Raw genomic sequence first — 144,179 nt, 5'->3', positions numbered from 1 at the left:
GGGATTAAAAACATCTTCCAGGTAAAATATTTTAAGCTTTTTTATAAGTTCTTGGGATCATATCTCAGGGGTTTTATTTTTTTATTGTTGTTCTTAATTGTCATTACATATATAAAATTTATTTTTAAAAGTAAAATCTTAGAAAATCAACTTAGAATAGAGTTTACAGATTTAGCTAAAAAGTAAATATAGACAGACAGTTAAATTGGCATTTAAGATAAACAACAAATTTATTTAACTATAACTATGTTCCAAATCTTGCATGGAAAATTAGCTATACTAAACAATTATTTGTTTATCTGAAATTTCAATTTAACTGGATGTCCTGTATTTTATCTGGCACTCCTAACATGAAGAGACTATAAAATACTTAATGCAATAATTGGGAATGTTCTATGTCTGTGTTGGCAAATACAAATAGTGTAACTGACAGCCACATGTGTCTATTGAGCACTTCAAATATGGTTAGTTTTCTGAGGAATTGAATCTTAAATTTTATTATATTTTAATTAGTAAAAGTTTAAATTGAAATAGGCACATGGACTTAAAAGAACTGGTATTGGATAAGAAAGTTCAAAAGGAATACCAGTATTGTGCCTTTAGAACATCCCAGAAAAATCTAACAAGAAGTGCTGAGCCTAAATGCCATTCTAAATAAGCTGTCTAAAAAGAATTTCTTTGCCTATAAAATAAGAATTTAGACTAGATAGTCTAAGATCTCACTTGAAAATACTATGCTTTTATGAACTGTACAGGCTGCAGGGACTGCACAATATACATATTTTAAAGCCTCAATGCCTAGCATAGGGCTTGGCACACAGTGGATGTTCAGTATATGATTGCTGAAGTGAGCTTAACTCAATGGGACATAAAAATCATCTAGGTTAGAAAATTAAGAATGCAACATGTGTGATAGAATCTATGGCAGGTATCACTAGTCAGTCATGCCACTTTTTCTATACCACAGGCAAGCTTAGAACCTTCTTAACATAGGACTCTAAGTAGCTTATTGATGATTTTGAGGGCCTAGGATTAAAATTTATTTGCTATCTATATAGCTTGATCTACAGGAAACTGTGACCTAAAGATGTAATAATTACCTTTGAATTATAGACTCTCCACCCTGAATTTCTAAAAGGAACTATTTTAACAGATTTTGGTTGATTTATCTTTGTAGCTTCAATCATCTTCTGACAAAGAATAGGGCTTGGCTGAAGAGATGAAACTAAGACTGCCAAAGGATGTCTGGTCCAAGAAACCCACATTCAAGTCCCAGATGTAAGTGAATCAGATCTGTTTTCCACTGCAGCATCCTAGTCCGTTGGTTTAGATGAATTCTAAGGTCTCTTCAAACTCTGAAAATTAATGTTACTAGGTTTACTTTATTTTAAGAATTGAAACACCTGTGCTCCTGCAATATATTGAATGTAATAAATCTGTAATAAATATCTGACAAAGAAAAACAAGAATAGAACTTGAGGAAAATTTTTTGCTATGTTTCTTCCTGAGGTATATGGTTGAATAGCTCACATTTTTTTAAAGCATTTGCTGAGTGAGCATATTATCTGAAGGATGATCAAAGCATCACTTTTCTTTCTTCTTTTTGTTTTATATTCCCTGTGGATGTATGTTATTGTCTGTTTTATATGTGATTCCAGTTTTTATGTTCTTTTGTTTGCCCACACATTTTCTTTTTCATCATCTAGATCTTTGCTCCTTAAAATGTGGTCCATGGGATAGAATTATCTGCATTACCTAGGTGCTTGTTAGAAATGCTAAATCTTGGGGCCCATCTCAGACCTACTGAATCCATACCTGCACTTTAATATTCCTAGGTGATTCAAATGGAAATTAAAGTTTCAAGAAGCACTGGTATATGTGGCATTGCAATTGCCATCTGGCCAGAGTTAGCATCCTGAAGTGCCAAGCAATAAGGTACAGTAAAAAATATCTTCCCTCTTATTAGATATAACAAATCTTAGGCTCAGTATACAACTTTTCATTGTTAAGGGAGTCATGACTGGCTTTTAAGCAGCCATAGTAGAGCTTGAATTTCTTCTGGTCGCTGTGTTGGATCAATAATGAAGTTGCTGATGGTGATAATTATAATAACAATATTTACAGTGTATTATATACCATATTAAGTGCTTTACATTTATTATTTTAATGCTTACAATAACTTTATCAACCCTCATTTATAGAATCCTATATAATAAAATCCTAATATACTAAGTGTCCAACTGTTTGTTCAACCATTTGACCAATCGCTGTGATGCTCACTGACCAGCAGGGGGCAGACGCTCCAACCAGTAGGTTAGCTTGCTGCTGGGGTCCAGCTGATTGAGACTAGGAGAGATGAGCCAGACATGCTCTGGAGCCCTCCCACCATCCTCCCTATCCCTGATGTGCACCACTGGTGTCCCTCGGCCTGGCCTGTACCCTCTTGCAATCCCAGATCCCTTGGGAGTTGTTGAAGAGCTGGTTTCAGCCCAATCCCCACAAGCCAAACTGAGGGACCCCACCTACTGGAGGGATCCCGCTCACTCTGCAGATGATCTTCAACCTGCAGTGCTGCCCCAGGTGCAGCCAGCTGGGGAGGGACCAAGGAAAGCTGGCTCCAGAGCATGTCTGGCCCTTCTCACCCTGTCCAGCCCCATTGGCCTGTTCTAATTAATTTCCTTTCAATGTGCATGATTCTATGCACTGGGGCACTAGTAGATCAAAATAATTAGCAGATAATTCTTTTCACCTTGGTTTTCACTACTCAGAGATGGAAAGTTATAGATTACATTTCCCAGACTACCTTGCAGCTAAGGGTGTAGACATGCCCTTTGTTGCTTCTACTCAAGACATGGAGCCATAAGTGAACTAAATGTAGTAGAACCCATGATCTAGAGATTGGATCTTCTGGTCCATATGCAGAGATATCTGGTCCAGCTTTTAGTTTCAAAGGCCTTAGTTACAAGTTTATGGGTGACAGTTAAAAGTGTCAGTGCTGTTTTGGCTACAAAAGTGCCACAGTGCTGTTGGGCAATTTTCCTGCCTGTGTTGTTTCTGAATGTGTGGTATCCAAGAATAATTTGCTACATCCTTTTCCCCCAGATATTCTGGGAACTGCTTAATATCTTTTAATAAATTCCTTTCCATTTACCTAGCTAGAGTAGATGCTATTGTTTGCCAGTAAAGCCTTGGCTTGCATAATAATTGAGATCATTTAAATTAATATAGGCTACAAAAATGACTGTAGTAAATTATAGCAGTTCAGTATCCAGTTATCCAGAAAAGAAGGTGATGTTTGAGATATTGTAAAGCAGAGATCTGAGGTTGATATTTCCTAGAATAGCAGTGATGAAGATGAAAGTAGTAGCATTATGTTAAAGAAATCAATAACTTTTAAGTTAGTTTTGCTACAATTCTAAAAATGCACCATACCTAAAAACAAATGTGTATGTATGGCCAAAGTCAAGTAGAGAACCAAAATAATTATCTAGGCAAGTTATGAAAGGAAGAGAGAGGAGGAAGGAAATACAATTACTTTAAATGCCCATTTTATAGCAGGCACTAAATAAGGGCCACTATACACATTCACAAGGGGATTATAAAATAAGAATTATAAAAACTATAATGGTTGGCAGAGCAATGCTGGCTGGTGATCCAACTGATCAAGAGGAGTGAGAATTTCAATTAAAATAGATATATTTAGAGTGAGATTAGTTTTACTCAATTGAGAGATACTATAAATGATAAAAAGCAATAATAATCTGTTATGAACTTTCTGTAATAAATAGATGCCATATAAGTAAGTAAAATAGTTGGATAATCTCAGTTGCTTATTATTTGCCAAAAAGCATGAATGACCATGTTAGGGCCATAGAAAGAACTCCTTACTCTCCATTCCCCATTTCTTGCTTACCATGATTGTCCATTTTCTGTTTTCAGCCTCTGGGAATACTAGTGATCGTGGAGAATAAAACACTTCATCATCCACTTCTTCTGGTTTTCTGGGCAAGCAGTGTAAAAATGTCCAGTCAGAGGCAGCCACTTCAGCAGTCTAAGGAAAAAAATGGGGATAACTCAGTTTTCTAGTACTCTATCTAGGAGGACAGTGGACATTTCAATAAAGAACTCTATGAGTAATATGTGGTTGATAGCAAAAGGGACCAATTATCCCCCAATATATTTTAGAAGTTACTTTTATGTAATTGTGTTATATTTTGAGCTTATCTCCAAATTATGGTTTTTAGCACTTGTAACATTCTTTATTATCACTTAAAAACAATTTTGAAGAAGAGCACTGAGATAGGAGTGCATTAAACAGTATTATGTGCACTATATACTAGATATTTCATTCTTAATGCATATGTCCTAACAGTTTTAATTTTCTCCAACAGTTAATTCCTACAAGTTACATTTTCCCATCCATTTCTGTTGTTCACTTATAAATTCAAAACTATATTCCATCATAATTTCTTACCTCAGAATTACTGCTTTGGTACTTAAATTTTGTTTTACCTTCTACTCTAGGTCTAGGTTCAGAACTTCTGAGTTTCTAAATACTGGAAAGTGACAAGGGAAAAGAATAACATTTGAACCTGTCATATACCAATGAAAGAGGGATAAATGGTGATGGAATGAAATTTGACTTGGAGTGGTGAACACACAATGCAATATACATGTGGTGTAGAATTGTGCATCTGAAACCTATATAATTTTGTTAACCAATGTCACTCCAATAAATTAAATTTTAAAAAAAGAAAAATTCTCCATAAAAAACATTTACCACTTATATGACAAGGAATTGGCCATAATATATAAATAATTCTTATAACCAATACTAAAAGGCAAAAAATAGAAAATTGGCAAAGGATATGGTAGCAGTTTATTGAAAAAGACACAAATAACCAATAAATTTAAAAAAAGATATTTAATTTTAATCTCATCAGTAATCAGGAAAATGCAGATTTTGAAAAGCATGAAATACCAATTTTTAAAATTAAAAATGTAAATAACTAAAGATGGAGAAAGTGTGGAGAGATTATAAATTGTAAATTCTTTCTGATGGGCAATTTAGCGGCATTTCCTATGTTTTAAAAAGTATGTGCTATTTCACCCCAAAATTTTTCATCTAGGGATCTATTCTCCAGTAATCCTATATAATAAAGAGGTAATATGAAAATTGACCCTCACACCATCACACAAGATGGCTGCCCCCATGTGGTCAAAGATGGCCACCACAAGATAGCCAGCAGGGGAGGGTAGTTGTGGGCAATCAGGCCAGCAGGGGAGGGCAGTTGGGGGGCACCAGACCTGCAGGGGAGCAGTTAGGCATTGATCAGGCTGGCAGAGGAGTGTTTAGAGGGTTATCAGGCAAGCAGGTAGGCAAGCTGTTGGGAGCCAGCTGTCCCAGATTGTGAGAGGGATGTCTGACTGCTGGTTTAGGCCCAATCCCACAGGCCTAAACTGGCAGTCAGACAACCTCCAAGGGGTCCCAGATTGGAGAAGGCGCAGGCTGGGCTGAGGGACACCTCCCACCCCCAGTGCACAAATTTCTTACACCAGGCCTCTAGTATTTTCATAAAGAAATATGTATAAAGATGTTCATTGCAATATTTTTTGTAATTGGGATAATTGAAAGTAGTCTAATTTATTAACAGGAAATAGTTTAAGTGAATTATAGTCCACTCATACTTTAGAATTCTATGTAGCCATTAAAAAGAATGAAAATATTTAAATGAATAGGTAAAAAAAAAAATCTAAGATTTGTTAAGTGAAAAAAGTAAGTCAGAATAAAATGTGTAATATACCATTTATGATAAACCAATAGTTGTGTACATAGGCATCTATCTATCTACTAAAGGCCCATTGCATGAAGAGATTCGTGCAGTAGGCCTTCCTTCCCTTGGCTTCCAGCACTGATTTTTTCCTCCGGCACCTGGGACCCAGGCCTTCACTCCATCCAGAGTCTGCTGTCTTGGTCTTTGTTACAGATTCCAGAATCTGCAGTCTTGTCTTCACTGTGGCACTCCACTCCTGTAGATTCCTTCACCCCCACCCATTCTCCCTCTCATAGCAGGCATCCTGCCCTGCCTGGTCACTCTGTGCCTAGAGCAGCTGAGCAGCCACCATCTTTGGTTGGCCTTCTAATTTACATACTCACTCTGATTGGCTGTGAGCATAGTGGAGGTACAGTCAATTTACATGTTTGTCTATTATTAGGTAAGATATAGATATAGATGATATAGATATAAATATAGATATAGATATAGAAACAGGTAATATGCAAATTAGCCAGGCATCACGACTGCTCAGGAGGAGTTACCTGCACAGATGGGTAGGAGGGGACTGCATGCTGCCCCCAGTCCCAGCAGATACACGCCAGGGATGAAGATGTGCTCCAAGTGGCCACAGCACTGCTCAGAGCACACCCCTGCTGGGTGGCAGCAGCAGAGTGAAACAGCCCTGGTCCCAGATGCCTGGCGGCAGCTGGAGCAAAACAGCCTGGGTCCCAGGTGCCTGGCAGTAATAGGAGCAAAGTAGCCCAGGTCTTGGGTGCCAGAGGGAAGCCGGTGCCAGCAGCCAGAGGAAGGAAGGCCTATTTTTGCATGAATCTTTGTGCATCAGGCTTCTAGTATATGTATATATAATAAAAGGCTAATATGCAAATCAATGAAATGATAGAATGACCCATTACTATGATGTGCTCTGGCCACCAGGGGACAGACGCTCAATGCAGGAGCTTCCCTCTGGTGGTCAGTGCACTCCCACAGGGGGAGCACCACTCAGCCAGAAGCCCTGAGCTGTGCTCACAGCTGGCAAGTACAACGGTGGTGGGATCCTCTATAACCTCTGTGGCAGCGCTAGGATGCCCAACTGATGACTTAGACCATCAGACATCACCTGAGGGCTCCTGGACTGCGAGGGGACACAAACCAGGCTAAGGGCCCCTCTCCTCAAGTGCACAAATTTCATGCACTGGGCCTCTAGTTCTATATAATAAAAGTGCAATATGCAAATTAACCATCACTCCATCACAAAGCTGGCAGCGACCATAGTCACAAAGATGGCAGCACCCCACTGGAGTCCCCCAGTCCTGAGGGGGCAGATGCTGAGAGCAGGCAGCATGAGCAGCCTGGCAGAATGTTTGCTTTATTGCCTTGGCAATGAGGCAAGCGCTCTACCCCAGCCACAGACGGCCCTCAAAGATGGTGGTTCCCACAGCCAATAAGGAGGAAATATGCTAATTGACTGCCACGCCCTCAAAGATGGCAGTACCCACAGTCACAAGATGGTGGCCCCCAGTCTCCTTAGCTCTGCCAGGGTGGCAGGCACATGGCAAGGTTGGGCCTGCCCCCAGGAGGGACCAGCCACTCTGTGTGCCTGCCTCCAGAGTCCCCCAGTCCCCTCAACCCCCAAGTCACCCAGGGCCCCCTTGAGGTGCAGGCAAGCCTCAGATGGTGGCTTCCCAGCTGCCCAGGGCTACCCGAGGCTCAGGTAACCAGGGCCAGCCAAGGCTTGCGCTACTGGCAGTGGCAGCAACAGAGGTGTGATGGGGCATTGCCTTCTCCTAATCGCCAGGTCACCTCCTGCCCCTGATAGCTCCCAGACTGTGAGAGGGGCAACCAGGCCAAGGGACGCACCCCACCCCCCGTTCCAGTGCATGAATTTTCATGCACTGCGCCTCTAGTGTATATATAAAACTCTAATATGCAAATAGACTGAATGGCAGAACAACTGAACAACCAGTTGCTATGCTGAGCGCTGACTACCAGGGGGCACATGTGGAACATGGCAGGTGTCAGCAGCAGGCACAGAGTGTGGAATATGGTAGGTATCAGCCATGGTGGGATGATGGAGCAGGTGAGCAGGGGCACCAGACCAAGGCAGGGCACCAGTTGCTGTCATCAGGGCGAGCCTCAATGGTTACTGAGGGCTCCCAGATTGTGAGAGGGCAAAGGCCAGCCAGGCTAAGTAACCCCACTGGTGCACGAATCTGTGCACTGAGCCTCTAGTATACAGAAAAGTTCTGCAAAGTGACACATCAAATTGATGAACACTGGTGTCCTGTGGGAATAGTTGCTGTTAAGGGGGTGGGGGAAGAGATTTTTCACTTTTTTATTTTTTAAACTTTATTCTAGTGACATATATAAATAAGAAGCTTATGTTTAGATATTACTTTATCAATAAATATCTATTATAATGGCTTAATCCATTTTTGCACTAAAACAGATTAGTTGTTCTGTTAACAAAATCCCAATGTCCACCTGACTTTTAGGGGTTTCCTCCAGAACAGTTGTTCTCAAAGTATGACCCTAGAGCAGCATCACTGAAACACCTGGGAACCTGGTAGAAATGTAATTTATTGGGTCCAATCCCTGACCTACTGATTCAGCAACCCTATGGGAGCAGGGTCCTGCCAGCTGTGTATTAACACCTTCTCATGTAATGGCTTTCATGAATACCGGAAGAGATTCCCCTGAGAATACCCTGCAGGCAGTTAGCAAAACTCAACTGGACTTGAGTCCTTAGAAAATATAGTTAAGGAATAGCCTGAAGAACACAATTATGGGGCTTTTCTCAGAAAAGAAATCAGAAGAAACTGCATGCAACAGAAGTAACCTTATGTCTCTAAACACATAAAGTGTAAAGCATTCAGATGCTTCCATTGATGTGAGAGGGAAAATTTAGCTTCTTTCTTCTGCCTGGCTTTCAATTCCTTCAATCAGGATAAAAGTGTCTTTCTAAAGGACATAGTTAATCTTTGGAATAAGAGAAATCTCTAGGGCTGTGGTCAGCAAACTGCAGCTCAAGAGCCACATGTGGCTCTTTGGCCCCTTGAGTGTGGCTCTTCCACAAAATACCATGGCCTGGGCTAGTCTATGTTGAAGAAGTGACACTAGAAGAAGTTTAAGTTTTAAAAATTTGGCTCTCAAAAGAAATTTCAATCATTGTCCTGTTGATATTTGGTTCTGTTGACTAATGAGTTTGCCAACCACTGCTCTAGGGGATACAGTCAGTGAGTCCTTCATAGGGAATGAAAAGACATTCTGCTCTCCCCAAAGTGAATGAGTGATTAGATGGTTCTGGCCTTTATGAATGGAATTAATGAACCTTCAGAGAGGCATTAATTTTTACCTTCATTGTAACCTGGTAACCTTTGAAAGCCTGGAGCCGCTTTTTCTTCTCTTCTTCTTGTCCCATACTTATCCAAGTATCTGTAATTATTACATTTCCTCCACGAGCCGCTTCTAATGGATCATTCGTCAGCAACAGCTTGGTACTGTTCTAGAATACACAGTATATTAATTTAAAACTTCATGGGACAAAGAAAGGCAATAATAACTTTATCTTTAAGGAACATACCTCCTTGGCATACTGCTCTGCCAACTTGATTATACTGGGATCTGGCTCATAACCCTGCAAGGGGAAGAATTTAACCATTATTTAGGTAATTCTATTATATATACTTTATTACATATGCATTATATTCCTTTCAACAATAGTCCCACTCTCTTTCCCTTCTTTTTGCTTTAAGTTGTAGCGTAATCATACATGTTCAGTAGTATGTAATATTTGCATCTTGATCAAATTGTAATAGTGCTTTTTGAAATTTAAAAAGTTAACCAGTTCTCCTATTTTTTTTTATTATCTTGACCTCTTTAGTCATAAAGATAGAGTGGGGTTGGGGTTCTTTTTAGCTCTTGATAGCACTCCTTCCTGTTCCTCTAATAGCTTACAAGGATCATATACAGAATTCCACAACCTTATGCATTTTTGTCTCAGCATATTTCCATGAGTTTTTTTTAAATATATTTTTATTGATTTTAGAGAGGAAGGGAGAGGGAGAAAGACAAACATCAATGATGAGAGAGAATCATTGATTGATGCCTCCTGCACACCCCCACTGGGGATTGAACCCGAAACCCAGGCATATGCCCTGACTGGAATCGAACCTGGGACCTTTCAGTCCCCAGGCCGATGCTCTATCCACTGAGCAAAACCAGCAAGGGCTATGAGTTGTTTGGTGTGTGTTTTTAATGCTCTTTTATCTGAAATGCTTTTTCACACCCCCTCCATGTGAATAACAGTTTCACATATTTCCTCAAATATTTTCTCATAAAAACCTTCCCTGGTCACCCCAGCTAACTACTAACACCTTACATGCACACCTTATTCTTTTGCACTGACAAACAATTGTTGTGAGTGTCAGGCACTTGCTCTGAAATGGCACTTACACAGTAAGCACACTGTTTTCACTAAAATATATTTGCTTGGGATGGTTTGCTGATAGAAGGATCAGGACTTGAGGGAGGCAAGCAAGGTGCCTAATACATAAAATATAAGGAGGTGCTCACTGTCAGAGTCTAGCTTGCACAAAATTTGTGCTATAAGATGTCTAACACTAGGTGAGAGGATATTTTTAGAGCAGCTAAAGAACCTCGTGCTATTCCAGAACCCATAGGTAGCCCTTCTGCCTCTAATCCTCTCCTTCCAATCTGTTCTGTACATTAAAGCAATAATTGTTTTCTCTGAAGCTTCCAATCTTTACTTTGTTTCTTAAGTCAAAGCTGATTAAGGGTATCAAGGCTCCCCACTAACACCCCCTGCTTCTGTCTGTTTTAAATCTTCTCAACATCTTTTGGCAGGAAAGCCGGTCTTATTGGCATCCCTGCTCATGTCTTGCCCTTTTCTGCCATCACATACTTTTTTACCTTTTGTCTCCTCTTGGGCATCTTCAAAGGAGCATATCAGCTCCCTTCTTTGTCCAAACTCTCATCCACCTTCATCTCTATACCCTCCATGTGGAAGTCTTGTTAGTTCAAAAATCACACTTTTTCTCATCTTCCTTCATGCTTCTCATATTCCTGAATTCTTAGCATTGATTAAGAATTGGTTTTTATAAATTCTCAGTATGACATTGTGGTGGAAACTGTGATGTGCCATCCAGATTCCCCTTTGTGAATAAAAGATTTACTCCTCAGCTGCTAGGCGTGCTGTTGAAACATGACTTTCAGCTGTCAGCCCTCTTTGAGCACTGCCTCAGTTGCAGAGAGCTGATGCAACCAAAGTCACATAACTTTCCCAGGGCGAGTGACATTCCATGACTGGTTGATAAGAGGATATGAAACCCTCACTCCTGCCTCCCAACTCAGGACAGCTCTGAATGGCCATCTTAGTTCTAGGACTCTACATTAGGTCAGCAGAAGCAATTGTTGGGCCTGCATCACAGCTTGGTTTCTCTTTGTGCTCACTCCTGCTTCCTTTTCCTCCCTCCCACAGGTATTGATCTCCTGCACAATAAACTGTGTCTCAGAGTCTGCTTCCCAGGAATCTCAACCCATGACAGGTATGTTCGAGTTTATTCATTTTAAATTGTGTTGATTTGCATGTCATTGTCTACCATAATTCTTTCATTATAAAAATTCTTGAAGAATGAAACTATTCAGATATTGATGATGATGGCTACAAAATTTTAGCAGCTTTACTACCCTTCAAATAGCCATAAATTTTGGAGCTTTGTTTATTGGGATTTGGGGAAGGTAATTATAAAGATTTGCTAATTTAGTAACTAATGTTGTGATTATTCATACTGGTAAACATGATAGGGACTTGACTATTACTTCCTGTGACTCCTGTCCTGAAAGTTTAGCCTTCCCTTTGAAGAGCAGATTTCTATATTTCTTAAGTATAATCATTCTTAGAGAAGGAACCAATAAATACTTAGAGAACCAACAGAGAGGTTTGGAAATTAGAAAATCACCCAACCTTGCATGCACTGGATCATGACTGAGAATACAAAGTGGAATTCTTTATTCACAGCTCAGCTTTCAAGAGTAAATCACTCATTGGCTTTTACATAAATCTTAAAACCAGAGGAAGAAGGTGATTAACAAACTCAGTGTGGTCTAAATATTCACTTAGAACGATGTTAAAATCATACCATCAATAGTTTATGGAGCAATTTTACAATCAATGACAAAATTATGTTTTCTTGAACATGTAAATTATCCTTGGTTGAAGAATGGTAAATAGATTAATTATGGCTTAGAAACTTTTTTATGTTTCTTAAATTTACCATAAATACCCTACCTAGTTCTATCTTTAAAGGAAATAGGTCTACTTATAAATTTCTGGAACAACTTCTACACTATCAGACTTTGTAAAAGACATCTCAAAACTCATTCCCACCAAGAATTAGGCAAGTTTTAGTACTCCTTATCATGTAAATGAGTTTCTGCATAGGAACAATACTAAAATTGCTCTGTAATATTGGAATTTTTCCTTTGATGAGAAGAAAACATCTTGATCATGCAATAAATGTTTAAATTATATTTCTCCAACAAAATAAATCCTTTCCAAAAACACCTTATAATGAGAAACAATTATTGTTATTGTATATTTTATCTGTAAAAACTAAATGTTGTAATAGTTATTAATACAAACTAGATTTGTAGAGAGAGTGATGCTGAACAAAAGAAAATTATCTGTTGTGAGAGTTATGTCTCTGAGTGCTCAAGTTTACTGTATTAGGGTGGCTTCCAATATATGCTGTTGCCTAGGCCTGCTTTTCTTCTATGGCAAGTAGGTGGAATAGTGTCCCCCACAAAATTTATTCCCACCCAGATTCTAAAAATATGACCTTATTCAGGAGTAGGGTCTTTTCAGATGTTATTAGTTAAGATGAGGCAATACTGGATAAGGTTGGGCATAAATTTAATATGACTGCTATCTTCATACAGAGGGACATTTGTAAACAAATAAAAAGCAAGGAACACCTAGGGCCACCAGAAGTTGGAAGAGACAAGGAAGGATCCTTTCCTAGAGGCTTCAAAGGAAGTATAGCCCTACCAAACACCTTGATTTTAGACTTCTAGTCTCTAGAATGAATAAGGAAACAATAAATTTCTATTCTGTTGAGCCACCCAAGTTGTGGTAATTTATTAACAACTGCAGATTAAGGCAGCAGGGTGTGTTAACTCAAAATGGTCCACAAGAGCATCTGTGGGATCAAACTGAAGCTCTCTTTTGTGAGGCAGTGCCTGACATGGCACTAGGGTTACCAAATTATCATAGTTTGCCAGTTATTCTCCCAGTTTTTAGCACTGATAATCCCATGTCCCCAGAAATCCATACTCCTGGGAAAACCAGGATGGTTGATCACTGTAAATAGCATTCTTGCTTGCATTCTTCCCTTTCTCTGTTCTGTTCCCCCTATTCTCCTACAGGTTTTTTAAGGAGTAATTACTTAATAAATCACTTCATCTCATCATTTAGGCATTTTACCACCTCATATCATCACAAGATGAAGGGGAGGGCAGTACAATAAGATTTTTGGAGTGAGAGAAAGATACCACATTCATATAACTCTTATTACATTATATTGTTATACTTCTTCTATTCTATTATTAGTTACTAGAGGCCCAATGCACAAAGATTCATGCAAGAATGGGCCTTCCTTCCCCTGGCTGCTGGCACTGCCTTCGCTCCAGCCAGGGCTGCCTTTTTGCTCTGGTCCAATCACCTTTCTGCCTTCCCATGCTGCCCAGAGGCCCAGAACGGCTGAGGTGGTGTGGAATGCCTGTTTCCCACCTCACTACTGGCCACTCAACACCTGTGTATGCAAACCGCCGTCTTTGTTGGGCTAATTTGCATATTCACTCCTGATTGGCTAGTGGGCATCACAATGGTATGGTCAATTTGCATTTTATTCTGTTATTAGTATAGATTGTTTTTAATCTCTGACTGAGACTAATTTATAAATTAAACTTTATCATAGATATGTGTGTATATATGTATGTATGTATAGGGGGAAAAATAGTGTTTAAAGAATTCAGATCTTTCTGTGGTGCCAAGCATCCACTGAGAATCTTGTAATATATTTCCCACAGATAAGGGGGAACTACTCTATTAGAAAAATGATTGCATTCTATCCATGCCTTGTGAATTCTACACTATCTGAATTGTATTGCTTTCTTCATCCTTTGTGGTAGCAATGCACAAGGATACCAGTCATCAGCATGACTGGTTTCAGAGCATTTGAGGGAATAACTCCGACATGCTTTTACAGAGTCATAGGATGAAAGGCATCAGCCAAGACTGTTTCTTATTGTATAGATGGGAAATTGGGCACCCAAGAAGGCAAATAGCTATAACAGGTGGGCTAGTAACATAACCTACATTTTATGGCCTCATCTGTATTCCTGAATGGAAGAGAGGCTTATTTTCCCTAGGTAATTGCATCTGGGGATGATTTAAGGTGGGGGTAGTTTCAAGGCAGAAAGTTTCCCTACCTTTGGAGTAGCAGCCTGAATGTGCATTCCGAATTTGGCTGCACTCATCATTATGGAGTGCAGGATGTTGTTCCCATCCCCAATCCAGCTGAGGGTAAGGCCTTTCAGAGAGCCATAGTGTTCCTAAGAGGCAAGGGATGGAGAAGATTATACCTGGGAAGAAATTAACTTATATGAAACAATTGTTATGGTTAAAATAAAATAAAAATTCTTCACCCCAATTTTCTTTGTTGGAATGATTAAACTATTTTTGCATTATACTAAGCAATTAAATAATATAAATGTATAATTGCCAAAAAATAGAAAAATGTCCTAATATCTTAAATCAAGACATCATATGAACTCATATGAATACTCATATTTTCAAACTTTTCAAATCTGAATCTTTGATGCATTCATTCATTCATTCATTCAACAAATTAAATGAATGTCTACTTTCCTTGGCCCTATAGATAAAGCAATGAATAAAGGAGAAAAAAAAATCCCTGCCTTATGGAGTTTACATTTGCTGGTATAAGAAAGGGGAAATACAATGCATCTAGAAGAGTATAACATGGTAGTTGAGTATGTTTTCATGTATGTAAAGTTGGAAAACATGCTCATTATTAATCTTAACTCTTTACACATATGGACATGTATAGCTAAAGTATAAACACATGCATTGAAATAATAAATACAGACATCAGGATAATAATTTCCTTGTGGGGGTGGGAGGAAATGAGATAGGAAGAGTTAAACAGCTGATTTAGATTCCATCTATACTAATAAAAGCCGAGGTGGCCCTTGCGCACTCACATGACGCCCTCATGTCATCATAAGATGGTCACCCCTATGTCATCACAAGATGGCTGCCACAAGATGGCTGGCAGGGGAGGGCACTTGGGGGCCATCGGGCCAGCAGGGAAGCAGTTAGGCATTGATCAGGCTGGCAGGGGAGAGGGTAGGGGGCACTCAATCTGGCAAGCAGAAGAGGTTAGAAACAATCAGGCAGGCAGGCAGGCAAGTGGTTAGGAGCCAGCAGTCCTGGATTGTGAGAGGGATGTCCAACTGCCAGTTTAGAACGGATCCCTGTGGGCCTAAACCAGCAGTCAGTCATCCCTGAAGGGTCCCAGATTGGAGAGGGTGCAGGCTGGGCTGAAGGACACCCCATCCAATGCATGAGTTTCATGTACTGGGCCTCTTAATAAGCTGCTATTTACTCGTTCAACTCTCACTTTGAGGATCTCCTATATGAAGGTATTGCACCAGGTCATGCAGGGAACAATATGATGGATAGGACATTTCACTGTCTCTGAATGAATTTATAATCTAGTAATGATAAAGCCCCAGGGTAAAGCATTCAATTTTCTGGCATATATGTAAAGCCACATTCACAAATAGCCATTTGGTATCTAACATCGTTATATCATCCTTTCTGCATGAATCGTATCCACATCACCAATGAGTTTTATTTTTAATTTAACGTCACATTTATATGTGCATAGCTTATTCAAATGAGGAGGAATATGGACCTATCCAGTTTACCCTGTTTCCCCAGAATATTCCATAGACACAGCAACCATGGTTTTTAGGAATCCCAGTTGCAAAACAATGTAGAATGGCTGTGGCAAAACAAACGGGATAAAGTTATTCTTTTAAAGTTATACAAGTTCCTAAATTGGGGATGTGTGGCTAAATTTGAGCCTCAATTCTATGTATTCTGCATGTCCTTAACTCCAATCTTAATCAGTTTATTAAAATGATAGAAATAGCCTTCTTCTCAGAAAGTGATTTCATAATTGGCTATTTTGAATATTGAAAACACACTCCATCAGTTTTTACTCCCAAGCCACACAGCCTGATGTATGGAGGATTACATAAAGCTTTTCTGTTCTGTATGTTACAGCATTCACTATTCATCCATTGTGTTAAATATGGCACCAAAAAGCAAAAGTATTGAATTCATCCATTGTGTTAAATATGGCACCAAAAAGCAAAAGTATTGAAAAAACAGGTGATAAGAGAAGGGCTAAAAGAAGTTGGGAATCAGGTTGAGAACAAAAGGCTCTTATAAAATGTTTTAAATAATGCTCTATTCCTTGAATATATAGTGTACAAACATGCTATAATTCATTACCAAGATTATATTTAAAAGCAAAACACCAATACCATGAAAGAAATGTTTCTACTTAGAGCTAGTAAAGAATAATTTATTGATTTTGCTCTTATAAAGGCAAGGAAGTAAGCCAACCTGGAGCGTGAGGTAGTCAGCCAGGATCTGGATAGGATGATATAAATCTGACAGTCCATTGACAATAGGGATGGATGCTTCTTTAGCAAGGATGTCCAGATCTGATTGTTTATACACTCGAGCCAACACTGCATCTGTCATGCTAGATAAGACACTGCAGCAAACCAAGAAAAGATCATCTAAGTTAATTATGCTTAATAGTTCCTTTATTAATACAGAATCTTAAACAGTAATAATAATTCTAATAAGTTAGAAGTTTTACTAAGCTACAACTACCCATCACCACAACATATTTAAAAGATAATATTAAATGTGTAGTCATTACAGAAGCCAGATGTTGTTCCACTGATATCTTAAATAGTGACAGCTAATTTTACTGTTTTTTAGAGATAAGAAACCAATTGTGGGACTTGCAGTCATAATGAGGAATATCTATACTAATAAAAGGGTAATATGCTAATTAGACTGAGAGACCTTCTGGGCATCCTTCTGGACAAAGCCATGGTGGCAGGGCTGAGGCACAGGCGGTTACAGGTGATAAGGCCAGGAGGGGAAGGCAGTTGGGGGTAATCAGGCTATCTGGGGGGCAGTTGGGAGCAAGCAGGCTGGCAATGGAGGGCAGTTGGGCGAGCAGGCTGGCAGGCAGAGTGGCTAGGGGTGATCAGGCAGGCAGGCAGGTGAGCAGTTAGGAGCCAGCGGTCCCAGATTGTGAGAGGGATGTCCAACTGCAGGGATCGGGTCTAAACTGGTAGTTGGACATCCCCCAAAGGGTCTCAGATTGGAGAGGGTGCAGGCCTAGCTGAGGGACACACCCTCCGTGCACGAATTTTGTGCACTGGGCCACTAGTCGATATATATATATACATAATATGCAAATAGACCAGATGGTGGAATGACCTATCGCTAGGACATGCACTGACCACCAGGGGGGCAGATGCTCAATGCAGGAGCTGCCCACAACCTGCAGGCTCTGATCACCTGATGGGGAATGGGGAACCGGGGGTGGGTGGCAACAGACACTGGCAGCACCAGGCCAAGGCTGGTGCGAGCAAGTGGGGCCTCAGTTACCCACAGATCGCCCCACACATAGAAGACAACTGGCGGTGGTGGTGGGGGACAGGGCCAGTTGCCAGCAGCTGGGGAAGATTGGTCCTGATCACAGGCCAGGCCTAGGGACCTTACCTGTGCACAAATTTCATACACCAGGACTCTAGTAATTAATAAATAGCAGTTGGCAAAGTTAACAGAGAAAAGACCCAAAAGAAGATATACAAATAAATATTAATGACCTGTCATGCTGCTAAGTTTCTTTTGCACTATCCCACAGACAAATATACATTTTCAACTATCAAATTGAAAGTACCATTGTGGTAGCCATGGAGGTGCACAAACAGATTGCCTTACAAGAGAGAACCTTCTAAGAGGAGTGACATTAGCTAACAGCCCCTAGATACTGTACCTTCAGAATGCACTGCAGCATTCCTGCCGAGGTCCCACTTTCCCCAGGCTATTCCCACAAATGACTGAGTATGGTAGGGGCATGAAAGCTGGACCATTCTGCCTGACAGGACACTTTTCTGATAGGCAGTCATCTCTGCAAAAGACATTTCTGCTGAGGCCCCACTTTCCCCAGGCTATTCCTATCCACTATCTAAGTGCTCTGAACTATCTAAGCACCCCCACCCACCCACCCACCAAAAATAAAGTAATGGCAGCCCAGAAGGACAGAAGACTTTGTCCATAATGTCATTGGCAGGGAGTGTTTTCTAGTTCAATTGAAGGAAAAAGGGCATCTCAAATCCTAAAAAAATGAATAATCTACTCCCTTACATAAAGCACCCTCCTTAGAATAATCAGCAACTCTGACCTATTGGACACCCCAATAGTTTACAAACTACTAAGCTCCTGAAATAGGGTAGAGTTTGTGTCTTTTTACTCTTATTAAGTTTCCCAAGTAACTCAGATAACCTTCTAAAGTTAGAGAACCACTGTCCTAAGATATAGGGTAATATGTTAAAAGCATTTTAAATTTTTACTTCTTTCTTCAAGTTCTTAATAAAAATTCCCTTCTCAGTTCCGATACTGATGCTTCATACTATAGAATGCATGTTTTTAACTTCATTATAGGAAGTAATGTGGATGGAAGTAGATAGCTGAAAAACAGGAGATGCTAGGGGACCAACTAGAGAAATCAATGCTCTATATACATGAGATTGTCCCAAAGTTCCTAGAACAGAGATCCCCATATTGGGAGCATATTGGTATCATCAAAAGAGCTGTAAAAATCCTGATGCCATATTCTGAATTTTGGAGGGTTAAATCAGAAGCTATGGTGAAGGATTCACATCAATATTTTTAAAACTCCCCGTTATTCCAATGTAAAGACAAAGCTGATAATCATTGTCCTAGAAATACAGAGACAGGGGGAGGGTGGAAAGAGGTTATTCTAATGCTGAATGGAACAATGGGTCAATGTAGAGGAGGAAATTCTTTGTAACTGAAATTACATACTATAAGAAAAGTAAGGAGTAACAACATGATGTGTTTTACTGAAAAGTATGAGATCTTATACATTTGTAAAAGAAGTACTGTATTTTCCTTTCATCTCAGTCACTACCAACAAAAATTGAAGCCACAGTACCTATAATCTTTTACCCCAACACTTGTAAGCATCTCTAGTGCCCAGATTTTTATCTTAATACTGTTCTATAAGAAAAACCAACAATCCAGAAACCATTAGAAGATATTCAATTCTAAGTCCTTGGGCAAGATAAAATCAATATAGGTCTATAACACCGTATTGCTGCCAGAAGCAAAAGTAATTTTTAAAATGGCAGGGGCAAATCTAAAAGGTAAAAAAAAAATCAACTTAAATGGAATCCCATTATCAAGTTGTGATCATTAAATGAAACAAAGTATAGCTGTAAAATGCCATGTTATTCATAAGAATAAATATAAATTTACAGAAATATAATTCTAATATCAAAGAAAGAAGACTATTACCATGCACATTTAAATTTATTTTCTTAATGTAGGAAAGTGTTTATATATAACTATCCTATATAATAAAAATTTAATATGCTAATTGTCTGGTCATTTGGTTGTCCATTCAACCAATCAAAGTGTAATATGCTAATGATATGCTAAGGCTGCTCAACCGCTTGGTATGACATGCACTGACCACCAGAGGGCAGATAGTTGACTGGGAGGTTAGCTTGATGTTGGAGTCTGTCCAATCAGGACTGAGCAAGGAGTGGGCCTAAGCCGTCAGTCAGACATCCCCTGAGGGCTCCCAAACTGCAAGAGGATGCAGGCTGGGCTGAGAGACCTCCCTCTCCCTGAATGCCTCTAGTATAAATATAGATATTTTGGGAGTTTTTGTTAAATATATTTCTGTTCATCAATTATGAATGTATACATTTTCAACCTGTGCAAACCACAAAGAATTAATATATCTTATGTCAAAGAGTCCTAGAAATAGTACAGACTACCATAAGTGTATAGTCCCCACCAACATTTGTGGTCTTATATAAAGTGAAGTACAAGAGAAGTCCAGCAGTTAACTAATACTAGTTGCCATATATAATTTATAATCACAAAGTTAATACAGCCATTCATTCCAAAATCATAACTTAGTTAACTGTCCTAAAGAAGAAATCTAAATTTTCAAACTCACTTTCCTATCTCTTTGGGCATCAAACCTCTTGATAACACAACTCAGTATAACACAAGATCAATGAAAAATGTGCATATTTTTAAATAGTTAAATTAGTCCAGGTTAATATGTCATGAAAATATTACAATGTATCATGTACTGCCACAGATTAAAACAAAAACAAATCAAAGAATACCTCATCTTTTCATTTCTTTTGAAAACTCAGAATTTATATGAAGAACAGGAATAAGGACCCTGTGGTAGACAGAATCAATCCCCTCCCCAAAGATGTACATGTCCTAATCCCCAGAACCTATGAATATGTTACCTTACATGGCAAAAGGAATTTTGAAGATGTGATTAAATTAAGGGCTTTGAAATAGATTATCCTGGGGTGGGCCAAATATAATTACAAAGGCTCTTAAAAGAGAGAGGTAAAAAATGAGAGCAGATGCTAGCTAGGAACATATCCCTATGGGTTCATTTGAGACCTCTGTCCTCCAGAAGTTTGTAAGATAATATATTTATGTTGTTTTAAGTCACAAATTTTCTGGTAATTTGTTAAAGCAGCAATCGCAAATCAATATAGAGCCCAAGATAAAAAGTGAAAACTATGTGATAAATGTATATTCAGCTTAATGGCCATCAGCTTGAGTTTAATTCATCTTGAATTTAGGAACCAATTCCCAAAACCTAATCAAACTTAAGTGGTCAGCAATGCATTTAACTTGCATTCCTTGCCTACAGAGATTATTATTTTTTTCCTTTCAGTCTGGTAAAATTACATATATAAATCCTGGAAATGTATAAAAATAGTCTCTTGTGGAATTCCAAAAAACCCAGCAATGTATAGAAATTTAAATTCCAGAACCATGCAAGGATAAGAATAAAAGTAGGGATAAATGTAAAAACAATATTAAATCTATATTAAGTGTTGTGCCCAGTTTTATTAAAAATTAATCAGCTCTGTAATCAACATGATATTTTATGGGTACCTTTTCCTTTTTTAAATGTTTAGAGCATTCAAGGAAATCTAAAATACTAGGCTTGTGATTGAGTTAAATTTTAAGCATTTGATTAAATTTGCAAACTTTTTAAATGGCTAAAGAGACTTATTTAATATGTATTTTATTTATTGGCTGGATACGTAGTATGGGAATGTTTAAAGCAGTCATTCTGAAACTTGAATATACATGAGAATCACCAAGAGGGCTAATTAGAATATAGCCAATTGTATTTCTGATTCAGTAGGTCTGGGTTGGGGCCCAAAAGAATTTGCATTTCTAAAAGGTGCTACTTATGCTGCTGGTTTGGGGGGCACATTTTAAAAAACACAGGAATATTTGCTATTTTATGTTTAGAGATAGATTATGTTAAGGAATGACAAATGTTTGATAAATTCATAAGATTGACAGATTGAACTGTAAATAGAAAATACAGAGTAGGGGACCACAACTAAACTTGATAGAAAATACCACTGAAGGTGAAGGTGTAATGGTACCAGTGATGTGGTTATTTTCACATTGGAATCACTCAGAAAAACAGAGATATTAAAAACCTTTAAATAGATCATTAGTTCATATTATTTTGTCAATGATGTTGCTTTCTACTTTATGTTTAAAGTTGATATAGATCATGGAGAAATCACCATTCTTATTTTTCTTCTTCTAGGCTACTAAACATCTTTAAATATAAAAAGCCTTTTCTCTGGAAAAAAATGACAAACCTGTAAATAGAGCTGGACTTAAAGGCACATTAACTGAAATTTGGGCTTTCTATACCTCAACATCAATTTAAAACCCTTGCTTTAAACATTTTAAGAGCTGTGTTATATGTGCTACAAATGAAAGGTTGACAAGTTAAAAATAATCTCTAGCTCTGTAATGACTTCACTTTGTCTCATTTGTTCCCATTGAATATATAGAATTCTGTTTGCCTTGCAGTGGATTTTGAAACTTTACAGGAAATGTTAGGTAGCTGTCCACAATGGTAGCAAAACAGCTTTTGCAAAATCCAAATTATCAAATTGGAAGTTTCTCATATATGTTTCCTTTGGATATTTAAAAGCCAATATTAGGTTTAAAAAAATAATTGACTGACAAGTTAATAATTTATTCAACTAATTTTTTCTAAACAGCAGCAAAAGAGGTAATAGGGGGAATAGAACACATTTTAAACATTTAGACTTTAAATGGAAAGATGGGTCGAGAGATAAAATGTTAACACTAATTATTTCTAGATGATGGCAGTATTGGTGATTCTATCTATATTTTGAAAATATCTTTTAGTAGTTTCTACCAAAAATATATTATTGCAATTACAAGAAAAAGCATATTATTCAAAAAAACACATACTTTTTATAGTAATTGAAAAAGAACTAGGACTTCTTAGAGTAATGGCTAAATCTTGACTTTGGTAAAGAAATGTGCTCAGGGCTGGGGCAGAAAGGTGGTACCAGCAGCCAGGGAAAGGAAGGCTCATTCTGGCATGAATCTTTGTGCATCAGACTTCTAGTAAAAAATAAAAATAGGAAACTTAATTTTTAATGAATTGTTATGATTACAGGGTTCTCAATGGTATCATTATGCATAGCTAAAAATTCCTTCTACTGTTTGCCAGTCAGCTATCTTACTGATAGGAGATAGCATTATAACAAACTGAATTTAAGGGGCAGTTTTATTTAAGGCATGGTGGGGACAAAAGGAAGAATGCATGGCAGGACCCTAAGAGAATACAACTTCTGTTCTCCTTTGGCTTTTGAAACATATTCACTATATTCTGATAGTTTAGGAGTAACTCAACTCCCTCTGAGCATTAGGATTGCTGTGTGCTTATCTATCTCATCAATATCCACATTTCCTCTTATAATCTGGTCCAGCGTATCTTTTTTTTTTTTTTTTTTTTTTTTTTTGTATGGGTTCTTTCAACCATAGAGATGCTGCAGCAGGCCTTCTTGTGTCCATGGGGTGGGTTTTTGTTTGTTTGTTTGTTTGTTTGTTTGGCTTTATGGGTTTTTTTGTTGTTTTTTTTAAATATATTTTATTGATTTTTTACAGAGAGGAATGGAGAGGGATAGAAAGTTAGAAACATCGATCAGAGAGAAACATCTATCAGCTGCCTCCTGCACCCCCGACCCCACTGGGGATGTGCCTGCAACCAAGGTACATGCCCTTGACCGGAATCGAACCCGGGACCCTTGAGTCTCTAGGCCGATGCTCTATCCATTGAGCCAAACTGGTTTCGGCTGGCCTTATGGTTTTTAAGTTAATTCCTAAACAAGTTTTGATATTAAACCAAAGGACAAAATATCAAAGAATAAAAGAAACTTGAGATTGGGAAGGTCTTCATGGGTTACTTAGATCAACCATTGTTTTCATGAATCCACACCATTCCTTCAAAATTGTCCTTGAGCCTGAGAGAAAAAAATCCAGTACAGGGTACTCTTTACATATTGAACTATCTTGTTCCATTTTATACAATTTGACTGTTCTGATGAGAGTTTATACAAACTGACTGAGAATTTTCTTTTAAACTGAGTTGAAAGTAATCTTGCTATGCCTCTTCTCAATGTCCCTGTTTTTAGTATCTTTATAAATTCATTCATTTTTTTATTTTTAAAATATATTTTTATTAAATTCAGAGAGGAAGGGAGAAGAAGAGAGATAGAAACATCAATGATGAGAGAGAATCATTGATTGGCTGTCTCCTACACACCCCCTAATGGGGATCAAGCCAGCAACCCGGGCATGTGCCCTGACCAGGAATCGAACCATAACCTCCTGATTTATAGGTTAATGCTCAACCACTGAGCTATGCTGGCTAACTGCATGCATTTTAAATATTTAAGGTTTCAGTTAATTGTAGTTATTATTGTTGATGCTCAAATTGTCCCATATTTAACCAAGGTGTTCTGTCTTCAAGTTGGCTATTGAGTAATTTTGATATAACTATATTAGTCTTTGATAGTTCCCTTGCCTTTTGATATGGCAAAATATTCCAAGCCCATCTCACATATTTCTTTACCAAGATTGTGATTATTTGTATCCCTAGGAAACTAATACAGTGGTTTGTGCTCATTTTTCTTTCTTCTAGTTTTACATCAACAGAATCCACTTTAGCAATCATCACCATGAGTAAATTACATTTAAAATGAAAGTAATTAGAGTAGAACAATGTTACATTATTTTGTTTTATATTAAACTTTTCATGCACATATTTCCTGAAGTTGCATTATGAAGTACTGTATTAAAATGAAAATGACTGTGAAGCTATTATGCACCTTTTAATACTGGACTCAGAGCATTAGACACGAACAGCTATCATTATGGAAGAAACAGAAAGCCTTGAAACTGGAGTGTTAATATCTTCCTGCTGTTCCTAAATTCCCACTGATTTTAAACTTTTTAAAAAATCAGTTATCTGAGTCATGCTAAGGTGTCACTTTTGGTGTCACATCTAAAACAACAAGCCCAGAACAAGGGGAAAAAAATTGAATATCTAACTCAACCCCTGCAGAGCACCAGAGAATTGACAACATCTGAAAATACCATAACACCTGAAGCAAATTTAACTGAATATATATGTATATGTTTTGTGTCTCCTGATATGTTAGGGGGTAGAGAAGAGTTGTTAAGAGATACTTTTCAAAAGAGGGAAGTGAGCAACAATTGATTCTATCTGATGTGGGCTGGCTCTATAGAGACCCACAATGAACTGAGGACACACAATTCAAATCTTAAGGCTGTCTTCCCATGGATGTAGGATACACTCCCTTATTAGTTAAGTATATCTAGGTAAAGAACAGTTAGAAAAAAAATCCAAAAGAGAGAACGTATCCCTGTTGTGAAAAAAAGAATTAACATAGTAGTCCTGACATGGCTTTCTACAGTCTGCTTACCAGGTTGACCCTAAGCTAGTCTCTGGAAACTTGGACTTTTGGAGAATTTGCCCACAATATTTGGAAGAGTAAACAGATTTTATTATTTTAATCAAGAAAAAAAAAGAGTAACACATTCTATTTTGAATGTGTACTTAAGATTTTAACTCCTTTATCTGATTTTATTTCCCCTTCCTTTAGTGGCTGATACAGGATCAACTTCTAAGGGCCCTCAAAATAGCCAGACAGTCAGATGGAGAAGCAAATCCATCAATCATTGTCAAGTAGGCACTAGTCTCTTTATTTTAAAGAGCCAGCACTGTTGTTTAAACATTATCTAATCTGCCGAAGCCGGTTTGGCTCGGTGGTAGAGCATCAGTCTGCAGACTGAAAGGCCCCGGGTTCGATTCCGGTCAAGGGCATGTACATTGGTTGCGGGCACATCCCCGGTGGGGGGTGTGCAGGAGGCGGCTGGTTGATGTTTCTCTCTCATCGACGTTTCTATCTCTCTGTCTCTCTCCCTTCCTCTCTGTAAAAAATCAAAAAAATATATATATTTAAAAAAAATTTTTAAATAAAATAAAAAATAAACATTATCTAATCTATTTGCATCTTACAAAATTTAACTTTTACAAAAAGCAAGAAGGCAATTGCTATGGACTGAATAATGCATATTGGCAGATAGATGTCATTAAGATTTACTTCCTTCTATCTCCTGTTCAATTGCTCTGGGAAAGGGAGTGGGTTTCTCTAGTCTTCTTCAATTTAGATTGATGGAATTTCTGAATCTCAGCAATATCTTGTCATATATTTTGGCAGATCAGGTAGTAATGAGGTACACAAAAGAAAGTCAGATTTCCACAGTGGTTACTCTACCCTAATTTCTGACACTTCCATCTCCCATTGCAGCCTCTGATATTGCACTAACCTTATTCTGCTTGTACCCTGATTAATTCCTCCTACCCCTCCTTAATTGCACCTGTCCTCAAGATTCAGCCTTCTGCAATTCTACTGCTATGAGTCTCTGTAGCTGATTTTCTATCACTGAATTTATACTGCTATTTCTCCAGCTTTCAACTTTACTCAAGGTCTTTCTATCACTGAACTTATACTGCTATTTCTCCAGCTTTCAACTTTACTCAAGGTCAAATACAAATAAATTGTAAATGACAATTTATTTGTATTTGGAGGTACAGCCTTTAATGAAATGTGTCCAATACCTAATTTACCACCTTCTCCTGAAAGCAGAAATTTTTCATTTTCTTCTTCTAATACATACATAAATATTTTAATAATTAATAATTTGAAATAATTGTGTCTCCACTATCAATGTACCCTTTGTAGTCAGTTATCATGAAGCCATATAGTTTATTAGCTATCTCTTATTTACCACTCCCTTCACTAATGCTCTAGCATAGATTGAGAGCCCAGTATTACAATACAACCTTTCAATTCAGAGTCTCTCAAAGTATGGTCCAGCCACCGTTGCAGCTGAATCATTTCAGAAGCTTGTTAAAATATATATGCTCAGACACCAAATGAACCCTAACCTGCAGAAATATAATTTATCTCTCTACCCCCATTCAAATTATTCTGCAACTGTCTACACATGCTTTACATTGGGACATACCTCTGTTTAAGGACTTCCACTTTGTATTTCATATATTTGCATGCATTTGAGAATACAAAATTAAACTTAAGGATCAGAACTCCCTTACATTTTAGAAAAGGAAATTAAGATCCAGAGATATTTTCAAGCCATGAAGAAAAGAGTTAATATTGAAAGCCTGGCTGCTATCTTTTGAACGCACTGCTTGTAAGATGCCTCTGGATGACGTCTAGGAACTTTGATTTAGACCACATTTCCACCATTCCCAGGCCTGATTAGAGTTGCTTGATGTGCCTAAAATGTTTTTACAAACAATATGGTTTAAAGTTAGCACCTGCTGCCCTAAGCTGGTTTGGCTCAGTGGATAGAGTATTGGCCTGTGGACTAAAGGGTCCCAGGTTCAATTCCAGTCAGGAATGCCCAGGTTGCAGGAGGAAACCAATCAATGATTCTCTCAAATATGTTTCTCTCTCTCTCCCTCTCCTTCTCCCTCTCCCTCTCCCTCTCCCTCTCCCTCTCCCTCTCCCTCTCCCTCTCCCTCTCCCTCTCCCTCTCCCTCTCCCTCTCCCTCTCCCTCTCCCTCTCCCTCTCCCCCCTTTTCTCTGAAATCAGTAGAAATATGTTTTAAATAAACACGTGCTTTTCTCCTGTGAGTCTGGGATTTGGGTAAATGTCAAACAAAGGATGCTATGTCACCATCCCCCAGTAAAACCCCCAAGGAGATTCCCTGGTTGGCAACATTTCACATGTGTTGTAACAACTCATTGCTAAGGGAATTAAGTACATCCTGAGTGACTCCACTGGGAGGGAATTCTTGGAGCTTGCACCTGGTTTCCCTTGAACTTTGCTACATGTTCCTTTTCCCTTTGCTGCTTATGATTGGTATACTTTCACTGTAATAAATCATAGCCATGAGTATGACCATATTTTGAGTGCTATGAATACTACCAGTGAATCATCAAACATGGTGGTGGTCTTGGGGAGTTCATGACACAGAAGCCAATGATTTTCATAACATATTTCACTGACCTTGGCTGTGACCCTGGCTTTATCTCTTGACCAGCTTGTTATATTTGCTCTTGAATAAAGTATACTTCACTTTTGTGAAGGGAGAATTATTGGGCAAATATTGTATAATCCCAGTCAGTGGCAGCATATTAGGAAGAAAATTTCATTTGTGTTTATTTATTCTTTTTGTTCAACTCTTCTTAATACTAACATTGTCTTGTCTGAAATAATGTAACAAAAAGATTTAAAATTGAGTTATTTCAAATCTCTTCAGCTATTACAAAAAGGAGTCAGTGTCTGCAAGGAGTTGTTTTATGGCACATTGTTTTCAGAAAAATAAAACAACAAAATATTAATCTTCCATATCAAATTTAAAGTATCTAAACAAATACATTTGCTCTGTATTTCTCAACCAGACATGATATAATGGTGAGAGTATTGAATGGGGAATCAGTGGCTCTATGTTTCAATCTTCAATATAGTTGTTATAAGCCTTTTCCACCTCTATTTTTTTAAATTTCTTTATTGATTAAGGTGTTACATGTGTTTCCTTATCCCCCCATTACTCTCCCAACTCCCCCACTCATGCCCTCACCCCCCTGTTGTCTATGTCCATTGGTTAGGCTTATGTGCATGCATACAAGTCCTTTGGTTGATCTCTACCCCTTACTCCCACCCTCCCCTGCCTTCCCTCTATTTTTATCTGAGTAGGGATGAGCTGTTAGAAATTGTCAATAGTATATGAGTATAAGTGATTGTGCCACTTCTGTGCTAAGGTGGCTTTAAAGCAAGTATCTGGTCTCCATGCTTTCTTCCCCTAGCTCCTGGCTGGATGTTGACATCCAGGGTGACCTTAGAGGCCACATGTTGATGATTGTAGAGCCACTGTCATCCAGAGTCTCTCAATAGCTATATAAATAATTATCCATTTCCTCTTACCAATCAGGAACATCCACACTCTGTTAAGTCATTAAGATTTTGAGATTTTGTATTTATAGTAGTTAGTATGTGCCTAATTAAGTTGTTTCACCTCTTTATGTGAATCTCTTTGGGTTGTTATAAGGAATAAATGAGTTAGAACAATGCTGACATATAACAAATGCTCAATAAATATAAGCTATTAATACTATTATGTGCTTTAATTCTAAATAGTTATGAGTCATTGAATGGACCTTAATTTTTTCAATTGTAAAATGTAAGGGCCATGATTGGTGATTCCTAATTTTCCCTAAATTTGAAATTTTATAATCAGTACAGAGGACACTGATTATAGAAAAAAGCATATTTCTTTATGAAATGTATCCATTAATTTTAAAATAATCTTTGAAGATAAGAAGATTTACAAACCGGGCTGTGTCCGTGAGACTTTCATTCACACCCAAGTGAATGTCTTGTGTGGTAAGAAAACAAGGATGTCCTCCCAAAAGTGCAAAGCCTACAATAAAAGAAAGAGAAAAATGCATTTTGAAAAAAAGTAAAGTGGGAAACACAAATATTAACTCAAACACCATCTCAATTGAAAAGTCAAAATCTTTAAAGCTCTCCAACCTCTCTGGTAGGAAATTTCCAAGCAAATCAAAATAAGGAATCTAGGGAAATTTTGGTATAAGCACTGACCTCTCCTTAGGATGTGTTCCTATTTCTCTATCCTCTTGTGCAAAACCTGGCAGATCAGATATGCTATGTCCCAGGTAGAATCAGAGAACACAAAACAAAGTAATAATTCTACTTGCTAGGGATCCTATAATAAGAGTCTAACTCCATTTGTGATGTTTCACTGCTACCACCTTTCAGGCCCAGCATCACTTTCCACTGGAGGGTGGGAACAGAGGGGTTACATAATTGGACTTTAAGTTGCAAAAAATTGGGTAAAAGTTAATAGATTGGACCAGACAGGTAGTGGGTGAAATGATGATAAAGTAATTGGGTTCTTGATATATTTTGAAAGTAGAGCCAGCAATAATAGAATTTCCAGATTCTCCCACCACCCCATTTCCCCACTTGCTAGCATCTGTACCCACATATTCTGTTTTCCTTCAGAAAACATACATGTATGCACTAGAAGCCATACCCCTTTTCTACTCAAGCATCTTGTTCTTCCATTTCTCCCTTACATTACTACATCTCATTTTCTTACTCATTAATTTAAAAAAATGCAAATGTTATCTTGTCCTTATTTCCCCTACTAGATATCTCTTTAATTCTTTGCTCCTTTTGCACCAAAACTCTTTCTTTTTTCATTCTCTCTTCAGTTCTTCTTTTCTGATTTTCTTCAAACCTATTCCCATAATGCTTTAGTCTCCCAACACTGCACCAAAGCCTCTCTCACCAAAGTCACCAATTATCTTCACATTGCTACATCTAGTAGCCATTTCTCTCTTGCCATAGCATCATTTAACAAAATTGTTCACCACCCTGTCCTTGATAAAATTTCTTGCCACACTGTCTGAGATACCACATCATCTTCCTTTTATACCTACTTGGTCATTGGTCCTTCTCAGTCTCCATTGCTGTTTCTTTTTCTTTTCCTTGACCTCTTCCTTATACAACAACTTTAGAGTCATCCTTAATGTCTCTCTCTTACCAAATACATCAGGAATCTTGTTGGCTCTCCCTTCAATACATACCCAGAATCTACTCCTTCCATTGTTACCCACCCTGCCCCAACTTCTATGTACTATAGTTACATATTAACACAATTCACTGTTTCTATCTTGCCTCCATCCCTACCCCAATACTGTATTCTCAATAGAGATTCTCTTAAAATGCATGTTGGATCATGTCCCTCCTTCATTCAAAACCATCCAAAGTTTCCCCATTTTACTCAGAGTAGAGCCAAAATCCAAATAATAAAATAAATGTTTTTCCCCCAAGTTCCAGGCACATTTTTCTCCTTTCTGACAGCATTTATCACCTTCCACTGATATTGTATTAGCATTCACTTATTGTCTATAATTTATTGTCTGTGTACCCACATGGAGGCAAGGGTTTTTCCTTTATTGTGTTCACTGATGTATCACTCTCAAGGATCTAGAATAAATAGTGGTACAGAGTAATTGCTCAAAAATACTTGTTGAATGAATGTAGGAGGAATTTTGACTCTAGAAAGAGAACCCATTCTTTTCACTTGCAAACATCTAATTTTGTTAACTTAAAGAACAGAATGTTATATCATGTGTGAAGTGAGATAATGGAATGTAGGCAAATAAATAAATATGAATACTGCAAATTCATCTAGAAAGTATTTATTGTGTGTCTACTATATACCTAGCATGGAGATGATTATAATTCAAGATTGCAGATTATGGAGGAACATTTCACACAGAGTTTAAGACCTCAGGGCAGGCCTGCTCCAAGTCACACTCTTATTTTGACTAGCAGTCATTTTGCTGTAATAACCCAGGATTAGTTCATTTTTATTTTCCTAGAGATAGGTGGAGGAAGAGGGATTATAGAAAGTGTTAAGAAGTAGGAGTCAAAGTCTTCAGCAGTTCTTAAAGAAGATAAAATGGAGAACATTGCCTCTGAGAAGGAATTGCTGAGAAGAGGAGGGCAGAGTCACCCTACATCAAATATTTTTTAATAAAGTGTTTCTTCTGTTAATATCTTAATTTATGTCTGGGAATATAATAGTAGCTGTTATTTTGCTCAAAAGAATTCATGACCCTAGCCGGTTTGGCTCAGTGGATAGAGTGTCAGCCTGCAGACTGAAGGATCCCAGGTTTAATTACTATCAAGGTCACATACTGGGTTGTGGGGTTAGTCCGTTGTGCAGGTGGCAGCCTATCAATGATTCTCTCTCATCATTGATGTTTCAAGCTCTCCCTTCCTCTCTGAAATCAAATATATATATACTAGTAGCCCATTGTAGAAAAATTCCTGCAATAGGGCTTCCTGCTGCGCTCTCCCCTGCCCTGCCTGCTTCCCTTTCTTCTCCCCTGTCCTGCTTGCTTGCTTCTCCACAGCTTAGCTCCCTTCTGCAGCGCTTGGCTTCTTTCTATGCTGTCTTGATATGCAAATTAACTGCCATCTTGGTTGGGTTAATTTGCATTCTTGCCCTGATTGGTTGGTGGGCATGGCTTGGGCATAGTGAAGGTGTGGCCAATTTGCATATTACTTTTTTATTTGGTAGGATATATATAAAAAAATTCATGCACTAGAAATCTGTGGGCTCTGAAGGCTCTTTATGGTAGAACTAAGGCAGTCATTAACTTCTCTCTGTTCTTCACTTTCCTACCTGCAGAATAGTATCATGATTTTTATATTACCACCTTTGTAAAGGTGATAAATTTGAAACAGCTTGGAAAACACCAGCTTATTTTTCACCTTTAAAGTCAAATACCAATGTTAAATAATGAAAAGAGTTATCTCTTAGAATGTCCTGTGATTTTTCTATCAGCTACTGCACTTAAGATTAATAAATGTATCTGTCTATCTGCTCAATTAACTTGCAATAAAATAATATAATCATAAGTAAACACATAGGAGAATTGCACAGTTTTCCAGGCAGGAATACACAAAGAGTGAGGAATAAATGATCTACAAGTACACACAATGAAATTGATTCATCTCACTAACAAAAATTTATATAACATAGCTATATAAATCTGAGCAAAATAAGCCAGATACAAAAGAGCATATGCTGAATTATTCCATTTATATAATGTTCCCAAACAGGCAAAACTGGTAGAAAACATCTGCAATGTTCAAAGCCAGGATAATGGTAACCATAGGATGGGGGAAGTAGTAACTGAAAGGAGATACAAAGGAGGGCTTCTGATTGCTATTAATGTCCTGTTTATATATCTGGGTATTAGTGACAAGGATGTGTTCACTGTAAGAATTAATTGAACTATATGCTTGATGATTTGTTTACTTTCTATAGGTGTGTTACACTTTAATAAAAAATATTACACGCATTGCTCAGTCGCTGAGCATCAGCCTATGAACCAGGAGGTCTCAGTTCAATTCCTTGTCAAGGCACATAGCTTTATCCCTAGTAGGGGGTGTGCAGGGGGAAGACAATTGATGATTCTCATCATTGATGTTTCTATCTCTCTCCCTATCTTGTCCTCTCTGAAATAAAAAAAGTATATTTTAAAATATTACATGAGCAATTAATATCGCTTAGGTTGAGTGGAAAATGTTATTCTGTCCCTTGGAACAAGTAGAAATACTTCTATATCTCTGCTACTCAGGCTTGTGATGGAATTCTTAAGGATTATCCTGTGAGGATCACCTCATCCCAGAGACTGGCATAAATTCAGGGTAGCAACAGGCAGTGTTAATTACATCTTATTTTCATTTTAAGTACCAAGGTAAAAGGTTTTGATGAAAAATTGTGCCAACTATTATTATGCACATATACATAATAGAAAAGCTCTACCATGTTCTTGGCTGAGATTTACCATTTCTGTAAGCATTTAAAGCAGCTCCTTACTCTGACTGATTCCTCTACTGTTGAGCTTGGCAAAATGCCATATGAAATTAGAACCAAGGGTATTTATTAAGGATAATGATGAATACTCTGTGAACCATAACTTTTTATGGTCTTATGTTCCTTTTCTCATGTGTTTGTTGCAACAGTTTATGATTTTGTGCAAGTTTCAGAGCTCTTCTTTATAGAAAGCCTCAATTTAACAAAATGCTTAATGCCACCTGTAGAAATGATTTTACTGGAATAATACATGACTATCATATGTCTTAATTAAATTATATGCTTACAAAATAAATTTAATAATAGCCTCCAATCTTTGGTCTGCTACTTATTAGCTATGTGTCTGAGGACTATTTGTTGAACCTGTTTCAGCCTATGGTCTCACCCCTATAGAGTTGTCATGAGGATTAAGTGAGATAATCCATATAATTAATGTAGAGTACTTGATACAGAGTCTGCACCCAAAACCTTATTAAATACTCACTCAGTTTTATTAATAGCTTAACAATCACATCATTATGTGTGATTAATAAAAATTATCTCTTATTCAGGGGTATTTGATATTAAAAATAACATTGAACAGAGAAAATGGCAGAAAACATCAACAACTAAGAATTAGCTTTAAAAAACTTAAAATTGAGAAACTTCTATGTATTATTTTTATAATTTCAAAAAAGAACACTCTTGTACCAATGATAAAAAATGATAAAATAAAATTCTGTCTAACTCATGGAAAACCAGTGTTGAAAGGTAGCAGAATTTGAGAATTACTAACTGGAGCCAACTTTGAAGAGCAAAATATTTTCATCTGTTTTCTTTCTATGACTTTAAAGATTAAGTGGTGCCTTATATGTTTCCCCTCCTCCTCCTTCCTTCTTTCAGGAGATAATTCAAGTGCACTAATGAGAACAGTGAACTCGGCATCTGAATCCTGTTGTGATTTGTATTAATTGAGTGAACTTAGGAAGTCACTTAATCCTTCTGAACTTTATTTTGTTATGTATTTGATAACTTCATTATTGACCATTACAAGACAAAAGTGGCATGAAGTAGATGTTTGCTTCTAAGTTCTAGAAAGGTCTGATGCTTGTAAGTGAGATAAGGTATTTGAAGAATCAACCAATGCGTTTTTGTGATACCTCCTCCCTGATCCTATCATTTGCCCATTTGGAGAGTCATATTATTGATTCAAGGGAAGGCTGATATAACAGAATGCAGGGGAAGGCTGATATAACAGAATGCAGAGAGAAAGAAAAGAGCTAATGTGATTTTTTGAAACTTAGACCAGAGATAATCATTTGAGAAGAAATAACTTTTTTGACAGCCTAGGATTCCAGGTACAAACAATAGATTTGAAAGAATACATGAAAAATCAGAGGGAGTTGTTTTTCCTACTTTATCACTGGGCCCTCAATATTTGGAACTGGAAGGGGAACAAGAGGAGTGAGAAAGAAGCAACAGAATTAGAGATTTATGGGTATTTGAAACTATGAACTCCTGTCTATCCCCCAGGCCAAGTACTTCAGGTTGGAGTGTGATGGACATTTCAGAAGAGTTTGGGGAACCCCAGAGCAGAGACACCTGTGTCATGCTTTCAAGACAGAGCTCTAGGAGGCAACAAATGTTATAGAACTCCCTGGCACCCAGCATGAGGAAGGAACAACGGAGTAGAGATAGCCTTGCAGTATCTCTGTGTCCAGTATAACATAGAGAGCTGCCAAGAGGTTAAGAGAGCCAAACTAAGATACATTTCAGGTCTGTGATTAGAGTGAAGCAAACTGCAAAGTGAATGAGAGACAATCAAGGTCCAATGTGAATACACAGGACTTTAGCATGGGTCTTTGATGATGATGTCTTAATATCCAACAACCAGATATCCATAATCCTAAATGCCTTGACATTCTCATACTCCCTAGGACTTAACCAAGGCTGTAATATAAGGTATAGGAGACACTAAATTGACAAAACAAACCCTGAAATGCCTGAGGATTGTGTAATGTTGCAGACATTAGTTTTCCATCATCTAGCAAAATTGATACAAATAAGAAAAAGTTCTTTATATATTATAAAAATACATATACCTTGACCACATGAGTTTGAAGAATGAGAATTTGTGTCCACTTATATTTTGTACTTAATACAAAGTGCTTCTATTTGGGACTTCTACTCAAATACTCAATGAATTCTTATAGATGAAACCAATCTTTCTGCATAAAGATTCTATGATAATTGGAAAGGGCATTTAGAGGCTTGCACTGATACTCCCAGAGATAGTATTTCCCCTTTATGGTTGCCAAAGAGAAAAACAGATCTCTCTCCCTACCCTGAGCTACTCCTTCCTCCCAGGTCCTCACTCTTTGGCCCCTTCTTCAACAGAAGGGTGAGTTTGTTGATGGACTCACCTGTTTCTGTGGACAATCTTGTCCGAGTACTTCTTTTTTCAAAAATCATGCCTAAAGACTTCCCTTGTAATAAAGGCAAATACTGAAAATAAAGGACAAGAATATAATTAAGATAAAAAATATATTTATATCTAATATCAAGGATTATATTTCAAAACTTATTCTTTACATTGTCAAAAATGTAGAACAATTTATCACTACTTCCAAATAAGTATTCAAAATGTTATTTAAAATGTGGTGTTTTTTTTTGCCTTTTCTATACAAATGGGTGAAGGGAATAGGAACTTTCAAAGATTATTGACATTATTAGAAAACATTATTACTTGTTTTAGGTTCAATCTGAACACTTGTTTCAAAATATATTAGTATTTCACTTTGGTGTCATCTTCTTACTTAAATCCATGGAAATCCCCGTCAGTGTTCAATGACCTTGAAGATGCTTGGTTTGGAAATGTTTTCTCAGCTAGGAACATATTACCCTGTTAAACATGGAGCAGTAAAACTCCTAAAGGTGAAGCCTCAGACTGTCTGCTACAGTCATTATGCATCCTTGTGGGAGTGCAAGGACTTTGTTTCTGAAAGTCCTGTGGAAACAATTTGGAGAGTTTGGTGTGGGGTGGGGCTCTTCCTCCTTCCTCTTCTATAGATGGACTTTCCAGATAGGATGAGCTCTGGAACAAATAGATTCCTGCCAGCTAAACATCCTCACAAACAATGTAAAGAACAAAGGCCTAAGATTAGGGGGAGGGGGACGTTTCTCCTTATTTCAGATCTTCCATAGGAATAGCATCCCATAACAGTTGGAGTCACACTGTTTTCAGTTTGTTTTTAAGGATTTGTAGAGCTAGTAAACTAGATAAGAAAATCAGGGTTGTGTAAAACTTTTTCAACCTAAAACCAGCTCTTTATAAAAGCTTTTAGCCAAATTTGGAATATGAAAATGCTTCCACAATTAAGCAGTCTAAATGAAGCTACTGCATTAATTGAGCATGTGCAAACATAAATTGCTCAAAATGCAGAATAACGATTACAGCTAAGCACCATATCTCATTCTCCCCCTACATGGTTAACATTTGTTTCTTTGCCAATCTAAAATTTTAAAACACTGTCACATCAACTGTAAATTTTTGACATCCTAATGATCATATATCTGATATGCATTCGCAATTAAAATTTTTGGCTAGAAAAATAATATATCATCCTTATTTTTAACTTGATAGAAAACACAAAGAAAAGAAAGGAGGCACAAAAACAAAATCTTTCTGAAGAATGATTCTTTAGGTTGTGATCCAGTTAATAATGGATTTCAACATTCCACATGAAAGAAGTGCAATGGCTTGTCATTGAATAACTGATTTTTATGCCTTTTATGCGCCTGTACACTCAGTAATCAATTACCTTGACTGTGTGGTTCCATTACTTGCTACTGTTTGGGAATTTTAATGTGTTTTCTTTTCCCTCTTTCTTTGTAAGGCTGTCTTTACAAAATCTGATTGGTAGCAATGCAAGGTAAGATAAAAATGCTACATACCTCTCCTTTTTGTTTTATCCTGAATTTCAGATCCGCTGATAGCCATAGCATATACTTAATTTCTTCTCCAGTAAAGTTCTTTAGAGTGAGAAGGTCACGACCCTTCAGCTGTACTTTATTTTGTAATGGTTTTCCAGATCTACAAAAGAAAAGAAATATATATATATATATATATATATATATATATATATATATATATATGAAAAAATAACCTGTCCTGTAGTGACTTATTGTTTTATTCTTGAAACAAAATAGTAAATCACATGTAACCTCATGTGTCTCTGCAAAGTGCTAATGCATTGATATTGATATGGCTGTGGTTGGCATTTTAGATACTCTGTATTTTTATTGTTGAGAGAAAAGAATTTGAAGAAAGAAATTGAATTCTGTTTTGGCATTGATAAAGCTGTTTCTTTGTAGTTTTTTTTTAATTTATCTTTATTGTTGAAAGTATTATAGATGTCCCTTCCCCACCACCACCACCATTAATCCCTTCTAGATCTCACCCACCTCAGGCCTTCACCACAGTATTTGTGTCCATGGCTTATGCATACAAGTTCTTTGGTTAATTGCTCCCCATCCACCCCCCACCTCCACTTTCCCACTGAGATCTGTCAGTCTATTGCATGCTTTTATGTCTCTAGACCTATTTTGTTCAACAGTTTATATTGTTCATTAGATTCCATGTATAAGTAAGATCATTTGATACTTGTCTTTCTCTGAATGGCTATTATTGCAAATAGCCACACGAGTGGCTTTGCCACTTACTAGTTGTGCAGCTTTGGGTAAGTTACTTAGTCTCTCCCTTATAGGGTGAAATGATTTAATTCATAGAAATCATACAATGTCTGGCATATAATAAGCATTTGATAAATTTTAGCTATTATTTTTAATATCATTAGATTCTACAATCAGAATTTTTAGTATACTAGTACATACAACAAAAAACAATGTCATTCTTTTTTCTCTACTGACCTTCAAATCTATTGTTAGAGATTTGTTCTTTTTATTTGTCCCTAGTCAAATACAATGGACCCTGTGGCTTTTGTAGTAACTTTTTGGGGGGAGGAGGGAGCGTCATCTGCTTGCTTTAGTCTCTCAAAGTGTCTCAGTAAAATGATATATAATAATAAAATGATTTTTTTAACTTTAAGAAATGTACTGCAGGTTAATAACCTTTGCCTTCCAGCTCATGCCTAATTCAAACTGGCCTAATTCAGCTCATGCCTAATTCAAGGTGGAAGAGGGACCATAAACTTGTTTCCTCTGATTCCTTGCCTTCAGTTTATTTATGTAAAGCCAAGGGAAGGTGAGGAGTTAAGGGTGAGGCAAACTCTGGTTCTGTTCTAGAAATTTAGCATTGGTATATGTGCGTGAGGCTGACTTTTTCTCTCATTGGGCGCTTTTCATGGTCCTTTTGGGAACTTTCTCATCACTGGAAATTTCTCACAGCAGTTCTTAATGGCAGAAAATCACATCTCTGCCATCCAAAAGACCACTCCAGACTCTTTTTTTTTTCCTGACATTTCCCCACTCCTTCAGCAGGTCTCTTGGTTGTGATGTGAAACAGTCTCATGATAGATCTCTTTCTCATTTTATATTGGTTCATGGGAAGCCCTTCATATTTTTTGCTCTTATAAGAGTCAGGTCCATCCCAGTATAGACTCCTTTCTTGCTCTGCCATTGAAACAGCTAGTCATCAGTCCCTCTTACTTTATGTTTCCCAGGTATGGACCTGAGGTGTACTAATTGTAATTTTCTGCCAGAAATTGAGACAGAAAGAGTACTATTTTAATATTCTATTATATTTTGATGACTTTGTTATTTGAGATGATCAGTATATAAAATGGACAGCATTTATTCTTTCAGTATTCCCAGTGTTATCCCCAATTAACAATAATTATTATTATATATCATTAGAAATTATGAGTAACCAAGGGCAAAATGTGGTTTACCACATGTATTAAACATTAATTTTATTAGGAATAGAACAACTGTGTCAAAATTATCATGCTTAAATTCCAGCTTAAGAAGAAACTTGAGCCTACCTTGAGTAAATACTATGGTGGGATTTATGTATGTCTTTTTTCATTGATGGTGATAGATAGGAAAATCATAAATTCACTCAATTTGTTGTTTCTACTACATGATGTCATATAACTTAGACAAATGAATATTTCACTACATATTCAATTTTCTGGCAGACTTAATTTGTTCATTTAGTGTTCAGTAGGTGAGTAGATTTTTTCAGTAGACTTTTTGTGAGATTAAGCACTTCAAAGCTTCGAGTTATTAAAGAAAGGAACATCCATAATGATGATTTGTGAGTTAGTTGGCGAAATGGTTGATTGGCTGACTTAATAGAAGTACTAATGACATATTCAACTCCAATAGAAAGTAGTGTTTCCCATTTATATGTGAATCAAAATTTTGGTTAACATTCCTATTTCAAAGATGTATCCTTTTAGTCAACTTTTAAAATATGTGATCCATATATTCTTCAACTGGAAATATCTTTAATGTAGCAATCCTTAATTTTTTATTATAGATCCCTAATATTAAAATATTTTAAATGGACCTACAATATATATTAGTTTATAATATATATGTTAGTATTCTAATAGATTATGTATATAACAAAATATAAAGAAAAATAAATTAAAAATTTAAACTAAGAAGAACCTAATATTTAAAAAATAAATTGTAAATATAAAAAATATTTTGCTGGCTAGCAATTTGTTATTTGAGATGATCAGTATATTAAATGGACAAAATTTATTCTTTCAGTATTCCCAGTGTTATCTCTAATTAACAATAGTCAGTACTGTATACCATTAGAAATTATGAATAACCAAGGGGAAAATAAAGTTTCTAGAATAGACTTTCATTTTCTTCCTTGTACTGGAACCCTAGTAAAAACCTTACAAAACTTTGTTCAAGATCTGGACAATAGTAGTCAGCAATAACTTTAAAAACATAGCATTAGGCAGGAAATTTTGCATTTTTGCATATGTATTTTGATTATATGCTTGGTTCTGATTATATTAATAATAATATTAAGTAGTACATATAATATACAGTTACTGATATTGTTCAGAAATAAACCATTTGACTGATATTTATGCTTTTTTCAGGGTCAATTGTGTTTGTTTTCTGAGAAGCTGTAAACAGGTTTAATATTTAGGGCAGTTTTGAAAATATTTTTTTCTTCTGGAATAAGATCCAAGCAACATAAAGTCACAGAAGATAAATTCTTTTTACTCTATGTCTTACAATAATACTTGGCTTGATACTTCTTCCAATATTATTTTTAAAGGGGGAAAAACTTTGCTGGAAAACCCCAAGATTCAAGGAATTTGGAAAATATCACTATAGCTGTTGAGCTCACTCCTATCAACAATAGGAAAAATAACCCATGAGCTAATTTTGAGGCCTTATTTTTTGCCTAGAGCTCAAGTAATAAACTCTTGAATACTTTTTTATTTTTACTTCATGCAGGAAGTATTTCACAACGTATGTCCAGGTGATTTTTGATAGTACATTTATTAAAGTTGGGGACAGTGAAACAGGAGTAGAAGAAGCAACAGGAGAGAACCTAAGTGGGGCTGGCTGAAATGCAATGGGAAAGAAGTAAACCTAGGCGCAGCTGCAGTAAACTCACTGGGAAGTCAGAGAAAAGGGGTTTAGAGTGTTAGCCTGGGATGAGCTGCTGCTGCCCATTGCTCCCCTGGTTGCAAGTCTTGTGGGGACCCTTAGAGTTTAGGAGAAAGAAATTTTACTCAAAAAGGAGATTTGAGCACTAGCTGGTTTTGCTCAGTGGATAGAGCATCCGCCTGTGAACTGAAAGGTCCCTGGTTCGATTCCAGTCAAGGGCACATGCCTGGGTTGTGGGCTCAATCCCCAGTGGGGGACTTGAATAACTAAATACAGGCAGCCAATCCATGATTCTCTCTCATCATGGATGTTTCTATCACTCTCTCCCTCTTTCTTTCTCTCTGAAATCAATACAAATATATTTTTATTAAAAGGAGATTTGAGTATGTGTGGCCAAAGGAGGGCATGGCAACTCCTGTTTATTTTCGAGCCCACAAAAGCTATGTCTCCAAACAGCTACACTTAAGGGATATCCTCTCCTAATCTCAACCCCTTTAGGGTTTTGCTGTATCTACTCTCTTCTAAATAATAACAGGACTACATGTTTAACTTAATAAAATATTATAGATCTTAGAATTGTTGTTGAATCACAGGGGGAAAAAAGGAATTAGAAATGAAAATTTTGTAGGGAACTATTTTCTCCACTTTCCATACAAGGAAATGAGGAAATAATGGTGAAAGAGGATGTCTAACGACACCTTTAACTGCTTCAAAAAACATCCAACTTCCAGTTATTACTGCCCAAACAGAAGACAAATTGGGATTTTCTCAAATGTGACCTTACACACTTCAAGAAGTTTCTAAATTGGAGGTGTGGTTAGAGTTCAGTTTAGTGTTAAGGTTAATGTTCTGTTATTGATATCACATTATAAGAAGCTGCTCTTTTTATTTCTTCATTGACAGATTTGAACTTAAAAGTAGAAAGAAGACATAAACATTCTACTTACTTCTTCCTTTTTGTTCAGATCTTTCATTTTCAAATTTATATAGCAACAGAAACTGTATTTCAAATGATTTTTCTTAGACCACAAGTGATTAGAAGAATACCTTTTTTGTGACTTCAGTCACTGATAATGTCCTCACTTTGTTTCTCTGGATTACACCTCTAATAAATGTTAGCAGATAAGCTTTTTTAAAAATACAGACAGTTTTGGCTTTAAACTTTAGTGTGGAACTGTAAATAACCATTAAATCTGAATAATCAATACAAAAAAGTCACAATTATTTTGTGACTTTAAAATTTTTGTCAAAGCATTAAAAAGTTTCTTATTGACAGTATAAATATATGGGAAAATTAAAAAGATAGTAAAACTGATATATATTTAGTACACTGTGATTTAAAATAGGAACATTGAGAATTATAGTGTTTTATTTTTTTGTAAAAACTGTCAAGAGTAGTTTGAATAATGTATGCCATATTCTTATTAGATAACTTAAGATACTGAGCAAGCAACCTTTTTATGTTTGGGTAAATTATTGCATTCCTTCTAAGTTTGAATCAACTTCCAACATTTTATCCTTTGTATTTTCAATATTGTGAAATATCTCTGAGAATTCCTTTAATGTGAGGTGTTGTGTTGGTGATACTTCCTCTGGAAGATCTTCATACTTTTGCTACAAATGCTTTCCTTATGTCAATAAGTTTGTCTTCACTGAGTTCCTCTGGCACATATCTAAAGATTCTCAACTAGTAGCAGGGTCAATAATCCCACAGTTACCTATTTCTTTCATAAATACATTAACATTCGATTCAAATTTAACTGCCAGTGCTATTTTTTACTAGTATATGCCTGCTGCACTTTCATCATTGTCAGACAATTCCCTCTTTCATTTATCCATTTTTATAAAATGTCCCATGGGTTTATCACTGGGAGAAAAAAAGGCAGTACAACTATGTTTTCTACTGTCTGTATGTGAACTGAACAACATGCACACTGAGCATTCACCAACAGACTTTAAAAGAAGGGATATGACTGTTCACTGATCATGATGTACATCTGCTATGGTCAGTGATTTGTGAACTGAAGAGCTAACAATGAAGCTTTTACTTTACACAACCACTCACAATTTTTAATATACCATGACAACTAAAATTTGAACTGTGTGCTTGGAAGACTGGATTTACATAATAACTAAACTGTGGTAGTTGAAATTCCTGTATATTGGGACCATGCAAAGGCAGGACTGCCTGTACTCCTAATGCCTTCCCATTGTAAGATTATTATATACCATTTCTTCTGTCCAGGACACTGTCCTCTGAGTTCTCAAAACTGGCTTTTTTCCCCCTTAGGCTGGAGGCTTAAATACCATCTCCCATACAATTTCTTCCCTGACTGTACTAAGTAGTTTCCACTTTGCCTTCATTTTGTTCATAACACTGCTCACAATTTTAATATATATTTATGCTTCTGTTTATTGCTTACTTTCATGATATCAGGGATCCTGCCCGTTTTATTCATTAATATTTATGCACTGCTCATTGAAATGACTGGGATACATTTAGAGATTTGTCATGACAGATTTTCAATGCCCTGACCCTAGATCTGATGACAAAAAAAAAGAACACAAATACCCCCAAACAGAATTAATGTTGATATAAGAGCAAATATGGGCCTAAGAGTCTAGGAAAAAAATTGAGTTGCTAAAGCTGAAAACCCCTATGGCTCAAAAACTCCAGTACAGTTTTTGCAGTCCTGAGAATAATGCTTAGACATAAGAATGTGAAACAAAGTTATAACCTTGTATCCCAAGCAGAACAGTCTGAGTCAAGTGCAAAAACTTGGAAAACTGATGAGAGGACATGATGGTACAAGTTTTTATCTATGGCAGCATGAGGGCCAAATCCAAAGTATTATACTATGATAGTGGACTATATGGATATTTGGTTCCCTCTCTCCTCTAACTCCTTTTGGACAGAATAAGTCCCCAGGATTCTTGAAGAAAAAGGGGATGGAGAAATAGATGCATCATACTGGCATGTGAGGGCTTCAGTAGTTAACTGGAATTCTTTTTTTTTACATTGCACCTCAACTGATAAAGGGGGTCATACTATTTACACATTTGAACAATCATTAGAGTAGTTACCACCTTTCTCAATTCTATCTAAGAGGTGGGGCAGGAAATGTTTGCTTGGGGAAAAGAGTGTTTTTCATAGATATCAAGAGCTAACCAGGAAAAATGATCACTGGAAGGAAAGCAAACACAATGGTTCCAGTTTAAATTTCTATCCTGTTTACTATCTCCTCATAGCACCCTTGCCTTGGCTCCAAAATGAGACTGCCACACCTCTTTCCTAAGCTACTTTAAAAATTAGAAAAAAGTAGAAGAGCTCCACAGTTGTACCATGCTAAAATGCCTCTGCCATAGGCCACTTTTTTTTCTACTCTGCATCAAGCAGTTCTTGCTTTCTAATGATAAACCCACACTTGAATTAGCCAGTTAAAACCACTGGCTTAAATGGCATAGAGACTTTATGCTGAAGTTGGAGGCAGCCTAGTCTGGTTCAGGAGCATCCAGACCAGAACCGGAATCACTATTTTCTTGTTCCCATAAAATAGATGGTGTCCTTGTATTTAAATGTGTCTCCTTAGTAAACAAGACCTAAACCACATGCGTGTTTAAGCCAATACGTAATAGGGAGGATGCAATATTGGATAAAACAATGGGAACCATGTATAGATTTCCATCAAAACTGCCATTGTTATCGCAGCCTGGTTAAAGCCAGAATTTTGAAAAAGGCAAGACAGTTTCTTACATTAATTTTATCCTTTGAAAAGATAATTATAGAGATTTTTCAACCCCAAATCACTGAATGCTTAAGAAGTTAAGCCAAGGTAATAAACCCTTATGTTGGCTTTACCCAAATACCTTCCCAGCTAGAAAATGGAGGAGTGCTTTCTTATTGGAAGAATGAACCTTTTATTGTTATTCTACATTTTTCAATTATGTTAAATTGTTTGAATCATGGAGGAAGACCTGGATGTGTTCCCCTGTATAATTATATTTTGTTGGAAGAAAAAGGGCTTGATTCGAGTAAAATGTTGTCAGTCAGAAACAGATTTTGCCAGGGTAGGAAAAAATTCAGAGTTCAATGATATTTTGATCACTGTGGAGACTTTACGATAAAGATTAGCTTTTGGAAGCATAAGAGAGGATCAATGGCCCCTATGGCTGAAATTTTGGTATTACTTTAACATTACAGATTGATACAAAAATTAAGGCATATTTTCTTTTTTGTTGTTATTTTTGCTGTTACTGATATATTTTTGGCTATACCTAAAAAAAGGATGTTGTGCAAGAGTACATTGGCCAACTTGATCAATTTAAAAGGATCAAAATAATCATAGCTGTAGAATGAATAGAGTAGAGATTTTAAATATTTAAATTCTAGTTCTAGTTCAACTATGTCCTTAGGAAGATAATTTCCCAACTTTGACCTCAATTTCTCATCTGAAAAATTAAGAAAATATACTAAAAGTCAGTAATATTTTGTGTCTTTGTCTTCCACAATATTAATGAAGTTAGTTCATAAAGACAAGATTTGCCATGGCTATATTGGACTCATTGAATTCTCAGTGGCCTAAATTTAATTCTATCCCTTTCTATCTCAAGAAGGCATATTACAATACATGCAAAGAAGAGTGACTTTATTTTCACAAAACTCTTGAATCTGATCCTACTAATTTGGAAAAAAAAAAAAAGCATGGATTATTTCTAAATTTCTTTATTAACAACAATAATAATTTAACAAAAAATTACTTGAAACCTTTCTTACTGTTTCCATATACCATATACTCACTTGTGATATAAATTACTATTGGTAATTGGTGACTAGGTGGTTTCTAAAATACCTTAGATTAGGGGTGTCGAACTCAATCAGAGAAGGGGCCAAAATCTAAAATCCAGCCTAAATCGCGGGCTGAATGGTTTACTGAACAGTCATAAACTGACAATGTCATAAACTGACAGCGGAGTGCAGTGATGACAGCGCAGTGCGGGCCACATTGCAAGGCCTGGCGGGCTGGATTTGGCCCGCGGGCCTAGTGTTTGACACCTGTGCCTTAGATTGTCAGCATTCTAAAATGTTGTGATATTTTCCTCATCTAAAAATTGAAGACTGAGATGATGGTTAGCTTTTTGCAAACCTACTATTAAAGGACTGGAAAAACAATGCTGAAAAATCTATGGTTGCCTCTACTTTCTTTTATCTTAGTTAAATTACTATGTTATTAAAAATAAAAAATTAGAAATAAACCCAAATTCTATTGTTGACTAAGGGAAACATGATCTCATTCCATTCCTGGTTTCATGCTTTATTCCTATAGTTTTCTGAAGTCAGGAAATATGTTTTTAAAAAGCCATTCATTTTAGTTATGACAAAATGTGAATAAAGGGGGCTATTTTATCTCCTCTACATAAAAACATGAATCGACTGTAATTGTTTCATCTGTGTCTTTATGTGTATAGATGGGCATGAGTGTTGGATGAAAGGAGCATAATAATTTATGTAAGCCTGTAGAGAGGTCTGGAATGAAATAACCTGAAAGCCAGTCACCTCCAGCTCCAATCCATAATCTCTACAGAATTGGGTGGCTTAGTTCAATATTCTCTGAAGATATTTCTATTTATGAGATGAAATTGAACTGCACTTACAAATTTGTCTTCTCTGATAAAAAGATTTTTTAGTGGTTTCTTTAAACTATGTAAGTGGTTTCCTTAATAGGCAACAAATCATAGGACACTGTCTATTATTCAAACATAGCCAGGCTCTGGAGCCTTGTTTTTGAGATGAAAAGCCTATGGATTGGGTGTTTTCAGCAGTTGTGGTATCTGATCCTATTGATTTTGTAAAATAATAATAATAATAATAATAATAATAATAATTGACTAAAAATTATTGATCCAGGAGCCAGTGTGGATAAATAATAGCTCATTTAAGCTATTATTTTATCGTGTCTATAGTGATACGGCAGCTCACTTCAAAACTGTGCAGTCTCTATTTTGTGGCATTGCCAAATCCTAACTACATATTTTCTATTACTCTCTAGTGGTAAACTCACATGGTAGGTTTTGTAGCAAGGACTTTACACTTTTCCCAAGAGAGATGGGTAAGTGTGGTGGGAGGTTGGAATATTTTAGAATATTAGTAAATATCAAAAAGTCCAAATATTTTGAAGAGGTTTTGCAAAAATATAACCTGTGATAATTATTTTAATGAATATATTTCATCCTTTTATTTTTTTAATTTTTTTTAATTCTCACCTGAGGATATTTTTCCATTGGTTTTTAGAAAGAGTGGAAGGGAAGGGGAAAGACAGAGAGAGAGCAACATCAATGTGAGAGAGACACATTGATTGGTTGCCTCCTGCACACACCCCAACCAGGGCCAGGGATCAAGCCTGAAACCCAGTTACCTGTCCTTCACTGGAATCGAACCTGGGACCCTTCAATATGAGGGCTGATGCTCTATCCACTGAGCAAAACTGGCCAGGGCATTAAAAATCTTACTGCACTTTTCAAAGGAGAATATAAGTTCCAAACTTTGGTTATTCATTCAGTTGATTGCCTTCAGCTCAGTGATGATTCTTTGTTCAAAACAGTGGAATAAAATTTCATCACATTTTTATATGATGTAAGTCAGTGAGATGGAATAATAAAATAATGGACATTTATCATTTTATAGTTTTCTCACTGGTTATCAGTAGACTGTGACTTCATGTGTCTGGAATGAAATATCTTATTTACCTTATTTACCACTGGATCTCTAACATCTTGCTTGTTGCACAAAGTGAGTGCTCAATACATATTTAGTAAATGAATGAACTACTCTGTGGTGGAAGCAGAACAGATATTATTATCTTTCCAATTTTATAAGTGAATTGACATCACAGAAACATTTAGCCACTTGCTCAAGTTTATATAACCAACAAGAGGTGGTGCCAGGCCTTGAACATAGTTCTTGAAACCCAAAAACCTGAGTTTTCCTTCAGATTCTTGTATATATGGTATAATTCTGATACTAACTGGTAAACCTCATAATCTCTCTGGACTTCATTTACTTTATCTATATATTAAGAGAAGGCATTATTTTGTGGCTCTGAGGTCCCACTTAGTTCTAATACTATGAACTTAATTTACAATCACATTCTATCTTCTGAGAGTTTTATATTCACCAAAGAAGAGATGAAGTCCAGAGAGTTCAGAATTGTGAGGTGACCCAGAGAAGGGAAGCCAAGGGCCACTATCACAGGCTCACTTCCTAACAGTGGGAAGAAACTTCAGACTAGACGCTTACTCCTTTAAGAAGTCATTAAATTTGTTTTAAGGTTCGTTTAGGTTGTAAAGAGGCCCTGGGGAAATTCTCTCTGATTGTTAATGTGTTATGGATAATCTAGAAACTTTCTGGGAACAAGGTCCACATTTGATGACCTTACTTACACAGCTAGCTCAACACCCTTCTCACCATTTTCCACCTTGTGCTCCATGGCTGTAAGTTGGGTGTAGCTTTTATAATGAATCCAGTGGAGACAGCCTCCTTTACACATGTTACCAAGAATTTCAGGAATAGATATCAAACTTGGATTTTATTTTTAAAAGAATTATTCTCCTCATCACACACAAGGCTCCTTTACAGCAGATTTGTAAATATTAATCAAGTTGCAATTTGGAGTCTGTTCTTTTAAAGAAGTGATTAATCCCTATGTACTAGACTGATTTATTATTTTCAAGCAAACCCAAATACAAACTGAAGGCCCTATGTAAACTAGTGCCTTTAATTTTCTTCAGCCAGTTGTTCATTTAGAATGTACACAAATAGAAGATGTCGAGAATATTTAGTTTGTTATATCTGCCACAGTTAGTCTCCCCACTCCCAACAGAAGATGAAATCTGATTACAGGAGACTGAGCAATGAAAGCTCAATTGGAATTAGAGACAACTGTCTCTAAGGGTCAAACCTGGCAAAAAAGAGTCCTTTTGAGCTGCACTCCTCTGCAGAATAAATAAAGTCCATTTATCAACACGGTTCCTAAATCAGACTCAAATCTCTGGCCATTGTCACTTACCGAAAATTTCGAACCACAAACCTCTGACCATTTCTAAGAGCTGCATTGTTCAACAGGATCCTGAAATTAAACAGCATCTTCTTTTGCTAGTGGAAAGGACGATTCTATGCGTCTGAAAATGCTTCACCAAAGTAGTCAGTGGGGTCCACTCAAAAGCTAAAAGTGCTTTCGACTGCAGTGAAAGAGCAAAGGTAATATTATACTTCAACTACCTTATCAAATCCCTCTGTTTAGAGAGATTGCAGGGCAGAGTTCAGGGGTATTTGAACTTTAAGCCAAGTTTTATCACCACTGCAGGGTTGTTTGGTTTTTGTTTTTGTTTTTTTAGAAAAAGTCCTGATTATTTTGGTGCCCAGACTTCTTATTTTTATAATATATTTATGCTGTCACATACTTATACAAAATTAATTGACAAGAACTCACTGAGCATGTAATATATGCAAGGCACTGAAGTGCTACCTGGTGTGAAGACACATATAAATAACTCATTCAGGAAAATGTGAATTGGCAGGGCCAAAACCCAGAAGTAGACATGACAGCCCTCAATATTTCCAGTGGTATCATCTTCCTATCTCTAATTCCAAGCATTTACATAAAAAACAAATGGAAAGAAGTACAGAAAGAAGTGCCCTGGAAGCTTTTAGTTTTAACTTTATTTTATTTATTATTTGTTTTATTTTTTTCATGGCAAGAAGCTGGAAGTCCCATCGTGTCTTGCACATAGCACGTCTTCAATAAATCAGTAGATGCCTATTAATTACAGCAGGAACTCAGAATCAGTACAAGTGGGGAGGGTAATTCCATATGCTTCTCCCCTAGCATCCTCTCCATATCACTAAGGGGCCATTCAAAGCTTCACATTAATTCATCCACCTACACTTACAAATTGGATGTTTTCAAAATCTATTCTTGGTGCCAAACCGGTTTGGCTCAGTGGATAGAGCGTCGGCCTGCGGACTGAAAGGTCCCAGGTTCAATTCCGGTCAAGGGCATGTACCTTGGTTGCGGGCACATCCCCAGTAGTGGGTGCGCAAGAGGCAGCTGATCGATGTTTCTCTCTCATCGATGTTTCTAACTATCTATCCCTCTCTCCTCCTCTCTGTAAAAAATCAGTAAAATGTTTTTAAAAAACAAAAAAAAAAATCTATTCTTTGTTAGATACTTGTTTAGGCTTGAATTTTGGAGGATGAAGATGATTTCATCTTTGCAGAATTTATAGTTCAATTAGGATGATAAGATTTGTAACTAAATATCCATAACAGGAGCCCATAGAAGAGGTCCAGAGGAAGTACTACCACATCATAGGAAAGGGGAAATGCTTTAAGCTGGAAAGGGAAGGAGGCAGGGGAAGAGGGAAAGGGGTAGGAGCTGCCTCTTCTGGTCAATTTATTCAACTTTAGCAAACTCAGATAAGTACTTGCTAGAAGTTTATGTAATACAAGAAAAATGTTTTTTAAAAACCAACTATGGCCACTTCAAGGGCATGGATGGTTGTGATGTCATAATTAATATCATCAGGAAATAAATCCAGACAAGATTTCCTTCTACTTACAGAGGCTGGTGTGGGATAAAGAGCGAGAAAGACCAAAATTTCCAAACCTTTGCCAAGTCTCCTGCTCTGGAAAGAATATTTCAGGCAGTGGCAAAGGCATAGGGATAAGAAGTTATACAGTGAATGCTCTGATTGAGAGCACGGATTGATACTTTGCTTGAATAGACCATTAAGCACTGTTTAAGAGGCAAAATTGGCCAGTTGTTGGATAGGATTCAGAGAACAAAATTAGTCTATGTAATACAGGGAAGGAAACAATGTTTGCAGGGAGACTGAGGGAGAAGAGGTCAAACTGCATGCTAATGTAAAGTCCATATATTCAGTCAACTGTGCTACTTACACAGACAACACATGAACAATGATGTTTGGGGGGAAATCAAAAAGTATCTGAAGTGCTGTAGTAAGGAATGTGGGCAGCACTTCTGAGATGTCAAAGCAATTTCACAAACCCTTGTAATTCTATGAAGGTAGGCACTCAGTCCACCAGAAGGATTAAAAATAAAACCTAAACCACCCATAACCTTCATAGATATTGGAAGAGGAGAGCTACTTCACAAGTGGGATGAGGTTAAAGGCAATTTCACTGAATCTCAAAATACATCTCAACTGAAATCTTTGTCACATGTGGAAAAAACACTTATTAAGATTTATCATTGCCGGGACCGGTTTGGCTCAGTGGATAGAGCATCGGCCTGCAGACTGAAAAGTCCCGGGTTCGATTCCGGTTGAGGGCATGTACCTTGGTTGCGGGCATATCCCCAGTAGGGGGTGTGCAAGAGGCAGCTGATCGATGATTCTCTCTCATCGATGTTTCTAACTCTCTATCCCTCTCTCTTCCTCTCTGTGAAAAATCAATAAAAAAATATATATTAAAAAAAAGATTTATCATTGATCCTCTATTCCATGACTCCTCTAATTCCTCTTCACCTGCCAGGTTTGCTCCCTACCTAGTTCCCTTTGTCCATCCAGACCTTCATTTACTCACATTTCTCTGCTGCAAACAATTATGTAACCACGATAGGCTAGGTCTATATGATGGGTGGGCTCGAAGGGATATGGTGATAAGTAGGAGTAATTAGTCCCTTCTCACATGGAATACCATTTGAAATGACTCCACAGCAAAACTTCTGTATGTCTCTTCTGACCCCATACATTCTAACCAAGGTAGGGGCTTGTTCCCTGCTCCCTTGCTTCAGGCCCCAATGGGACCTCCAGCTTGGCTTGCTCCTCATCCAGCTTCCAGCATCAGGAGTTAGAGTAGGGGTTAGATGGAGTTCTTGGAGAAGGTGGCACTAATCCTTGATGTACTGGGAAGAATTAGGAAATTGTCAAACTAGAGGGACCAACAAAGGGATATTACAAGAAAGGAAGGAATTTAAGAGTAGATCCAGAGGAAGGAACAAATAGGGTGTGTGGAGTAGCAACAAATGATTCATAATTGGAAGTATAGATCAATGCCATCATTTACCACTTAAATGAGGCCATGCCACCACCAAGAAAATTATTTTTTTTAAACACCAGAAAACCATGAGTATCTATGTCTTATTCACATCCCCTTTGCATTGTCTTTCCCTACATAACTTTGTCTTTTTATGCAAGCAACCACAGCTGTCTACCTTTGGATAGCAACCACAGTGTCTACCTCATCCTTGTGTGGGCAACCATAGGGCATGTTTTACTCACTCTCCCAAAGATCTCCAGTGGAACTGGGCCTCAATTCCCCACAGTAGAAACCTGCTCATCAATGTGACCTGTATTGCCCTAGCTGGTTTGGCTCAGTGAATAGAGCATCGGCCTGTGGACTGAAAGGTCCCAGGTGCGATTCCTGGTCAAGAGCACATGCCTGGGTTGCAGGCTTGATCCCCAATGTGGGGCGTGCAGAAGCCAGCCAATCAATGATCCTCTCATCATTGATGTTTATATCTCTCTCTCCCTCTTCCTTCCCCTATGACATTAATAAAAAATATATATTTTTAAATGTGCCCTGTATTAGCTGTCTTCCCTTCATAGTGTCACTACCTCACTCCCCTACCAGTGCTTCTTTGGATTATCTTCCCAATAAACCACTTGAACTCAAATCAATGTCTGCTTCTATGGGAACTCAATCTTTTCCCAAGTCTACCTTCTCAACATTTTTTCTATGCTCCCTTGCTTCTCTTCTTATTCTCTTCTCTTAAGCCCTCTTAGCTCTGATTTGGTACCTGGAATTTCAGTGTCAACATCTTTGTCCCCTTATCATAAGGAACCCTCACTGTCATATTTAGTTCTGGTTACTGTGCAACTGGTGATGTGCTGATAAATGTTTAATAACCAGCTCCTCAAAAAGAAAAAATGCTTTGATTTGCAGCATTGACTGATTTATCTTGTGTAAAAGTTCCTACCACGCAATGGTCAGCTTTAAGCTACCATAGTGACATTACTGAACACAGAATTGAGAAGAGAGGTATAAGACTGGCTCTTGCAAGCCATTGTGAACTGGCTCTAGTACATCACTGACTATAACCTCCATCCAGAAAGGAGGATTTTCTCAAGATTCAAGAAGGAATATTGAAGTCAGATTGTTGAGGGCCTTAGAAAGCCATATTATGAAGTTACAAATTTAATCTATAGTCAAAGAAATATTAATAAAGTTTTAGGGGCAGACAAGGATATGTCATTATCTGCATTGTGTTTTCAAAGCACTAATAGAGCACCATTGTGTAAGAAGTACATTGTGGAGAAAATGGAGACAAAGAGATGGAAGATACTATATTATAAGGGCCTGAGCATATATTGTGGAAATAGAAAGCAGGGGATGGATGCAAGAGAGATTTAGGGATTAGAATTCACCTATCTGAACAGTTAATTGAATGTTGAAAGAAGGGAGATGGAAAAGTTAATGAGACTCCAGGATTTTTAAGTTTGTGCTATCACATTTGAGTCTAAAATTCCAAATAGCCAAATTGGGTGATAAAAACAATGTAAGTGTCCTGACATATAGAGCTTGTGATCATCATTATGGACTTGCAATATTTCCTTGAAATTGCTACTGTGTCTCCCTAGTGAAATCTAAGCACTGAAGAGAGAATCAATGTGATGTAAAGGAAAGAATTATGAGAAGGATGTTTGAAGATCAAATGTGACCTCTGGCTAGGTCACTAACTGATGGTCAATTTGTCTAAGTCACTTGACTCCTCTAAGATCCTCAGAGTCCTTGACTCTTCAACTGAAGATTTTATAAATGATCTATTACACTGCTTGGGAAACTTTAATATGCTCACCAAATGAAGTACAGTGTCTAAGAGCCTTAACGTGGCTATTGCCAAAGATCTATCGCCAATCTGAGCTCTGTACAAATAAGACATACTCATACTAGTATGGCTGTTATTGAAGTGGGAAGCTCTGTTTAGCTCAGAATGTTTTTAATTACATAAGTACTTTTTATAGCTGCCTGTCTGAAGTCTTTAAGTCCCTGCAAAACCAAAGCATTTATACTTTAGTTACAAGCTCTGTGAGATTGTTGCTGGTGTTCTGTCTTTCACTGGATATGAACAGGGAAGCACATATTCCTGTCTGAGACAAGTAGCCATACTGTAATCATGAAGAGAAACAGCCTTAGAATGAAGCTATGGTTTGACAGAGTGGAAGAAGAAAGGAACCTTGGTCATTTATTACATCATTTAGTTGCAAAATCAACTAACCTCATGACTCTTCTAACCACTGGACACCTTGTTATGTAAAATAATAAATGTCCTTTTTCTTTAAGTCATTCTGAATTGTGGTTTTTGTAATTTGCAACCAAATGCATGCTGATACATAATTTAGCTTAGGTTTTGGGAGGTTTATTTCTCATGTAACAACAGATAGAGAATAATGTCCTTGAGAGATGTAGTTCTAGTTCAAAACATATCATTTATTCATTAAATGACCTTGGGCAAGTCTTATCTGTAAATGGAAACAATATTCTCATTATCTCCTTTTAAAATATATTTTGGTTAAATTAATATACTTAATATGTTTTGTTGTTTTTAATTTTAGGCTGGATTATATGGTAAGTATATGTATACCTTTAGAAGAAACAGCCAAAATATTTTCCCAAGTGGCTATATTATTTTATAGTTCTCCCAATTGCTCTGAATCCTTATCAGCACTTGGAATTATTGTTTTTCATAGTTGCCATTCATATAGGTATGTAGTAGTTTTTAGTTGTGGTTTTAGTTTGTATTTTCTTATAGGCTAACAATTTTAAGCATCTTTCTTTGTGTTTATATGCCATCCATATATCTTCTTTGGTGAAGTGTCTGTTAAATCATTGGCCAAATTATTTTTATTTTTATTTTTTAGGCCTAATCAAATTCTTTTTTATTTTAAATCTTTATTGTTGAGAGTATTACAGATGTCCGTCTTTTTCCCCCCACTGCCCCCTTCTACCACCCTATTGTCTGTGACCATACATAATGCATATATGCATTTATGTTCTTTGGTAATTTCTTTCCATCCCCCAACTTTCTCCTCCCTCTGATATTCTTCAGTCTGTTCCATGTTTCCATGCCTCTAGTTTTATTTTATTCATTGGTTTATTTTTTCATTAGATTTCTTGTTCATTTATTTTTATTTTTTGATTCAATTGTTGATATGTATTTATTGCCACTTTATTGTTCATAATTTGTGTCTATTTCTTCTTCTTCCTCTTCTTAAAGAATACCCTTCAACATTTCATGTAATACTGGTTTGGTGGTGATGAACTCCTTTAGCTTTTCTTGTCTGTGAAGCTCTTTATCTTCAGTTCTAAACAAGATCTTTGCTGTGTAAAGTAATCTTGATTATAGGTCCTTGCTACTCATCACTTGGAATATTTCTTGCCACTCACTTCTGGCCTGCAAAGTTTCTATTGAGAAATCATCTGTGCTCCCTTGTAGGTAACTAACTGTTTTTCTCTTGCTGCTTTTAATATTCTCTCTTTGTCCTTAGCCCTTGGCATTTTAATTATTATGTGACTTGATGTGGCCTCTTTGGGTTCCTCTTAATTGGGACTGTCTGTGATTCCTGGACTTGTAAATCTATTTCTTTCACCAGATAGGGAAAGTTTTATGTCATTATTTCTTCGAATAGGTTTTCAATATCTTGCTCTCTCTCTTCTACTGTCCCCCACCCCCATAATGCAAATGTTGGTATGCTTGGAGTTGTCCCAGAGACTCCTTACACTATCTACATATTTTAGGGTTCTTTTTCCTTTGTTCTCTTCTGGTTGGGTGTTTGTTTTTGTTTTGTTTTTCTTCCTCACATTCCAAATCACTTATTTGATTCTTGGAATCCTCTACTCTACTGTTGAATCCCTATAAATTATTCTTTATTTAAGTTAGTGTATGCTTAATTTCTGACTGATCCTTTTTCATGTCTTTGACATTCTCACTAAGATCCTTCAAAGTCTCACAAAATCCCTTGACGCTCTCATTAATTCTCTTGAAGCTCTCATTAAGTCCCTTGAAACTCTCATTAAGATCTTTGAGTAACCTTATAATTATTGTTTTGAACTCTGTATCCAGTAGTTTGCTTGCTTCCATATCTTTCATTTGCGACATGTTTCTTTGTCTCCACATTTTGTCTGCTTCTCTGTGTTTATTTCTATGTATTGGGTAGAGCTTCTATGTCTCCTGTAATTAGTAGAGTGGCCTTGTGTAGCAGGTGTCCTGTAAGACCCAGTAGCTCAGTCTCCCCTGTCACCTGAGCTGGGCACTCTAGGTGTAGTCCTGTGTAGGCTGTGTGCACAGTCTTGTTGTATTTGAGCCTTAATTACTTTTGGCATCACTGGGAAGAAGTGACCTGAAGTACAACTGGCTGTGAGGACCAGCTGTGACTACAGTGGGAGAGCTCTGTGCAGGAGATATCAATACAGAAGAGGACTTGCTTCAATGAGGTTTTGATGCTTACTGAGTCTGCCTCTTGAGTGTGCCACTTATGGATGTGTAGAATTGTAATTTGGTGTGGTCTGAACTTGTCCACTGGGTGCACTGGCTCTGGGGCCTCCTGGGAGTTGCAAAGTCAGCCACTGCCTTGGGCCACTAGGAAGGAGCTACAGAATGATCTGCAGATGGCTGCTACTTGTACAGGGCTTAGAAGTACCCAGGTGAGGACAAGCTTTGAATCAAGGCAGGCTGATGCTAGTGCTGGGTCTTGGGCCTCTTACTGATAAGTACGAGGCACACTGGTGCTGGCTGCTACTTGTTTGAGAATTTCATGAAAGTCTTAAGCCTGAGCCAGGATAGGCCATTCATATGGAAAAACAGCTGCAAACAGCTTGGGCAGGCCTGAAAATTGGATGGAATGGAGTCTCAGGGAATCACCAGGCTGGAGCAAACAGTGTAGGCCACACTGATGGAAATTCAGACATGGCTGCAAGTCAGCTCTGCAAGAACAGTTCTGCATTGTTCCCCGCATAGGAACAATGATCCCTGTGAGCATCCCTGCCTGCAATAAAGCTGCCCCCAAAATCCTGCCCTGATACCAGACACTTCACTTCCTCCCCATATGTCGCTGGATTTCCCCAAAGCCACTGCCCAGTGCTGGAGCTCAGGAGAAGCAATACTGTGTAAGTTCATGTGCTGGCCCTTTTAAGAGGAGCATGTGGGACTCCACCAGCCTCCGTGTCACTCAGCCATAATCCCCACTGGTTTTAAGGACTTCTCTTCCCAGCTCTGGAACCCTGGGATGTGGGTGTGGCATATTGCTGGGACTCCTTGCTTCTCATGGGAGGTCTTGGAGATATAGCCCCTGATTAAAAATTCCACATGTGGGTATCAGACCAGGCTGTTCAGCACCTTTTGTCTCCTACCAGTCTTGGTGTGCTTTCTTCTTCTTTAGCTACAGGACTTCCATTCAGCCAACTTTCAGGTGGTTCTGAATGATGGTTGTTCTGTATTTTAGTTGTAATTTTGATGTGGTTGAGGGAGGTAGCTCATACTGGCATATACCTATGCTGCCATCTTGGTTCTCCCAGATTTAGTTTTTAATTGAGCTTTTTATTTCTTATTTTTTAATTTTGAGAGTTCTTTATATATTCTAGGCAAAAGACCATTATTATATGTGTAATTTGCAAATATTTTCTCCCAGTCTGTAATTTGCCTTTTCATTTACTTGGTAGTGTATTTTGCAGAGCAAAAGTTTTAAATTTTGATCACATTCAATTTACCACTCTTTTTTTATGAATTAAAATGCTGATGCTATGTCTATGAACTCTTTGCCTAACCAAGATCACAAAGATTTTCTGCTATGTCTTCTGAAAGTTTTATACCCTACAGTTCCATCTAGATCTATGATCCATATTGAGTTAAATTTGTTCAAAGTGTAGTTTCAGGTTGAGATTTTTTTTATGGTGGCATATGATATCTAATTTCTCTTTGCTTAAGAGCCCTTTATATCCTAGGTCATATACAACTTGTTGAAGAATCCAAAATCGTTTTGTGTTAATGTCTCTGGACCCCTTAAGAAACTGTAAACCTGTGTCCAATTGTAAGAATGTATTATTAGCTGAAACCGGTTTGGCTCAGTGGATAGAGCATCGATTTGTGGACTGAAAGGTCCCATGTTCGATTCCGGTCAAGAGCATGTACATTGGTTGCAGGCACATCCCCAGTTGGGGGTGTGCAGGAGGCAGCTAGTTGATGATTCTCTCTCATCGATGTTTCTAACTTTCTATCCCTCTCCCTTCCTCTCTGTAAAAAAATCAATAAAATATATTTTTTAATTAAATAAAGAATATATTACATGGCATGGCTCTTCACAGAAAGTGGCAAAAGGAAATAAACTAGAATTATGAGAATAAAGTAAACCCTCACTTGTATATATGTTACCCACAGAGCTCCAGCTTTATAGACAATTCGAAATTTACTTTTTAATTAACAGATGATAATGGGGATTTGTCAAAATATTGATTTAGGGTGTTTTCTTGCTACATCACTGCTAGGTATTTGTTTAAACATGCCAGCCTTCAGGGATATTGTGAAATCAGTGAAGATTATCTCTGATCCCCTCTGATCCCCTTTTCCTACCATACCCTTTCATATGAGACATGTAAAGAAGGTAAACAAGGTCCTACATGAAGAGCAAAATTATGAATTAGAGCATGAAATGCTTGATGATCATCAAATTCAAGTACAATTTCTCTTTTTTCTTGTCACATAAACCACATTTTGTTGAAGTAACTATTCTGTTAATCATTTACTTTGGCAGTTGTTTATGTTAAGCAGAGTCTAGAATTTTTCAAAGGGACAAAAATCTCGAAATTTCATACGTGGTGCTTTTTAATTTGTGATCTGGTAAATTTTGGCATTAGAAGACAAGACTAGGAGATACACACTTGATGAAGTAGGAAAGTGTAAATAAATATGGTTAATGATCTAACCTTTGTGTCAGAGGCAGATGAGGTACAAAAAGTGAGGTTATCGTTCCTGTGTGCCCTTTTATTTACACAAGCTCCAGCTTAGAATCCTAGAGACATCTCTTACCCCATAGGCTGATTCCAATTCCTCCCCTGGGAAGCACAGAGACCAAGCTGTGCATAAAGGTTATCAGGCATTAAGCAAACAGGGAACTCACAGAGGTTCAAAGTTCACTAGTGTCTCAATAATCATCCCTAATGCTTCTTAGGATTGCCAGGTAACTAGAATCTGAATGTTGTGGGGAACCTGTGAGACTATTGGCATTGCTTCCTACTGCCTAGGACTTGTCTAGAAGCACTATTCCAATGACTGTTTTCATGACAATATTATACCCTGGAGCACAGTACACATATCCTAGATGCCTTAAAATCATTACTTGATGAATACTTTCCCTGCCTATTTCTACTTCTTAAAGAAACCAACAATCATCTTTGTAGTTAGTGCCTCTATCCAGATATAACAGTACTTGGGAAGTCCTCTTGATCTGATCATGATTTCTTTATTAGGCAACATCTACTAAAGCAAGTATTCTGCCTTCATTTTAAACTACTAGCTAAACCCAGCCTTCTTCTCTTAAGGCTTTCCCCTGAGAGCAAACAATTCTGTGGCCTGTGAGATGGGCATAGCCAGAAGATAAACTGAGAATTGTGTCCCCAAAACAAGAGAGAAACAAGCTCATTTTCCTAAAGCTTTGTTGACTATTTGAACCCTGTGTCATGAAGATTGGAACTCATAACATATTGATTTTATCCTCCAGAATTCTTCAACTGAGTTCAGCATCTTTTCTTTCAGAAAAACAAGGAGTTAATAGTTTCCAGATCATCCTCAGTTGTTACCCAGTGTATTACCATTAAGAAATAAGCAAATCACCTAGAAGCCCTGTAACAAAAATTAATCCAAGGATTTAGGGAGTCAATTAATTAAGGTTGAAGGCCTATTTATTTTGAGCAAATTCCTCAGCCTCTCTAAGCCTCAGTTTCCTCTTATGGCTTTTCTTATAGCAGCTTCTATTGCATGGCTTTGTTGTGAAGATGAAATGTAATAATGAATACAATATCTGGATCAGTATTCAATAAATGTTAGCTTTTCTTAGTTACTAGCATCAGTACATATAGTGAGAGTCCCCATCTCCATTGCACTTTGTTGTTGGCTTATTATACACACTTTTCCAGAAATAAAAGTGTTGAGGTGCTCTGCTTTTTTTTTTTTTTTTTTTTTTTTTTTTTTTTTTTTTTTTTTTTTTACCATTGTCCTCTAAGCCAGCAATTTTCAACCTTTTTCAACTGATGGCACACATTAACTAACTAGTGGCCCTGTGCACAAAATTCATGCACATTAAAAGGGGATTAATGAGAGGAAATATTTTAATATTGCTATTTACCCTTTCTCTATAATAGAAGTATCACAGATGAAAGAAAATTAGTAAAATGTATATGAAAATCTTCCTGCTGTCAGAGTCTGGGATGCACCACGGGAACCAGAGTCAAGTCCCTGCCCACCCATGTATGCCTCGAAATCATGCAAGATCCAGACCCAGCCAGACCCAGCCCCATTGGGTGAGATACAGACCAGGCTGGCCCCACCTCTATCAAGCCCCACCAAGAGGGTGGTGCAACCTCAGATCCCCCATCAAGCCACGCTGGGGGGGGGGGGTGCAGCCTCAAATCCCCTGGCCTGGTGCCAGGGGGGTCATAGCCTCAGGTCCCTGGTGCATGCCTGGTGGGGATAGGCCTCAGGTCCCCCCACCTGGGATGAGGGGTGTGGCCTCAGGTTCCCTGGCCCAGCACTGGGGCATGGGGTGCAGCCTGCAGTCCCCCGTCAAGCCCTGCTGGGTGGGGGGCATGGCCTGAGGTCTTTATTAAGCCTCACTGGGCAGGGGCACAGCCTCAGGAGCCCCTGCTGATCACTCATTACAGGAACCCCACCTCCGCTGTGGGAGCAGCCATCTTGTGATGGCATGAGGTTAATTTGCATATTACCTCTTTACTATATAGAAGGATTACTGAAGCACACCAAAAAATATATTTTTTGCCTATCTGACTAAAAAAAATAGGTATTTTGATTCATTCACACTGGATGGCTATTTTGTTGATTGTTGTCATTTTTTGTTTCTTGTGTTTGGGCTGTGTGTGTGTGTGTGTGTGTGTGTGTGTGTGTGTGTGTTTTGTGTGCCCCTGACTAAATAGTCAGGTATTACATGTTTTAAAAATTCTTGAGGCACATCAAATGGAAATTACTGCTCTAAACTAATCAAAAATAACAAAGAAAAAAAATGTGTCTCAATGAGGACCTATAATGTTTTCTTCTCTCTTTTCTTTTCCCCCTAAATGATAGGAAAACCAGAGACTTTGTTCTCCCACAGTACTTCAACTGCCTAACTTTTAAAGTTTCTAATATTTTATTGTCTGCTACTGTTTTCCTTCTATAACCCTGCCATGCTAAGCAACCTATCTCATTTGAGATGGTAGCGAGATAAAATAATTAATGATTGCTAAGTGCTTTGAAAATACAAAGGACTCTATAAATGCATAAAATCTCTTTGCTACCATGGCTACTATTTTTTTACCAGTTAAAATTTATAGTTGCATCCTGTTGGTTCAAAGCAACGAGGGACATGAAAAAAATTGTCATTTTCTAAAGTAGGTGTCCCTAATCAGTTGAATCCAAGATTACTCTGGAGACATCAGCAATACATTTTGCAAAGTTTATATGAGAATAATGCATAGTGATTATCTTCGTTTCTAATAACACCACTGACTCTTCTTTCACCCATAAGCGCTTTTTCTGCAATGAATGTGCTATTCATATCTCTTCTGCATATATTAGTTATTTTATATCACTATCAGGTGTTTGTTTTTATGCACCAGGCATCATAGCAGCAGGACACTGGATAGAGAGGATAAATAATACAAGTAATTTTGGTTAGATAGGGGGCAAAGTATAAATAATAATATTATGTAGTTTAGGGGAAAAAAATGATCAACTTAAAGTAAAAGCTTTTGCTATATTTTGCTATATAAAGTAAAAGTATAATTGCAATTGGTATAGCATTTTAAACTTTCCAGGAATAGCTTCCATATCTAGAAGCCCACCTATTTCTTAGAGTTTGGGAAAGCTTGAGGGTGTTAGTAAGATTCTAAAAATGATAAAGATATATGAAGGGATGCAAAGAATTAGTTTTCCATTAGAGGCTCTGAACATATTTACAACCCAGAATTTTTTGTTGCTTTGAAACCAAACTCATATAAAAGTGTTAAAATTTTTGAAATTGACCACAATTTTCAGAACATTCTGTGATATTTTTTTCATTCTGACACTGTCCTCTGATTTGAGAAACTAATGTTGACACCTGAAACTATTCCTTAACTTTACTGAGTATAATTAAGAGTTATTTGCATTCACTTATTTGTTTATCTGCTTCTTTGATTGTGCTTTTTCTTTTCATCAATGCCAATTTTAGCTTCATTTAATCAAAGTGGTGAAATAATTATATAGATAAGAGAGTTAAAGTAAAACTGATGCATCAATTTTGATAAGACCCTAAAGCCTTCTGAAATATTAACTTCCTTTATAACTGTTTTTCCTAAGGTTCACCTTGCATTTTAACCTTGGGCGTGATTACTGAGAAAGTTATTAAAGTCCACATGTGCTGGGGCTGACTGGCAAACCCTGACATATTTGACAGTTTAATTTCCCCTCCAAATTTTAATGTAAACAAACACCCTTTAAAAATTCAGTAACACACTTCTGTACACACAGGAATTCAGGGATCCTTGAATCCAACTTTGTCTAATTCTAGAGCCCATGCCTGCAACTGCCACATGTACATAACTCTAGTCCTGAAAGATAGCTTTTTGTGCCTGTTTTATGATAGCCAAGTGTTTATTTTTTTATTATATTTTTAATCTTTATTGTTGAAAGTATTATATATGTCCTCCTTTTCCCATTAACTCTTCCAGCCCACTCCTACCCCCCAACCAGTCCCTCTCCACCCTATTGTCTGTGTCCCTGGGTGATGTATATGGGTATGCATACAATTTCATTGGTTGATCTCTTCCCACCACCTGCCCCTGCCTTCCCTCTGAGGTTCAACAGTCTGTTCATGCTTTCATGCCTCTGTTTATATTTTGTTCATCAGTTTATGTTGTTACTTGGATTCCACATATGAGTGAGATCATGTGATACTTGTAGTTCTCTGGTTGATTTATTTCACTTAGTATAATGCTCTCCAGGTCAGATGGCCAAGTGTTAATGCACAGGAAACTAAGATTTGACTGAAGAAAAATATAACATCTTTAGGCAAATTCTAGAACAATGATGTTCTGCTGATGATGAAATCTCTTGAACCTGTTCATGCCACAGATTGTACACCTCAGCCTTCTCCTGTTGGAAAACACAATGGAGCCATTCAGCATACAGCTGGACTGGCTAAATTATTCCCCAGCTCTCCCTTGCATAATCTTCACAGCCATAAACAATGGAATCATTAACTATGATACGGAGTTGTAGTAGGGCTGACTTATTTAATAAAGAAATGAACCTTTGTAATAATATGAACAATAAAGATTGATTAAAAGAAAAAAGATTTCATGAGCATTAAGTATATGCCAGGATTTGGCACAATACACGATATAGGATGTTTAACAAACTGCCTATCTCATTTAGTTAGAAATAGCCGCCATTATTAGTATTACAGTTGTGCGTTGATGTTTGCCTGTGTCGCAGAGCTAGTGTGAGAGCAGGTGATTCATTACATTGACACTATCCAGGGTCCATGCGGGGCCATAACCTCCTCTACCAGAGTTCAACTTGAGCACTCCCAAGCATCACTGCGCGGTGTGGTCGCTTCTCCCCTCTGAACCAGCAGAGCACGCGCAGGTACTTCCAACAGGCCGCTGAGGCATCTGAGCCTGCGCACTAACTGCCGCAGCCTCTGCTCCCTTCCTAACAATTCCACCTCCCCTCGCCCCGCCTCCCCTCGCCCCGCCTCCCCTCGCCCCGCCTCCCTCGCCCCGCCTCCCTCGCCCCGCCTCCCCTCCCCTCGCCCCGCCTCCCTCGCCCCGCCTCCCCTCGCCCCGCCTCCCTCGCCCCGCCTCCCCTCGCCCCGCCTCCCCTCCCCTCGCCCCGCCTCCCTCGCCCCGCCTCCCTCGCCCCGCCTCCCTCGCCCCACCTCCCTCGCCCCGCCTCCCCTCACGCCATAAGCTCCTCCTCCGTTGCCCTAGGCTGCCGTTTGTTGACTTCCTAGAACGCAGAGGCTTCAGATGCCCAGAGTGTCGCCATGGAAGCCCGAGGGGCTTCCACGGCCGGAGTCGCGGCTGGGGTATTACCTTAGACCCAACCGAACAGCCCCCGCCATTTTCCCGGCCCAGACGCGGATTCCCCGCAGCTCCCTCAGCATGGGGGAACCTGAGGAGGTAGTGCCCGGTGAGTCGCTCCTGGTAGTGGCAGCGGGCCCAGCGGGAGGGTCCGCGGGAGGCGGGAGGCTTGGCCCCGCCTCCGGGCCGGCCCCTTCTGGGAACAGTCCCTGGCCGCGGTCCCCCACTGGAGCCTGAGCTGTAGGAGCCCCCTCTCGCCCCCAACGACTGAGGAGCAAGGAAAGGACGGGGTGGTGGAAAAGGGTCTGAGGGGGGACAACGCCTAAAGGGGGGCGAGTGTTTTGTTCTTTTTAAAGAAGCTTTCTGTGAGTTTCTCGAAGTGAACAACTTTTAACCTCCCTGTAAACTGCCCAAAGTACCTCCTTAGAGGTCCCCAGGGTCCACTTAGTATTTATTGAGTACCTCAAGGAGTAGGCGGTGAGGGGCACGAGGTAAAATGGGGTGAGAAAACGGCTTAGAGAAAGGGGGTGAGTAGGGAGTCCTTACTTAACGAGTGATGATTTTCTTTTAAGACTCCCCCCCCCCCCAGCCTTAAAATACATTTGACATTGTGACGGCAATACATACATTACCACATACATAGTGTATAGACATTTCATGAGGAAGAGTACTTGAACCACTTGGGATACACTCAGATACTTTCTATAATACCTTTAAAAATACTCATCATGACCCACTGAACTGATATTGTAATCCACTAATCATTCACGACCAACAGTTTCAACAAAAATACTGGATTCGAGCAGAATCATGCATTCACTTTAATAAGTATTGTGTTTTCTGCCATGCTCTTGACTTTAATAGGTCCCTGCCCTCTTGGGGTTCACAGTTTAGTGAGGGATACAAGAAAAGAAACAAAGTGACAGGGCACTAGAACAGGGCCACCAAACCCTGCCTTAGAGTGCAGATTTCAGGGAGCTTTTCCTGGGAGCCACAGCTGCGGGGGACAGTTTAAATTATTCATTCGAGGGAAACCCCAGAGCCTGTTGTAGAACCTGGCTTACTACTTCTCATTTATCAGAAATGAGATGCCTCATAATTGTTCTCATAAGGTTTTCCACGTGTCTAGTCTCTTTTGCATTAATATTGATTATAAATATTTATGTTCACTATGTTTTCCATTCTGGTACCCATTAATTTATGTGTGATCATCCTTGAGATTTCCTCCAAAGCTGGATCTGGCCTCCTGTTTGGGGTGTGCATGTGTATTTAAATGGTTATTAGTAGCCAGTAGGGGTTTTTGTTCTCAAAAATAGTATTGGATCAAACATCCTGCATCCTGGTGATACTAATGAGGAAACTCAATATTGTCTTGTTTCTGTGTGTACAAAAGCCCTCAGTCAAGGGCTACAGGTGTTAACCAGAGGGAGTAGGTCGACCTGGTGACAGCAGGGCTATTCGTAATTGAGGACTACCCTCCTGGTGATAGTATATGTCTTACTTTATACCACTAAATTTATATACACTCTGAATTTAGTAGATTTCATAAATAAAATTCGAATGAAGTCTGACAAAGTAACAGTGAATGAAGGTGGAGGAAGGAGGGTGTAAACAGTGCTATCTCAGAGGCAAAGTTATCACGAGACAAGGAATCTGAATAAATTACTGGGGGAAAAACTTTAGTAACAGCCAACTAGAAAAAGTTATAAAATAGAAACTGTCATATATTTGCAGATTCGGGTGCTGTGTTTACATTTGGAAAAACAAAGTTTGCTGAAAATACTCCCAGCAAATTCTGGTTCAAAAATGATATACCTACATATCTTGCATGTGGAGATGAACATACTGCTGTTATTACCGGTTAGTATTAAAATCCTAAATATTATAGATGCCCGGTGTTTTAAATATATTGAAAACAATATAGAAAGTGTTGTTGTTTTTCCTTTGCCAGATAATACTTGACAAGTTGATTCATCAATTGAGTCTTTTTAATTTAGTTCCCTTAGTAACTTTCTTACAGTAAACCTATTTTAATATATCTATATTAAAAACTTGTTACCATATAATTTTAGAAACTCTTTACACCAAACAGAATCTGCCTGTATGTATATGCACAAGGTAACCTGTTTCAACATGGAAAACAATGACACCTTTTAAGTGTAGCATTTTTATTTGTGATGACTTCATCTTACATTTATGTTTAAAATGCTTCAATTTATTATTTCTTCTTTCCTTTCCACCAGGAAATAAAAAACTTTACATGTTTGGCAGTAACAACTGGGGCCAGTTAGGATTAGGATCAAAGTCAACGGTTTGCAAACCAACATGTGTCAAAGGTTTGGGGTCTTTTTTTCTTTGTCACTTTAAAAACTTAAAACCAAAATACTTTTATATTAATTGTGTAGTTCTTTAATATGCTATTATAAATAATAAAGTCTTTAGTTATTTATTTTCTGATATTTACCTGAAAATTATTTACATTTAACTTCGTTTTTTAGAATTTTGGGCTTTGTTTAATTTGTTAGATTTGATGACATCATGGTTTTATGTAGTTTCTGGTTTTATACAATACACTTTTCCCTTCTGCATTTGGTGAGTAGATGTATAATACTAAACAAAACATCAAGATTCGGTGTTGATTAGTACTAATATTCTTCTAAGAACATGACAAAATATTTTAAATCAGAACTGTCCCAGAAAATAGGGGACCTATAATACCTTTACAAAGTTATTTGCTGTTATATACAAAGCTTCTGTTTAAGTATAATCTGTGAACATCAACTAAACTTGAATGACAATGAAGATTCCTTGGGATGTGTCAAGAGTAGCATTCTTTATCTTCCTAGCCATATTTTTAATTTTAGCCCAAAATTACAATGTAATTTATGATATCCATGCCATTTATAGGTGGTGTTATGGGATTTTCAAAGTATATTAAATTGGTCAAAAATATTTATTGGGCACAGTCTGCTAAACCCTTGAATGTATTCACAATGCCTATGACTCTTTCTCTCAAATGTCTAATAGACAAGCTAACAGGAAATCCTTTGACACCAGGGATTCTGTCTTAGTTATCTTCTAAGCACTTAATATATGTTCTGTAAAGGTTTCTTGAATGTGTAAATGAACAAATGAAGAATTTAACAGAGGTTTATGCCTATAAATAATGGACTTAGTGATTCTTTGAGGGAGGTGGAAGGTGAGATTGATGGTGATGATAGATTACTTAAAAGATCACGTTGATATAAAGGCAGCATAACAGAATGCAGTGGATCTCAGCATATATTACTTACCTTTGGAGTGTTTAAAAATATATAGAAGCCTTGGTCTTACCTCAGACCTACTAACTCAGAGTCTCACGGGGTGGAGCTAAACTGTGTATTTTTCTCAGAGCTCTGGTTATTTTGATGCATGACTAGTTCTGAAAACTTTTTTTTAAATATATTTTATTGATTTTTTACAGAAAGGAAGAGAGAGGGAGAGCTAGAAACATCGATGAGAGAGAAACATCGATCAGCTGCCTCTTGCACACCCCCTACTGGGGATGTGTCCGCAACCAAGGTACATGCCCTTGACCGGAATCGAACCTGGGACCTTTCAGTCCGCAGGCCGATGCTCTATCCACTGAGCCAAACCGGTTTTGGCATAGTTCTGAAAACTTTTGTTTTAGTAATTAAGAACATTGACCTTGCACTTAGGCCTAGATTTAAATCTCTGTTCTACTACTTATTTACTATTTGACCTGTATTATTTACCATTTTCATAATCATTTCATATTTTAATTGTCATATTTTTAGCTTTAAAACCTGAAAAGGTGAAACATGTTGCCTGTGGACGGAACCACACCCTAGTTTCAACAGGTATGGTATTCAATCTGTATAACTTCCTGCCCAGTTTGAGGACTGAGATCTCATTCCAGTACATTTGTGCGTTTCTAAAATTAATAGAAATGATACCTTGGCAACAACAGTAAGATTAAGACTTTTTTTTTAAATGTAAGTAGTTAGTATACTTGTTAGACTTTTGAAAATATGCAGGTAAGTGGTAATGACTGAAGAAAAAGATTGTTTCCTTGGACTACATCAAGAGGCAACAACTCCTTAACCATGTGCACACCTCATGGGCTAGTTGTTCCTGTTCTTGCTCTTCTTTCTTCTTTTCTGAGGGTGAGTGGGAACCACCCCCTACCTCACATCAACCCCTATTGATGTGAGTCAGCACAATTCCAATCAAAATCCCAACAGGCTCTGTGTGTGAGTGTGTGTGTGTCTAGAAGTTGACAAGGTGATTCTTTTTTTGTTGTTGTTCTTTTTTCTTCTTCTTGTTTTATATTTTGTTTTGAGTCTTAAGTTTATATGAAAAAGCAAAGGACCTGGAGTAGCCAAAACAATTTTGAAAAAAATTTTGAAAATTGGCGGACTAGCACTACCTGATTTCAAGACCTACCACAAAGTTACAGTTATCAAGAGAGTGTGCTATTGGCCAAAAGACAGACAAAGATTAACAGAATAGAATTCAGAAATAGGTGCACATATATATGCCTAATTAATGTTTGACAAAGATGCCAAGGCAGTTCAATTGAGAAAATGTAGTCTTTTCAACAAATGCTGCTGGAACAATTAGACATTCAGACTCTGGACATCCAGTTTTTCTTACCTCCTTTCCCCTCCACACAGCTGTCTTTAGGATATTTTCACTACTTTGGCTTCTCCTCCACCTCTCTGCCATATTGAGACTGCTCCCTTGCTGTAATGTCTTTTCTCTTCCTCATATTCTTTAAAAATGCAGTATTAGTCTTACTTTTTTCATAGAACTTTTGGTGACTATTCAACTTTTTACTCATGTGGTTCTCTGAACTATGCTAAGCATTTCACCAACTCTGGTTTACTCCATATGTATAAATTGTGTGGTCCAATTCCATGTGGCCTTGTAATATCTTCCATTAAAAGCTAGTCTTGTTTCATATTTTTAAAAATATCTCATTTTTAATTTTTACCAATTCAAACTGATTTTGCCCTATTTCCCTGTTTAGCCAGGCTTTAACTTCATGTGCATTTTATGATGGATATTACTAATTTTTAATATGTTTCAAAAATATGTATTACTTCAGAGCTTACTGGCAATGTTTATTATTTAGGCAAGATATACTTCTTGTTTAAATAAAAAAGTAATTAACAAATACTTATAGTACTTATAATGAGCCAAATGCTCTTCTAAGAATTTTACAAATGTTAACTGATTTAAATTTTATAACAGCTCTATAAAGTAGGCACTATTATTATTCCTGTTTTACAGATGAGGAAAAGGAGACTCAGATAGGTTAAGTACGGCTTGCCCAAGGTCTCACAGCTGATAAGAGGCAAGCCAGAATTTGCACCTGGGAAATATGGCTCTGGAGTCCTTTCTTCTAAACATAATGCTATAAAATTAAAAGAATTATACAACATAGATTTTTCATGTTTTTAATTATATTTCTCTTGGGTTTACATCATTTTACTTATTTGTTACCTATTATTATCTTAGCTTTAATGGGTATGGAAGTTAAAATTAATGAACCATATATTTCTTACATAGTTTGATTTAGATTATAAACTAATTTGGAAATTACTTTCCTTTTTCCTGCTCTAAGTTAATAAAGTGCTGCATGAATAAGAAAATACATTCCACACATTCTATGCATTTTAGATGCTGCTGGGACTCTGGAATGATTTCTAAGATCTCACAAAAATGTATATAGTCTTGCTTATTTTGCTTCATTTTTGACAAATGTAATTGTACACCAAATTATAGGATAATATCAGCTTTCAATTTTCTTCACTGTTAATACAGGAAATGTCTGCTATACACCAGCCTATCTCATAAAGATGACTATAGTATACAATGTTTTCTTTTCTGTGTTCAGAAGGAGGCAAGGTATATGCAGTTGGAGGAAATAATGAAGGCCAGCTAGGACTTGGTGACACTGAAGATAGAAACACTTTTCATCTAATTGAATTTTTTACATCCCAGCATCAATTTAAGCAGTTGTCTGCTGGATCTAACACTTCAGCTGCACTAACTGGTAAGACTTTTTTCCATTTCAAGCTGGGGCACATCCCTTTCCTTTAGACCAAAATATACCAACCAACTCAGTAAATTGAAGACAGCATTGCCATTAAATTTTCTTTCATTGATGATATGTTTTTAGAAGTCATTTAAAATAGAACTTTAAACCATGACATATGTTATAATCGTATGCTTATTTAGAGTTAGATGTCAACATACATTTTGGAGGTAATCTGTATATATAAAAACCTAAGCAATCATTACGACTGGACAACCAGAATGACTGAAATGACCAGTTGACCAGTCACTGTGACACACACTGACCACCAGGGGGAAGATGCTCAATGCAGGACCTGCCCCTTGGTGTTCAGTGCACTCCCTCAGCCAACTTCCCGCTAACAGCCAACTTTCCGAGGTCCCTTCCCCCAGATGGTCCCTCCCCCAGCCAGCCAGACCTGATCCCCTGATTAGGGCCAGCCAGCCAACCTACCGAGGTCCCTCCCCCTGACTAGCCAGCCAGCCTCCCAGTCCCTCCCCTGGAAGGATGTTTTAAGTGTTGAGTGTCTGCCCCCTGTTGGTCAGTGTGTGTGATAGTGACCGATCGTTCTGCTATTTGGTCGATTTGCATATTAGTCTTTTATTATAAAGGATAGAGGCATTTTATGCTAGAAATTGAACTGTTAAGTAGCTAACTGGTATAAAAGTCTTAGGAGTACTTTTAAGATACATAATTTTTCTAAGTTAAAAAATGGGCTTTTGGAAATATACAGTAACTTTATAGACCTACCACTTTTTAAAAACACTTCTCCTCCTGTGTTTTCTTTATAGAGGATGGAAAACTTTTTATGTGGGGAGAAAATTCTGAAGGGCAGATTGGCTTAAATGATACATGTAATGTGTATTTTCCTCATGAAGTGACCATTGGGAAACCTATTGCCTGGATCTCTTGTGGATATTACCATTCAGCTTTTGTAACAAGTAAGACAGAACATTTTGCATTCATCATATCATCTCCCATTTTACGTTATTAGTTAATAATAAAGTGATATAGCATCCTACAGTTCCATAGAAATAATGCCACAGTAGTCCATGTAATGCAATAATTTTGCTCTGTTTTAAAATAGTATTTATTTCAGTAATGAGAGTTTATAATTTCAAACTCTCTGACTTATTAACTTTTTCATGAATATTAGGTGTATTATAAAAACAAAATGTATATGTTAGAAACCCTTCTAAGTTTTTTATCTCAAACTTCTTGGAATCATTTGGCATAAAAAAAACTTTACCTGTAGGCCACTTACCTTGAATTGACTTGCCTCTGTACTTTGATGTATTCTACCCTTGAACTGATAGTTTGCTTTTATTGTTTCAATAAGCAAGGCATAGACTTTCATTGTGGGAACAGGATAAAGACTAGATGAAAAAGAAAAGAAGTCAGTATGGGATATGATTTCCTTTGGTGGGTCTTTTCTCAGCATCCTATCAATTTCTCCCTTTCCTTGGCTCAGTGGCAACTGTTTCTACCTTAGTTAAAATATTTGAAATATTGGGCTCTATTATAGTCTGCATCTACACTATAATTTTTGTTTTCCATCTTATTGATGGTTTTTCTAATAGTAAAACACCTAGAGGAAGTAATTTTGTGGCCCATCTGAGACATCCCTCTAGATTTTTGCTTTATACATTTACTCCTTGTTCCATGCACCTCAGATTTAGTTTTAGAAAGTGCCAATTGACTCATTTCAGTGCTCCTTAGAATTACCAGTGAATTGGTAGTAGCTTGGTACCAAGAGATGGCAAAATCCAACTTGGTTGGTATTCTTCATCACTAGATCAGTTTGTGTCTTGAGCAAACATATAATCAATAATTATTGTCAGATGGTGGAGTAAGTGAATGAATGACCGATTGATTGTGTTTCTTGGGGAAATACTACCTACCAACTTATTAGTAATTCTAGGATCCTAGGTTTGATATAGTCTGTGCTCACTTTGTTCATAAAACAAAACAAAAAAGGGAAAAAACACAAATAGAAAAACAAGCAAAAGCATTGTCTTATGGGTTTTAATAAAACTGCCAGAATCATTTTTATCACTAAACTGCTGTAGCCAGTAGGGGAAGAGGTGGAGTTGTTCATCTTAATCAATATGTGTTAAATTGAACTTTTGCTTTGTTTAATTGTTTTAATGCCTTTAAAAAAAAGTGCTTTATTGAGATATAGTTCACATGCCATACATTTCACCCATGTTAAGGTATGAGGAGCCGAAACCGGTTTGGCTCAGCGGATAGAGCATTGGTCTGTAGACTGAAAGGTCCTAGGTTCGATTCCGGTCAAGGGCATGTACCTTGGTTACGGGCACATCCCCAGTTGGAGGTGTGCAGGAGGCAGCTGATGAATGTTTCTCTCTCATCGATGTTTCTAGCTCTCTATCCCTCTCCCTTCCCCTATCTGTAAAAAATCAATAAAAATAATATATATATATATATATATATATATATATATATATATATATATATATTTAAAAGGTATGAGGAGCAGGAAGAATTTATAGACAGAGATGGAAAGAGACTCTTCTGGACTTAGTAACTTGTTTCATATGAGAGGCAAAAGGCATGGGAAAAGAGTAAAGGTGCTGACTTACTGAGCACCTCTTCTGTGCCAGCGTTTTTCTAAATCATTAAAATGGTGAAAAAAATCAGTATAGCTATATTTACAGTATTTTACTGAGTTTTTTAAATTATAGTCTCATGTTTGACCAAGTTTTAACTAGTGTATACCATGTGTATTGGATGTCCCACAACTTTCCTAAATGCTATGAATTTCTAGAAGGACTCTCAAGATTCAAGAGCAGGTTAAACTCATGGCTAAGGTTTATTACAACAAAGGATTCAGAAAAAAAGCAACAATGGTGGAGTCTAGAGAGGTCCAGCATAGGCTTTTTAGTTCTTCTTCTTCCCAGGTTGCACAGGATATGCTTTCTCTTTGGCAGCAAACTTCAGGGACATGTGTGGAATGTCTCTGCCCAAGGAAGCCCACTGTAGTCTCAGGGTCTGGGGCTTTTCTGTGAGGCACTGGTCATGTAGGCACACCCTGCAAGCAACTAGCCACAGCATTTAAAACTCGGGTTCTTCAACAGTGAAACCAGGTGTATGCTAAACCGATTAATGTATGCTAAATGGATAGAGCGTCGGCCTGCGGACTGAAAGGTCCAACGTTCAATTCCGGTCAAGGACATGTACCTTGGTTGTGGGCACATCCCCAGTAGAGGGTGTGCAGGAGGCAGCTGATCAATGTTTCTCTCTCATCAATGTTCCTAGCTCTCTATTTCTCTTCCTTCCTCTCTGTAAAACAATAAAAAATATATATTTTTAAAAATAGACCGGGTGTACTTCATCAATGTTGATGTTAGTGCAAAGCAACCCTAAGAAGCTAAGCTGGCATAAATCATTGCTTCAGGTGTACATAATAAAATTATCAATCACTGACATAAAGAACACTTCATATTCCCAGGGGTTTGGTCAGTGATCCATCATGTTTCTCTTGGAGACATGCAATTAATAAGCAACAAGACTTGCTGTTATGTCTTTCCTCACACCAGTGGTGATATATTCTGTGTCATTCTTTAGATTAGATTATTTATTTACAAATATTTAAAATCCCTATTTTATATAACTCAGTTCAGTTCATAGAAATGAACAAAAGAAATTCCTACTTTCAAGAAATTCATAGTCATATTATAGTGTGGTAAGTGTAATAACAAAAGCAAGTCAACAGTGTTGATATAGCCAAGGCAGTGGTTAAATGTAAGAGGTTCCTTGATAGTCTTTCTGGAGGAAGTACCATCTAACAGTAAAATCTGTTATCTTAAGACTCATATATTTATTCATATCTAAATGAGTTTTCTAAAACATTTCATAAACAATTATTCATTTACTCAACAACTATTCGTTAAATGCTCAGTATACTAGATATTGCTAGATTTTTGAAATACCTTAATGAGCGAGCAAAACAAAATCTATGTCCTTATGGGGGCTTAATGTCTAGTCATTCTGCTTTATTAAAAAAGAAGGGGAGAAAAGAAGGAAGTAGAAGTTGGCTGGCTGCAGTGGCTCAATGGTTGAGTGTTGACCTATGATTTGATTTCCGGTCAGGGCCATATCTACAGTGTGCAGGAGGCAGCCAATCGATGATTCTCTCTCATCATTGATGTTTCTATCTTTCTCTCCCTCTCCCTTCCTCTCTGAAATCAGTAAAAAGAAAAGAAGCTTTTTTTGTTAAACAGCTAAAATAATTTTCTATTTTTTCTTAGTAGTCATGGTTGTTTTCTTCCTGAACATATTGAACTAGAAAAATCAAAGGGAAAATTAAAATTTGGCTTCATTTCCCTACCATACAGTAAAAATATCTCAAGAAAGTTCAAATTTATTAAGTTGCCTTTTTTTTTTACTGCACATGAGAACATGTACTAGAAAGACCAGTATCTTGTCCATATTTATGCTGTCATTGATCACTGTTCTTTTCCTTTAATAGTGGAGGGAGAACTGTATACATTTGGAGAACCTGAGTATGGAAAGTTAGGTCTTCCCAAACAGCTACTGATGAATCACAAAGTGCCCCAGCTGGTGCCTGGAATTCCTGAGAAGGTGATCCAAGTAGCTTGTGGTGGAGGACACACAGTGGTTCTCACAGGTATGTGTGGACCCTGCTACTCTGTTTCTTTCTTTCCGTGGTGGCTAATGAAAAAAATTATATTCCTTTTTTATTGTGGTAAGAACACTTATCATTTGATTTACCCTTTTAAATGATTTTTAATTGTATGATTCGGTATTATCCATAACTTACCTTACATAGATGAAACTTTTATGCCATTGATTAGCAGCTCTCTTCCCCCCACCCCCAGCTCCTGACAAACCACCAGTCTAGTCTCTTGCTTCTAAGAGTTTGTTTATTTTAGATAGCTCATATGAATTGATATTGAATCTTTTTCAATTAAGATCCTCACCTTTTATTCCTGTAGTTAATATATATTTCTGGCCAATGGAAGAATTTCTTAAGTAGAAAAAAATTAATCTTGTTGAATTATTTTTGCTAACATAATTGGTAATTTCATTATCTTAACACATTTATTGAAAAATAAATGGCATTGTTTTTAGCTCGTTTTATGGGCAAACTTTTCCCATAACCTTTTTCCATGTGTATGGAAATACATATTTTTCCATATATATGCATATATATATTCCATATTTATCTAAAATTGACATTTTTTCTGAAATATTTTTTTTGAAAAGCTCCCTTTTTTTTCATGCTATTTTCCACAGTCATTCATAATTCCTTTTTTTTGTGACATTCACCACATATAACTTAGTGATTTCTTTGTGATTTTTTATTTTTCATTATAGTTATTCATTAAAAAGTATTAAGATTTTTCAATTCAGGTAATGAAGAAAGTTAGAACTATAATAGTAATGTCACTTTTGGCTTCTGAATTTTGTATTTGGCATGAGATGTCATTTCTTATTATTTAAGATATGCATACTCCTTAATAATATGCTTGCTAAATTGGTGTTCCTAAATTTGTATAGCATTACCTTTATTTTAGACTAGGGGCCCAGTGCATGAATTTGTGCACCTTGAAAGGAACTGTGGTCTGCGAGGCTGCAGTTGGCACTGGGGCAGCTCTTGGCTCATCCTCTGCGCCCCCATGTGGCCCCTCCCATTGCAACCCCCATTCCCCTGTAGGCCAGCAGTCCTACTTCCGCCCCCGCCACCCCCATGCACTGACAGTGCCAGCCCTGCTCACACCCACTGACAGTGTGCAGCAATTAGGGCTGGTGCTGGGTGCCAGCAGTGGCTCCAGTGCTGGCTGTGGGTGTGAAAGGCTGCTTCCAGTCCCAATTGCCCTTCAGGAGCAGGGGGAGGTGGAAAAGCCCTGAGGGGCTATCAGGGCTGGTGGCTCCGGTGCCAGCAGCAGGTGCGGGTGAGGCCATCACCAGCAGCAGGTGTGAGTGCATAGCAGGATTGTGGTGCATGGGAACAAAGAATTTTTAGTAACCACCAGAGGTTCACCCTGATGGCAGCAACCAGCGCCCGCCTTGGTCTGGCGCCCCCATTCACCTGTTCTACCATCCTGCCACGGCCAATGCCCACCATGTTCTGCACTCTGCCACCTGCTGTCGATGCCTGCCAGGTTACACGTTCACCCTATTGTGGTCAGCATATGTTATAGGACCAGTTGTTCGGTTGTTCCACTGTCCACTCTATTTGCATATTAGGGTTTTATATAGATATAGATATAGATAGATAGATAGATAGATAGATAGATAGATATAGATATAGATATAGATATAGATATAGATATAGATATAGATGAGTAGTATAAAGGTAATATAGTTATGTAGTAAATTGTGATTTTTTTGTTAGAAAAAAATAAAGTTTCATAAATCACCATTAATCTTCAGTAACTCAAAGTTAGAAGTATTCTAGGCAAAGTTTTATTATTATCCAATTCTCAGATGTTATGCAAGTTGATTGAACAATATTTTATCTTTAGATTTTTTAAAAAATATATTTTATTAATTTTTCACAGAGAGGAAGAGAGAGGTATAGAGAGTTAGAAACATCAATGAGAGAGAAACATCGACCAGTTGCCTTCTGCACACCCCCTCCTGGGATGTGCGCACAACCGAGGTACATGCCCCTGACCAGAATCGAACCTGGGACCCTTCAGTCTGCAGGCCGATGCTCTATCCACTGAGCCAAACCGGTTTCGGCTTATCTTTAGATTTTACTCTTACATAAATTTTCCTTAACTTGTTCTAGTCCTTGTCATGCTTATTAAGCTATGGTTTACCAGAATTATAATTTCCATATGGGATCTTTTTCAAATTAGAAACAATTTTTTTCAAGGCTTCCACTCTAAATTTGGAAATAATTTTAAAGTTAAGATTGTTTTGAATTTTTGCCAACAATATGAATTTTCAAAAATATTTATTTTAGGATTCAAACTTTTAAATTAATCTTTATACATTATCTGAAAAGTCATTCTGTAGGCAGAAATGCAATTTATTTATTTTTTTATGTCCTTTTTATTTTTTTATTTTTATTTATATTTATTTATTTATTTATTTATTTATTTATTTATTTTAATAACTCTTTATTGCTCAGATTATTACAATTGTTTCTCCTTTTCCCCCTCATAGCTCCCTTCCACCCGGTTCCCCCGCCCCACCCTCTGCCCTTACCTCCCCCCCCATTGTCCTCAACCACAGGTGTACGATTTTAATCCAGTCTCTTTCTGCACCCCCACACCCCTTTCCCCTGATAATTATCAATCCACTCCCTTTCTTTGCCCCTGATTCTATTATATTCACCAATTTATTCTGTTCCTCAGATGTCTAATTCACTTGATTTTTAGATTCACTTGTTGATATATATGTATTTGTTGATCATAATTTTTATATTTTCCTTCTTCTTCCTCTTCTTAAATAATACTTTTCAGCATTTCATATAATAATGGTTTGGTGGTGATGAACTCCATTAGCTTTTTCTTATCTGTGAAACTCTTTATCTGCCCTTCAATTCTGAATGATAACTTTGCTGGATACAGTAATCTTGGTTGTATGTTCTTGCTATTCATCACTTTGAATATTTATTGCCACTCCCTTCTGGCCTGCATAGTTTCTGTTGAGAAATCAGCTGATAGTCGTATGGGTGCTCCCTTATAGGTAACCAACTGCTTTTCTCTTGCTGCTTGTAAGATCCTCTTTTTGTCTTTTGCCCTTGTCATTTTAATTATGATATATCTTGGTGTTATCCTCTTTCGATTCCTCTTGTTTAGGGTTCTGTGGGCTTTCTGTACTTGTAAGTCTATTTCTTTCACCAGGTGGGGGAAGTTTTCTGATATTATTTCTTCAAATATGTTTTCAGTATCATCTTACACTCTCTCTTCTTCTGGTACCCCCATAATTCTGATGTTGGCACGCTTGAAGTTGTCCCAGAGGCTCCTTACACTATCTTCAACTTTCTAGATTCTCTTTTTTCTTGCTTCTCCAGAGGAGTGTCTATTGGCATTTTGTATTCCAACTCTTTGACCTGATTCTTGTGTTCCCCCATTCTGCTGTTGGATATCTGCATAATATTTTCCAATTTAGTCAGTTTATGTTTAATTTTTAGTTAGGTCTCATGAAATTTATTGGCCTTTTCTAGGAAATTCTTGCATAACCTTAAAACCGTGGTTTTGAACTCTATATCCTCCAACTCTTTCGTTTGAGATCTATTTCCTTGTCTTGGCATTTTCACTGCTTCCCAGAGTTGGTAGGATGGCTTTGTGTGTTTGGTTTCCTATATGGTCTGGTGGGTCAGCTTCCCCAGTTATCTGAGGTAGACACTCTTGGTGTTCCCCTTTGTGGACTGCGTATACAGCCTTGTTGTAGTTAAGACTTGATTGTTGTTGGTATCCCTGAGAGGAATTGACCTTCAGGCCAATTGGATGTGCGTATCAGTTGTGTCTACTCTGGGTGGGATACCTTCTGTATTGGAGACAGTCTTATAGGATCAGACTTGCAAAGTTGCAGAAGCTTCTGTGCTCAGTGTGGATGGGGCGGAGTCTCAGGGCTGAGCTGACAGTCTTGGCTTCCCATCAGCCCTGCCCTTGTGCGCACGCCTGAGTTTCCACCTGACCTCTGCCTTCCCGGCTTCCCTGAGTTTCCACCTGACCGTCCAAGATTCCCCGTGCAAGAATGTGGGTGCCCCAGGGGCTTGCCCAGAATTGGGTTGGGTCTCTGTAGTCTGGAGCTTCTGCCTCCTTCCACTATGGAGAGGCTGCGGCAACCTCCGTGGTTGGACCTCTCTACTCGCACTCGCTCATGCGCCTGACTGTAGACCCTGCCCGCTGGAGTTCCCGGCTCCCCCAGTCTCCCAATCTCTGAGTCTCTGGGTGCCTTTCTCTACAGTCCAGACTCCACCCATATGAGCCTGGATCCACGGGATTTCGGCCGGGGTTGGGATTCAGTACAATCAGAAAGGGTTCAGTGCAACCGGGACTTCCCTTCCCCTCCCGCCAGCCAGGCATTCGGCCGCACTTCCTCTCTGTGCGCGGAGCGTCTCCCTACCTCAGCACTTTGCGGGTCCCAGTCCGATCCGTGAGCCTCTGTCCTCCTTTCTAGTTGTAGATTTCCCACTCCACCAGCTTTCCTTTGGTTTAGGATGAAGTCCGTTCTGATTTTAGTTGTTGTTTTTGAAATTGTTTTGCAAGGCGGCAGCTTAGGTGCTTACCTATACCGCCATCTTGGTTCTCCAATTTATTCTTTATGTTACATATTTTATGTAGTTTATACAAAAATTACAGAAAGAATTTAATAGGTGATTGAAAGTTCTAAAGAGCACTATCCTATATAATAAAAAACTAATATGCTAAGTGTCCAGTCATCCAGTCATCCATTCAATCAATCAAAGCATAATATGCTAATGATATGCTAAGGCCGCTCAACTGCTCTCTATGACATGTACTATCACCAGGAGGCAGACAGTCGAGTGGTAGGTTAGTTTGCTGCTGGGGTCTGGCTGATTGGAACTGAGAGATGGGCTGGACATGTCCTGGAACCCTCCCATGGTCCCTCCCTGGCTGGCCAACCTCCTGCATCCCCCCCCCCCCCCCCGCCCCAATCATGCACCAGTTGGGCTCCTCGGCCTGGTTTGCACCCTCTCACAATCTGAGATCCCTCAGGGAATGTCGGAGAGCTGGTTTCGACCCAATCCTGCAGTGCAGGCTAAGGGTCCCCTCTGTGTGACATTTTCTTATATTACTAGAGGCCTGATGCACAAAATTTGTGTAAGAGTAGGCCTTTCTTCCCTTGGCTGCCAGCACTGGCTTCCCTCTGGCACCTGGGACCCAGGTTTCTCTCCAGCCATTGGCAGGCACCCAGGACCCAGGCTTCCCTCGCAGCCCCAGCTTTGTTCAGGTCATCTGGAATGATGTCTTATCTAAGTATATTATGCTTTTATTATTATAGATAGACATTTAGCTTCCTGTGGACTTTCTTTTATAGTTAAAAGCTATCTTACCAGAAATTGATTATTTTTTGCAGACTTTTGCAGACTTTGCAATCAAATAGACCAATAAAGCTTTTGTATTTTATGATTTTTGTTTTATAAAATATGAAGATGAATATAGAGTTGCCAGCTTTTGATTTTCATTGACTAAATATGGACATTGCAAAAAAAAAAATGCAATGTTTTCACAATCGTATCATAAAATAAGGGAGATTTTCAAAAAAAAAAATTAAAAGCTCTTAATTTTATAATAAAAAACACACCCTTAAATTGTATAAATTTATCTGTATGGTAAACTCACTACTTTTCCTATTTTTCACATTTCTCCATGGACCTGGGGGAGGTGTATTATGAGCTAGCCCTGATGAGAAATCTTTATTCTGGAACACAGTGTTAGCAGAAAGGTTAAATATTTAATCCTAATGAAGAAATGGACTTGGAAGTGAGAATTGACCATTAGTTTTAATAAGTATTATATGAGCCGAGACCGGTTTGGCTCAATGGATAAAGCGTCGGCTTGGGGACTTAAGGGACCCGAGTTCGATTCCGGTCAAGGGCATGTACCTTGGTTGCAGGCATATCCCCAGTAGGGGGTGTGCAAGAGGCAGCTGATCGATGACTCTCTCTCATCGATGTTTCTAGCTTTCTATCTCTCTCCCTTCCTCTCTGTACAAAATCAATAAAATATATTTTAAAAAATAAAAATAAAATAAGTATTATATGAATACCTAGAAGTTACACAATACTTTGCAAGACCTTTAAGGAAAGAATAACTAACCTTCTGGTCTAAACTATTCCCTTCATTAAAGAAAAGAGCCTGGATTATATTATTCTATAGGGGCCTTCCCCAGCTTTCTATTTCCTTATGTCTGCATCTCTGGTCTTAAAATCTAGCTAGATATCATTCATTAAAACACTTCAAAGATAATTTAAATTAGTTTGTTGTTTATTTAAACATAACATTTAAATGTGACGATGACAGATTAGGAAATACAACTACTGGTTATAGTGATGATATAATTAGTTTTTCCTTAAAATCAGGAAAACAGTGGACTGCTATTGAGAAAGTGTCAGACTAGAACTGGGACACACTAAATGAGGCACAGAGTGTTAGATGTGATCTTGTATGTCAGTTACCAAAAGACAAGAAAGGCCTTGTTATAAGATGGGGTCCTCAATGAAATATAAATCCCAGGAAAAATAAGAACTTAACTTCTCCAGATTATGTTTGGACAAACTTAAGATCTCTACAAGGCAACAAGTTACTAGTCATGAAATCAAACTGAATTCTGTGAAATTAGAGTAGTATTGATCTGAAGCTAACTAATGAAATCTGTTTTTCTCATATTGTATTATTTATTAATATTCAATTACATTGTTAGATTTTACAAAGGTGTTTTGACCAAAAGTTATATTAGTTGTTATATGTAATGTTATTAGAAGAAAGAGTTTTTTGTTTTTGTTTTTTACAGTTTATACCTTGACATTTTTCTTCTTCCTTCATCATTGAGAAATGTATGCTTAGGTATTCTTATATGGGAATACTTTCAGAGATACTTAACCTTCATTGTGAAAAGTTGAATATCACAGTTTCACTATATATAATGGTGACAGCGTCTATTTCACTGCAATGCTTTTCTTGTTTTTGCCTTTTCCCTTTCAGAGAAAGCTGTGTACACCTTTGGTCTGGGACAATTTGGTCAACTGGGTCTTGGCACTTTTGTCTTTGAAACTGCAGAACCCAAAATCATTAAATCTGTTAAGGACCACAAAATAACTTCTATTGCCTGTGGAGAAAATCACACAGCTTTGATAACAGGTACAGATCAGATTTCTGGTATATATTTATAGTACTGGGTATATTGTATTATAAAATAAATACTATATGGAGTTAATGTATAACTTAAACAAAGGATAATTGAGAAAATTGAATTCCTTGTTTAATATACCAGAATATAAAATTGTAAACTTTTAAAATTTTAATTCAATTTAATGTCTATATAAAGGATTCAAAGATTAAGAACCTCAGAATATGTCAGCAGTGTCAGAGATAAGACCATAGTATTATACTTTGGCAGAAATCTGGAATCATTCTGAAATTGTATGAATTTGAAGGTTCTTAATTCAACTTGGACCAAAGGGAAAAGTCTTATGAGAAAAAAACTTATTTTATGTGTATCCACATGTCCATTATTATTGTTATTATTATCATTATTATCATCATCTTAATTTTTATTAAATTTATTGGGGTGAAATTGGTTAATAAAATAATATGGGTTTCAAGTGTATAATTCTGTATTTCCCAGCTCTGTTCACCAGGAAAGAAAAGGGACTTATTTTAAACTACTCTCCCTATTTAATCTGACAGAGCTATATTTAGACTGAGTAAATTCTTTATTTTTAATCTTTATTGTTGAGCATATTATAGATGCCCCACCCTTTTTCCCTCATTGTAACCCTCCACCAGGTTCCTGTCTCCTCCCTAGTCCTTCATTACACTATTGTTTTTGGCCATAGGCAATGCATGCATATATATATATATATATATATATATATATATATATATATATATATGCATAAGCGACAGTTATGACCTAACAACCGGAATGACAGGTTGACCAGTCACTATGACACACACTGACCACCAGGGGGCAGATTCTCAGTGCAGGAGCTGCCTCCCAGTAGTCAGTGTGCTTCCATAGCCAACCTCCCACGGCCCCTCCTCCTCCCACCCAGCAGGCCTCCTGCAGGTCCTCTCCTGCCCAGTTGGCCCCCCACCATAGGCCCTGGTCATGGAGGTCTGCCCAGCCAACCTCCCACAGCCCCTCCCCCCACCCAGTTGCTTCCCCCCATTGGCCTCAATCAGGGGTCCAGCTGGCCAACCTCTCAGGGTCCCTCTCCCTGGCTGGCTGGCCCCTCGATAGGTTTCAATCGCTGGCTAGGCCAAGCAACCCCACCCATGCACAAATTCATGCACCAGGCCTCTAGTCTATTCTAATAAAGGGTAATATGCTAATTAGACCAGATAGACTGGACTTCCTTCCAGACAAAGCCATGGTGGCAGGGGCCGAGGCAAAGGCAGTTAGGGGCAATCAGCCAGCAGGGGAGAGCAGTTAGGGGTGATCAGGCAGGAGACAGAGTGGTTAGGGGCAACCAGGCAGGCAGAGTGGTTAGGGGCAATCAGGCAGGCAGGCAGGTGAGCAGTTAGGAGACAGTGGTCCTAGATTGGAGAGAGTACAGAATGGGCTCAATCCTCCTCCCCAATGCATAAAATTCATGCACCGGCCTCAAGTATGTATCTAAGTTCTTTGGTTAATCTCTTCCTACTTCCCTCCAAGATTCATCAGTCCGTTCCAGGCTTCCATGCCTCTGGATCTATTTAGTTTGTCCATTTATTGTGTTCATTCGATTCCTCATAGAAATGAAATCATTTTATATTTTTCTCTCTGCCTGGATTATTTTGCTTAACATAATGCTCTCTAGGTCCCTCCATGTTCTTTCAAAGAATAAAAGTTTCTTCTTTTTTTACTGCTGCATAGAATTCCATGATATAAATGTACCACAGCTTTTTTTTATCAGCTCATCTACTGATGGGCACTTGGACTGTTTCCAGATCTTAGCTATTATAAATTGTGCTTGTATGACAATGTGGGTGCATATATTCTTTTTGATTGGTGTTTTAGCATTCTTTGGATATATTCCTAGAAATGGGATCACTGGGTCAAATGACAGTTACTTTTTTTTTTAAGGAAACTCCACAGTTTTCCATGGTGACTCCACCAGTTTGCATTCCCACCAGCAGTGTACTAGGGTTCCTTTTTCTCCACATACTCGCCACTAAATTCTTATGATTCTTTTGCCACTCTAAGATGTTTTCAGGAGTGACCCCTACTTGCTCCACAGTGATAGAGAGAAAGGCACCTTTAAGATCACTAAATGAATATCTGGGTCCCTTAGATCTTCCACTCTGTACTTTCTCTATCCAGGGAGATGCTACATTGGGCCCTCATCAGTTTAAGAAACTAGGTGCTACTAATGTAGGACTCAATATAAGATCCTCCCCTAAAATGACTCGGTTACTTGTAGGTAATTGATATACTACACAGTTTTAATTGCTTTAGAACAAAAGGCTCTATAATTTCACTATTTCCAGGTCATATTTCTATGTAAAAATAAAGCATTAAAAAGTTAAAAAATCACATATTTTAGAGTAATCCAGATATCAGTATTTCTACATTTTTCCTTCTTTTTTTTTTTCAAAGTCAGAATTTCTTTTTTTATTAAGGTATTATATGTGTACATACCTTACCAATCCCCACCCCACCCACACTCCCATACATGCTCTCCTTTCCCAGAGTTTTTCGTCTATTGGTTATGCTTATATGCATGCATATATGTCCTTTGTTGATCTCTGATCTCCCCCATATCTTCCTACCTTCCCGGCTGTAATTTGACAGTCTGTTTCTTTACTGTCTATGTATCTATCTTTTTGTTCATCAGTTTATAATGTTCCTTATTATCTATAAATGAGTGAGATCATATGGTGTTTTTCTTTCATTGACTGGCTTATTTCACTCAGCCTAATGTTCTCCAATTCCATCCAGGTCGCTGCAACTGATAAGAATTCATTCTTTTTTACAGCAGCATAGTATTCCATTGAGTTGATGTACCATGGTTTTTTGATCCAATCATCTGCTGACGGGCAGCTAGGCTGTTTCCAAATCCTATCTATTGTAGATTGTGCCGCTATGAACATAGGGGTGCATATATCCTTTTTGATTGGTGTTTCTAGTTTCTTAGGATATATTCCTAGGAGTGGGATTACTGGGTCAAATGGGAGTTGCATTTTCAGTTTTTTAATAAAACTCCATACTGTTCTCCACAGTGGTTGTACCAGTCTACATTCCCACAAGCAGAGCATGAGGGTTCCCTTTGCTCCGCATCCTCGCCAGCACTTGTCATTTGTTGATTTGTTGATGTTGGCCATTCTGACAGGTGTGAGATGGTACCGCATTGTCGTTTTTATTTGCATCTCTCAGATAATTAGAGACTTTAAGCATGTTTTCATGTGCCTCTTGGCCTTCCTTCTGTCTTCTTTTGAAAAGATTCTATTTAGGCCCATTGCCCATTTTTTAATTGGATCATTTATCTTCCTTTTTTAAGTTGTATAAGCTGTCTGTAGATGTTGGAGATTAAACCTTTATAAGTGATAACATTTGCAAATATGTTCTCCCATACAGTGGGCTTTCTTCTTGTTTTGTTGATGGTTTCTTTTGCTGTAAAAAAGCTTTTTATTTTGATGGAATCCCATTTGTTTATTTTCTCTTTAGCTTTCATTGCCCTAGGGGCAGTATCAGTGAAGAAGTTCTTTTGGCATATGTCTGAGATTTTGCTCCATGTGAATGCTTCTAGTACTTTTATGGTTTCCTGTCTTATGTTGAAGCCCTGTATCCATTTTTAGTTTATTTTTGTTATGGTGTAAGTTGGTGATCTAGTTTCATTCTTTTGCATGTATCTGTCCAATTTTCCCAACACCATTTATTAAAGAGACTGTCTTGACTCCACTGTATATTCATGCCTCCTTTGTCAAATATTAATTGAGCATAGTGATTTGGGTTGATATCTGGATTCTCTATTCTATTCCATTGATCTATATGTCTGTTCTTGTGCCAGTACCAGGCTGTTTTGTGAACAGTGGCTTTGTAATACAGCTTGAAATCTGGTATTGAGATCCCTCCTACTTTATTCTTCTTTCTCAGGATTGCTGTGGCTATTCGTGGTCTTTTTTTGTTCCAGATGAATTTTTGGAGCGTTCTTTCTAGGTCAGTGAAATATGCCATTGGTATTTTAATGGGGAGTGCATTGAACCTGTAAATTGCTTTGGGAAGTATGGACATTTTGATGATGTTGATTCTACCAATCCATGAACATGGTATGTTCTTCCATCTGTTTACATCTTCCTCTCTTTTTTTTCAGTGTCAGGTAGTTTTCCACGTATAGTCTTTTACCTCCTTAGTTGAGTTTATTCCTAGGTATCTTAATTTTTTTGGTGCAATGGTAAATGGGATTCTTTTTTAGTCTCTGTTTCTGTAAATTCACTATTGGTGTATAGAAATGCCATAGATTTATTGGCGTTAATTTTGTATCCTGCTACATTGCCGAATTCATTTATTAAATCTAATAGTTTTTTGATGGAGTCTTTTGGGTTTTTTATGTACAATATCATGTCATCTGCAAATAAGGACAATTTTACTTCTTTTTTTCCAATTTGGATGCCTTTTATTTCTTCTTCCTGTCTAATTGCAATGGCTAGTACTTCCAATACTATGTCAAACAGGAGTGGTGAGAGTGGGCATCCCTGTCTTTTCTCTGTTCTTAGAGGGAATGGTTTTAGTTTTGCCCATTAAGTATGATGTTGGCTGTGGTTTTATCATATATAGTTTTTATTATGTTGAGGTATGATCCTTGTATTCCCACCTTGTTGAGAGTTTTTATCAGGAAAGGGTGTTGGATTTTATCAAATGCTTTTTCTGTATCAATTGATATGACTATATGATTTTTACCTCTCAATTTGTTTATGTGATGTATCGTGTTTACTGATTTGCGGATATTGTACCATCCTTGCATTCCCGGTATAAATCCTACTTGGTCGTGGTGTATGATCTTTGTGATGCTCTGCTGGAGCCGATTTGCTAGAATTTTGTTGAGGATTTTGGCATCTACGTTCATGAGGGAAATTGGCCTGTAATTTTCTTTCATTGTGTTGTCTTTATCTGGTTTTGGTATTAGGGTGATGCTGGCTTCATAGAAGGAGTTTGGAAGTGTTCCTTTCTCTGGAATTTATTGGAATAGTCTGAGAAGGATAAGTTTTAGTTCTTCCTTGAATGTTTGGTAAAACTCTCCTGTGAAGCCATCTGGCCCTGGGCTTTTGTTTGCTTGAAGCTTTTTGATGACTGTTTCAATTTCTTCCAAGGTCACTGGTCTATTGAGATTTTTAGCTTCTTCCTGATTGAGTTTTGGAAAGTTATATTTTTCTAGGAATATGTCCATTTCTTCCAGGTTGTCCAGTTTGTTGGAATAGATTTGTTCGTAGTATTTTGTAACAACCCTTTGTATTTCGGCGGGGTCTGTTGTTATTTCAACTCTTTCATTTCTGATTTTGTTTATTTGGGACCTCTCTCTTTGTTTCTTGGTTAGCCTGGCTAGAGGTTCATCAATCTTGTTTATCCTTTCAAAGAACTAGCTCTTGGTTTTGTTGATCTTTTGTATTGTTTCTTTGGTCTCTATGTCATTTATCTCCGCTCTGATTTTTATTTCCTTTCTTCTGCTTACACTGGGCTTTTCTTGTTGCTCTTTTTCTAACTCTTTGAGTTGTAGAGTTAGATAATTTGTTACCATTTTTTCTTGTTTTTTTGCAATAGGCTTGTAGAGATATGAACTTCCCTCTCAAAACTGCTTTTGCTGTGTCCCATAAATTTTGGATTGTTGTGTTTTCATTGTCATTTGTTGCCAGGATGTTTTTAATTTCTTCCTTGATTTCTCTGGTAACCCAGTCATTGTTTAATATCATGCTGTTAAGTCTCCATGTGTTTGATTTCTTTGGATTATTTTTATTGTAGTTGATTTCCAGTTTTATGCCACTATGATCTGAGAAGATGCTTGATATGATTTCTATCTTCTTGAATTTGAAGAGTCTTTGCCTGTGTCCCAACATGTGGTCTATCTTTGAAAATGACCCATGTGCACTTGAGAAGAATGTATATTTTGTGGGTTTGGGGTGAAAGGTTCTAAAGATGTCAATTAATTCCATCTGATCTAGTGCGTCATTTAGGATTGATGTTTCTTTGCTGATTTTTGTTTAGATGATTTGTCCAAAGGTGATAGTGGGGTATTAAAATCTCCTATTATTATTGTATTGCTATTAATCTCTCCCTTAATGTCCTCTAGCAGGTTTTTTTTTTAATGTATTTGGATGTTCCTATATTGGGTGCATATATGTTTACCAGGGTTATTTCTTCTTGTTGGATTGTTCCCTTTAATATTATGAAGTGGCCTTCATTATCTCTTGCTGTGTCCTTCACTTTGAAATCTAATTTGTCAGAAGAAAGTATTGCTACACCAGCTTTTTTTTTTTTTTTTTTTTCATTTCCATTCGCCTGGAAAACCTTTTCCATCCCTTCACCCTCATTCTGTGTGCATCTTTTTTTCTGAAATGGGTTTCTTGTAGACAGCAGATATATGGGTCTTGTTTTCTTATCCAATCCGTTACCCTGTCTTTTGATTGGGGCATTTAATCCATTTACATTTAAAATTATTATTAATAGGTTCTTATTTGTAGCCATTTTTTTTCTATACCCCTGTGTTCCTTCTTTGCTTCCTATTTCTTTATTTTTACATTAGACCCTTTAGCATTTCTTGCATTGCTGGTTTGGTGGTGATAAATTCTCTTAGTTTGTTTTTGCCTGTGAAGCTCCTGATTTCGCCTTCAGTTTTGATTGATAGCCTTGCTGGGTACAGTATTCTTGGATTCAGACCCTTCCTTTGCATGACTTTGTATATTTCATTCCATTCCCTTCTGACCTGATGAGTTTCTGTTGAGAAATCAGTTGCTAGTCTAATGGGTTCCTTTATATGTAACTTTCTGTCTCTCTCTGGCTGCCTTTAAGATTCTTACTTTGTCATTTGTGTTTGCCAATTTAATTATAATTTGCTTTGGTGTCAGTCTTTTGGGATTCATTTTGCTTGGGACTCTGCAAGCTTCTTGGATTCGTGTGGGTTTTTTCTTCTCTATCTCAGGAAAGTTTTGTGTCATTATTTCTTCAAACATTTTTTCTATGCCTTCATCAGTTTCCTTTCCTTCTGGAATCCCTATTATTCTGATATTGTTTTGTTTTGTATTGTACCAAAGTTCCCTTTAGGCTCTCCTCCTGCTTTTTATTTTTATTTTTTTTCCAGAAGCTGCTCTAATTGGGTATTTTTTTCCATCTTGTCTTCTAGCTCACTAATGCGGTCCTCTGGTTCTTCTAGTCTACTCTTGATGCTTTCTATTGAGTTCTTTACAGTAGCAATGTCATTTTTCATTTCTTCTTCGTTCTTACTCTTATTGTCAAATTTGTCTTCCATTCTTTTTAGCCATCTTATGTTCATTACTCTGAATTCTTGCTCTGGTAGGTTGCTTGCCTCTAACTCGTTTACTTCCTTTTCTGGTGATGCCTGCTTTTCTTTCATATGTGGGCTGTTTCTTTGTCTCCCCATGATCTCTCTTTTCAGGATGTCTGGTTATGTAGTTCTCTCTCTCCTTTTTATCGTGCGGTGGAGCACTCCTTTGAGTCCAAGTGTTTGCGCCACCTGGGACCGGCGTTCTGAGGCTCACAGCTGCTCGGTGGTCGCTGTGGCTGTGAATATTCAGGCCTCTGACAAGATCCACTTTTCCTTCCATTTTTCCTTCTTTTGAAAATAGTATCACATGAAATGTTGAAGGGTATTCTTTAAGAAGAGGGAGAATATAAAAAAGGAAGAGGAGGGGGAGAAAAGAAGAAGGAGGGAGAGCAGGAAGAGAAGGAAGAGGAGAAAAATAAAAAATATGAACAATAAAATGGCAATAAATACATTTCAACAATTGGATCTAAAAATAAACAAGGAATCTAATGAACAAAATAAACTGATGAATAAAACAGAGGCCTGAAAACAGGCTGATGAGTCTCAGAAGGAAGAGGGAAAGGGGGGTGAGAAGAGATTAACCAAAGATCTTATATGCATATATACATTACCTATGGACACAGACAATAGGGTGTTGAAGGCCTGGGGCAGGGCAGGAACAGTTGAAGGGAGACATTGGGGGGGGAAAGGGAAACATCTGTAATACTCTCAACAATAAAGATTTTTTTTTTTAGAAAAAAAAAAACAGCTACTGCTATAGTGGAGCTCATCTAATGGTGTCTGGTTAGGGAAAATAGAATCTGTACTTGAAAATGGGCAGGTATGTCTCTTTGAAAGGTTCTTTGGGGTAGAAGAGACCTACCTATCATTTTTAAATACTGATCTTTATAAAGATAGCATAAAATAGAGCATGTATATACAGTGTAAAGAATTACTATTCGTTCATAGACCTAGGATTGTTGTTGAAATGTATGTCACACTTGCAGGATCCTAATCTCAGTTTCTCTGCCCTTCCTATCATTTTTCATCAATTCTAATTGCCATTGATGTTAAATACACACTTTTTATGGGTCATCTAAACATACAATGAGATTACTTAGTTAAACTTTCATAATACCTTTCCTCCTGATGAAAGAAGTTATAGCACAAATAATTGAACATTAACTTTGTTTGCCTTTTTGCTCATGAATTGTCCCCAGGGGACTTGTGTTGTGATTATTTTTTTCTCCAGGATTATGTAGTAAGTTATCTGTAAGTTCTCAGTTTCACATGATAGCCAGTAGCTCACATTTTTAAAAGCTTTTGGAGGTTGGAAGTGGAGTCAGGAGACTTGGATCAGAGTTTATTTTTTCCTGGCTAAAGATAATCAAATTAAAAGGTCAAACCTTCAAAAAACATTTTGGATAAATAAATCAGGGTCAAAGGAGGGTGGGGAAGGCAAAAAAGATAATAGAGAATATATATAAAGAAAGGAAATAGCCTAATAGTGAGAATTATAAGAGTGTAAATTTAGAGTCTAAATACTGGTTATTGCTGATTTGTAGGGAATCTTTATTTTTGTATATTAATTTTTGAACTTCTTCACTGAATTGTATTTTTTCTAATCATTTTCAGTCAGTTCTCTTGAGTTTTCTTAGTATGAAATTACTTTGCTATCTTAAACTAGAAGTTCCCAATGTGCTCTTATCCTCTTAGACTCTAGTTCAGAAATTCTTAAGATGAACCAACAAAATATTTTATGTTGTAGTTCCTTCTTATCTTTTCAGACTCATACCACTCCCTTGTGCTACAGGCATGTTGATTGCCTTTCAGCTTCTTGACTATGCTATGTTTTTTCTTGATTCAGAGCTTTTGTATGTACTGCTGATTCTGCTTAGAAGATTCATTGCTCCCTTCTTGTAGCTAAACTCTAATCATCGCTTATGCTCCAGTTTGAAAGCCTTCCATAATTCCCAGACTAATGGGAGATCCTTCTCCTCTATACCCATCCTGGAACCTTTCCCTTTACTTTTGCTTCCATGGTACTTACCCACTTAAGATGAAGTTTATGAAGGAAGCGCTTGAGGAGTGAAGGTTCTCTATGGCAGTGGGATAAGTGACAAGATTACTACTCATCATTGTGGGACCACTTATATAGATGACACCCAGTATTGGTATAGGGCAGTGTTTTTCAACCTTTTTTTGGGCAAAGGCACACTTGTTTCATGAAAAAAATCACGAGGCACACCACCATTAGAAAATGTTAAAAAATTTAACTCTGTGCCTATATTGACTATATATAAAGTAATTCTCTTGAATAGGAATCAAATAAACACAAAGAAAGTATTTTATAATTACTTTATTATGAAATATTAAGTAAACAAAATAGTGAAAAATTATAAAATTCTTGTCTTGTTTGCACCTACGGCACACCAGGCAACATCTCGCGGCACACTAGTGTGCCGCGGAACAGCGGTTGAAAAACGCTGGTATAGGGGTTAGTTGGCAGAGTTGGTTTATGGCATTTCCATCAGCAATGTTTCACATCCTAGGAGCAGAACTAGTAAAAAAAAGACAGCTGGATTGATTTTTGCCTGTATTTTTCTATCAGTGGTGATTTTGTCCCCCAAGGCACATGGCAATGTTTGGAGACATTTTTGATTGTCACAACTGCAGAGGTGGGGTATTCTATGGGCATTTAGTAGATAGATGCCAGAGATGTTGCTAAACATCCTACATAGGACAAACCCACACAGTCAGCCTGAATGTCAGTAGTGCCCAGGTTGAGAATTCCTGATTCAATCAATGAATTGAGATAAAAAGGAAATTGTTTGTATTTGGATGTAGGGGATCAGAATACAAAACTCTTTCCCCTTGAGAAGATGATATATATCATGAGATCTCATGCTAGATTGCTGCTGCTCTACATGAGGCCTCACACAACTGAGTTTCAACTTTTAAACCACGAAGGGTTTAATGACATATTCTCAGAGTATCTATTACCTAATGTTATGTGCAAGACCACAGAGAGCATAGAGAGTATTGAAACATTAATGCATCAAGTAAAAGTGAATGCAGAATGTGTGTGGGGGGGCATTAGAATTGCAATGCAAATTAATATATTAGTTTATTTACAGATGAAGTCATATGAGTAACACTTAAATAATTCTCTCTTCTTTGCATTTTAGATATAGGCCGAATGTATACTTTTGGAGATGGTCGATATGGGAAATTAGGACTTGGAATGGAGAATTTTACCAATCAGTTTGTTCCTACTTTGTGCCCTAATTTTTTGAGATTTAAAGTTTATTTGGTAAGGGTATTGCATTTCCTTGTTTATATTTTCATATTTCTTTATTTGAATCTTTCAGTATTTTATAGAAAATACATACTTTAATGAAATAATATCATGGCTATATCTAATATATATATATTCGTTTCCTAAAAGCCAAATGTCAGACATCATGTCACTCTGAAACTTTGTCCCTTTCCTAATTTTCCTCCTTTAACACCTTCTGTTTTGCCTTAATCTTGACTCTTCTATTTTAATTTCATATGTTTCTTTAAAACCAGGATTGTGCTATGCCTGACAGCTTTATGACTGGTATATTACCCAGCAGAGTACCTTACAATAGTCATCTATAAATATTTGTTGAATTAGATATTACTAAGACTTTCAAATTCTCCATAAGAGAAAACTCTGATAATTAATGAAGTTTTGAAAGTATGTTTTGTTGACCAAATGTTGTTTGGATAAGAAGGTACTGTTTCAGAGTTATCCCCAGCAGTCATTTTGTATATGTTGTTTCTAATACTTTTGCCAATTAAGAACTACAGACTTGAAAATTCTGTTTCTTTGGTGATGATTATATTACTTGAAATTTGTTCTCTAAAAACTCAGTACCTCATATTATGGAACATTTCTGTTCTTTGATTTAACCCGTTTAATGAACCCCTGCTCTACATAAGATACTGACTGAGTATAAGGAATAAAAAACATATAGTGATAAAGAAAATAATTAAATCCTTATTTACTGAGCTTATAGTCTTATAGGGAAGGTCATTTTTTAAAATGCTATGTACAATGTATAAATTTTAACTTTGAAAATAAAGGAAAGATTTGGAATATGCTATTCTTATGCCACCATGTACACTATAAAGTTGATAAAAATCTTTATGTTACAAATACTACACATGGTTTTTTAAACACTTTATTGAAAATTATTTATTTCTAAAAATACTTTATTGATTTTATTTTTCATTGTTCCATCATTTTAAATGCTTGCATTTTGCTCTAAGGACTTTAAAAAATATTCATGCAAAGAAAAAGGCTTGGTCCTGGCCAGTGTTGTTAAGTGGTTAGTGCACCTGCCTGAGCACCTAAGGGCCTTGGGTACAATTCCCATTAAAGAGCGTGTACATTCAATCCCCAGCCCTAGTCCAAGCATGTGCAGGAGGAATTTGACCAACCAATTTGTCTCTTTCACATCAGTGTTTATCTATCTATCATCATCTATCTCTATCTCCCCCCCATGCCTTCTTCCCTGCCTCCCTTCCACTCTCTAAAAATCAATGGGAAAAAAATATCCTCAGGTGAGGATTAACAACAATAACAAAAGGCTCAGAGACATGATTAGCCCATGAGACTGATTTATTCTTTTTCCAAGTTGAATTTTTCTGAATAATTTTTACAAGTAATTAACCTGTTGCTCTCAGATTAAAATAACATTTTCTAACTTGTAAGAATTATAACATTACATTTATTTTTTTCTCTGTACTATCAAATATAGTTTTTTCTCTATACTATATCAAATTGAAAGTGTGTAAAATAGTGTGTTAAATTTGTTCTAATTTTCAATTATAGTGTTTAAAGAATATGCATTTGATGGCTTGAACAACTCAGGGGTTAGGGGTACTGACCCTGCAAATTTGAAAATCCAGTCAAAGTCACATGTCTGGTTTGTGGGCTCAATCCCCAGTAGGGGGCGTGCAGGAGGCAGCCAATTCATGATTGTTTCTAATCATTGATGTTTCTCTCTCTCCCTTTTCCTTCCTCTCTGAAGTCAACTATATATATATATATATATGTTGTATATATATTGTATATGTATATTATATATATATATATACATACATATATATATATTTTTTAATCTATGTATAACTTTTGACTTTCCAAAAACTTAACTACAATCATCCCTTTATATCTGCAGGAGATTGGTTCCAGAACTTGCCACAGATAACCAAAATCCACAAAAGCTTGAGTCCTTTATATAAAGCTAGAGGCCTGGTGCATGAATTCTAGTTTTATCTCCAGCAGTCATTTTGTATCTGTTGTTTCTAATACTTTTGCCAATTAAGAACTTATTCTAATTGCATGGGTAGTGTCCCTCAGCCTGGCCAGCAATCAAAGCCTATCAGGGGGCCAGCCAGCCAGGAGGAAGGACCCCAGAGGTTGGCCAGACAGCCCTCCACCCCTTCCCATTGGGACCTGGGGGGAGAGACCACGGGAGGTTGGCCCACAGAGGGGAGGGGCTGTGGGAGATTGGCTGTGGGAGCACACTGACCACCAGGAGGCAGCTTTTGCATTGAGCATCTGCCCCCTGGTGGTCAGTTCTAGTCATAGTGACTGGTCATTCCAGTCGCTTGATCGTAATACTCACTTAGGCTTTTATATACCTATATAGATGGCTAGAACAATGCATACAGTCAACCCTCTGCATCTGCAGATTCCCAGCTGTGGATCGTAAATACTGTTTTCAATTCACAGTTGATTGAATCCACAGATGGTGAAACCCAGGGATATGGAAAGCCAACTGTCTATTTATTTCAAAAAATGAACATATAAGTGGACCTGTGTTGTTCAAAGATCAATTGTATATTACAATTTGTGTGTGTGTGTGTATGTGTGTGTGTGTTTGTGTGTGTGAGATAGAGAGAGAGAGAGTATGTATATGTCCAGAGAGAGAGTCATTCAGCATAGAAAATCTACCACTAAGTAAATGTTTTGTAGCTAAAAACTGTTAAAAGCCTACTTGTGTTTGAAGCCAGTGTCAATTAAGTTATCTGTCAATTTATGCTGCAGGTTGCCTGTGGTGGATGTCACATGGTAGTGTTTGCTACTCCACAACCTGTTATAGAAAAAATTGCACTTAGGGAAATTTGTGATTCTCGCAGACCTGCAGCAGCTTCTCGGTCCATCAGCGACCTGACCTCAGGAAACATACTGCATAGAAGTTTATCAGCACGTGTGCGTCGAAGAGAGAGGGTACGATTGTGGCCTAATCTATATAATAGTATTGTCTATTACTACAAATAAAACTGGAAGAAAAAGATCCATTTTCTTTTTAAATCTATGAAGGGACTTGCCAGAAACATTTACTAAATAAAATTATTAGAATTGAGGGCTTATAAGCTTTTAAAGGAAACTCATTTAAACTGTTAAACATACAAATTAGAAAATTCAAATTGCTAATATCACACTGGATTAAATGCTGAGAGTTGTTTTCTCAACTGCATGTGAATTGACTTTTACTTTGCTTTTATCTTTTAGTTATACATACCTCATGAGCAGTGGAAAGTTATATGTTATAAACAATGAAATATGGAAAACAAAGAATATGTTAAGGTCTTCAGTTTGAGAAAGGGGATATTTTTTCAGTTAAATTTAGAGAGTCTTTTTCTGGGCTTTAAAATTATTTCTATGATACTAAAAAAATTTTATTATATTTTTATTGATTTCATAGAGAGGTAGAGAGAGATAGAAACATCAATGGTGAGTGAGAATCATTGATGGCTGCCTCCTGCATGCCCCCTACTTGGGATCGAATCCAAAACCCTCGCTAGCATGTACCTTGACTGGGAATCGAACAATGAATTCCTGGTTCATAGGTCTATGCTCAATCACTGACCCACACTGACCAGGCGAGACATTCCTTTTTTAAAAAATTGGTTTAAGTTGCAAAGTGAATTTCTTTTGAGGTAAAAGGTTTAGTTTGACTTTTTATTATGAAAAGTATATATGGAAAGATTGAGATATATCCCATAAACATTTTGTAGTTGTTATTTATGTATTATGAGTAATTTTTTATTTCTCAAGAAAGCAGAGAAAACAAAACAAACGTATCTTTCCCCATCATGTGAAAAATAGGCTTGCAAATTGACAATTTAGAGCAACTTTGATACAGAGACAACAAAACAAAACATTTTTGAGCCTTTTGGGATTATATCAAATGAATAGTGTGGGATGTTGGCCAACTTTGAATTCTCTCAATTGTTTTTAGCAACCATGGGGTATTTGATATCTGTTTTAAATGTATAAAACATCTAAGTTTATTTAACCTTTTTTTTAAGGAGAAATCCCCAGATTCTCTTCAAATGACTCAAATACTACCTCCAATTAAAGGGACTCTTGGGTCACCTGTTTGTTTCTCCCCAAGTTTAGTTCCTTTCTGCATATCTACAAATAATCTGTCAGGAAAAATGACTGAAAAGGAGGACTCCATGAAGCCCATGGAACCAGGTAATATTTGATACTCTGTCTGCTCTGAGAAAAAAACTGTAGCTTTTATTCCTGTTGTTTTCATATTTACCTTAAAATGTTTTCTTCAATTAAATTTTTTTTCTTCCTAAAGACTGACATCACTCATTTGAACTCAAATCCTAGAATGCTCTTACAAATAGCAAGCAGTGTTTGGCATGCATAGTACTTTAGCTTACATTGTCTCCTTTAAACCCTGAATCAAGTCTTTGAAATAGATAGGAGTTATATTCTTTACTTTTATAGATGAAAAGAGAAAGGCTTGAAGAGATTGAGTGACTTGTCCAAGATCAGTTTATAAATGAAGTGAATGGGTTTGAATGCAGGTCTTCTGGACCTGTGTGAAGTTCTGCATTTAGGTAGTATAGCATAGTGGTTAAGAACCTGGTATATGAAGTTAAATTGATTTGTGGCCTGATAACAGCTCTGATATTTATTAACTATGTGACTGATTTATAAGTCTCAATTTCCCTATCTTTGAGTTTAATAATACCTATTTTAGAGAGTTATTGTGACAGTTAAGTAAGGCATATAAAATACTTAGCATTTAGCCTAGCACCTCTATAAACCCCTTAGTAAATATATTCATGGTTATTATTAATACCTCCACCTCACTACCTGTTAAATATAGCTTTTATGTTTTAAATTGTAATCCCAGCTCTTTAGCTGTTACATACATCTTCTAAATAATTTTGTCTATAGATATTTGTGTATCTTACAAGTATATATATGTTACTTCAGGGCATGTGCTTGGATGATAGAGGCAGGACAAGAAGTGAAGACCAGGAGATCAGAGTAATTAGTAGGATTCTAATGAAGAAGATAATCTGGGCATTTGGGATTAAGGACTATGGCAGAGATAATTTTTAGTATTTTAGGGATCAGGGAGCTAGACAAAAAGTTAAGGTAATAAAAGATCAGAAATTCAGGTAAGAATTGTGGGCCATGATAATGAGATAATATCTACAACTAGGACCTTGATAATGATCTGGTTTCCTGCATTTCACCCAGAATTTTTGGATGTTTTCTTTTGAAACTAAAAAAAATCAGTGGCACTCTTCAGTCCTGTACATAGGAAAAGTAGATTCTGACAGCAGTATGTACAAGGAAAAGAGAAGTTTATGGTTTTGAGAAATTGTTTTCCATTTCAAGATTTGAATATGAAAGTATAGAGAATTTGTAGCTAGATCAAAAGAAAAAAAATTCCTTATCTTTTTGTGACTGTTTGCTAAAGCTGTCTTAGTGAAAAGTATTTTGAATGTTGTGTCCAACATATTATGTGACTTTTTCTTAGTTTATTTGCAGACTTCAGTGTTTATCATAGAGGAAAGGTGATCTTGGAAGACCTTGTTGAGAAGATGACAATTAAGCTAAAACAGAGGATAAGAAAGAAAGTCACAGAAAGAAAGAGAGTATATGTATTCCAGGCAAAGAAAATAGCATACATAAATATTTGGAGGCCGTTTTAAGAAAAGGAAAGACAACCATTGGGGCTAGAGATTGAGGTTAAAAAGCAGGACGAGATGATTTTGGAAACAGACACAGTGACAAATTATTCGTGGTTTTATAGTCCATGACAAGCCAATTTTACTTGACTGGGTTTTTTTATTTGTTTTGAGGGTATCCAAAGGAAAAAAGTTTATTAAATGCCTCCCCTGTGTCAATTTTCTTTATTGTTGAAAGTATTATAGATATCCTTCCCTTTTATCCCCATTGACCCGCATCTACCCCACTCCTGCCCACCTCCCCAAGCCTTCACCACACTATTGTCTGTCCCTGGGCTATGCATATCTATATATATAAAAGGCTAAGTGACTGTCCGACCGGTAGCTATGACACACAATGACCAACAGGGGGCAGGTGCTTCAACTGGTAGCTATGGGACACACTGACCACCAGGGGGCAGATGCTCAATGCAGGAGCTGCTGAGCTGTGGTGACTTGGCAGTGGTGGTTCTCGGGTGACACACCCCAGAACCAGAGAGAAGAGAGCCTGATTCTCAGGTGGGTCACCTGAGAACCTCCATTCTTCAATCCAGGACCCCTTGGGGGATGTCAGAGAGCTGGTTTTGGCTCGATCCCCACAGGCCAGGCCAAGGGCCCCACTCATTCTGCAGATGCCCTTCAAGCCCTGGTGCCATCCTAGGTGTGGGTGGTTGGGGAAGGGCCACAGGAGGTTGGCTCCTGGGTGTGTCCAGCCCATCTCACCCAGTCCTGCTCCGCTGGCCACCTTCTAATTAATTTCCTTTCCATGTGCACCATGGGCACTAGCAGTCCTATATAATAAAAGCCGAATATGTTAAGTGTCTAACCATTCAACCAGTTGCTATGTTGTGCACTGACCACCAGGGGGCAGACACTCCGACCAGTAGGTTAGCTTGCTGCCGTGATCTGGCCAATTGAGACTGGGTGAGACAGGCCAGACACGCCCTAGAACCCTCCCACAGCTCCTCCCTGGCTGACCAAACTCTGGCAATCCCTCCCTGGCCAGCCGGCTGCAATAGGTCCTGAACAGGACTGGACAAGACAGGCCAGATACACCCTAGAGCCCTCTCAAGGTCCCTCCCTGGCCCCGGTCATGTACCAATGGGGTTCCTCGGCCTAGCCTGCACCCTCTCGCAATCCAGAACCCCTCACGGAATACCAGTTTCAGCCCAATCCCCACAAGCCAGGCTGAAGGACCCCACCAGTGCATGAATCCATGCACTGGGCTTCTAGTTTAAAAATGAACATTAACTTGCACATGCACAATACATATAAAAACTCTCTGGTCCCAATCACACACATGTGTTTCAATCTGTCATTGTCAATCATGAATTTGGTTGACACTTCTATTATAAAGGGCGAATAGCCACATTAAAATATTTCTTTTAATTAATTTCCTTTCAATGTGCATGAATCCATGCACCAGGCCACTAGTATGCATATAAGTTCTTGGGTTAATCTCTTCTTGTCCTTCCTCCCCCGCCCCTTCCCTCCAAGATTCATCAGTCTGTTCCATGTTTCAATGCCTGTGAATCTAGTTAGTTCATAATTTATTTTGTTCACTAGATTCCACATATAAATGAGATCATTTGGCATTTCTCTTTCTCTGCCTGGCTTATTTCACTTAACATATTAATATCCATGACCTTCCATGGTGTCTCAAAGGGTAAGAGATCCTTCTTTTTTACAGCTGCATAGCGTTCCTTGGTATAAATGTACCACAGCTTTTTTATCCACTTATCTACTGATGGGCACTTGGGCTGTTTCCAGATGTTAGCTATTATAAATTGTGCTGCTATGACCATGGGGGTATGTCTATTCTTTCTGATTGGTGTTTTGGGATTCTTAGGATATATTCCCAGAATTGGGATCACTGGGTCAAATGGCAGTTACATTTTTAATTTTTGAAATTGTTTTCTATAGTGAGTGTACCAGTCTGTATCCCCACCAATAGTGTACTAGGGTTCCCTTTTCTCCACATCCTCACCTGCACTTGTTTGTTGATTTATTGATGGTAGCCATTTTTTAAGTTCGATTTAAAGTCATTAGAGGATTTTAAACAGTAGAGTCAGGTGCTCCAACCTAACTTAATTTTAAGATGATGGCTTGCCTCTGTGTGCGTTGTAGGGAGGCACAGACTAGAGCTAAGAATATATAGGAGCTTTTTGTAAGAGATAATGATGTGTGGACCAAGGTGTTTGCAGTGGAAATGAAGAGAAGGGGCAGATTGGGAGTACATTTTTTATGTACACCAACTGAACTTGCTAAACTTGTTATGGATTACATATAGATGTGAAGGAAAGGGAAGAATCAAGGATGATTCCTAGACAACCCTGAACTTGGTTGACAAATTTGAGGGGACAGGGAGATAAAATTGAGCTTGAGATACCTCTGAGACATCCCAGCAGAAATGTCAAGCAGGCAGTTGAAAAAGCCTAAAATTCAGAAGAAAGGTCTGGACTAGAGATATAAATTTGGAAACCATGAACATAGAGATGGTATTTACAATCCACGAATGCTGGTAAAAATCACTAATTAGAGAGTAGAAGAGGAAGAGAAGAGAGCCCAGAATTTAGTCCTGAGGATATCTAACATTTAGAAGGATTGAGGAGGAACACCTTCCTCAGCCTGCTCAGCCAGTTGGGTAGGAGGAGGGAAATTAGGGTAGAGTAGGGTCGTGAATTCAAAGTATTGTGCAAGGGCCAAGAAAAAAGAGCTCAAGGGAATAGCCCATGAATTTAACATCATGAAGATTAGATGATCTCATGGATTTAACATCAAGAGATTAAACTAGGGGAAGATCAGAGCAAAATCCAAAGTGTTAAGAATTGAGGTGTGAATGGGAAATGAAGAAGTATAGATAGGGGGTGTGGATAAATTCTTTTGCATATTTTGATCATGACAAGGAGCAGAGAAATAAACTGGCAGCTAGAGGGAAATGTGAAGTCATACTGACCACCAGGGGGCAGATGCTCAATGCAGGAGCAGAAACCATAGGCATGGAAACATGGAACAGACTGATGAATCTCAGAGGGAAGGGTGGGAAGATCTTATATGCACACTAGAGAGAGGCCCAATGCATAGGGTCCCTTGGCCTGCCTGTGGGGATTGGGCCAAAACTGGATCTCCGACATCCCCGGGAGAGTCCTGGATTGCAAGAGGTTGCAGGCCAGGCTGAGGGACCGCACTGGTGCATGAATCTGTGCACTAGGCCTCTAGTATTGAGTATAAACTAATTGAAAAACTAAAAAGTATAGCATCCAAAAAAATAATTAATAGTTGATATCTTGTGCATATATCCACACATGGAACCGACATAATTGATTAATCATTGGAAATGAATGAATTTATGAGGGGGATATCAGTGTGGACTAGCGTTTTTAGTGAAGACTTCATTAAGTGGTAAATGGGGGTATAACAACTAATAAAGATGTAAGGCAAATAGAGCTTATAACTTTTAATTATCTTTATGATATAACTAGTGGCCCAGTGCACAAATTTGTGCATGGGTGGGGTCCCTTGGCCTGGCTGGTGATTGAGGCTGATCAGGGCCTGTCTCGCCTAGACCCAATCAGGCCAATCAGGGGCCTGGAGGTTGGCTGGCCAGGGGGAGGGACCTCAGGAGTTTGGCCGGCCATGGAAGGTTGGCTATGGGAGTGCACTGACCACCAGTAGGCAGCTCCTGTATTGAGCATCTGCCCCCTGGTTCTCAGTGCACATCATAGCTACTGGTCAACCAGTTGATCAGTTGACTGGTCATAAAGGTTGCTTAGATTTTTATATATATAGATAACCTTGCAGTTTTCCATGAAAGTTTCTAGGTGCTTGTACTAGTTATCTGTTGCTACATAACAAATGACTCTGAAACTTACAGAGTTAAAACAGTACTCATTTATTATCCCACAGTTTCTGAGGATTAGGAATTTAGGAACAGTCTAGCTGAGTAGCTCTGGCTCAGGGCATTTCATGCATTGTAGACAGGCTGTCAGTCATCTGAAAACTGTATTGGGCCTCGCAAATCCTTTTCCGTGCTCACTCATATGGCCATAGTTAGGGGGCTTCACTTCCTTACCACATGGGCTTCTCCCTAGAGATGTTCACAACATGGCTTCTCCCAGAACAAGTGATCCAAGAAAGAAAAAAGATGTGGGACCAAGACACAACATCACAATTATGTCAGCTTTATTTTACAGGCCAGACAGATAAATCTTATAAAATATGTAAAGATACTAAACTGAGTTATGCATACCAGGAGGATATGGCTCATTGGGTCCCTTTTTGCAGACTCACTTCCACAGTGCTTGATACCTAGGTAGTATTGATCCCAAAGGAACAGTGTTTTCTTGTTCATATGGATGCAGTATTTATTATCTCATCAGTGTCAAAACCTTCAATTTTTCAAAAAGAAATTTTGAAACCATTTATCACTGGAATGAATACTGTTCAGTTCCCTTAATACGTGGTAAAAGGACCTTCCATAAAATTATATCTGCACTTTATATTACAGAATAATTTCTGTTTATTATCCAGCTGTCTTTCACTTTTCCTTTGAAGTCTTTTTTTTCACTTTTATCTTTTAATCATTCAGATTATTTTCAAGATAAAATGACCAAAGTGAACGATATAGACAGCTCATCAGTGGATTCAAAAAGCCTTGGAGAAACTACTGATGTATTAAATATGGTAATGGTTTTCTTATTTATGTATCTAGATATAAGTTTGAATTTCTGTTCATCAGGTATTTGTATGTATGTATATATTTTCTATACTGTTCTGTTACATGTAAAGAATGCTTTTTGGTTTGGTTTCCTTTTGTTATTTTTAAATCAGGTTTATTGAGGTATAGGTTACATGCAATAAAATTCATTTCAATCCTCCCATTATAAGTATGCAATTGTGAGTTTATTATATTACTATCTGAACTGTATTGTATAATGTATATTAGAATGTATAAATATATAATTATATATAGTCTTCATTGTTTTTAGAACATTTATTTTTTATTTATTTCAGACACATATGATGAGCCTAAATTCCAATGAAAAGTCTTTAAAATTATCACCAATTCAAAAACAAAAGGTATAATACACAGTTATTTTTATTATGGTGGGTAAGAACAGTTTAAATTTTTTTTCTCTTTGAAATGTTTCTGAAAAGAACACAAGAAAGGTAAGCATTCACTTACTTTAGAATTGAAAAGAGAGGAATATAATGTAGATCACCTTAATTTGGGCTTGTTCTGTTGGTGTGTATTTTCTGTGGTGCAACAAGAATGACAGAACTCCAATGCTGAAGTTTGCTCTGTACAGTCACTTAAGTCAGAATAGCCATAATTTCTTGTCAGAAAGGCAAAAGATTATTGTTGTAGTTCTTAAGCATTGGAAGAGCCTACTGTTTATCAGCATGGCTCTCTGACTTTACTTGAGTATTGCTTTGCTATTGCTTTAGATAAGTAACTGTGCTGACCTTACAGAATTATATTGACATCTTTTGTATAGTTTTAGTGAAAATATTTAATTGCTTTCCAATGTTTGGAATGGGCTTTAATTTATCAAGGAATTGGTAGCATAAAAACAAGATTAAACATTTGAAAATTAGTCAGAAACTGTGCATGATTGATAAAAAAACAGACCTTTAATGAATAACAAGTGAATAGCAAGAGGAAGGAATAGTCTGGTTATCACAGCTGTAGAGAGATAAAGGCCTCCCCTGAAATCTCTTGCTTTTCCTAGTTTTATGGACCAGTGGGGTTAAAGTATGAGGAGTTTGGAAATTAGAAGAATAAAATAGAGAAATATAAATTGAAGGAAAAAGGCTATAGAAAACATTTCATTTATATTTTTAGTGCCATTTACACATTGTTAGGCTAAAATTCATTAAAAATAACTGAAATGCAAGAGCATCTTGCTAAACTATAAACATTTAGTGTTAATCTTCGTTAGGTTTATCTTTATTTTACCTACAGAGATAAGGTCAATAATAGATTTTTTTTTTCCTATATGGGAGAGCTGTTCTAACACAGTGGTGGAAGCTCAGTGAATGTTGACTGATTCTGACCTCCGAGCTTTTCTGTGTTTTTCCTTCCTCTTATCTTAGACTTTGGGCTCTACCTCTTTTGTGTTGTTATTTTACTCTGGGGAATTTAGGAATCATTTCTGGCACATGGGCCTCTGTCTCTCTCAGGGCTCATGAAAGAATGATGACTTTCTAAAGAATAGCACCTAGAACAGATAAAGATTTCCTTTTTAATTGATATTATATTTTATACTTCACATACTCTTTTTTTTCTTTATTGATTAAGGTTCATATACTTTTTTAAATTAGAAGCCCTACCAGGCTTACTTTGGTAAATAAAAAGAAATTTATTATAGTATTTCTATATATTAATTTTTAACTTGTGCTTTTTAAATAATTTCTTTAGCAAAAGAAAAGTATGACCTCTTTCTGGGTCTAATAATCATCACAATTTATAAAACTTGATTTAGTGAGGTTTTACTACCAGAGATTCAAATTAATGAAATATTCAACCTATTAGCTTATAAATTTAGGTTAACAGTTTTAATTTTGCCTTATTTCATCCAGCAGGAAATTAATTTCAATTCTTTTTTTAAAACACCTTTTTTCTTATTGGTTTCAAAGAGGGAGAGAAGGAAAGAGATAGAAACATCAATGATAAGAGAGAATCATTGATTGCCTCCTGCACGCCCTAAACTAAGGATGGAGCTTGTAGCCTGGGCATGTGCCAGACCAGGAATTGAACCATGACCTCCTGGTTCACAGGTCAATACTCAACTACTGAGCCATGTTAGCCAGGCTTCAATTCTTAATGTATTATTCAAATATCAATGTTTAATTTTATAGTTTTAATTAAAATCTTATATTTTAACCTTAAGTATTTTTCTTGCTGTGGTTTTTTTAGGTATGCAAATTATTATAATTAAAGAATACAATAAGAGGGTCAAAATTTTGAAAACAAGATTTTGTTTTGAAAAGAAAAATATATTTATTATTATTTAGTATATATTTAAAGATTTCAATTTTCAGTTTTTATCCCAGCTATTTTTTTCTATTTTCTTTTCCCCCCAATTTTTAGAAATTTCACATTTTCATTTATTTTCTCTAATTTTGTGATATTTATGGAATTGAAAGACCAATCAAAATTTGATAATTAAAACAATAAGAAAGGTAGAAAAAAACTGAACTGCACTGCATGCAAGAGAAGTATACATTTTATACAATATTTTGCAAAATCAGTCTGAAAATGTATTATATTTAAGAATTTATTAAGATTTAGAAAAGGGTCAGAGAATAAATATTGATGGTACTGCAAGTAATGGCAAAATTAAAGCAAGCAGTAAGAATTTGAAAGTTAAATATAGAAAAATGTTTCTAAATCAAAATGAGATGTACCATAGACTTAGAGAGCAGCATAAGTTATCCCCAAAGAAAATAAAATCTGAGCAAAATGTTTGGTAAAACTGGACATTTTTGTTCTCTTAGTGAAATGGATAATGCAAAATTTTGGCAGTTTTTGTAGTAAATAAGTTACCTTTGTTAATTAATAGTAGTATGACAATTACTTCAAAAAATTTACAGAAACAAGAATCAGTTGAGAAATTGAAGCAGCAAACAGCTCATACTGAAAATGATGATAGCGATGAATATGAAAGTGAAGAGATGTCTCAAAAAATGAAAGAAGGAAAAGCATATAAACAAATTTTGGCTAAAGGAACATTCATGGTACCAACAACTGAGAAGCTGGAAGCATGTTCAGATAAGGATGTAGGTCATGACTCAGGACAACCTGAGTCTCAGGCTGATACCAATGAGAAGGGCTTGCAAGAAGAGACACTTATATTTAAAAATAAACATAGCATTTACTCACTTGATGATAAGGAAATAGAAAATAAAAGTGATGGAGAAGGCAGTCAGAAAGATTCAGAAGAAGGAGAAATGGTCTCTGAGAAGGAAACTAAGCTGGCAGAAATGGCAGGTCTGAAGGATATAAGAAAAAGTGAAGAGAATATAAATGATATTAACAGATTCTTTGATGAATTACCAAATGAAGTCATGAATATTGATGAGGATATTGAAGAAAATAATTTTGTTAAAGAAAGGAACAAGCAAGATGGGATCTTTGACAATGAAAGAGTATCTATAGAGGAGCCATGTAGTTACTTGGAAGGTGAATGTGAAAGTCAGCACAGTGCAACTGATGACTTTGAGCTTCCTGAGTCAGTAGAATGCAGTAGTGGAGAAAAAGATGATGATGAAATGGAAACTGACCAAAACTTATGGTATAGCAGAAAATGTATTGAACAAGAGGAAGATACTGAACTCAAAGTACCCGAATTCATGGCAAAATATGATTTTAAGTCTGACCACTTGCCAGAAATTCCAGAGGAAGAGGAAGGAGCAGAGGATTTAGAAGGAAGTGGAATACAGGAGCAAGAGGTAGAGGGAAATGTGGAGATGCCTGGAGGAAAGGAGAAGGAGGATGAGGGAGCAGAGATCCTATCAGATGACCTTACAGACAGCGCAGAGGTGAGTGAAGGCAATGGAAAGTCAGGGGGGAAAGCAAATGTGTGTAAAGGTGGATGTGAGGGAATCTGTAAGCAGAGTAATTCAAAAGTGGAACAGGGGCAAAGTAAAGAGGGAAAAGAGGAAAAAAACAAAGGAAGAGGAGAAATGGAAAGCCAGGGTAAGGGAAAAAACAATTTAGAAGAGAAGAAAAAACAGGAGCAAAAAGAGAGGAAACAAGGCCATCAGAAGGAAGCAAACAAAGGGATGGAGATTGGGGAAGGGGAGGAACAAGGAAAGGGGGAAGGAGAGGAGGATAAGGAAGGGGGACAAGTGGGACAAGGGGAAGAAGACAGAGAAGAGGGAGAAGGGAAAGAAGAAGAGGAGGAAGGGGGGAAAGAGGAGGATGTAGAGATGAAAGGAGAAGGGGAAGAGGAGGAGGGAGGGGGGGAAGGAAAAGGAGAGAGGGAAGGGGCAAAAGGAAAGGGGAAAAGAGAGAGGGAGGAAGGAGAGGGAGAAGGGGAGAAAGGAGAGAGGGAAGAGAAAGGGGAAGGATATGGAGGAGGGGAGAAAGGAGAGAGGGAAGGGGAAGAAAGAGGGGAAGGGGAGGAAAGAGAGGAGGGAGGGGAGGATAAAGAGGAAAAAGGAGAGGAAGGAGAGGGGAAAGGAGTGGAAGGAGAGTGGGAAGGGAAGGAAGGAGAGGGGAGAGGGGAGGATGGAGAAGGTGAAGAGGAGGAAGGAGAGGGGGAAGGGGAGGAAGGAGAGGGGGGAAGAGAGGATGGAGAAGGCGAAAGAGAGGAAGGAGAGTGGGAAGGAGAGGATGGAGAAGAGGGAGAAGGTGAAGAGGAGGAAGAAGAGGGGGGAGGGGAGGAAGGAGAAGGGGAAGGAGAGTGTGAAGGAGAGAAAGGAGAGGGGGGAGGGGAAGATGGAGAGGAGGGAGGAGAGAAAGGAAAAGGTGAAGAGGAGGGAGGGGAGGAAGGGGAAGGGGAAAGAGATGGGGAAGGAGAGGAAGGAGAGTGGGAAGGGGAGGAAGGAGAGAGGGAAGGGAAAGAAGGAGAGGGGGGAGGGGAGGAAGGAGAGGGGCAAGGAGAGGAAGGAGAGTGGAAAGTGGAGGAAGGGGAGGGGGAAGGGGAAGAAGGGGAGTGGGAAGGGGAGGATGGAGAGGAGGAAGGAGAAGGTGAAGAGGAGGAAGAAGAGGGGGGAGAGGAGGAAGAGGAAGGAGAGGGGGGAAGAGAGGAAGGAGAGGGGGGAGGGGAAGATGGAGAGGAGGCAGGAGAGAAAGGAAAAGGTGAAGAGGAGGGAGGGGAGGAAGGGGAAGTGGAAAGAGATGGGGAAGGAGAGGAAGGAGAGGGGGAATGGAAAGAAGGAGAGGGGGGAGGGGAGGAAGGAGAAGGGCAAGGAGAGGAAGGAGAGTGGAAAGGGGAGGAAGGAGAGGGGGAAGGGGAAGAAAGAGAGTGGGAAGGGGAGGATGGAGAGGAGGAAGGAGAAGGTGAAGAGGAGGAAGAGGGGGGAGAGGAGGAAGAGGAAGGAGAGGGGGAAGGAGAAGAAGGAGAAGGGGGAGGGGAAGATGGAGAGGGGGGAGGAGAGAAAGGAGAAGGTGAAGAGGAGGGAGGGGAGGAAGGGGAAGAAGAAGGTGATGGGGAAGGAGAGGAAGAAGAGTGGGAAGGGGAGGAAGGAGAGGGGGAAGGGAAAGAAGGAGAGGGGGAAGGGGAGGAAGGAGAGGGGGGAGGGAAAGAAGGAGAGGGGGAAGGGGAAGAAGGAGAGGGGGAAAGGGAAGAAGGAGAGGGAGAAGGGGAAGAAGGAGAGGGGGTAGAAGGAAAGGAGGAAGGCCAGGAAAGGAAAAGGAAAGAGGGGAAAGTGGAGAAAAGGGAAGTGGAAGAAAACTGGAGGAGAAAAGGGAAGGAGGGAAAAGAGGACATTGAGAAAGAGGAGGGAAAATACCAGAAGACAGGCAATGAAGGGAGTGAAAGACTGGGAAAACAGGGTGAAGGAAAAGAGTCCAGAAAAGTGAGCAAACTCAAAGGATCTGTGAAATATGAGAGACATAAAACATATCAAAAAAAGTTTATTACTAACACAAAGGGAAAGGGGAAAGAACATGAAGTACAGAGGTTCAGAATGCCAGTGCATTCAAAGCAAGTTTTAGAAAATAGTTCTAAAATTTTTCTGAAACCACCAGGTTCCAAAAAATTCTGGAATAATGTGTTGCCACATTATTTGGAACTGAAATAACAAACTAAATTTGACCTGATTATTCCTAGACAAAATATTTGATTGTTTTACATGTAATAGTTACTCAATACATTTTATTAAATTGATTTTATGTCATGGTTACATTACTTGTGGTATAGTAACAAGTGATAAAGACAACACAAGGCACTGGTAAATTTTGGCTTCTTTTAAACTATTATATTGGTAAATGTTTTACCCAAATTATTACTCTATAATCAGAAAACATCAAAAGATCAAAGCTAATATAATTAACATTACATATTCCTCATTAAAGGTAGTTTTAGAAAATAGGAGTACACTATAAAAATATTTTGTTTGTATATACAAAAATAGCAGATCATTGGGGCTGTAAATTCATCTGATTTCTTAAATATTTAGCACACTTATTTTCAGTCTGATTATAATTGACCTACCACATAGAATAATTTTATAAAAATGGATGGTATTCAAAAGCCAACATGAAGAATTCACATTTTAAAGAAATACTAGTAGTGTTGTCTCTTCTACCTTTTATGTGTCCTTTTTGCAACAATCTACCAAGTGACAGTTGGATTCAGAGCTCAGATCTTAATAATGTAGTCTCTTTTAGTTACTGTCTAGACAAGTGGCAGTATATATCATGAAATGGAGATTAGCTTAAACCTATGATTAGGAAGTATGCAAAACTTTAAGTATTTCTTGGCCAGGCAAAGCTATTCATTAGGCCACAGTCTTCTCATCTGTAAAATAGAGTGGGTTAGATAATTTTATAACCATACTTCTAACCCTTAAATTATTTTATTCTTAGGCTGATTTACTCTATCATATTCATTGTTTGAATAAGACAGTTTTAAGAAAGAATTGCATTTTAAAATTTATCTAGTTTTCTATAAATTCTTATTCTTATATCTTAAAAAGTTATGACAGGTTTAATATTTCTTATCTTCTGTAATTCTGTATTTCTAAACTATAATTTCCACGCTTTAACTGTACTGTGAGAAACTTCATTCTCAGTAAGTATTTTTATGTACTTTCAATGTATTCTTCATTGACTATTCTATAATTCTGTTTGTTGTTTGTCAAATGTTTCAAGTAAAATAAAAATTAAATGTAAAAAGTCACTAATTATTTGTGAAAAGAGAAACTAATCTTAGATATTGAATTTTAGAGAGGCTAGATTTCTACTAGTGTAATTTCAATCTTCCCTTAACATTTTCAATGTAATGCAGCTTTCATAGCTCCCTTTTCAACTGATTTCCTTTTCCAATCCCTCCTATATCTTGGACATGAGAATTTCTTTTACATTCTTTTATCAAGAAGGATTTTGGAGTAGACTTCCTGTGAATTTTGTGTAGTTGAGTTCTTTGCACATTTGATTCTCCTTGAATGAGAAAGATTGTGAAGAGAAAGACCAGAATATGAAGTGAAGAAATTATAAGCTGTGTCTACCCTAGTATTTGAACTGACCAAGATAACAATTTTTTAATTATCACTTCTTACCCATTTCTTCACATTTCCCAGCCCAAAATCTTTTTGTGCTTCTTTAGAATCATTGATTTGTGTGGCATAGTATTCTTGTCAAAATACTGGCCTGGTTATTTATTTTCAGACCTGAATTAATACTTGGTTAAAGTAATTGGAATAACTAGTTCCTTCATTATGCTCTCCATCTGCTGGCCAGTCAAGCTTTTAATTGTAGTTATCAGTGATCATTTCTGAGGCAAGTGTGAGTAGTGTGTATAAAATCCATCTAGTTACAGTTTAAAATAATGACTGTAGAAGAAAACTAATATAAGGTAAGCTATAAAGGCATATGACCAAAGGATCTACTGCTGCTGAACATCAGCACTTGAGGTGAGTGCAATTGAAATGTCTGTTATTATTTCACTTAGAGATAAACTTGCTGTGCACATATAAAAAATAAAATGCTACCATGGAGAAAGGTGCTATAATCCCTTCATTCTTTCCATTATGAAAATTAAATGTGATATTATATGCCCAGTACCTGACACATAACTTAGCATTTGTTACATATTATTCATTCAACAAATATTTATATACCAAGCACCAAAAATAGAACAGTAGCTTCCCCAAATCAGGTGTATCTCAAGAAGTGAGAGCTACTTACAGTAAACCTTCTGTGGAATGTTAGGTAAGTATAGATTTCTTGAAAGAATACCAGATAAAAGGTGTTCCTTGACTCTGCCTTAACTGATGTTTTAACAATATCCTTTTGTATACCTTTGCTCCCATGTTCTTAGCCAGGACTGCCTGAAGATAAAAATGGGATCTTAAAAACCCATCTATGGCTTTCCCACATTAAATACCTTAATAAGAAGAAAATGCTTTTGTACCTTGGTTATAAAGAGAGTAAGGTGTGGCTCCCGATCTCAAGGAACTCTTGGTTGTATCTACAAGCTGACCAGAAAATTTACAAGTACAATAGAGTGCTTTAGGAGTGGCACTTCAGCTGCCAAAGAGAAAGTGTAGGAAAGGGCTTTCAAGGAGCAGTGATGAAATGGAAACTGAGTCATGAAAAGTGACTGTGGGGCAATGGCCCAAGGGGACAATTTTCATGAAAAATAAAGCCTAACCAGGAAAAAGGGGAGTGTGGCGAACAGGGCTTTCCAGGCTGATGGGAGCCATGAGAATGTTTTGTTATCAGTGCCACCTAGATTATCCTTTGGTTGTAGATAGAGAGGTGAAGGGCCTTATGTGTTTGTAAATGTTAAACAAGAGCAAGATGTGAACCCTTGGGCTTTTGTAACATCATTCTGCAGCAATACAGAGGGTGGATTGAAAAGGAGGAGGACCAGAGGTGTGGGTGTCAGGAGGCTGTTAACAGTAGACTAGGTAGAGACTGAAGTGCAGCTGGACTAGGGCAGTGGGGATGGAGAGTTTGGGGCATATATTGTGAGAGATGTAGAGATAGAATTGGAGGGCTTAGAAAAGTGATATAGTTTTGAGGGTGGGAAAAGGCCAAACTTTTCTTGTTTCTGGCCTGGAGAACTGGGTGGAAAGGTTTGGGGTTTGTTGATTCAGGAGATGTTCTGCAGATCTGGGTCTGGAGCTCCAGAGAGATTGCTGAGTATCACCAGCACATACTATATATGTAGTTAAAACGGTGGAGTTGAATGAGAGGCAGCATTCATAGTGTGAAAAGAACTGAAGACAAAATTCAGGGAAACTTCAGCAGGTAAAGGGAGGGTGAGAAAGGGAAATCTGAGAAGGAAGGTGGGTGGGAACACTTTCTAGGAAAGAGGTGCCGCCCAAACCACTGAAGAAGGAAGGTGAAGGCTGCGAGAGGGCCTGTGAGGACTCCCAGCAGAGGGTTGGGCAGAACCCATATTGCCAGCAAAGAGTATGCTCCAGGAAGTCTATATGTAGAGAAATATTAGAATTTGAAAAATAAATACCAGGCAAAGTGCTACTGGCATATTTCTCAATTGAGGAAGGGAGATATATGTTCCAGAAACTTTGGTACTCTGGGAAAAGAAAATCCTTAATGTTTACAGTGGCATATAAGGGTATGATGTTATCGAAGTGAGCTATCAACATAAGCTTCTGAAATACTTTAAATATCAGTGTGTGTGTGTGTGTGTGTGTATGTGTGTGAGGGGGATGGACCCTGAAGGCTGGCATTATGGTCCTCAATTTATGTGAGCAGAGTTTGGAAAAGAGCATGGGCTCTGCAGTCCAGTAAGCCTAAGTTCAAATCTCAGCCTTTCACACTTAATTAGCTCTGTGGACACTTGGAGAAGTTATATATACATATATTTGATTTCTGAGAGGAAAGGAGAGGGAGAGAGATAGAAACATCAATGATGAGTGAGAATCATGAATTGGCTGCCTCCTGCATGCCCCCTACTGGGGATCAAACCCGCAACCCTGGCATATGTCCTGACTGGCAATTGAACCCTGACCTCCTGGTTCATAGGTCAACACTCAACCACTGAACTGCACTGGCTGGGCTGGACAAGTTTTTTTCTTAACCTTTCTAAGCCTTATTCTCCTCTTTTAGAAAAGGAAAGAGATGGTCTTTTGATAATTAGTTAACACATGAAACATTTTTTGGGATAAGCAACAAAACCACTTGAATCTCCAAGTCACTGATTGATGTGCATGAGTTTTTTCCTATGGAACCTCACATTTGTTTTGATATAACACTAGAGGCCCAGTGCATGAATTCATGCATGGGAGGGATCCCTCAGGATGGTTTGTGGAGATAGGGCCCAGCTCATGTCCCCAGCCTCACAGCCTTGCAGCCCCACCTGGCACCCTGCATTGGCCTGGCGCCACCCCCTCACCCAGCCCCACCATCCCTCCTATGGGGCGATAAGTTGGGACTGCCCCCCCCCCCAGCTCCCTCAGTGCCTGGGAACTGGGCAGCAGCCCTCCCCCCAATCCCTGCCACCACCGCTAGTCACTGCAATCAAGCCCCCACTTGTACCCGCTTTGGCCTAGCGCCACCTACTCACCTGCTCCACCATCCCGCAATGGCCCCATTGGGACCCACAGCACCTCCACTGCCGCCCACAGTGCTAGTCACTCATGCCCACCATGTTCTGCGCCGCCCCATGGTGGTCAACACACATCATAGTGAGCGGTCTAATGACCCAAGGGGACAATTTTCATATTAGGTTTTTATTATATAGGATAGCAACTCCAAAAAAATTGGCTTATGGAAATAGATCTGGGGGAATGAAGTGGATTATAATAATGGTAACCCTTAACACGTTAAGCACCCAGCCTGTTTTGTCTTCTGGATGGAAAATATAGTGTCAGTCACCGGTGACTGGGCACTTAATGTGTTAAATTTGGGGTAGAGTGGAATTCTATCATTACATACCATACATGGGTCAAATATTGCCCCTCCACATTTGAAGAATGGTGAAAGGCTGACTGCACTCACATGGTTACCCTAAAATTTAGATGTTAGTGCTGTTATGGGAACCACAGATTTTTCTGTGTCCTAATGTTTTTATCAAAATAGTTAAAAAATAATTCACACATGAAATTTAATCATATCATACATTTGTTTAAGGTGAATAATATAAGTTTTTTTAAGGAAGAAGGGGGGAATAATAAAGAGTAAAAGTGAAAATGAGAATAAAGCTATGTACCAGCAAGATGTTCTATACCCTGAGCATTATATTTATTTTTTTCAAGTCTGCTAATAAAAGCCAAATTGTAATGTATTTGGTGGTCAAAATACAGATTAGGAATGAAATAAGGGAGTGGTATATACAAAGAAGGAAATGTTTAGAATTTATAAAGTAGTGTCATTAGAAGCCAACAATTGGGAAGTCATACTTGGCAGCCCATGGATGCAGTCTAGCCTGCAGACTTATTGTTTGGTATACATAAGCATGTGGCTCTGTTGCTAACCTTTAAATATCAGAAGATTTTATATTTAAAAGTGTTTTGTGGAGTTTTGTTAGAAACCTGAGGGCCTGTGAGCATTGTGCCCTGTGGGGGCTTTCCTCTTCTTCCCTGCCATTCTGGGTTGCTCCTGATAGGTGTGCCGCCCTCTTCCCTTGCTTTTTCTGTTTCCTGGGCTCCTGACAGAGAATAAAGGGATGTGTGCAATAGCATAGAACAAATGAGTGAACTTTTAAATGAACTGTTTTCTAGTAATAAGATCTGGGAAATTATGTCAAACAAATGTTAACACTAAGGATTCTTTTTATGGAAGGGCCTTTACAAAAGCACTTATATTTACATACAAATACTGTTTGCTTATGCTTTTTGCTTCACTGCTAATGTCATTTTCTCATTTTACAGATAGAGACTGTAAAGCACATTAATTAGGTGCCTTGCTCAGACTGTGACTAATGGAGAAAGGCTTGGAAAGCAGTGCTTAGGTCTTTGCATTTAATGCCCTTTCCCATCTCTACTGCTTCAGTGATTTCTAGTATAATTAAAACATGAACTTACATGTTAACTCTTCTTGTCTTAAAGAAACCTTGAAATTAAGATGAAAAGAAATATGCACTTCTCTACCTAATATGACTTAGATATAAAATTGTATGCTCTATTAGCCTATTTGGGGGGGGGGGGAATGTCTATACTATATGACATTAGCATAAAAGTTTATGCTTTATAGTATTTTTAAAGTTGAAAAAAACTCTTGTGAAGTTATACATACATCAGAAAGAATATAGCTCAGTGTATATCCCACAAACTGAACACACCCATATAGTTAACATCCAGATCAAGAGAAAGCACAGTGTTGGCTCCCCAGAAGTTTCCCTTCAACCCCCTTCCATAATTTCCTATCCCTCCTCCCAGGGTGACTATCCCTCCTCCCAGGGTGACCACTAGGCTAACTTCTGATGGCAATCTCTAGGTTTTAAAGCATGTAATATGATCATATTCTTAAGGAAACTGAAACCTTAAGAAGAATGTTTGTTTTTTTATATTTCCCATAAGAAATACAAAAAGCAATGCCCTGGGACAGACCAAAGGCTTCAGCTACCCATGCTGACTGACAAATGAAACAAAAACCCTTTTTGAAGGAGCCAGGCCCATTCACTTCTTTACTGTGATCTCAACACATATGCATTTCCACTGACCACTCAAGATTACCTCTTTACTTCTTATGTGGTTCTGGTGATAAGAATGTATTTAGCCCAGCCCGTGTGGCTCAGCAGTTGAGTGCTGACCTATGAACCAGAGGTCACAATTTGATTCCTGGGTTACAGGCTCGATCCCCGGTGTAGGGCTTGCAGGAGGCAGCCAATCTCATCATTGATGTTTCTATCTCTCTCGCCCTCTCCCTCTCTGAATCACCATATATACATATATATACACATATATACATCTATATATATGAAAGAATGTATTTAAACTTTATCTTTTCTTTTATAAAATGACTGTATTCTGCCAATCTCTCCTAAATTGTTTCAGTTTGAAGGTAAGTGCTGTATGTGATTTAAAGTAGTTGTCCAGATGTGTGTTGAATAATTTAAAATGTGCTTAATGAGTGCAGTTTTACAATTGATGTTGTGATTTGTAGTACAAGTGTCATTTTCTAAAAGCTTTCTCAAATTTAGAAAATGATGTAGTTCTAACAGTTCATTATCATAGATTTTCATAAAGTTAATGAGTAAAATTGTAGTTCATTATTAAAGAAATGGGTGTTTTATTTATTTATAAAATAATTTAAAGTTCTACGTTTTCTTTTATAATAGCATGATATCCTGTAGTTACATTAATGCCTTAACTAGCACAATTAGAATTGACCCAAATGCTAGATTAGCCAAACTCTGCAAGCAATGAGGACTTTGCTTGAGCGTAGCTCACTGACGCTCCCTCTGGGTATAGTAGGACTAAGTCTGAAATTCTGTCAGGAACACTGTTATTCCTGGTTGACCTTCATTTATATACACTTATGAATACATCTGTTTATGAGAAAAAGTCTTAAATCTAGTAATCTTGCTTCAAATTCCCTTCCAAAGTCAAGCTGTCTCTGATCATTTTAGCTATCCATAATGTACATTTGACTAGGCCTAATATATGTCATTCAGAGGGGATATCATATAGGAAAAGAGAAAGCCTTAGAAGTTCTTGGTAAATAATAGCTACCTTGTGTTAACCCTACACAACCTAAACATTTCTACCCTGGCACCCTGTTCTCTTCCTGCGTGCACTGCCTCATGACTTTTGACTAACCCAAATCAAGCCTTCCCAAAGTGACATCTGAAACTCTTTTTTAAATATCAAGGCTTCACTTCTGGATTGCTTGTCCTTGGTGGGAATGCTTTTAGGCCACAACTTTAGTGCTGCTGGCCTGCAGATCCCACTTAAATCTGTTACTAAGGGATCAAATATAAACATATCCTTTCCCTAGCCTTAACTCTCTAACATTTTTATTTTTTGTCAGAAGAAAAATGATTTGATTATTAGAAGCATTGTTTTTTAAAGCATCTACTAAAGATTCTATCAGGCTTATCTTTAACCAAACAGCCACTAGGAAATTGACCATGAGAAGGTAGTTAGTGTTAAAGGGATATAAAGGACTTATATGATCTGAGACAAATAGGGCCAAGATGAAACTCTGTAAAAACGTTCTTTGGAGAAGTGAATGGCATTAATCACTTACTGCTTCTTGTATTTTAGAGGTAATTTTACCTTTAATGAAGTGCATAAATGAAAAGCATAGGGAAAAACTCCAATAAGGAGCTTAATCTCCTAATGACAAAAAAAATAAATAATATTCCACCCCAAATATGAAACTGCAAAATAAAAAATCTCAATATAGAAATAAAGATAAAACTATATTTTCTGCCTGTCCTTAATAAACATTACATGATTTATTCTCAATCTATCAAATTCATAGGCTGTTTTATAATTTGGATTAGTTGGATAGGAATCAGAATAAGGCCTGCCTCAATTTGGTTTTCCCTTTGCTGTAATAACTAAGAGCAAATCACTTAAACTGCTCATGTCTCTTTATCTTTTTCCTAAAATGTAATTACACTTACCTCTTATGAATAAGTGAATTTTACTTCTGAAATCATTGTAAATCCCTGTTTTGGAAAATGAACATCATGGATATGATTGTTATAATGTGCCAGTAGATAACGTGCCCTCCTCCCCCAGATACAAAGCTTTTTAACTTATTTAGAAGCATTCTTTAGAGACAGCCCTAGCAGCAAATTTAGTTTCCATATTAACCATTTCATAGGTGATAATAAAATTTTTGGAATTCTAGTCATTAAAAATGAAATAGAGCAATAGGCGCAAAATCATTGCTAATATAGTAACTTGATATGCAGCATGGATTATGCAGCATTTATTTCTTTGACTTCAATATTTGAACTCATATCCATGTGTTCTTTGCGATAATATGAGTTATGATAGCAAAATAAATCTCTGGGTTTTTTTAAAAAGAAAATCTAACTCTTCCTTAATTGTCAATTTTGCCATAGAATCGCACACTTCCAGAAGACAAGGCAGAGGATATTAATAAACATCTGGAAGACAAGAAGAAAGCTGTGGGAGACAATAAAAATCTTGTAGATTACCTCAGTGACACCAGCGACAATTCAAATGTTTCTGCAGATGACCTCAGTGACGCCAGCGACAATTCAAATGTTCCTACAGGTTACCCAAGTGAAACCAGCGACAACTCAATTGAAAAGGTATTGACAACCAAAGAAAATGTTTAAATCCTGAGATCCTGCCTAAGAGAAAACTTATGGGTTCCTTGGTCTCTGCAGAAGACATATTCCACTTCCTTTGGGAGCAAAACTATTTCTATGAATATCTTTTTTTCCTGCAAATTTATGAATAAGGCACACTGTTTCTAGCTCTCTTTCTATACTTCTTGCTAGCATTCTGTTCCCTGCAAGAATGGAAATCAAATGATGTGGGCCAGTATAGTACAGTATACTGTTGAGAAATAAATGATGAAGTTCACCACTGGGTCTTTGAAATTATGAAAATACAAAGTTAGAAGCACTGAATTGGTGGCAGATATGGGACGTGAAGGTGCCTGCATACATGTGTTAATTTACATGTATAGGGACAAACTAAAGTTGTTCACAAGAGTGTTTAAGGTTGTGATCAGTTCTGCAGAGATGCATTCTAGAAGGAATTATTTGTGGGAGGAGAAAAAGGAGGTGTCACTGAGGAAGAAAAAGCCATCCTAAAGATCGATCTAGAGACATCAAAAACATCTCTTCCATTTGGCAGTTTTGCCTGATAATTACACTGCTAGTAGACAAATGATAGTTTTGAAATTATTAATTTGCTAACACTAACCTGGAATAATTTCATTAGATATATAATTCAGAAACCCAAATTGAATGATACTGTATTAATTCATTTTTGTTTTCATTTTTTGGATCTCTTGTATAAAACACTGAGTCATGCCTTCTCATTTATGAAACACTATTATCATTGGTCTGGGCAAGGCTCCTCTCTCTTTATTGAAATTGATCCCGTTTTAGCCCCATTTCTCTTCACCCTAACATAGACAACCATTGAATCATGCTTGTCCTTTTATTTGAATCTATACATGTATAACATGTATTGTTTGTTGTTTTGTGTGCATGTATTTTTTATTTACAAGATGGTATTTTGTATAGAGGTATTTTTCTTTTTTTAAATATGTTTATTGATTTCAGAGAGGAAGGGAGAGGGAGAGAGAGATAGAAACATCAGTGATGGGAGAGAATCATGGATCAGCTGCCTCCTGCACGCCCCACACTGGGGATCGAGCCCGCAACCCTGGCATGTGCCCTGACCGGGAATCAAACCCTGACCTCCTGGTTCATAGGTTGACACTCAACCACTGAGCCACGCTGGCTGGGCGTCATTATCTTTCTTGATTCCTTCTTTTTCCAAGACTCCTTCCTCTCATAGAGGAAAAAAAAATGTTTATTAGTTGTTGCTTTTTCTTTCCCCAGAAGGAGGGAAGAATTCTGTTTATAAGGAGCGTTTATGAGTTACAGTTAGGATGGTCCCTATAATTCTTTAACATAGAACACATTAAACTCCAATTTGGCATTGTAAGATGCTAAGCTAAATCATATACCGATTAATATTCCTAAATATTCTTTTAGTAGAGTTCTTGAATCATACATTATTTTTTGGATCATATAATTTTAAGCTAAGAGTGACCTAGCAATCACTCAGCATTGTGGCAACAACCCAGCAAAGTGAAGTAATTGTCACATATTTGTGTTAATAGCAGGGGCAGTCTCTGGAACCCTACTTACAAAGCAAGACTAGGTTTTCTAGCACAGAACAAATATGTTTTTTATTATATTGTTTCTTTATTGTTTATAGGACAAAAAAAACAACCAAGAGGAACCGGCCATTTCTGAATACAATGAAAATCCAAAAGGTGTGAGCACATTTGACTTCAAAAGTATGCTTTTAGAAAAGCTAGATCTATAACATACATATATGTGTACATATGTACCTTTGTGGAGTAATTAGTTTACACACATATACTCTATTTTATACTTTTTACTGTCACATGATATATGTGACATGAGCTTATTTGTTCTCATTGATAGCCACCTCAGCTTTTTCACATAAAACTAATCATGCTACTCCTAGCTGCTCATATGTCATTTTCAAGTGATTTAGGACAGCCTTTTCACTATCTTTTTCTTTTCTTTTCAATCAGTTTTAAGTTAAGCTTTTGCCCCAAATTTCAATTTGTATCTCTGGTGAGCACTGCCAGACTCTATTGCCTATGACCAGGCTGGTCTAGAGCCACAGCAAGCCTTCTAGCTTGTCCCCAGATCTCAGACATAAGTCTTTATCTTACCACAGATATTTAAGAGGAATCCTTTTCCAGGTCTAGCTGTTGGTGTCAGAGAACAAGTGCCACAGAAGAGAGGAGACCTACATTTTCTACACCCAAATCATCTGTGTTTTTGCTGTATAGCCCCTATGTTACATTTCCATACCATCACATCACAGTGTGCTTTTTACTATGTTCTCATTAAAAATACCTGTCATAATAGTAGATATTTGATCTGAACTTTAGCAGAGAAGAAATAGTTCCCTTGTTACTTTTTCCCTCTAACTTCTTTGGATAGACTAGAAAAGTTTTAGAATATTTTAAGTAAAATGTTAAAATATTTATCATCTCTGAGTATTTTTAGCATATAACCTAAAATGTTAAAAAGAAGTTAAATATAATATTTAAGTAGTTGGTAATATAAATTTAAATAATGCATTGTTTTATGAGTATACTTTAAAGATCATTATTTAACTATATAACATGTGGATTAATTTGGAACACAAAAATAATGTTCATTTGAGTAAAAGGGATTTAATTATAATTTTTTGAAAACATAATTTATATTTTACAAAATTCACTGTTACTTTTGTAGCCTTCTAAACTTTTACAGAACTGATCAGGTCATTCTTGGCTTTTTGCCTTAACTCAACTTTATTTTTTTTTTTTTTTTAGTATATTTTTATTTATTTCAGAGAGAAAGGGAGAGGAAGATAGAAACATCAATGATGAGAGAGAATCACTGATTGGCTGCCTCTTGCATGCCCCCAACTAGGGATAGAGCCTACAACCCAGGCATGTGCCTTTGACTGGAATCGAACCCTGGACTCTTCAGTCCCCAGGCCATTGCTCTATCCAATGAGCCAAACCTGCCAGGGCTTAACTCAACTTTTCAGGAAATGTGCAGTTTGGACCTTTTCCATTACTCCAGTGGTACAGTCTTTTATTATTAACCTATAATTCAGGGTTGATAGAGTTTCACTAAAAGCATCACTTTTCTTTTTCTGATTAATTCGGGGGAAAAATTCTAAATATATTCTATTGTAGGAAACATATGTGAGCTTACAAAGAGCAGATCTGCAGAATTCCTGGAGGATAGTAAATCCACACCAGGTAAAGACAGGAAAGTGTCGAAGAAGGTAAGTGAAATGAACTTTTCATTTTAATATTAAGACCAAAGTATTGAATTGCTCCTTCTACTTTTTTATATGGTGATCCACATAATTTAACTTCTTTAATATGAGTTTTTATGCCCAGAAACATGAAGAATTTCAGGTGATGTTTCACATTTTTAGCGTGCAAATCTGTTTATTTATTGGACTTTAGATTATGAGTCAGGTAGTTTTTCTAAAATTTAATAGCATATTTTTTCAATCATTCCATCCATGCTGATTCATCATACAAGAAAAGATTCATAAAGGAACTTTTTGCTTAAATTATAAGTGCATAATAATCAAGAGAGTAAGACAAAGCCATGAAATAGAAAGGATAAATGAAAAAATAAAGATAGTTGTATTTAGGAAACATTACAACATACTACTTCAGTCTCTCAGGAGATGACTAATACATGTTTTTGAGTTGTTGAAAGTAAGGAATATGTTTCTCCTCCATGAAAGTAAGTTTCTCTTTTCACTTTCAGAACTTTCTTAATTATGAGACCATATTTCAGGGTAGAAGAAAAAACATGGAAGACAAGAAAAATAAAAGGCCTTGTTAGTTCCCATTCAAACTTCTGGTCTCAGCTTAAATGTAATTTCCATATACAGGCCTTTTATGACCAGCAGCACTTATGTAAATTATTATATCCCATTATTATTATTTTGTCACACAACATTTTCTTGTCCTTCTTAATATTCACCACAATTTGCAATTATATAGTCATTTGTATACCTATTAGCTTTATGTCTCTATCTCCCCACTGGTCTTCAGCTCCATAGGACAGATATAATAATCTACCTTGTTTTCCAGTGTATCCTCATCACTTATCACAGTTTCTGGTATGTGGTAAATACTCAGTAAATATTTTTGGTTGACAATGAGTTTTAAAATATAAGGAAGGAAGAAAGAGGAAAGCTGAAGGAATAAAAATCAGGAACCATACTTAGAGTAGTTAAACAGCCTGTCTTTTGCCAGCTTTGGAGGTATATGCCACTCTGAAATTCCTTTTCAATCATTCCTTTCAGAGTTACTTTAGAAATTTCAAATGCTATTTGGCCATGATGCCCATATTGTTATCTTTTGATAAAAACTAATTTATGACCATTTTTTTCTTTATAAAAAATTATTAGATAAACTTGGATTATTATATTGTGACCTGGCTCAAAGGACACTTTGAATTAGCTTTATAATTATAATAGATGCATCATCAGAACATTTGATCAAGGTTAAAAAACTTTTTAAATTTTCTGTCTAGTAGACCAGGACATTTAACAAGTAATATACTATGCTTCATAGCATTCCTGTGAATACTTTTTCCAATTATGAGAGTTCAGGAAAAGTATCTGAAAAAGAAAATCAAATATGAGGGAGAAAGGTGAAAAGTAAAAGAGTCAGGAGGCATAAAATCATGGGAGGAAAAGTGAAGTGAAGCCACACACACACACACACACACACACACAAGATTATTGGAAAACATACCTCTGACCAAATGAAAACGCATATTCTAGAATCCATGGTCAGATTTCAGGGGCTATTCAAACTCTCCAGTCTTCAGAATTCCCTGTAGGTTGTAGGATTTAGATATACAGTACAGAAGAGAGGACCAAGCCAGGGAAGGAATGCTGTGTGGGAGGCAGAATAATACACACTTGTAGAAGCGGACCAAGCAAGGTGCTCAAGTGCCAGCACTAGTGGATGGGACAAAGGTAAGGTTAGGCCAGGACAAGTGCCAGACTGAAGAATTCAGTCTTCAACGTTGATTCTGCTTAAATTCTCATTTATACCTAGTAGAAAAATGTATTTCAGTAGATACATATTTCCTTGGCTAAAAGAAAGAAAGAAAAGGTAATGAAAATTATATTAAAAAATCAAGAAGTAATAAGTATTATATATTCCCTACTTAAGGAATATGCTATTATTCTACATATTTATTAAAAGGAAATTATTTGAATGAGATTTTTTTTTCAATCATTCTCACATAACATTTTTATCTACAGTGTCTCTCACCTATTTACATTATCCAAGCCAAACAAACCAAACTGTTTTTAAAACTTGGGAAAAGTAGCTCATTAACACATCCCATATAATAAAAGGCTAAAATTCAGATTGTCCCCTCCACCAGAAGTTCAACCGGGAGTTCAACCAGGAATTCAACCAGGAGTTCGAACAGGGGGCAGGGCCAGCTGGCCAACCACCCTCAGCCCCTCACCCTGACTGGCCCCACCCCAAATCACCCATACACACACAACCCCATCAGGGGCAGGACCAGCCCACCAACTGCCTATGGCCCCTTCTCCCCCCAGGCTTGATCAGCCCCGATTGGGGCAGGCCAGTCAGACCCCACCAATGCACAAATAAGTGCACCAGGCCTCTAGTATCAAAATTAACATATGTTTGGGATTTTGTATTCCTTCCTCTTAATTAAACAAATACTTTAAGGATAATCTAAAAAAAAAAGAAAGAACTGCACTCTTCTGCAAGACAGAATTCACTACTGAATTTTGTTTTCATAATTTTAAATGATTCAGATAGCCAGGTTGGGGCCTATGGTTTTCATTGACAGCAGAGATCTTTTGGTAGGTGATTTTTAGATCTAGAAATTACCAAATATCGCTTTTCTAAACTATAGTCAATGCTGATTATTTGGATCCACAGTTAGCCACTCAGAAAACTGTGTCATTGGCTTGATTTTCTTCCACCCTAATAAACTAATTTAAAAAGCAGTAAGTTTTCCAACTATTAAAAATTTATTTTCATTGTGGAATTAGTTCATTCTTATATTTACTTAGCCTATATTAATTGGGTATCTCTTATGTCCCAGGCACAAGGCTAGAGACTGCAGATACAGAGGTTAAAGATCCAGTGCCACTTTGAAGTCAATAGATTGTTTTATTCATTGTCATTCCCATAAATAAAAGTCTGAGATGAGAATTTCTCTATCAAAAGCATGCCTGTATATTTTTGCCTTCCTGGCAACTACCTTTTCTCTGCCATATTCCAGCTAGTTTCTCAAGGAGGAATCGTGATTGTGATTGGTAAAAGAAAAAAGGCTTATGAATGCTAAGAATATATATATGGTGTCCCATAAGGATATGATGAAATAATGTTGACTTGTTGAAAATTTTGCACCCCCCCCCCAAATACTATTAAGTGAATATTTCACTTACTGAAATGAATTTTTTGTGTTTTTTCTAGACTTACCTTTTTAAAAGACTGTCACTGATGAGTATGAAAAGTATGCCGAATAATAATGAGCCACTTCCAGAAATAAAATCACTAGGAGATCAAATAGCTTTTAAAAGCAATAAGAAGGATTTCAAACAGAACCACATTGGGCAAAATAATCAGGATACGTCACCCCCAAATACTGAGAAAACATCAAAATCCTGTGTAATACTTTAAATATATATTTGTGTGGTCACCATGCACATTGTAATTTATACTTGAAAAACATGACTTCTTAAGGAATGTTTCTGATAACAAACTTGAAGATATAATTTAATATGTTTTATTTGGTTTGAATAGTATGACCAGTTTTGATATTTATTTATGATAATATTTTTGACAAGCAATTTCACAGTATGTATATCTCAAACTCTCTAAGTGTTGTAGCCTTAACTGTTCAGTGTTCCATAAAAATATATTTTTATATGTGAAGGTTGAATTAAGAAATTTCACAGTTTAACTAAACAGTTTTACATCTTATAATTTCAAAAGGCAATATTTACAAACTCAAAACACTATAACAGTTTTTAATGTATTTGCAATTTTTAAAAACTGTCAAAATTGTTTTTAATGAGAATATTTTAATAAACAATATCTGGTTGGTTGCACTGTTTAAATAGGTGACTATGAATAAAATTTGGGGGTACTTGGACTTTTCAATTGACAAAATGGATACAAAAAAACTAATTTTAAAATATTCAACGCTATAAGATGCTTTTACTTCTAAGTAAAGGAAATTTCTGTATAAATGTAAACAGTACACCTTAATAGAGAAACTGTGTTGAAATTTCTTTGCCTCCCACTCCTTTCTTCAGGGAAGTGATTTGGCATGAAGACATTGCAGATTATATGGATCTGGAGTCTTTGACCACAGATCCCTACCACAGGAGAACCAAACATACCCAGTCTTGCTATTTCAGCTGTTTCTAGCATTGACAGTTGGTTCTAACACACAGTGCTCTGCCACAAGTATAGAAAGGGTAAAGCTATTTAGTCTACACCAATAGAGACATTGCTTTCCTATGCTCACAAATGATGCTTATTTAGTGGAGCAAACTACATTCATTGTCCCCATTCTAGCTTCTGAACATTTTCTTCTTCAATCACAGTGGTCACTGTGATTGAAGAAGAAAACAAATAAAAAGCAATATCAGTTAAATAAAAAGAAACATCATCTTTGTGCCTTATGCACAAGGTTAAAGATAAACTTAATAAAATGTTTTGCTATTTCCACTTATAGTAATAGTACAGTATTGAAAAACTACTTTGCCAAAATCTAAACTATATGAGCCAAGTGGAAATAAAACTCACAAATAGGAATTAGACAGGCCAGTAGTGGTAGGCAGAATTCTAAGATAGCCCCCAAGGTTCCTGCCTGTTGGCATACTTGCCCTGAATAATCCCTCCCCCTTGAGTGTGGGTGAGGGATTATGGAGAAATATCGCTTAGGTTACATTATATGAAAGGTTTTACAGATGTAATTAAATTTCCTAATGTTAACTTTAAGCAAAAGGGAAATAACCCTAGGTAGGCCTAACCTAATCAGGTGAGCCCTTTCAAAGAGACTCTAGAACTCAGAGATGGAAGAAGTCAGAAAAGTAGAGATGCTTTTCTGTTGGCCTTGAAGAAACAAACTGCCACAATATGGAGAGGGACATGTGCTAGGGGAAAGTGAGAAGCCTCTAGTATCTGAGGGCCTCCATCCTACAACTGGAAGGCACTGAATTCTGCCAACAACTAATGAGCCTGGAAGAGGAACCCAATCCTTAGATGAGACCACAGCACTGGCTGAAGTCTTATGAGGCTTTGAGCAGAGGACACAGTTAATCAGTTCCCAGGCTCCTGGCCCATGAATACTGTAGTTTTAATCCACCAAGTTTATGGTAATTGTCATGTAGCAATATAAATTAATACCAGTCTTATTCTGTTGAAGGGATTCTCCATATGGTGGCTTTCTTTATTAAAAAGAGTCAATAGAATCTAATAGCAAGACAAGTATCAGAAAATTAGGGAAGTGATATCCCATCACTTTTGACATACTGTTTTAGAAGCAAGTCACAGGCCCCTCTCACACTCAAGATGAGGGCATGACACAAGGATATGAAGACTGGGAGGCAAGGATCACAGGGGCCATTTTAGAGCCTACTTGCCATACTACTTGTTTGGCTGTTCATTATAAAGGAGAAAAGGAAGGATTAAGTCAAAGCACTTGGAAGAGATGAACATAAGACAAACATAAACAAACTGACAAAGTATCCCTGTTTTGTCAGAGGTGTCAGAACAATTCAGATTTTTAATAAGGTGGTTCATTGAGGATCAACACAGTCATTTTTCATGGTACTTTTATAAATACTTTTATAAAAACCATTATAAATAACATTATACCAGCCATCTTCCCTTGGAGTAATGATTATATTATATTTATTTTCCAATTTTGGTTTCATATTTGGTTTTTACATTGAAATACTGAACACTTCCTACATGCCAGATACTATACCAGAAACTAAGAAAATAGAAGTCACAGTATAGTGAAGTAAAATAAAGAAAACACATCATCATTTAGAGATATTAGGGTAATTTAAAAACCTAAGTTTCCTAATAGGATGAAAAGGAGATCAGTGAACACTAAACACACAAACAAACAAAAAATAACTAACATTTAAGAACCCAAGAAGAAAAGATTGTTGATAGAATTAAATTATCAATTTAAACTAGTTTCAAAAATAAAAGCTACATTAATAACCTTATGGTTTTAATAAAAATTGAAATGGTTACTTTAATCCCTAAACTATTCCCCTTCTATTCTTTGTCATTAATTTCTCTTCCTATAGTACTATTTCTTTGGATATTTTTTTACTGACCTTTTTGGGAGCTGAAAACAGAATCTCTTGAATATTAGAGGGTCATTGATATTGTTCAGATTATGATGGATCAAATGTTATAGATATTAATTTACAGAATGCCAGTAGTGATAGGATTTTAGTCTTATGAAAGAGCATTCAATCCCATATTGAAATATTAAAAATAAAGGAAATATTGGTACTCATTAAGACCTTCCTTTGTATGAAGAAGAAACTGTACAATTCTGAAAAGGTTCTTACATTTCCTAGGGCTTCTGTAACAGAGGACTACACACTGGGATACTTAAAAACAATAAAAATGTATTGTCTCACAGTTCTGGAGGCCAGCACTCCAAAATAAATGTATTGGCAGGGCCTTACTCCCTCTGAAGGCACTGGGATGTGCCATGCCTCTCTACTGCTTCTGGTAGCCTCAGGCATTCTTTGGCTTATCGATACAGGATATCACTCCAACCTGTGTCCTCATATGGCATTCTCCTTATGTTTCTTCACATTGTCTTCCTTCTGTGCGTGTCTGTTGCCATTTCTAAATTTTTTTTAAAATAAGGATACAAATCATATCTGATTAGAACCCACCTTGATGATCTCATTTTAATTTACATCCTTAATGGCCCTATTTGCAAACAATATGGCATTCTGAAGTACTGAGGGAGATTAAAAATGGTGGCAGAGTAAGTGGATGCTACATGGACATGCTCCCAGGAACAAACTGGAATTACAACTAAAAGACAGAAGAACTTCCTGAATAATCAATGGAAAACTCACAGGAGAGAGCCCTGATCACCAAGGACTAAAAGTGGAGATCACATAGAGACTGGTAGGAGGGGTGGAAGCATGAAAGGGCTGGCTGGGTACTCAGTCAGCAACCGAAGTCCCAGAGAGATATCTCAGCTGTGGAGCGTTGCCACTGAGAACTCTGAGGTCTAATCCCCAAGCTCGGCCCCCAGCAAAGAGCACCAAAACTGAGAAGGGTATCCAATAACATCTGGCTGTGAAAAGCAGCAGGGGTGCTGTCTGCTAGGGAGAGACAGCTGGAAATTAAGGCACCTTCTTTATGGGCCAATGCACAAAATTCCCTGTGCAGCCACCCACCTTGTGCTCTGGCAGAGGAAGGGCAGAGTGGACTGGAGCTGTGTGAGCATAAGCCAGGACTGAGGACTTGGAGGTTAGAGCTCAGAAGACAGACACCCCAAATTTCCTGGGCTGAGTCATTCCTTCATGCAGCAGAGGACATCTTTCCCAAACAGATATTTGCTAAAGAGGTGACCTTGCCCGGAGGGAAGACAGTTGACACACCCTATTGGAAAACATCTTGCCCTAAGGCCACTTAAGAGACTAAAAATAGCCTCCAGGCAGAAGCAACTGCCACATCCTATTGAAAACAACTTTCACTATACCTGTGGATGATTGCCAGGGGGCAATTCAAGTTGAAATCCTATCAGTCTGTAGGCGGAGGCATTCTCTGGAGGCTTTAAGACTTTGCCTGATCTAATTAGTCAGAAAGAGCATTTTACACTGTCCTGCACTAGAGATTGAGAGTCATAGAGGATCTGCCTAATACATAGTCACAAACCCAAACAGCCAAAATGAGGAGACAAAGAAACAACTCCCAAATGAAAGAACTAGAGAATTATTCAGAAGAAGAGATAAATGAAGCAGAAATAAGCAATTTATCTGAAACAGAGTTCAGAGTAATGATGGTAAAGATGCTCAACAGCTTAAAGTACTGGGGATTAGGACTTTTAACATATTTTAGAGAAAACACAACCCTAAAATAGTATTTTAGTAAGAATGTAAGAGACTAGACTCTAAAAGTTGGGATTATTTTGTGTGATCTGTAGCTCTCAAACTGAAGCACTGTAATGGTGAGAATCATTTTCTAGCAGTTGAGAGTAAAAAATGGGATAAGTGATATTCAATGTGTGTGTTTTCTGAGTACCTTGCAATGCCCATTCTATTGACCACATCCAATTTATCATATGTGCTAATACATATGGTACACATGTTATTGCTATGGGTAATATTTTTATATACTGTAAAATATATTTTATAGGATGCAACTCCTAGGTTACAAAAGGAGATGGTTCTATTATAAATTTCCTTAACCAGTTTCATCTTACACAATCATGGCTCCCCAGGCCTACCACCAAAAAAGGTACTGAATGTTTTTAAGTTAACAAAATACAATCAGCCAAATTAGCTATGAAAATCTGCTAAATACAAACTCTGACTTGGTAATAGCCTATAAAACACACACACATACTTATATACATTTGCAGACACATATATATACCTGTGCACACATTATAGTGAAAATCATCCCAGATCCAGAATTAAGTCTGATAAACCACTGTGGCACTTACTTGTACATCTTGGCTTTATATACCTGAGAAGTTTTCACTGAACACACAGAGTTTAATTTAAGAGTTTTGTTTTGTTTTTTTAAAGACAGTTTTTGCTTTCTCTGGTTATTCATGGATATGAATATATCATTTTTCTAGGTCATATGGCTTATGTTGATGAGATATATAAATATACAGAAGTGGCAGTAATTCGTGATAAAGAGGTGTATATTGATGCAGACACTTTCTCAAATAGTAGCAGTCAACAAAAGACTGTAAACTTGAATTTCCCCATTCTGCACATTAGAAGCTTGCCTACAACCAACAAGCAGAAACACATAACACATGGAGGAAGCGTTTCACTCAGGACTTTATGAAGACAACGTAGACATTTATTGAGAATCATAAATGTACATATTATATGGTTAAAGCATGATTATATATAATTATAACATTAGTATTTAATAATAATTTATGCACCATGCACTGTTCAAAATGCTTTCTTTCTATTAAAACGTTTCATCTTCAAAATAAGCCTATAATTAAAGATTTAGTATCCCCATTTTCAGGTATAGTAATGAGTCACAGACAAAATAAACTTGCATAAGAACACACAGCTTATAAGTATGATGTCTGACTTTATAAAAACTGTGTTCTTAACTACTACACTTTAAATTGTGTAGAGCACTGTAACCAATTTTCTACATTCATTTTCTTCTTTTTCTGTCTGAAGAATTGATGAATATTCATAGCTAGGTTTGGCTAAGAAAATGATCTTTTTTATCTTGTTTTGATGTACTTTACTCCAATTCTATATAATAAAGAGGTAATATGCAAACTGATCATCACTCCAACACACAAGATGGCCACCCCCATGTGGACACAAGATGGCCACCACAAGATGGCCTGCAGGGGAGGGCAGTTGGGGGGGATCAGGCCTGCAGGGGAGGGCAATTGGGGGGGACCAAGCCAGCAGAGGAGAGCAGTTAGGGGTAACCAGCTCAGCAGGAGAGGGAAGTTAGGGGCATTCGGGCTGGAAGGGGAGCAGTTTAGGCATTGATCAGGCTGGCAGGGGAGTGTTTAGGGGGTGATCAGGCTGGCAGGCAGAAGCAGTTAGGGGCAATCAGGAAGGCAGGCAGGTGAGCGGTTGGGAGCCAGCAGTCCTAGATTGTGAGAGGGATGTATTAGATTGGAGAGGGTGCAGGCTGGGCTGAGGGACACACACAAACACACCCTGCATGAATTTCGTGCACTAGGCTTCTAGTTCTTTTATAAGTCTTATTCTGGTCACATTATTTCCTTTGAGATCTATATTAAATTAGGCTACATGTATTAACTTTGTACTGTGTCAACTTAGCTAACCTGTAACTATGTTTCCCAGAATTTCCTTCCTTTTGTGGTTCTAGTATCTGGTTGGCAACAAGAGATTTTAAAAGGTGAAAATAATCTGAAGGTTAGTGGTAGGTGCTAGGCAACACTGCAGAATGTGCACATTGCTGATGACATCTTTGCTTATCCATTAGCACGGGATAGCAGCTGGGCCCACAGATTGTTATCTTTGGAGGTTTCTGTTTGTCCTTTCTTTCACATCATGTTCAGCTTTTCTGACTGCTAGCCCTGCTACCTACAGTGACTTAAGGCTTACCACCATATGCAGTAACAACAGCTCCCATAAACTCATAGAGAGAAAATTGAAGAGGAAGGAATACATCCCAATTCATTCAATAAGGCCAACAATCTTACTCTGATAGAAAAAGCTATTACACACAAACATATGTTTTAGAGAAAACACAATTCAACCCATAATAGTTTTAGTAAGAATGAAAGAGATTAGACTCTAAAAGTTGAGATTTACTTTATGTTAATTCCCTTCATGAACATGGATATAATTTTTTTTTTACATTTTAGATAGAATCAAACAATAAATTGCATATCTATAATAATAAAAGCATAATATGCTAATTAGACCAGACACCCTTCCAGAACTCCTTCTGGATGATCTTCCAGACGAAGCCAGGGCTGCAAGGGAAGCACAGTTTCTGGGTACCAGAGGGAAGCCAGTGCTGGCAGCGAGGGGAAAGAAGGCCTACTCTTGCGTGAATTTCATGAATCGGTCCTCTAGTCCTAACTTATAAAGAGCGAGGGTCCATCATGACCTAAACGACCAAATGGACAGGAGGCTGCATGGGGCGACCAGGACAGCAGGAGAGGCAGTGTAGGATGACCAAATGGCTGAGCCATGGGCCCTGGCTGGGGTGCAGCAGCAGAAGGGAGCTCTGGGCCCCAGCTGGAGCGTGGCAGAAAGTTGAGTTTTCTGTGATTGGGGTTTATGGCTGGCTTTCAAACCTGAGGCCCAGAGCTTCCTGTGGCCACCGCCCCCAGCTGGGGCTCAGAACTCCCTCCAGAGCTCCCTATTACTGCCTGAGTAGGCGTGTGTGGTAGGAGGTGGAAGGCAGGAGGCAGGAGGCAGGAGGAGGGAGGTGGAGCATCAGTCTGGGTCCCACCTACCACTGGCGAGGTAGGAGTCAGTCTGGGGAAACTTTCTCACTTGCTTGGTGCTGAGACTGGATGCATCTGAGCTCATGGCAGGCTCCATGGAGGTTCCTGGTGGCAGAGGGTGCAGAGCCAGAATGTGAGCATGTGGGTGTGTGCATGAGCGTGGACCCCAGTGATACACAAGCACTCACGTGCCCACATCCACACAGGGCCCTTGACCAAGCCACCCATGCCTCCCTGGACTTCACCCTCCAGCCTGGATCCTTCTGGTCCTGTGCTTGGTGGCCTGTCCCAGTCTAAGGTTTCTCAATAACACAGCATTCAGGATTCAGAAGTCAACTGGGAGCAACAGTGCAGTCTCCTTACCACACGCTGTCCCTGCCTGCCCACCTGAGGGAAGGGACAGGGAAGGGTGCTGAGGGCTCTTACTGCTCAGGGTTGGCAGGTAAGCAGCCAAAGGGGACACAGCCGATCTGCCACACCCCACCCCACGGCCTGCCCAGGGCTAGCCCTGCCCCGTGTGCCCTGTTCCATCCCCGGAGCCTAGGGGGCAGCTGGGAGGGTCCCTACTGCGCTTCCACCTATTTGGGAAACTTTGCTTTTCCAGCTCTGTCCTCATGGGAGAGCTATAGAGGTGCCAGATCCCTTTCCTTTCTTCCTTCAAAAGAGCTCTTAAAAAGTGCGCAGACAGCTATGCCCGGAAGGGGTCGCTCAAGTTCAGCAAGAGATTGTGATTTGCCGAAGGCACATTGAAGAGTTTTCTATTACCCCATTTATGGGAGTGTAATCTTATTTAAAACCAATGGACTAAACAAACAGAAGCACTTCCTAAAAAGTCAATTTGGAAATGTGGATCACAATTCATGTGAATGAGTTTTGGGCCAGGAGTTCCCTGTCTGTGACTGTGTCCTAAGTAAACAGTCAAATAAGCAATTATATTTATTGTAGTTGTTGATGCCAGGGGAAATCAGAAACAGCCTGCCCCACAATAAAGGACTAGTGAAGTAAACCATAATAACGTCAAACAGTCAAGGATAACACTGTAGCCATTAAAAACTATGTCTGTACATCCAGATCCCTGACATGAAAAGAAGGCCATAGCCAAATATTAAAGTGGAGGGCAGGCGAAACTCAGAAGAGGGCATGTATATGTATATGGATGTGTATTTTATATGCCAGGGAAATAACAGTTTTAAAAGCAGTGATTCTTCCTAAGCTCTGCAATTGTGAGTGTTAGAAAATTGTGTTTCAAGTGTGACAGGCGTCCTTTGATTTCCCATACACACAGACATCCTTGCCTGTGGGACAGCCTGGGCCTTAGCCGCACCTGCCCCTCTCTGCTATGCCAACGGCCCAATCAGACATTCCCTTTTATAGGGCTGGTTTCCTTTCTCCTTTGCCCAAACCATGTCTTTCCAACAAAAGAATATTAACCAAGCAATCCTAACAAGTTTTGTTGCCAACTGCAACTTATGCCCTTTTACGCAGATGTTGCTTACAAGCCTACCAGGTTGTATTTCAAAACTTTTATTTTTCTGCAACTTGACCATTTTTAATTAGCTTAAAATATTCTGGAGTATTTTAAATACATATAGAAAAGTAGAAAATAATATGACAAATACTTATCTATACTAATAAAAGGGTAACATGCTTCCCTAACTGGTTTGGCTCAGTGGATAGAGCATCGGCCTGTAGATTGAAAGGTCCCAGGTTTGATTCTGGTCAAGGGCATTTACCTTGGTTGCAGGCACATCCCCAGTAGGAGGTGTGTAGGAGGCAGCTGACCGATGTTTCTCACTATCCCTCTCCCTTCCTCTCTGTAAAAAAAAAATCAATAAAATATATTTTAAACATTTTTAAAAATGGTAAAATGCTAATTAATCTGGACATAATTCTGGACATCCTTTTGGAAAAAGCCAAGATGGTGGGGGCCGAGACAGAGGCCGTTAGGAGTGACCAGGCTGTCAGAGGAAGGCAGTTAGGAGTGACCAGGAAGGCAGATAGGTGAGTGGTTAGGAGCCATCGGTTCCAGATTATAAGAGGTATGACATCCCCTGAGGGGTCCCAAAATGGAGAAGGTGCAGGCTGGGCTGAAGGACCTCTCCCCTCACTGTGCATGAATTCCGTGCACCGGGCCACTAGTCTTACATAATAATAGATAAACATATAAATTGACCATAGCTCTGCTATGCCCACAGTCAATTAGAGTGAGTATATAAATTAACCCAACAATGATGGAGGGTTAATTTGCATATGCAGGTGTGGAGAGGCTGGGAGGGGCAGGACGCCTGCTATGAGGGAGCGGTGGGGCAGTGGAGGGAGCTACAGGAGTGGTGTTCCAGACAGAAGTGAGGACTTGCCAGCTTCCAGGCAGTGGGGAGTGAAGCCAAGGAAAGGAAGGCCTATTCTTGCATGAATATCGTGCAATGGGCCTCTAGTATATATATATATAAAATCCCAAGAAACCATTACGGTGGAATGACTGGTCACTATGATGTGCACTGGCCACCAGAGGATAAACACTCAATGCAGGAGTTGGCCTCTGGTGGTCAGTTTACTCCCAACGGGGAAGCACTGCTCAACCAGAAGCTGGGCTCACAACTGGCAAGCACAGCTGCCACTGGGGGAGCCTCCCCTGGCTCCAGGGCAGCACTACAGAGCGGTGGCAGCAGGAGCAGTAGGCCAGGATGAGCATGAGCAGTGCGGCACCTGGCCCAATTTGGGCTACTCTCTGGCCACCTTCCTCTTGTCACACTGCTAAATCCCCCGAGGGGTCCCAGGCTGCGAGAGGGATGTCCAACTGCTGGCTTAGACCCGATCCTAGTGTCTTTCTCTGTAGAAGGTAGTCAGTCTGAACAACTCAGTGACTCAGGGAAGCGCAGGGAACTCAGGGTGAGCCTGCCTCCATGCTTGACTCACTCACTTGATGGTGTTCACAGGAGAGAAGGTGGTGGCCCAGCCCATGCATATGCAGCAGCTGCTGAAGTTCAAGCACCAGGCTGCACAGCAGCAGAAGGCCACTGAGCCACAAGCCGGCAGTCAGACATCCCCTGAGGGTCCTGGACTGTGAGATGGCACAAGCTGGGCTGAGGGACACATATTTTTGTGCACAAATTTTTGTGCACCAAGCCTCTAATAAAGTATAATATTAACTTTATCATAGGAATAAATGACTAAATGGAGCCCTAGCTGGTTTGGCTCAGTGGATAGAGTGTCAGCCTATGGACTGAAGAGTCCCAGGTTAGATTTCAGTCAAGGGTGCATGCCCAGGTTGCCGGCTCAATCCCCAGTAGAGGGCATGCAGGAAGCAGCCAATCAATGATTCTCCTTCATCATTGATGTTTTTCTCTCTCTCTCTCCCTTTCTCTCTAAAATAAATTTTTAAAAATCACCAAATGGGATTTATCATAGGAATAAAAACCAGTTTTTAACATTCAAAATTAAATCAATGTATTTTACCACATTAACTGACCTAAGAAAAATTATATAATAATATCAAAAGAAAAGGTATTTGACAAAATTCAACATCCATGCCTGGTAAAATTTTTTAACAAACTGAGACTATCAATAAACTTTTTCAACTCAATAAAGAACATTTTTTTACAAAAGAACTGCAGCTGATATACTTAATGGTGAATGACTGAATGTTTTCCTCTAAGATTATGGTGTCTACTGTTGCCACTCCTATTCAATATTGTGCTAAAGTTCTATCAGTGCAATCAGGCAATTAAAGGAAATAAAATGTATTTCGATTGGAAAGAAAAAAAATTATAGTGTCTGGAGATGAAATGATTGTCTAAATAGAAAATTCAATGAATTCTAAAAAAAATAATTAAACTACTGAGTTCTCTATACTATGTATTATACAAACAATTGAAATATAGTACCATTTGTAATAGCATTGAAAATATTGAATATTTAGAGATAAATACAACAAAAGTTCTTCAAGATCTGAATATCAAAAACAATAGAATGTTGAGAGAAATTAAAGTTCATGGATCAGGTTCAATACTATTAAAATACTGATTCTTCCCAAACTAATTTATATATTAAACTCAATCCAAATCAAAATCTCAGTAGGATTTTTAAACAGGCATTAACAGACTAATTCTAAAATGAATATGAAAATACAAAGGACCCAGAAGAGAGAAAAAAAAAACTTTGAAAAAGAATAACATATATGGGGGAATAACACTCCTTGACCTCAAGATTTATTAAAAACTTACATTAATGAAGACACTGCAGTATTGGCATTGAGGTAAACAAACAGATAAATGAAACAGAATAGAAAGTTCAGAAAGAGGCCCAGACATATAAGATCAATTGGTTTCTGACAAAGGTGCAAAAGCAATGCAGTGGAGAAAAAAACAATCATTTCAACAAATGGTGTTGTAACAATTATGCATTCATATGCCAATTAAAAAAAAAAAAAAAACTTGGGCCTTAACCAGTTTGGCTCAGTGGATAGAGCGTCAGCCTGTGGGCTGAAGGGTCCAGGGTTCGATTCCAGTCAAGAGCATGTACCTTGGTTGCAGGCACATCCCCAGTGTGGGGTGTGCAGGAGGCAGCTGATCAATGTTTCTCTTTCATCAATGTTTCTAACTCTCTTTCCCTCTCCCGTGCTCTCTTTTAAAAATCAATAAAATATATTTTTTAAAAAGAAAAAAACTTGGATTCAAACAACATAAAATATAAACAATAATTCAAAATTTCTTTTGATAATAAATAACAAATTTTGAATTCACTAATGTAGAGGAGGACATAAGTATTATATTTGATAATTAGTAAATGTCTGTGCCATATGGTCTTTTGGAAAATTTATTAAAAATTATGTTTCCATGAGTGATTGCTCAAAGTTTACTTAGAATCCTGGGATGTAGCAACTATATTACTAGTCAGGTTTGCCCTAACACTCTGCAAAAAGCCCATTGCTTTTATCGTGCAACTCTGGAAATAGGATCACATTTTCTGTGGTGTGGCTCTGTTTCTCTGTCTAGTGAAAATTGAGTTTTCTGCTTCTATGGTTTCTGTTCCACATTGGTGAAAGAGGAGATTTTATACAAGTTATGCTTTGGCAGGAAAAAAATTTCTAGATTGGATCTAAGATGAAAATGGTTCCTTAGCCTTATGGAAACATAAATACCATGACATTTCCTGTCTTACACTATAAATATTCCAGTGTCTGTAGTGGCTTCTCTTGGCTGCAGAACTCTGTTTAAATATTTCATGTCCACGAATATTTGGACTCTGAAAACACACAAAGTTTGAATTTTATTCATATTTTCATATTATTAACATGAATTTCTTAGACATGTCAGATCAGTTTTATCATAAAGTATTAGAAATTATATCATTCAGGTTCACGCTAAGATGCTGCAAACATAGACCCACTATTAATAGGCTAATTCAAGGTATGTGTTTCTCAGATCACAATTCAAAACTATGTTGTCCAAGATTAATGAAGTTGCTGTGCAATCCTCAATAGGGCCCTTCCATTTATTTCACGGCTCATCATGGCTTAAGTCCAGATCTTATAATCAACCAGCCAAGGGAAAGGCTCCAGAGAGCACATCAACCTTTCATTGTAGGGAGACAAATTGAAAATAACATGCATTACTTCTGTTTACATCCAATGACCAGAACTTAGTCTTATGACTACACCAAATTACAAGAAATGCTGAAATATTATCCAGATCTGGGATTCTAAGTGCCTAGCTAAAGTCTGGGAGCTCTATTGTTAAAGAGACTGAATATTTGTGGAAAGTGAGTTGGGTTTTAGGAGTTCACAATATTGGCAGGAAAGTAGAAGAAAAATATTTGTAAACAAGCAAAAGAAGGGCAGTTTTGGTTGGGGGTGGAGTGCACAGGGAAATGGGCACTATTGGAACAGTCAAGGTACTGATGTCGATTTAAAAAAATAAAAACTCCAACCATTTTGTGATTTTTCTGTCTCTTGTTCTAGGTTAAAGTCCAAATGACCAAGAAAAGGTGCCTGCCTTACACTGTTTTGGAGAAGTAGAAATAATTAGATGGATGTTACTTCCTGAAACCAGTTGGATAGCCAGAGATGGAGAGCAAGCAATTTGAATTTCTCATACCAGCAGATTTTTCACAATAGGGAGAGGTAGTTCCCTAGAAAGAAATCGGGGTACCATTTAGAAAAGGTGTTGGACTATCACAAAACACACATCTATCATGTTAGTAACTTCAAGTATTTGCCAGAATATTGACCCCAACTAATTTATTTGGCCATGCCAAAAAGCAAATTGTGGCTTCTATAAAAAAAGAAGTCACCATTATATCCATGTTTCCAGGATCTGGGTTTTATTGATGCTTACTTTGTATTTTCATGTGCCTATGCCTCCTTTCACATTCTTTATGTCTTCTAAGCCTTCTTATCGGTTATGTGAACTACTCTTCCTTGACTAGGATGCAAGTAAGAAAAAAACCCTATGGAGCCTGGGAGAGCTTTCCTGAAATGTCATTTAAGATAACATCTGAAAATAAGGAGATGCTACCTAGAATAAGAAGTTGGGAAAACAAGCAGAAGGAAAAAGTATGTGCAAAGACCCCGAGTGCAAACAAAAAGAATATTGGTGTGACTGACATATAGTGAGTGATGGATGGGAAGGGTGGTGAGAGTTGAAGCTGGATAGGTAGACAGAGTGCAGATCAACAAAGCCTTTATGCTATGCTCAAAATCTTATTGTTTTATCTTCCTAGACCAGTAATCAAAGGGTTTTAAGCTGCTGAGTGACAGTTTGCTTGGCTTTCATAAGTTGAGTATACTGAGGTTGCAGGAGAGAGAGGAGCAGATGCAGGATACCACTTAGAAAATTATTGATAGGAATCCAGTGGGTGGTAATGAAGGTGGAGCAACATAACAGAATTCAGGAAGGATAAGGAGGAAAATCAACTGGGCATATGGATGGGTTGGATGGAGAGGAAGGAAGGAGTCAAGGATGAATAGTGGTACCAATCACAGAAACAGAATGGTAGAGGTTTGCAGGTTATAGGTCTTGGATCTATTAACTATATGTGGAGTTGGAAATGCATTTTGAACAATCAATAAAAGTTATGTAGTAAAGAACACACAGAAGAGCCTAAAGATACAGATTTATGAGTTATTATTGTTTAGCTGGTAATTAAATGTCTCTGTGTGAATGAGATCATCTAAAGGGAGAGTATGGAGATTCTCATAGAATTCAACATTCAGTGGTTGCCCAGATACTGATTGGTGGCCAAACAGACTGGGCAGCATTCAGAGAGATCAGACACATGATAGTGTGCTCTCCTGGAATGTAAAGATTGTTTGTGCCACTAAAAATAACAGGTAGTCATTACTGTTGAGTGCTTCTGAGAAGTGTGTAAAGATGATGACTAACTTGTCTGTTGGTGCAAATGACATGCAGGTCATGAGAGCAAGAATTATCTCAGAGGAACAATGTGGGCAGACCCAGATTGGAGTGGGTTGATGGAGGCAGAGACTTTGGACAGCTTTTTTGAAAGGAAAAAAAAAGTTGGAGGAAAACTATATAACATAACCATCATGCAATAGCATCCATTTGAGGATAAGATATAACAAATTTGTTTTTTTATTGTACCAGATCATACACTCAAGAAACACATCACTGTGTATTCTTCATTTAAAGAGAAGTGAGCATGAGGCCTGGGGAAAGTGCCTATATCTTATATGTCCAGACAAATAGAAATTTAACCCACTCAGGCAGAAAGAAGGACCAGAGCTATACAGGAAAGCTTTAAGCAGCCTATTGAAAATATTACTGTAGAATCTCAATTTGGCTTGTATGTGTCCAACTCTGTAGGTCTTTGAATAAAACATAACTTTTCCATGCATCAACTTTTTTTTTGCCAGAGTCAGAGAAAGGCTGATGCTTGAAAAGTTCTTGGAACAAAAAAAAAAAATCCAAGATTTGATTAAATGAAGCATTTGGTTAGTTATCACTAACAGCAAGATGCAACCTAATAAGGACTATTAACTCATTGTTTCTTAACTTGGCTTGTTTCTGTACTTGGCTGGATTCCTCAGAGCTCTGGCCAAACAGCAAGGTTTCTGCATGTGCTCTGACCTCCCTGAAGAGATCCAATGAGCCAGAAACTCTCAGTGTTCAAGAGAGGTCTTTAGGAAAAGGATAAAAAGGGGCCTGAGTACAACCACAGGGAGAGGCATCCTATTTGGTGCACACACATTCAGGGGATATGTATTAACTATACTTCTTGCAACTGGAAGCCCTATTTAGCCTACAAGACTAATTTTCCAGTCTAAGTCCTCACAATAATGCTGACCTTTGGGTTGCTTACAAGAGAGTAAATGAAAGCTTTATCTCCTCCAACACATCCTTCCTTGACTTGAAACATGTAACAAGGCTGTTACCTCCAGGGCATGCTTTCTGGATGAATCAGCATTCTAAAAGACAGAGACCCTAGGATGTGCCAATATCAAGGGAGTCAGCAAGGATTAAGAAGAGTGGGGAGACAGTTTAATGAATGCAGCTTTATCTAGGGTGTCAGTTGCAACATCTTCAAAGTTAGCAGCCTAGAAATATTGTTGGAAATAAAGGGAGAAAGGGCCAAAACTACCTCTGCAAAGCCCTGAGTGGATCTCATTGGACGGAGGACTGGGGTCTTCTTTGGGAAATCAACATAATAGTTTGATGGAGGCATGTGTCTAAGGATATTTTTATTTTATTTTTTGGTTAGTCCCCACACATGGATATTTTTTCCATTGCTTTTCAGAGAGAATTGAAGGGGGAGAGAGAGAGAGACAGAGAAGAACATCAATGTTCCTCCTGCACTCATCCTGACGTAAATGGAGAGCAAACCCACAATCCAGGTACGTGCCCTAGACTTCGGTGGGTGAACCAATGCTCTAACCACTGAGAAACACTGAACAGGGCTGTGAGGATAGTTTTTATGCACAAAGTCCCAGTCCCATGCTAGTTACACTCCTTTTCAAGTATACAGCCTGTGGGATACAAATTGACTGTTCCCTCATTACCGCGGTAAGGTATTCCTGCCTCAGAAGTGTCCTGGATTCCTGCTTCTCTGTTCCTCTGTTAGTTTAGTGCCACAAACCACATTACAAGCCAAGGTTAGGGCTTTGAAGTTTTTGGCTCAATCCTATAGAAAATAGATATGTCACAGGATCTAACCGATGTGTTCTCACTTTGTGCCATTTTCTTTCAGCCGCTAGTCCTGGGTCAAGGTCCCTTGTATATATTTACACAGGTTTTATCTGTCAAAAACAAAACAAAACAAACAAACAAAAAAACAATGCCCTTCAGTCTCCAATATCCCCTTGTCAAGATCCAGAATCTGATATTTGTTATGGCTTCCTTCACTTTTCCCTGTTTGAGTTGTATATCCTTTTATTTCTCCCCTTTTCTTCAGTATCCTCAATGATCTCATCCACTGCAATGGCTTCAGTTCCATGCAAGCATTTCAAATCTATACCCCTCTCTTCATCTTATCTACTGAATTTCAAAAAAAATTTTAACACTAACCTTCTTCTACATTGTTGTTTCACCTGCATCACAATTGTAACATGTTCAAAACTAAACTCATGGTAGCCCCATACTGGCTCTTTGCCTCTATCAGTCCAAGTTCTACCAGAGCAGCAAAATCAATAGAAGATATATACTGCATAAGGCCAATATGCATTTGTTATTGTAAATTGCTCTTATGCAACTATGGGAGATTGCTAAGTGATTTCTGTATGACTGTTGTCTCTGATTCTAATATTAGAGCTTGAAGTTCATGGGTTAGGCCCATGGTTGGCAAACTGCTACTCACGAGCCACATGCGGCTCTTTGGCCCCTTGAATGTGGCTCTTCCACAAAATACCACTGCCTGGGCGAGTCCATTTTGAAGAAGTGTCATTAGAAGTTTAAGTTTTAAAAATTTGGCTCTCCAAAGAAATTTCAATCGTTGTACTGTTGATATTTGGCTCTGTTGACTAATGAGTTTGCCAACCACTGGGTTAGGCAGTAGGGAAGGAAAGATGTACATTGGAGCGGGGAGACCAAGAGCAGGCTGGAACCAACAAACATGAGCTGGAGCCCCATGAGTAAGACTGGAACTCATATTAGTGCTTGTTGCCACTGACGTTAATGATGAGTATATTCAGCACAAGTGGGTCCCTTTGTCACAACTGCTAAATACACACACACACCTGGCCTACAAGTTGAAGCAACCAAAGGAGGATCAGGGGAAGATATAGCACTTGAAGGCCCAATTACTGCTTCATACCAATGAAGTAAGTCAGCAAATCTGCACCATATGTGAGCTACAAAATGGCCACTGCTTCCCTTCCAGTCTCCAAATCTCCCAAGAATCACTGTGACTGATTTTAACTGAAAACAAACAAGAGAATAAATTCTGGGAAATGTACCTTAGTCCAGCCAAGTTGACACATTATAAAGCCATTAAAATCCACTCCTAGCCGATTTGGCATCCATATGCATCTCCTTAAAGTATACTTAATCTCTGAATAAAGACAATACCAAAGTTTTGCCTCACATGATACAACTATCCTGCATACAAATAAAAAAAATGCTAACCCTTTCCCCAGAAGAGAATTCAAATTTCTTTTTTTATACTTGCATGATGTTCATTCTTTTCCAAGATGATTCACACACTTCCTTTGCTGTCTTATAACAGATATATACTGAGTGGCCAGATTATTATGATCTCTGAACACATAATAATCTGGCCATTCAAAATATATATTAGAGGCCCAGTGCATGAATTCGTGCATAGGTGGGGTCCAGCCAGCCTGGCCAGGAGGAGGGGACATGGGTGGTTGGCTTGTCTGCCTGCCGGTTGAACTCCTGGTTGAGGGGACAATTTGCATATTAGCCTTTTATGAATGGCCAGATTATTGTGTTCAGAGATCATAATAATCTGGCCACTCAGTGTAAAGTTAAGTATTAGTAAGATATTTCAGAGGTAGATTAGATATAGATATAGATATAGATATAGATATAGATATAGATATAGATATAGATATAGATATAGATATAGATATAGATATAGATAGATATAGATAGATATAGATAGATATAGATAGATAGATATAAAAGCCTAAGTGACTGTTATGACCGGTTGACCAAATGACCAGTTGAATGGTCACTATGATGAGCACTGACCACCAGATGCTCAAAGCAGTATCTTCCCCCTGGTGGTCAGTGCACTCCCACAGCTAACCTCCCACGGTCGGTCAACCTTTTGTGGTCCCTGCCCCCAGCCAATGGGCTCCAATTGGCCTGATAGAGACTGGGTTAGATAACCCCAATTGGCTCTGATCACCAGGCAGGCTGAAGGACCCCCCACCCGTGCACAAATTCATCACTGGGCCTGTAGTAAATGATAAAGGTAGGAGAAAAGAAAAAAATTTTCTGATATATATGTGTATATAAAAGCCCAGTGACCGTTACAGCAGAATGACCAGAATGACTAGAACTACTGGTTGTCCAGTCACTATGGCGCACACTGACCACCAGGGGGCAGACGCTCAAAGCAGGAACTTGCCTCCCCTCCCCTCGTTGGTCAGTGCGCTCCCATAGGGGGAGCTCCATTCAGCCAGTAGCTGGGCTTATGGCTGGCGACCCACAGCAGCACTATCAAGCAGCAACAGCAGGTGCAGCAACCAGGATGAGCCTGAACTGCGTGGCACCCAGCCCTGGTTTGGGCTCCTCCCTGGCCACCTGCTACTTGGTGGACTGCTGCATCCTCCGAGTGGTCCCAGATTGTAAGAGGGCAAAGGCAAGGCTAATGCTCAACTCAGGATG

The 144,179-nt window shown here is 37.8% G+C and overlaps 2 protein-coding genes across 4 annotated transcripts in view; one reads left to right on the top strand and one right to left on the bottom strand.

Annotated features, from left to right (window-relative positions):
* OTC (ornithine transcarbamylase) overlaps nt 1-49,008 on the bottom strand; it is a 51,630-nt gene extending 2,622 nt beyond the window's left edge. The window contains exons 1-9 of the mRNA XM_084870686.1: nt 48,754-49,008; nt 37,037-37,175; nt 35,506-35,587; nt 29,014-29,101; nt 16,519-16,672; nt 14,289-14,411; nt 9,361-9,414; nt 9,133-9,282; nt 3,914-4,051 (exon numbers count right to left, since the gene is read on the bottom strand). Coding sequence (XP_084726812.1) covers nt 3,914-4,051; nt 9,133-9,282; nt 9,361-9,414; nt 14,289-14,411; nt 16,519-16,672; nt 29,014-29,101; nt 35,506-35,587; nt 37,037-37,175; nt 48,754-48,830 — 1,005 coding nt within the window. The 5' untranslated portion in view covers nt 48,831-49,008. The remainder of the gene's footprint in view (nt 1-3,913; nt 4,052-9,132; nt 9,283-9,360; nt 9,415-14,288; nt 14,412-16,518; nt 16,673-29,013; nt 29,102-35,505; nt 35,588-37,036; nt 37,176-48,753) is intronic.
* A 14,935-nt stretch (nt 49,009-63,943) lies between these two features.
* Nucleotides 63,944-138,487, top strand: RPGR (retinitis pigmentosa GTPase regulator). 3 transcript variants are annotated; one of them, XM_084870680.1, is made up of 18 exons: nt 63,944-64,146; nt 65,772-65,897; nt 66,281-66,373; nt 67,835-67,897; nt 69,940-70,098; nt 70,911-71,060; nt 74,612-74,770; nt 81,795-81,950; nt 92,458-92,582; nt 95,355-95,537; nt 96,623-96,791; nt 102,882-102,976; nt 103,307-103,372; nt 105,890-106,837; nt 117,958-118,170; nt 119,822-119,879; nt 121,335-121,426; nt 138,332-138,487. In XM_084870680.1, the coding sequence occupies exons 1-18, from the start codon at nt 63,984-63,986 to the stop codon at nt 138,386-138,388; spliced, it is 3,075 nt and encodes a 1,024-aa protein (XP_084726806.1). In that variant the 5' UTR covers nt 63,944-63,983; the 3' UTR covers nt 138,389-138,487. The 3 variants fall into 3 exon arrangements, with proteins under 3 accessions (XP_084726806.1, XP_084726805.1, XP_084726807.1); XM_084870679.1 differs by lacking the exon at nt 138,332-138,487 and adding an exon at nt 124,641-127,299; XM_084870681.1 differs by lacking the exons at nt 119,822-119,879; nt 138,332-138,487 and adding an exon at nt 124,641-124,806.
* The last annotated feature ends 5,692 nt before the right edge of the window (nt 138,488-144,179 follow it).

This window comes from Pipistrellus hanaki, assembly GCF_964339955.1.
Source record: "Pipistrellus hanaki genome assembly, chromosome: X".
Lineage (NCBI taxonomy): Eukaryota > Metazoa > Chordata > Mammalia > Chiroptera > Vespertilionidae > Pipistrellus > Pipistrellus hanaki.
This window is presented reverse-complemented; position numbering and strand designations above follow the sequence as displayed.

What these genes read in the sequence shown, in the direction of transcription:
- RPGR (XM_084870679.1), top strand. Translation starts at nt 63,984, where the DNA reads ATGCCCAGAGTGTCGCCATGGAAGCCCGAGGGGCTTCCACGGCCGGAG. An exon ending in CTACTGATGTATTAAATATG is followed by an intron (nt 102,977 to 103,306) that starts GTAATGGTTTTC and finishes TATTTATTTCAG; the next exon opens with ACACATATGATGAGCCTAAA. An exon ending in CACCAATTCAAAAACAAAAG is followed by an intron (nt 103,373 to 105,889) that starts GTATAATACACA and finishes AAAAATTTACAG; the next exon opens with AAACAAGAATCAGTTGAGAA.